This window comes from Furipterus horrens, unplaced genomic scaffold (assembly GCF_987537825.1).
Source record: "Furipterus horrens unplaced genomic scaffold, mFurHor1.1.pri manual_scaffold_6, whole genome shotgun sequence".
NCBI lineage: Eukaryota > Metazoa > Chordata > Mammalia > Chiroptera > Furipteridae > Furipterus > Furipterus horrens.
Window position 1 is genome coordinate 69598563 of NW_028327176.1, and position 131820 is coordinate 69730382.

General features: G+C 38.7%; 2 protein-coding genes across 4 annotated transcripts; one reads left to right on the top strand and one right to left on the bottom strand.

Annotated features, from left to right (window-relative positions):
- Nucleotides 1–8168: 8168 nt before the first annotated feature.
- On the bottom strand, nucleotides 8169–73338 carry ZC3H6 (zinc finger CCCH-type containing 6). Of its 2 annotated transcripts, none has more exons than XM_090281732.1 (12): nucleotides 72972–73338; nucleotides 41964–42144; nucleotides 32907–33029; nucleotides 29634–29709; nucleotides 27037–27170; nucleotides 20770–20886; nucleotides 20071–20184; nucleotides 13937–14044; nucleotides 13301–13554; nucleotides 12218–12729; nucleotides 11665–11898; nucleotides 8169–10117 (listed from the first exon to the last, which is right to left on the bottom strand). In XM_090281732.1, the coding sequence occupies exons 1-12, from the start codon at nucleotides 73001–73003 to the stop codon at nucleotides 8646–8648; spliced, it is 3357 nt and encodes a 1118-aa protein (XP_090137858.1). In that variant the 5' UTR covers nucleotides 73004–73338; the 3' UTR covers nucleotides 8169–8645. The 2 variants fall into 2 exon arrangements, with proteins under 2 accessions (XP_090137858.1, XP_090137857.1); XM_090281731.1 differs by having other exon boundaries at nucleotides 29433–29709.
- Nucleotides 73339–74835: 1497 nt separating this feature from the next.
- On the top strand, nucleotides 74836–115042 carry ZC3H8 (zinc finger CCCH-type containing 8). 2 transcript variants are annotated; one of them, XM_090281733.1, is made up of 9 exons: nucleotides 74836–75010; nucleotides 78875–78971; nucleotides 90150–90384; nucleotides 93583–93716; nucleotides 95227–95346; nucleotides 96143–96254; nucleotides 97213–97322; nucleotides 98202–98249; nucleotides 114458–115042. In XM_090281733.1, exons 1-8 carry the CDS (start codon nucleotides 74844–74846, stop codon nucleotides 98226–98228), a joined length of 1002 nt encoding a protein of 333 aa, XP_090137859.1. In that variant the 5' UTR covers nucleotides 74836–74843; the 3' UTR covers nucleotides 98229–98249; nucleotides 114458–115042. The 2 variants fall into 2 exon arrangements, with proteins under 2 accessions (XP_090137859.1, XP_090137860.1); XM_090281734.1 differs by lacking the exon at nucleotides 78875–78971 and having other exon boundaries at nucleotides 90155–90384.
- The last annotated feature ends 16778 nt before the right edge of the window (nucleotides 115043–131820 follow it).

Genomic DNA, 131820 nt, shown 5'->3' on the forward strand with positions numbered 1-131820 from the left:
CTCCCTCTCTTTCTCCTTTCCCCTCTCTCTAAACGTAAAATAAATTAAAAAAAAAAAAAAAGAAGTACAAATAGGTAGTTACAGAATATTCATGGAGATGTAAAGTGCAGTAGAGGAAATGGAGTAGCCAAAGAATTTATATGCATGACCTACAGACATGAACTAAGGGATGGGATTCATGGAGGATATGGAGGGTACTGGGTGGAGGAGGGGGGAAAGGGTGAACAATTGGGATAACTGTAATAGTGTTACAGAAACAGGGGTGTTCCAAAAAGCCCCAGAGTTTGTGGCTGGGGGAAGGGGAGAAGGAAGCAGCTTTCAGAATGCCTCCACATGCCTGAGGCTGGTGGCTAGTGTCTTTCTTATGCAAAATGGCTTTAACGCATCCAAAGCCTCAGGTAGATGGGAGGGGTCTTGGACCAGGGATGGTATGGAAAAAGCACAGAGCCTGCGTGAGGTTCTGTGAATGGTCAGAACTGGTTACCACACCCCCTGCATCAGAGGACACAGTCAGGGATTTAAAAATAAGCGACAGACATTTTAGACAGGCTGACCGTGCAGATTTAATTGTGGAAAGGCGGACCATGTGAATTTAACTGGGAACAGGCTGACTATGCGGATTTAACAGGGTCTGATGATGCAGTTTTAAGGAAGGGACGTACCTTGCTGCTTTGAAAAGGAACAGACTGACCATGTGGATTACAAAAGGACTAACTATACAGTTTACAAGGAGGCTGAGAATCCACGAGGTTCTGGATTAAAAACTGGTGGATCCCATAACACAGACGAGGTCTCCCCAATCAGAATTGAATGATTGGCAGCTGCTGGTAAAGCTGAACTGTGTTTGGAAAGTAGGAAAACGGTTTCTCTAACTTTTCTAAAGCTGGCCTGGTTTGGTAGGGGGGAGGCAAGGATATGTGTTTATGGGTGTTTTAAAGAATAAGACTTAACAACAGAAATCCGCAAATAGCTAAATCTATATAACTGTTAAATAAACAATTTTTTCTTTTCACTAAACTCTGGTATTGAGAGTTATAATTTTGGCGGTGGACAATTGGGCCCCTAACTAAAGAGCCCGTGGGTCCTATTTCAATTGGAGCAGCTCAGGGGTTCTGTAACAATAGCATAATAAATAAAATATGATTTAAAAAAATAAATCCATTCATCGACTGGGCTCCCTCATTCAGGACTCAATATACAAGACAAACCAGAAACTGCTTTTTGATGAGGCTTCCTGATGTTTAAGTGAAGCACAAGAGTCACCTCAGTGTTGCTCCTGATCCTAAGGGGAAGAATGACCAGGATCCCTGAGAGCCTTTCCTGCTGTGAGATCCTACTTTGATCCTGGAGCTTCTGCTCTGCTCTAAGCAGCACCTTTGCTAGCATGCTCTCAGATTCAGATTCTCTAATAGAAAATTAATTTACACCAATGTGAGAGATATTTCTCAGAACAAAGGCAGTATCGGGAAGCAGGGACTTAAATGCTGTTAAGTCTGTGTGGTACATGCAGCACCACCTCTGTGGACTAAGAGTACACCGAAGGGCAAGCTCATTGCCACCATCTTCTCCCAGGAAGGCTAGAAGTGGGTTCCATTTACAAGCTCTTATATGAGTACACGGTTCCCCTATATTCTGCCTTTAAATGATGAATATATATTAACACAAAGCAATGCACTGCCAGAGAGATATTAGAAACATTTTTATTTAAAGTCGGACAATAGAAAGGTCACAGAAAATTATAAAAACTTGCAACAACAGAATGTAACCTTGGAAGAGTTATTAGTAAATGAGAAGTAATAGGTATTCCTGATTTTACCAAGTGATTTGTTCATCCTTAAGCAGAATAATTTATCTTTTGAACAGATAGAAGATTTAAAATTTAGTTTAATCTATAGCAGGTACTTACTAAAGCCTTCCAGAGTGGAACAATCAAAGCAGCATTTTCCCAACATTTGAAATACAGCCTGGGGAACTGAAATAATAATTCTAGGAAGTTTATAAAAATCCCACTTCATAATGAATAGGTTTAACTTGGATTTCAGCCTATAGATGGTGTTTGTGGTCTGATAGAAAATAGGCATAAGTCACACACACACACACACACACTCTCTGCAATTTAGGACATAAGCGGCACCAGTACCCTTGCCACGTACAGGCACAGAAGCCCTAGACTGAAAACAAGATGATCTGGACCCCTGGCATCCTGGACCTATGCTGAGTCCTTTCTAATCATGAATGGAGGAGCAATGGGTTTAGGGCAAGGAATTAAGGTTTTTTAAAGCTTTGGCAAGTCAACTATACGAACAACTATTGTCACTTTTATGAGGAAATGTCATTCTACCTCTTGGAAAATATTCTCCAATCTTTGACTTCCCTCTCAAACATTTGGTGGGCAAACTCCTATAATACACAGGTGGACTAAAACCTCTTACCTGTAATAATAGTTATTATTTGTCACTTTCTCTATTTAAAAAGCATATAAAATGTATAGTCTATTACTGACAACTAACCCCAAGCTGTTGCTTGTAATGGAGGTTTAGGAATAACACAGCAGATGAGACTAACAGATGTCAGAGGGAAGGGTGCTGGGGGGGAAACTCGAAGAGATTAGCCAAAGAACATTTGAGATCTATATACAGCCATGTAATATGAAAAAGAGACATTTCTTAAAGATACAAGAAACATTGTACATAGGACAATGATGCCTTAGCCCCATTCAAAGTAGGCACTTTGGGACCTCACACAGTTCTCCCAATCGCCATCAGCTACCCCGTTGTATTCTCCTGAATCTCATCAATGGTCTGAAACCTCTTCCCTTTCAAAGGTGATTTTAGTTTTGGGAAAAGCTAGAAGTCAAAGGGTGCCATATCTGGGCTATAGGGGGGCTGAGTCACCTGGGTGATTTAATGTTTCACCAAAAAAACTCTACACGAACATGATGCATGAGTGGGCACTGTCGTGATGAAGCTACCGATCACCAGTTGCCCAATAGCTGCAGCCTTTTGAATCATCCAAATAGTTTCTGCAGAGGAATGTTCAAGCTTAATGCAAAATTTGACGAAGATTTGTTGCTCAAATTGCTCAGTCATTTTGAATGCAATGGCCACACAGTACACATACTCAGTCAATGGCATTTACTGCCCCCACTGACTAATACAGTGAAGTCCTCATTGTTCACACACGCACATTGCAGTCCACGCTCCTTGGTTGCCAGGTTACAGCGATGTCATGCAAACCGTTCTCATAACAATGGCTGGACTTTTTCTGTATAGACTTCATATATGCATAGCCCATGGACATAGACAACAAAGTGGTGAAGGTCAGGGGTTGGGGCTGGATGGAGGTGGGTCAAAGGGCAGGGAATGAGGGACATATGTAATAGTGTCAATAAAAAGTTAGGCCTCTATATATTTCCTTTACAATAAACTATGTATCAGACCCCTGATAAAATATTACCTGATGCAATCAGTCATCAATTCAAATGAAGATTGCAGCCAAGAAATCAATAGAAGGTGGAAACTAGTCAGGGCAGCAATGGAGAATTGGGAAAAAGCACCAAGAGCAAAGATGTGTCATTAGAGACCAAGGCTAAGATTGTCCACACCCTTGTATTCCCAATTACTATGTACGGATGCAAAAGCTGGAAAGGGAAGAAAGGTGATAGAAAAACAATAGATTCATTTGAAACATGGTGTTGGAGGATTGCTTTACAGATACTACTCCAGACCACCAGAAATATAAACAAGTGGGCCCAAGAACAAATTAAGCCTGAAACATTGCTGGAAGCAAAAATGAGAAAAATGAAGTTGTCCTACTTCAAGCACATCATGAGAAGGCAGGGTTCTTTGGAAAAGACAATAATGCTGAGAAAAACAGAAGGCAGCAGGAAAAGAGGAAGACCAAACATGAGATGGATTGACTCCAGAAGAAAAGCAACAGGCATAAGTCTGGAGGAACTGAGCGGGGTTATTGAGGACACGACACTGCAGACATCGCTCATGCATGGGGTCATCAGGAGTTGGGGACACTCAGCAGTATGAGCTGAGACATATGAGGCCTGATAATTCAGAGCTGAATTTTTTCTAAAATGCTGTTGTTAGCTATATGTTAACTTTAAAAACGAAATTCTAAGTTAAAAAAAACAAGAGTCAAGGATGAACAAAGCTATAAAGTATCATTACAAAAATTCACAATCTCATTTGAAGAAACAGTTCCATTGTGCCCACAACAATTTTGCCAACTGTAGCATGTCATTGTTCTGTTCCAAAGGATAATAAGGGTGATTAAGGACTAGACATGAGACCCACATTAGAATGCAACTCATGACTCGAAAGGGTAAATTAAATTACTGTTCTTGGTGTTAGGAGAAAAAGATGTTTTAATGCTACTGGAAGTTCACTAAGTTAGGCATATCTTCACAATTCTGGTTGATATTGTGAGGAGAACTGAAAGGGGGAAATTAGAGAAAGATATTGAAAATAAAAACTAAGACTCTGATTATAAATTCCTTCTGGTTACAGAAAGAATCCTTCATAGATCTACAGGAATAAATTATTGATCTATTCAAAACTCCGCCATTAAGCAGTACAGTTACCTTTTAAGTCTGGAAGATTCTTAAGAGTTGTGAATTATTGTAGAAATACTTAACTCCTAAGTAAAGCTGCCACAGCCCTCACCTTCACATTGTTCAGCTGAGAGTGGGGTGGAGGTGAGAAGCGAGAAGGTACATGCCCTTTGTCTACTGAAAGAGGTATAAGTTATGAACTGTATTCTGTCTGATGCAGTCATGGAATGGTTTTGCCACATCTGCTCTAATAGTTGACAGCACCTGTAAAATCTGAACCTGAATGGATGTTGGGAAGCAATCAAGAAGCAGTTAATAAGGTCCACACTGTGTGCCTAGAACAAAGCTTATTAGAATGGGAAAACAAAAAAGGAGATACATATGGGTCTTGCCTTCAAAAGTATAAGATACTACTTAAAAAGTGTTGATGTTAACTTAACGTCCCTTCTTAGGCCTGTATCCTTTCCAAAAAAGGCAGGTTGATATGGGCTTTGTTACTCTAAATGAGAGTGTAATAATTATGTTTGTTAAAGTTATAAACCAATTTTATATTTATAAATACTTTAAAATAATAATTCATTTACTCCTTAAATCTGTGAGCAGTCAAAATTATCCCTATTTTATAGAGAAGGAACTAGCCATGAGATAAAATGCCTATAAATCATATCAGAACAAGAATATGAATTTGTGGGCTTTAAACCTCCAGCACTCATAAGTCTCCTTTCCTCCCTAACTTCTAATTCAACAAAGTGGCTTATCTGAATGCATAGACAGAATTTATTTCCTAGTGAACGATTCTTTTAGTCTTAAAATAAGTAGGACTAAAGAGAAAAACTACCATCTGAAGTCCTATACAAGTCAAAAGACAAACAAAACCTAACCCAACATCATTTCAAATTTAGGCTGCTTTGGTCACAGCCTAACTCTGGGGTTTGCACATATAGCTGGGTAACAGAGTCGTCCTATGGCAATAGACCTAATTGCTGAATGAGAGTTTGAAATCACTCTACCATTTGGTTCATTTTCAAGGTTCAGAATGAGGACCTACCTAAGAAAGCTCTAGAGACAGGAGCTTGGAGCAAAAACTGAACAAGATATGGGGAAACATTTGCTCGATCTAAATAATGATCATCTGTGTATTGGAAATCAACATCCTGATACACCCTATTCTGTTCAACACCAACGTGAACAAGCATAAAACTTCTGTCACAAACCAGTATGAATGGTTAAGTCACATCTCAACCAATGAATCATCTAATCCAGACTCTTTTAAGACACAAGTTACTTCTGTTATCTGCAAATGTTTAGCTTCTAAAAATAGGGACAGTGTACTATAGTGTAAATCAAATTACATGGATTCTAAAAACAATTCACCTTAAAGAGGAGTTTACTCATTGGGGAAAATGGCTACTTACTAAATTTTGTTGAGAAAATAGGGAAAAAGATAATTAAAATAATCCAGGTTGACAGAATATAACAGAGTATCTCTTAAGTTAATCTCATATCACAATTTAAAAAGCATCACAAGTAGAAATTATTTTAAATATAAATAAAACATTTTCATATAAAAGTTACATCTGAAAGTAAGCCCAAACTTTTCTGTAAAATAGTCTCTAGGATATCAGCATACGTAATAGGGACTCAAAGATACCAAGTAAATGAACATTTTAATTTACATTAATGATTTTTAAACCTTACTTTTCAATTAACCTTTTAACACCTGTCTTAGTAGTAGAAATATCTTCTGTTGCTCTGACCGGTGTAGCTCAGCTGGTTGGGTATCATTCTACAAAGCAAAAAGTTGCCAGTCTGATTCCTGATTAGGGCACATGCCTGGGTTGTGGGCCAAGTCCCCAGTCGGGGCATGTGCCAAGAGGCAACTGACAGACGTTTCTCTCTCACATCGATATTTATCTCCCTTTCTCCCTCTCTTCCCCTCTAAGAACAAATAAAATATTTTTTAAAAATACCTTCTGTTAAGAATTTGGATTACAATTGATCTTTAACAAAGATACATATATATAATTTATATATATAACAAAGATAGTCATATATTATATATTACATGATATATACTTATATAATCATGTGTATATATGAGTATATGATTACATATAAGTATGTATAGTTATTTGTAATATATATGATTATACATCTTTTTTCTGTCAGATTTATGTATTTCAAAAATATGAGTAAATGAACATTATAATTTGCATTAATGATTTTTAAACCTTACTTTTTAATTAACCTTTTAACATCTGTCTTAGTAGTAAAAAATATCTTTTGTTAAGAATTTGGATTACATTTGGTCTCTAATAAAGGTACATATATATAATCTATATATATAATAATAAAGATACATAATCATATATAACATAATTACATATAAGTACACTTATGTAAGTGTACATAAGTGTACTTATATATAATCTTTTTTTGTCAGTTTTATCCATTTCAGTGACTTTTCAGTTAACAATAGTTTGGACAGTAAATCAGAAAATACTTTCTATGGTGGCTTTAACTGCATTTTTAACCCAAAAATGCTCTCCAGAGCCATTTTAGGCAACAACGTAACCAAAATATAAATAATAGGAATTCACATTCCTTTCAACACTGCGCTTCTTAGCTTGGCATGGTCCTGTTCACTCAATCCCATGCACAGAATCAAGAGCAGTAAAGGTCAAGGGTGAGGAAATGAACATAAAGGACAGGTATTAACATAAACCATATGCTATCTGAGTGTTAGTTTGCTGTATATTTTTGACATCACTTCTCAGTGGTAGCTGTTTTCATCCACGAACTGATTTCCTGTACTTTCAATATCTTTTACAACGAAATATTCCTTTTCAAGTTACTTACTGGAATTGTTACCAGCAAACACTGTCATAATCCTCCAGTTCAAGACATGAACATCAGTGTAATACTTACTTTCCATTATAAATAATAAAGGTATAAAACAAATAAGGCTGCCATTATTTTATACTGCAATAAATACACAAGAATGAATATAAATTTTTTTTTTTATAAAAGTGCAATTTCTAACCAACTTAGGAGATTTTCAGACTATCAGGATATGGAATATTTATTTCCTCTGTTATAGAATGCCAGTCACGTGAGATCTGAAAAATTCTTTATTGGTAGCCATACAGTTGACTACAACATCTCTGTTTTCTTGCTATTTAAGAGAAAATATGCAATAATTACAGACTCTCAGTGGATCTTTTAAAATTTTGTAAAAATTGCCAAAGTCATGGTAAATACAATTATTGTGGTTATATCATTTGAAAAAGTAATACAAATTATGCTGCTAAAGACAAAAAACATTAAAACACATAAACATCACAATGTGACAGCAGTAACTTATAACTATTTAATATGAAAAATTAAATTTAAAAAGTTACATCAGAGAATTTAGGAATTTTTCACTTTAGCAAAACAATCTATTTATATATCTCTAACTTCTATGATACAGTAAAATACTTTTAAAAGATATGACATTTAAATGTTTCATTTACACAAATAATATTGCCCACACTAATAAAAGTGATGCCCTTAAACATGAATTGCTCTGCTAATTATAATTTAAAAAAATGTTTTCTTTACTTTATTTTACATTTTTGTTAGCAGTTAGCATTACACATTAATCAGTTATATGTTGACAAATACAGAGGATCCTAGTCAAAATACTGTTTCCCAAAAGTAATGTACGTCATATTGTTTGAACCAAACAACCATATAAAAGTGGTAATCATTTATCCAAACATTGATTATGAAAGACAACTGGCATATATTCAGGCAGAATGTTGATTTCAGGAAGGTGTTATTTACAATAAAATTATTTTTACTGACACTAACATGATAAATAAGTTTGTATGTCAATTGCTACAGTCTCTTAAATTTATAAAAATATTATATAAAATACCACGGTCTTTGGAGGATATAACTTCATGTGGTTCTGATACTAGCAGCTGAAAAGTGTTTATAATTTAAAAATAAATAAACTATAGAGGTAAACCAGTTACAAAACAGCAGAGGACTGCAATGGTCACAACTGAAGAAGAACTGCTTACTTACACAACAGCTAGCAAAATGGTGAAGCGGTTGGATCAAAAGTTTTAAAAACCTCTTTCAGAGATTTGTCATCTGTTTCTCCACTGGGGTCGTCACCTGGGGTGGGGCTCAGCTGTCCCATCTGCCTTGACTGTCTTGGATCGCTGTACTGGGGTCTAATTAAGCCTGTTAATGCCTGAATGGGAAGACTGTGTACTGCGGGGAGCTGAATTGCACAGGAGCTCCTGAGAACATTTGCCTGTGGGTAAGCTGACCCATCAACAGTGACTTCCACATCTGGAGTGGTTTTCTGTGGCAGGATTGCTTCTCCAGGAGAAGACTCATTTTTGTCACTACTTTTTAAACCACCACCTTTTTTATGGTTCTCCGCATTTTCTGTTGCTAGCTCTGGTGTGGATGATGAACCATGCTCTCTAGGGTCATACAAACTAATACCACTGAGAACCGAACTTGAAGTCCCTAGTGGAACGCTGGCTGAAGATGAGAGTTTAGGGGCATATGGAGGCAAAGCCCCAGGCCCAGAGTTGCTGGTTACTGCCACCGAGGGTTGCGATGCACCAGGGCTTGACCTGGGTAAGTGAGGAGCACCCTTTGATGTATGTGACTCCTTCGTAACTGCTTGCTGAGACGCTGCACTGTGCAGTCTGTGAAGTCTAGGATCACATTTTCTTTGCAGCCTGGGGTCTCCTAATTTACTTGCTGAACTGTGCAAGTCCCCAGATTGTTCCAGGTAGCCTTCTCTGTTTGTTGTGTTAATTTTGGCCTTGGCTATTAATTTTGAATCGATGGGCACTGTGCTTTCATGGAGATCGCTTTTTGCATTCCATAATCTACTGAGCCTCTGGTCAGCTATAAGTGGTGGCAGAGGTAAACTGATTGAAGATACAGGGTCAGGTTTTGGTAAAGGGACTGGAAGTAAGTCTTCTGGAGCCCACACAATGTGTTTTGCGAAGCTGGGCTTGGTGAGTGTAATATCCATTTTAATGTGACTGAATTGTCTCAGCTGCGACCTTGGATCCTGGAGCACTGCACCAGGGGGAGAGTCCAGAGGTATTAAGGAAGCCTTTTCTCTCAGTTCTCTTTCTGTGTCCTCTTCCTCATCATCTCCTATCTTGTGTTTGACATTAGCACCAGCATGTGCATGATGTAAGTCACACCTTACTGCTCCAGCAGAGGAGCCTACATGCCCACTTCCATTCCCTCTTAGTTTCCTGGGATCCCACACAAGTCTGAGACTGTGCACGGTAGACTCAGAAGATTTTCTAATGTCTTGCCTTGGGATGGTCCTAAGTCGAGGGTCAACAACCTGATTTCCTTTACTCTTCTCTTTAGCAAGTCTTGGGTCAGTAGGAGTGCCATGTTCCAAGGAAGATTGTTGCTGATTCCTTAAAGTTTCTGTTTGTTTCTGTAATGTTTTCAGTATTGCCTTGACACTGCTTCCTTCATCCTCTTCACTACTGGAATACCAGTTAACAGTATCATCTAAATGCAGACAAAGAATTATTATAAACAGTGAAGCATTAAGAATTAGCCTTAATTAAATACAAAAGCACGTGCTATTTCTGAAATAAGTGTAGGATTTCAACAACGGGACAAGATAGGATGATCAATTCTGTTATTATACTCTAAAGACAGAGTTGTGATATTAAAACATGTGCAATAAATATCCTTCCAGCCAGAGCAAGTTGGGGCCTCGTTCCAAATGGCTAAAGAGAGCTTAAGACTGTGTGTGGTATAACAGGGTTCGGGGAGAAGGGAAAATACCCTTGGAAAGAAATACTAAAAAGTTTTGGATCTCTTTAATTCAAGCCATCCTTAAGCTCTAGATTTATCAAGATAGCAAGGGAAAGATATAAAAAATATATTTGGAAAGGAAATAAAACACTAATGAGAGTTAAGGAAGCAACAGGAACTGAGTAAATGAGGGGAGAGGTAGAGACTGTTCATTTATATTTTACATTTTTAGATGTTTGACCTATGTTAATGTGACTATATTAGCTATTCAAGCATTAACCCTTTGAGGGCCAGTGTCGCTGTGAGAGACACTGACCAATTTTCCCAAAAGTGCCAGTGTCAGTGCCAGTGTCGCTCCCAGCGACTCTTTTTTTGATGGCTATAAATATAAATAACAATGGAATAATTAATATTTTATGTTCTCTTTTTTGTACCTCAGGTTATATATTGATATACTTTTTTCTCATGTTGATCCAAATTTCGAATTATGCATGGCACTCAAAGGGTTAAACTAAAAATAACAAACAAAACTAACATGCTGAAGTTTATATAGTTGACCTTTATGAGAACACTTTGGGCCTTACTCCTAAAGTCTGTTTATATTTTTTGTGTTAATGTTACCTTATTTGAAAATATAACAAATAGTGTTTACATAACAGCTTGTAACTATCTAGTGTCATATAGTTTTACATAGTTATTCATAAATTTTATGTTTAAAAATAGCCAACATATCAATTTTGTAATTTATAATAACTGGGTGCTTTAAACTTGTCTCTCCTTAACTAAATTAACTAATTGCTGTACACTTGCCAACATCAAAAATACTAAGGTAAACTTAGTATCTGTACATAATTTTTTATATTAAAAACAATATTCCTTAATAATATAGTAGAATCTGAAGTATACAAACTATGCCTATAAAAATTTCTGTAATAATGGAATCATTTTGAACATGGTCCAGAAGTCAAAATTACTGAATTGGAAGGTATCCTGTTCCTTTTCTATTTCTTTTCTTCCAAAACAAAAAGGCTTAAGAGCAAGTCTGCTTGCTTAGGGCTTGCACTTTAATTTTAGATCTAATCACTGGTTCAGGTCAAATGCTCTGGAATTAACTGCTAATACACTGATGGCACTGGAGGCCACAAACAATCCCCCAAAGAGAGGGGCTACGAGGTAAACTGAAAATAGGTTAGATAGTTCAGAGGAACTCATTTTTTAAACGTTAACTTGACTAAGATCATTTCAGGAACCAAATGACCCAAACAGGTGGGATGCTATCATAATATCCGATATACCTTCTTCCTTGCTTGGTGCCCTTTGAGGTTGGGTGCTGGCTGGTTCTTCATCTTCTTGGAATTTCTGAGTAAGTCTGACAAAAAGAGCTCTCTGCACTGCGGGGGGGAGACCTGGTGCAGGCAGGGGATCGTGGCCTGTCATGTTGCTGCTGCCATCACACCCAGTGGCATGGTTAGGTGAGTCTTGAACAAGGGGAGGCTGATGCTGAGAAAACTCACCATGCCACACCCCATCTATACCCACAACACAGAAAAAGACAGACATTAATTCATCACAAAACTCCACTAGGAAGTACCACCGTGAATTATAAAAAATTAAAGCTCTAATAATAATCACATTTGATTAGCAAATTAGCATGTGATTATAAACATTTTTTAAAGTTATCTAAAGTTCTATTGTTACAAATATTTAAGTTTAAAACATTTTAAGGTCTCAATTTCATCATATTTTACTTACTTTTCTTTAAAACACACTTTCTTATCATATTTTTAATGAAAAAAAGACTCCAAATATTTAAAATTATAAATGAGTTGTTCTGAAAGGTAAACTTACCGCTTGAGTTACTGGGTGGCTGAAAATTAGGTAGAGCATGATGTGAATAGTAATTATCATAAAACTCAGCTGGGTTTTGTAGGGACTCATAACTGATGTTGAGCTGCATTTCACCAGAACCTTGCAGGTGTGATGAGCCTGGAGAACAGTGATTCTCTCTGGGTACTTTCATCATATGTTCTGGAAAGCCTGGGCAATGGTAAGCACCACTCATACCTGGTGCTGACAAAGATGTATCTGGCTGAGCAAGTACTCCAGCTTGGCTGTGAGAACCTACAACTCCATGTGGACCAGGCAACAAAGGTGGGCTCTGTGGCACTGGCAGACCAGGAAGTCCTGCACATGGGTGATGTCCAGGGGAGCCTGGGTGCATCACAGGACTATTGCATCCCTGAGACATATTAGGTCCAGGACCTGGACTTGACCCAGAACTATAAATATGCTGAGGATGTGGGCTGCTTTCCTGAAATTGTGGTCCTGGTGGTGAGGCACTGCTATAAAATGCTGGTGGCCTACAGACAGAAAGAATATTTCTTAGTTCAAAGAAAAGAGGCAAACAAGAATGTCACATTTCTAAATGGATATTGGTTACATGTGTTTTTCTATATCAGAATAGAATACTCTGTTTCTAAGACGCCATTTACTATTCCAAATTATCTCTAACTGGAAGCACCAACATGTGCATCTTGTCTTTATTTTAGCTCAGTTTTCTTAATTGCTACTTACTAACAGCAGTTCTAAAACTACTCATTATTAATATTTTGAAAAATACATAAAGTACAAAGATAAATGAATCACCCTTAATCCCGCCACCCAGAGATAAATGCTTTGACTGTTTCTCTTCTATTCTTCGTTGCTGTGTGGAGAGGCCTGGAAGCTGGGTTAAGAATTCTTTAGATTAAGTCAATGGGAGGCAGCAGAGGGCAGGGACATAGCAGATATGGGAAACAGCAGTCGAGGTGCGTGCTACACAGCTGCTATTTCTACCTGAGCTTACTCACATGATTAACATGGATACAAGTTAGTTTCTTAATAAGAATTTCTAGGGGAAAAATGCTGCCATTTTCAAAAATTTTAACTTACTTCTTCCCAATCTTATGTGCTAAATCCACAGTCGGTTTTACAACTATTTCAAAAAGAGATGGAATTTTCTTGAAATCATCAGAGAGATCTGCCTGAAAATCATCTTCAGGATCAGAAAATGGAAAGTGCTCTGGTGGGGTTGGCAGGAGCCCCACTCCTGGAGGTGGTTTGGGAAGAGGGGTTATGCCATGCTTCCTAAGCTCTTCTAACTCTCTTTCATCCTCATTTGTGGGTTCTTCTTCAGTGTTCAACACCTAAAAATAATTGGCAAAGATTAGCACATTAAACCAAGCTTTCTTTTTACATTTAAAACTGAAGACTTCAATAAACTAGTTCTGTTAATAGAAAGATATAATATTAAGCTGCAATGGGTCACAGATAGCTAACTCATTTTTGATAATGAGAATGAGGTTCAAAGAGGTAAAGGATATTTCTCAAAGTAAATTAGCTTTTTAATGGCAGAACAAGGATGAGAATAAAAGATTAGCCCAAAATTGCTGCTTCCTACCACACTGTATTAATGAAACATGAAATAACAAGTCTTTGACTTCTCAGAAGTTTTATAAAACATGATGCAAGTCAAATGAATCTGTAGAGAGACCTAACAAATAATCAAGGTACAAAAATATTACTCACTTTGTCCAAAAGTTTCTTCGTTTCTTTAGTCAAATCATCATGTGAAAATTTACACTTGTCTCCTTGGTAACATTTTGCTCCACTATGATAAAACTTGCATGGAAATTCATGTAGATAAAAGTATTAAGGAACAGACCAAATACAATCAAACTCTAATATTTTTAAACCAAAAACATAACTGTGCTGAATCAACAGGACTCTATGATTACATGTTGTACTGAATTTTCTATAATCATATCAGGTAATTTATTCTATTTTAAGAATAAATATTTTAGTTATGCAGCAAAACATCAAAAACTCTACTAAAACTAGGAAACACTTTTTAAAGAAAAATATTTATAATGGTTATACACATCCTATTCCTTTACACAATAAAATAAAATATTATGCAGAACAAATGAATTTTGTAGCAACACCTTGTATCTCTGAAAAATAAGGGGCTTGATATGTCATGTTAAAATCAACCCAATAACACGAGCTACAGGGTAGTCTGACAAGACTAGTCTCACTCAAGGTTTACGAGACAAACTTCTAAAGAAAATACTAAACCTAGAAGTATGGTGAAAAATACACTATTTTCAGATGGTGTATGTTCAGAGAGAATTTCTAGATGGTTTTAGGAAATTTATTACTGTAATCATTACATTGATAAGGTCAAAAGAGAATAGTTAGACGATCATCTTAGCAAGTGCAAACAGCAACTAATAAAATTCAAAACCCTCTTTTGATTTAAAAAACTCTTATTAAATAAGAATATACCTAACTTGATTTTTTAAAATCTATCTTAAAACTACAGCCATATAAATTAAAGCAAAAGGACATTATCATTAAAATGTATACTATATCTGCCACAATCATTACTACTTAACATTATGCTAGACATGTAGCCAACACATTTAAAACAGGAGGCATAAATTATTATTTACAAATGGCACGAGAGTGAGAAAAAAAATGTAGTAAAGATAGACTGAAAGCTCTCAGAAACAGTTTAATAAGGTGTTTGGTTTCTGAAGAAATATGTCAATTCTGGAAAAATATTTTCTTTTTCTTGAATAACACAAATTTATTTTAACATTTTGATCCAGAAAGGAGGATTGTTTGCCCTACTAAATATTAAACATGCTCTTACAGAGGGGAATGGTCAAGTAGCACCTTGTGTAATAATAGAAGCTGAACTGTGCACATAGGGAAATTCAGGATCTGGTAAACGTGCCATTTTAAATCACTGAAGATGAAACAATGAGTTAACCATTTGGAAAAAAATTAGGTCCTTACTGAACATCATATGTTAAAATAGAATTCATATGAAATAAAGATGTGTTTAATAAAAATACAACTTTCACAATCACAGCTCAATCACATTTTTATAAAAATTAGATGTAAATGTATACCTCCACTTACAAACTTTAGCATAGAAAAAAATCTTAAAAGAATATATGCCACACTATTAGTATAATTATTCCTGAAGAGATTACTTAAATAAAAAAGTTAGCTTTAAAGTTATCAGACACATACCAAAGTAGAGAGAATAATACAATCAGCTCCCTCATACTGGTCATGTAAGTTCAATAACTTCATCATCTGTCAATTTTGTGAGCTCTATGTCACTCTATACTCTCCTCACAACACTCCCTCAAAAAACACTGGAGTATTCAAAAGCATATTCCAAATACATTTAGTCTGTGAATATCTATATATTTCAAACAGATAAGGAATATTTTTCTTAATAATCACAACCTTATCATTAATATGAAACACTAATGTATCTACTTTATCTACTACCCTGTCAATATACAGAACTTTCAAACTGTTTTTAAAAAATGTCTTTTTATAATTGCTTTCTTCAGAGCAGGATCCAAACATGATCCACAAATTGCATCTAGTCAACATATATCTCAAGTCCCTTTATTTTTATATCATTTATTTGTTAATTTTAACATTTGTCATAGATGTTAAAATAAATACTCCCTATCATATCAAGAGGGATCTGATGTCCAGTATTTCTTTTTAGTGCTAAGACTGATCAGTTGGTGCAGATGTTGTCAGCCCAATTAATCAATTTTAAAGTTTCTCATCAACACTTCACTTAATGATTTTAATAGCCCAGTAATCACTGCCCAAATCCATTAATGCACCAGAACTTGCAAAATGGTAGGATTGTTACGTCAGAGGGTGAACTTCTGTGTAATTTTGCTAACACTGCCCAGCTCTCCTAACAAGGGTTCCCTATTTCATATTTACAACAACAGTGTCTGAGTGTGTCTATTTTTTCAGAACCTTGCTAACAAACTCTGCTGTCACAATTTGAAGGGGGCAATTTTTTGCAAATCTGAAGGCTACAAATGGTATCTTGGACATAGATTAAATTGCATTTCTTATTATGAACAGGATTGAAGATCTTTTCCTATGTTTTTGGCCATCTGCATTTCACTTTGTGAATTATCTATATCTATTACCCCATTTTTCTTTTCAATTTTTTTTTGGTGTATTTTATTAATTATGCTGTTACAGTTGTCCCAATTTTTCCCCTTTGCCCACTTCTGCCCAGTAACTCCCTTCCTTCCAGCAACCTCCACCCTTAATTCTTGTCCATGTGTCGTGCATGTTAAGTTCTTTGGCTTCACTCTTTCCTACACTATTCTTAACATCCCCCTGTCTATTTTGTACCTACCAATTAATGCTTCTTGATCCCTGCACCATTTCCCCCATTCTTACCCTTCCCCATCCCAGCTGGTAACCTTCCAAATGATCCCTTTACCTATGATTCTGTTCCTATTCTGGTTGTTTCCTTTGTTTTTGTTATTTTTAAGATTCTATTGTTAATAGTTGTGAGTTTGTTGTCATTTTAACGTTCATAGTTTTGATGATCTTCTTTTTCTTAAATGTGTCCCTTTAACATTTCATATAATAATGGCTTGGTGATGACGAACTCCTTTAGCTTTACCTTGTTTGGGAAGCACTTTATCTGCCCTTCCATTCTAAATGATAGCTTTGCTGGATGGAATAATCTAAGTTGTAGGTCCTTGTTTTTTATCACTTTGAATACTTCTTGCCAGTCCTTCTTGCCTGCAAAGTTTCTTTTGAAAAATCAGCTGATAAGTCTTATGGGAACTCCTTTGGAGGTAACTCTCTGCTTTTCTCTTGCTGCTTTTAAGATTCTTTCTTTATCTTGAACCTTTGGCATTTTAATTGTGATGTGTCTTGGTGTGGTCCTCTTTGGGTCTAGCTTGTTTGGGACTCTCTGTGCTTCCTGAACTTGTATGTCTATTTCCTTTGCCAAATTTGGGAAGTTTTCTTTCATTATTTGTTCAAATAAGTTTTCAGTTTCTGGCTCTTCCTCTTATCCTTCTGGTACCCCTATAATTCGGATGTTGGCATGTTTAAAGTTGTCCCAGAGGTTCCCAATTCTCTCATTTTTTTCAATTCTTGTTTCCTTCTTCTTTACTGGTTGACTGTTTATTTCTTTCTTTTATTCCAAATCACTGATTTTAATCCCAGCTCCCTTCCCATCACTGTTTGTTCCCTGTATATTTTTCTTTATTTCACTTTGTATAACTTTCATTTCATCCTTTATTCTGAAGCCATATTCATTCATTTCTCTAAGCATCCAGATCACTAGTGCTTTGAACTCTGCATCTGAAGGGTTGGCTATCTCCATTTTGTTTAGTTCTTTTTCTGGGGCTTTGTTCTGTTCTTTCATTCGGGTCATATTTCTTTGCTTCCTCAATTTGGCAGCCTGTGTTTGTTTCTGTGTATTGGGTAAAGCTGCTTTGATTCTGTGCCTTGACAGCATGGCCTAAAGTAGTAGGTGTCCTATAGGGTCCAGTGGCACAGCGTCCCCCATCACTCAAGCTGGGTGGGCTGGGTATACCCTCTTCTTGTAGTCGAGCCTTGGTTGCTGTTGGCAGGTCAATGGGAGGGGATTTACCCAGACCAGTCAGCTATAAGGACAAGCTGTGACCACTGACCACCAACCTCTGCCCTCCACGGAGGAACAGTTCTGCAGGGGCAGAGTGGTGGTACTCCAACATGGTCTGTAGCTGTACATTGGGTGTGCTGGCCCTGGGGTTTCCCAGGTGGTGCGGGTCAAGGTCAGCCCCTATCTATGTTTTGCCTGGGGCACCCTGCCTGAGCTATAAGACAATCTGAGATGGCTGCTACTTGTGCTGGGCTTGGAGATTCCCAGGCAAAGCCAAGCTGTGAATCTAGCCTGGTTGCTGCTAGTGATGGGCCTCGAGCTTACTGAGTCCTGCTGTTGCTTGTTCAATAGGATTTAGGAAGTTGTGAAGCACAAGCCAAGACCAGCCATTCATATGGAAAAGCAGCCTGGGTGGGCCCTTCAGTTGGGTGTGGTCAAATCTCTGGGAATCTCCAAGGTGGGTCAAAGGGTGTTGTCCAGGTTGATGGATTCTCAGATATGGCACCAGCTTGTCTGCTCTGTGAGGGGAGGGTTTAGAAAAGAGCCAATGGCTTCTGCTCACCTTGATTCCAGACATTTCAGTTTCTCCCTGTACACTACTGGTGTCTTTCAAGCTGCCAGCCCAGTGCTGGAGCTCAGAGGGAGTGAGTCTGAGGAAGTGAGTGTATGTGTGGGGTCTTTAGGATGAACTGCTTGGGGATCCAGCAGTTTCTTCCACCGACTCAATCCCCACTGGTTTTTGTAACCAGAAGTTGTAGGGACTTATCTTCCTGGCACTGGAACGCTAGGCTGTGGGGCCTGGTGTGGGACTGGGACTCCTCACTCCTGAGATATCCTTCCTGAATTTTTATCCACCATGTGTGGATGAGAGACCAGCCCATTCCGTTTCTGTGCCCCTCCTACCTATTTCAATGGATATGGTTTCTTTAATTCCATAGTTGTCAGGCTTCCTTCCATTCAACTCGATTTCTGATAGTTCTGGCTGATTATTGTTTTGTATTTTAGTTCTAATTTTGATATGGTTGTGCCAAGAGGGTAGTCCTGTCTGCCTATGCCGCCATCTTGACCGGATTACCTCTTCTCAATTTTTAGAAACTCATATATCAGGCTGTTACCTCTTTGTAAGTAATATAAGTTACAAACAACTTTTCCCATTTTATTATTTACCTTTTACTTTGTCATTTTTGTTACGTAACTTTAAAAATTTTTATGCAAATTTTCAATCTTTTTTCTTATTGATTCTAGATTTTAAGTAATACTCCTATTTGGATTATAAAGGAATCCATTCACATACACCTCTAGTATTTGTATAGCTTTATCTTTACATTTAGATCTATAATAATGGGGATTTTTTACTTTCCTTTTTTACATTATTTTTTGAACCAGACAAGACTATTTTAAATTTTATCTGGAAAAATAAATGTGAGTATCTACCAAATATCAAGTTTGCTGGTAAGGCAGAAATAGTCACAGAAAAGTAGCAGAGATATGAGAACAAACAGAGTATGGAGCCAAACAGAAACTCTAGAACAAAAACATGTATATAAAATATTTCATCGTGATAAAGATGAGTTTCAGATTGGAGGAGAAAGGCTCCATTAGTTGTTAATGTAGTGAAAAACCAACTAGATATTGGGGGGGTAAGGGAGTTAACAAGAACAGATATACTATATATATATATATACTATATATACTAAACTATATATATATATATATATTTTTAAAGGACTACTATAAACATATAGTAATATATCAATTTGGGTGGGTACAGGAGTATAATTTAGAAGTATATATTTCCAAAGGAAGAAGTAGGGGACAATATATAGTGATAATTTGGTATAAGATTTGATGAGACTTTGTAATATTCAACAATGATATTACTTATGAACCTAAGTAAAAATAATTAAATCATACAATAAATATTTTGCCAACCACTCCTTTTAGAAAGCACATGCTATTGAGATACTTATAAGCTGAGTACATTAAATACAAAATACCTTTATTTCAGATTTTTTTCCAAAGGGAAGTTACTTATTTCGTTTCCCTACAGAATAAAAATTAGTCTGCCTTTTTGAAGTAAAACAGCTAAGTTTATATAATGTGTTGTTTTAAAATTAAAACCAAACTAGGCTTTCTACATTGTACATATGATTTCTAAAACCCTCAATTACGCTTTCAAACCTCAGTATTTTGGTTAATATTTTCAGTAAAGGATATTATGCATGTAAATGCAGTTCTCCCCTTTAGTACAATATCCTTGTAAATAAAATTTGCAGATCTCTTTCTTCTTCTCCAACTCTGCATCATGATCAAATTTACATTGATCTCCCTGTTCACAAAAAGAAAAGGACAAAAAAAGACGCAATTAAATGGAATCTTCTCCATGGCATTTCATAATTAAACTATGGTTATATCTTCAGTTTTTAAATAATGAGCTAATAATAACTCAAACAATTCCTTCAAGTATTTGCCAAGATGCTGGGTGAGGCTGTGCGCAGCGACAGCACAATGCCATGGCCTCAGGGCCTCTGCCCACTCACCATGTCTAGCTGAACTACTGTGGGGACTTATTTAACCCTCTGGTGTGGCCATGTTTACAACGAGTCAATAATAGTAAGTACTTTCTAGGGTTATTGTAAAGATTAAAGCACTTATATTATTAACCACTTTGAAGAGTACTTGTCACACAGTCAGTATTATGTTTACTAAAAATGTAATTTCAACAAATTACATTATTGTACCAAAATATATTTAAATGAGTTCTGATGTATAGTATTTCCATTAATTTGCATTTTGAAGAACTAGTTTTATTACAACTAAATGAGAAATGAAAAACTAACCCCCCCCCACCAAAGGCTTACATTGTAAAGAGTATTTGGAAGTAAAATTATTTATGATACCCCTATAAATTTACCTTAATACATCTCCCTTCCAGAAAGTATTTGCAGATTTGTTTTCCTTTGTGTTCCACTGTGTGCTGATTAATAAATTCTTGAGTCATTACCTTCCATTTTTTCCCTGGTTTATTATACTGTAAGAAAAATATTTATTTTAATGCAACATATAAAATATTAAATAGGTATTAAAAGGCACAGTCAAATGGATCTGGAAAGCAGTACAAACTATTAAAAATGGTCAAGATGACACACTGGAGAGATACGTTTCTCGTAAACTGCTTATTGCTACTCGCGGTTGCAAAGAGCTCTATTTGTATTTTTTTAAAAGGTTTTATTTATTTATTTTTAGGGAGAGGGGAAAGGAGGGAGAAAGAGAGGGAGAGAAACATCAATGTGTGGTTGCCTCTCATGCACTCTCAACTAGGGACTGTCCTGCAATTAGGCATGTGCCCTGACTGGGAAAGGAACCAGTGACCCTTTGGTTCACAGGCTGGTACTCAGTCCACACAGCCACACCAACCAGGGCTCTATTTCTATTTTATTGAGGAGACATAACTACATTTTAAAAAATAAAATTATGAAAAGCTAGAAAATTAACAATAATGCTTGGTTTTGGCAAAGGAAGAAAATATATGAACTCCCATATAGTATTGATAGGTATGCTAAAAAAGACTTAAAATATCCATATTGTTTGACACAGAATTTGTACATTATGGGATTATTCTAAAGAAATTATTAGGGAGGCACAGAGAGATATATTCATAATAATAACTAATGCATAACTACTTACATAGTGAAAAAAAATCAAACAAAAAACCTAGAAATATTCTACATACCCCAAAATTATCCCAATTTTATAATAATCAAGATAAAAAACTATAAGAATATACCCTACATTTAACAGTGTATGTCTCCAGATGAATCTCTCAGAAATTATTAATTTTTGCATGTGTGGTTATTTTGTACCTTTTTTAGGAAAAAACACTCAGGGAGGATGTATTACCTTTAATTTATTAATTAAAAAAATTAAGGGAGGGACTTCTGGCCAAGATGGAGGCCTAGATAGACAAGCTTCGTCTCCCTCCACACCTAAGAAGGATTACAGCTACCTCAAAACTAGAGACAACCAGAAGTTCCAGAAAATCGAGCTGCAAAGAAGTCCAACAAAAAAAGCTATAAAGAAGAAATACTCATCCAGACAGGTAGGAAGGGCGAAGTCGGGGAGTAGAGGACACAGTGTGGTGGTGGCAGCAGCGGCAGGCTGGCAGAAAGCGCAGTCACACGGTTTAAAAAGTAGGGAGGGACACCTGGGGAGCACTCCCAGCACCAGACCAGACGGAACAGCTCACAGTTCCAGCACTGGGTAAAATAAAGCCTCATTGCTTCTGCCTGTGCAAACCAGTAGGGGGTGGGGCGGAAAAGAAACTGCTGGTGTCGGTAGAGTCCACTTGTTTAAAGGGCCCCAACACCCTAGAACATCCACAGACCTACCCACTCTGGGAACAACGGACAGGGCAACAGCTAGAGGGGCACCAGTTCCATACAGAAGTGGAAGAAATGCCTGGAAAAGGGGCGAGTGCTGAGCAAGCAGCATTGTTCCTTCTCAGACCCCTCCCCCACGTAACAGCGCCACATTGTGGTGAAACAGGTCACCTGTACTGATGAATACCTAAGGCTCCAACCCTTATAATGTAACAGGTGCAATAGCTCTACCTAAGACACAGAGGCAAACAAACACAGGAGCCTGTCAAGGTGAGGAGACAGAGAAGTATGGCGCAAAAGAGGGAACGGAATAAGGTTCCAGTGGGAGAACTAAGCAATGAGGAGATAGCCAACATAACACACGAGAAGATAGCCAACCTAACATGTAGAGTTCAAAACACTGGTGATAAAGATGTCCACAGGCTTGACAGATATGCTTGAGTATGGCAAACGCATAAGGGAAGAAGTGAAGGCTGTGCTAAGTGAAACGAAGGAAAATCCACCAAAAATCAATGGTGAAAGGAAGGAAACTGGGCTTCAAATCAATGATTTGGAACATAAGAAAAAAACAGTTAACCACTATAGAATGAGGAAATAAGAATTGAAAAAAATGAGGAGAGGCTTAGGAACCTCTGGGACAACTGTAAATGTGCCAACATCCGAATCATAGGGGTGCCAGAAGGAGAAGAAGAGGAGCAAGAAATCGAAAGCTTATGTGAAAAAATAATGAAGGAAAACTTCCCTAATTTGGCGAAGGAACTAGACATACAAATCCAGGAAGCAGAGAGTCCAAAACAAGCTAGACCCAAAGAGGACCACGACAAGACACATCATAACTAAAATGAAGAAGATTAAAGATAAAGAGAGAATCTTAAAAGGAGTAAGAGAAAAGAACAGAATCACGTACAAAGTGGTGCCTATAAGACTATGAGCTGATTTCTCAAAAGAAACTTTGTAGGCAAGAAGGGTTGGCAAGAAGTATTCAATGTGATGAAAAACAAGGACCTACAACCAAGATTACTCTAACCAGCAAAGCTATCATTTAGAACAGAAGGGCAGATGAAGTGCTTCCCAGACAAGGTAAAGCTAAAGAAGCCCATCATCACCAAGCTATTATTATATGAAATGTCAAAGGGACTTACTTAAGAAAAAGAAGATCAAAACTATGAACATTAAGATGACAACAAACTCACAACTATCAATAACTGAATCTAAAAAATAAAAACAAAATCCAACTAAGCAAACCAGAACGGGAATAGAATCATAGGTATGGGGATCATTTGGAGGGTTATCAGCTGGGAGGGAGAAGGGGAAGAAATGGGGAAATGGTGCAGGGATTAAGAAGCATAATTGGTTGGTAAAAAATAGACAGGGGGAAGTTAAGAATAATATAGGAAAGGGTGAAACCAAAGAATTTACATGCATGATCCATGGACATGAACTAAAGGGGGTGGGATTGCTGGAGGGAAGTGGGGTACTGGGTGGAGGGGAGCAAAGGGGAAAAAACTGGGACAAGTTTAACAACAAAATCAATAAAATATACTTTAAAAAATTAAGGGAAAAAAAGTGTATGTTGGAAAATCTCACAGCCCTACTTGTTTTCCTTGGCTCTCCTCAGGCCCTAGCTTGACTTCCGCTGAGTATAAGAAGACTGAGTTGGAGCAGGCGATGGTGTTTGGCCATGCTAAAGACTGCTGTTCTTGAAGCCTTGAAACAGCACTGTTCTTCATGCTCCCAGCATGCACTCAGTGGTGCACTGCAGGAGCACAGTGAGTTTGTTTTTCTGACTTGATTCCCGTTTTTGCTTTTCCCTCAGTTTACTAGAAGACTGAGAACAATGTTACATGACCTACTGAAAATACTAAATTGCCTCACAGCAAACGCTTGAGGCAACATATAGCTAGACTTAAATATGATCCTCAGTGCTTACAGCTGAAATATACATTATAAGAATTCTTTTAAAAAGCACATGAAGGTCATGGCCAGGTAGCTCAGTTGGTTAGGGTGCCATCCCAATATGCCAAGGTTGTGGGTTTGATCCCTGGTCAGGGCACAAACAAGAATCAACCAATGAATGCATAAATAAGTGAACAAATCAATGTTTCTCTCTTCCTTTCTCTAAAAAGAAATCAATAAATAAAATTCTTTTTTAAATAAAAAAAAAACACAAGAATACCAAGAAAACAGTTAATCCTAGAGGTTCTTTTTAAAAATATAAGTATACCTAAATTGCCTGAGAAAAGCTCAATAGAATTGCTTATACTATATTTTAATAGGAACATTTAATGTCTTAAATCTATGTAAATTAGACTTAAAATATTTTCTACTTGTTCTAAGTAGATACAAATGACCAGCTCACATATGCTGTCTGTACAAAGAATCAGGCTGTAATAAAATAGCCAAAGAGAGTTCATTATACAAAATCAGTGAGTCAACTTGAGAAATATACCTCTGAAATTAAACAATAAAAATATTTGCTGATTATTACCAACACCCCCCGAAAAATGCACCAAGTAGTACCTATGTTTTATTAATAACCCAGTCTTTCTGTCAGTCTATTTTACTTTCTAACGATATGCCTCAATGTCTTAATAGAGGACTGTGGGTTTTTAGCTTTGTTTTTCAGTTTAGTCCTGATTAAATGACTACAAAGTATCTCAGTATCCACAACTATCAGAAACCTATAATCAAGGTATTCTAAAAAACAAATAAAATTTTAGGAAAAAATAAAGTACCTAGAAGATTTGATCTTTTACATTTGAGCCTATAGAAGAAAAACAAATGTCCTCTTATTAAGTAATTGCTGGAAGAATCACAGAAATAATCTGGTTCATCACCCTCAATAAAAAAATATGAAAAACGCAGATTAGAGAAGTTAGTGACTTACCAAAAGTCACATGGCATGTTAGCAGAGTCAGGACAGAACTCTGCCCTATCTTACACACATCTTAAGAAAACACAACTCAAGAAAAAGGGAGAGAAGGGAAAGGTGGAGGGAGAAAGGGAAACCCAAACCACCTACCAGTCATTTTAATTTATTTACTCTAGAGAATGTATCACATTGGTACAAGGAACAAGAGCATAAAGATATTTAAAAAATATACCAGGAAAAGAACACATATTTACAGAAAATGTATTAGCTACTATAAAGACTAAAACATTTTAAGAATCTTATGACCAACGGAATTAATGTCTTTAAAAGTCCATTAAAAGTTTGCTTGTTCTGTGACTACCCTTGAGTTTTCAAGAAAACTAGTGTAGATGTGCAAGCATCCTGAATTTATCTGGCCTCTGGGGCTCTTCCGCTTCGTGAAAAGCTAGGATGGAAATGGATCTACACTGGCCACTCAGCATGTCCACTCGACCATGGAAGGGCCTGAACATGAGCACTGTACTGCTTGTTTCCAATTATCACAAGAAGAAATCTACCATGATAACCCCTAAGCTGACACAGTCAATGACATATTTTAATCTTGATAAATAAAAGAAAAAATAGTATAAATCTGATGGATGCAAAGGAAAGAATTTATTCTCGTTTTCTATTACAGGATAAAGAATCTTTTAGTTGTAGCCCAGATATGTAAATATCTAAAGTGTTAGTGCTCGAAGGGACCCTTAGAGTTAATTTAATACTCCATGTACTCTCATTTTACTGATTAAGCAAACTGAAGCTCAGAGACAGCAATTGCTTGAAGCCATGTTTTCCTGGAAGCTTCTTTTTTTTTTTTTTTCAGATATAGAGTGTAGGTAATGGATGTAAAAGAAGGCTTACTTAGAAAGTATTCATACTAATTTGGGTTAGGGAAAGCAGCACATGCTAGAGGTCTAGTGGTGTAGGAAGATTCACAGGCAGGTGAGAATCACCCAGAAATCCTAGGCTTGTTTCAGAGCTATTCCATGGAATGTCCAACAGGCTTCTTTATGCCCAACCTGCCCAGAGCCTTTAACATGTTAATACAGACTAAGAATCCCTAAGAGAAACATGGCATATGCAGGGTTTCACAGTTTATCTGGGCTTCAACTTCCTTTTTAGGCCACACCTATTAACATCTCCCTAAGTGGTATATTAAGTAGTACATATGAATAAATCTTTACCCATTATCTTTAAGCCCAGAGATCAGAAAACCAAGTATTTTCTATTACAATATATTACTATCACCTTTCTCTCAATCAAAGTTATAACTATATAACCCACCCCTGCTCTGTAAATTCAGTCAGACCTCACTGGAACCATGGCAGAATACAGAAAACAGAAAGTTGCTACACAGTTGAAACATACATGTGCAAGTTCAACTATTTATTTGATATCTACCATATGCATGGTTCATCAATTCATCTTTGCAGCCATCAGTTCATCTTCCCAACTGCCTATATCTTCTTTTATTCTTTTTTAATACTTTCGACTCTAGTAAGTTAATTTACCTTCTTGGCCCTGCTACATATTGAGCTATTACCATTTTATTGCCATTTGCATCTGGGGAAGATGACCCCTAGAAAAGGAAAACCCAACAGAGAACCAACAGAGCATACATTTTTGCTTTTAAACATTATCACTTTTATTTTGAGGTGCTTTTAAATACATCATTTTTGTCTGGAAATCACCTAAATTTGCATCTCTATATCAGAATTGTGACTAATTAGAAAATAATTATATTTTGGAATTTATTTATATTCATGCACTCTGAACTAGGAATTTTTCATTTACTAGGAAAGTAGCATTAAAATCACAATGCTTTCTTTGCAGCCAAATAGGTTAAAAGATGGAGAAGCTACTCCCCTCATTATTTATAAACTCACCGTACCTCTTGAAAGTCATCCATTCCTGAAAACATATTGGGCCCTTTACCAGTTCTTCCCCCACGATCTTTACGTTTGATTTTCTTCGGCAAACCTCGTCCACGACCAACATTAAAAGTTTTGACCCTGTGTTCAATACCTAAAAAAGTTAAAATGTACTTCAGATATTATAGAAAAACAGCACAGCTGTCAACATATTAGTTTGTAGGAAACAGCTTATTTTTAATAGTCTATAATGTACAGTGCATTTTCCCCCTTTAGATTCAATGAAAAAAAATTCAATCTTTACATTTTACTTCCTGGGTACTGCTTATTCTTCTGTTTCTTAAGAGATGTTAACAACATAAGGAAGGCAAGGAACAAGGATGTACATGACTGGAGAAATCAAATCCAGTTTCATTCTTTTCAATTTTCCTTAGAATAACCAATAACAAGGATTTCTGCTTTTTAGAGAATTAAATATTATATTCATCTCAGTAGAAAACATTGTAAGTATTAGTGGTTAATTTATAGCAAACTGAGTTTCTCTTGATAGCATATATATCTCCAGGTAAAATTTATACTTGTCTTTTACTTTTTGAAAACTTGTTATTTAAAAGTACCTAAAGAGATACTCAAATAGCAATAATTATATATTAGCGTAGAAAGTTAAAATATAAAATGATTTCTTATTTTACCAAAATCATATTAAACTAATAAACTTTCTAATGATCTTAAGCTTACAGAACAGCCAGTAAGTATATGAAAAAATGTTTCACCTAAAAAATTAAAATTAAAAAATAGCATACCAATTTTCAGCTCAAAGAATACCATGGATAGGGACTTGGGAGAGTTTGGCATTTTCACACACCAGTGGGTTGTCATAAACTGGTACTTCACCTTTTTGGATATCAATTTGGTATGTGAATCAAAACCTTAAAATGTGTGGCTATGTCTTCTGAATCAATTCTACATTTCACAATTTATTCTTAAGAAAAATGTTTGCCAATATGTTTTCTGAGGTATGTATCAATATGCAAGGTTAATCACAAAATTAAAAAAAAAAACTAGGTGCAACTTAAGTCTCAAATCATTACTATCAAACAAACCTAATAATTTGTTAGACAAATTGCTTAACTGAACAGAATGCTGGCATTAAAAGCTACTTATTAACATAAGAATGACAGAGATACAGTTCAAAGTTCAAAGAAAAAAAACAAATTACCACAGTATGAATTTTTTAAAATTGTCAGAAAAATTCTGAAAGAATGTACGTACACCAAAAACGTTAAAGTTATTATGTCTGGATGTAGAGATTCAAATTATTTTATCTTTGATCTTTGCTGGGTTATCTTTTCTACACTTAGAATAAGTTTTTTGCATTTGACCATATATTCCTTTCATAATCTGGAGGAAAACAAATGTGAAAAATAAAATGCAGTGCTCTGTTCTTTAACAGCAAAATCAGAAAGAGCCCGAAGGAAAAATCCCAGTGGGAAGGGATGAAGAGGCCTTCACATTCCCACTAGTCCCACTGTTTGACTCCAGGGATAGATTTATAATTACAGTTGCAGATATATAGACAGATTCCTTTCTCTTTAGTTCAGCAAAGCTTAGCTTCCTATTTTTCAAAGGATTTTGCTAGAAAATTTTTTTTTTAAAAAGCCATAGAAATAAGCAAATTTACTTAAAACTGACTCCTTTTCTCAACAATAATTACAGGACAGGTACACAGGATTTGGGTGTCCACTATTTAATCTGAGCCTCATCTTGCTCCAGTTTCCTTGAGCCAGACACTCTGACTGGACATTTCTTAAGCCTGACATGACCCTTATGTGGCCCACAGTTTCTATGGCAACTTGCCCTGATCTCTCCAGGGATCATGTGCACTCAATATAGCAGATGAATAGGTGATGACTGTAGAAATTTATTTAGATTATGTTTTTATTTCCAATCTTGAAGGATGTCCACAGTCCTAAATACACTTGCATAATAAATGTGACCACTGTATCTTAAAGCCTAATAGAAGAATAGCTTCCCAGAACTCTGTCCTCACAGGTCTAAAATATATAAAGTAATACACAGAGCAACAGAGACAATGGGAAAAGGTAGGTAATTTTTGATCAGTATACTGTATCATACAGAAGGGAAGGGAAAAACATAACAGGAAAATTGTTTTACACTTTTATATGTTTTTAAAATATTAGAATTTATTTTTAATTCAAATATTAAGATAGCAGACAGATTGAAATATTTGTACATTTTTGTTTTCAGGGTCTATAAAATAAGTAAGAACTAATTCAGGAACCACAAGAATAAGCTGATCTTGAGAAAGAGATAAAAAATGTAAGCTTTTGTTCCACAGCTACCTGTTTTAATAAGGTTCTCATATTCAAAAACAGACTGACAATTTCAAACTTACCTTGATGAATTCCTTTCATTCTTTGCTTTTTCCCTGGTTCTTTAGAAAATGATGATACTAAAGCATTATTGGAAGGTTCTTTAGCTTGTCTGTATTGTTTCAGCTGACTGGCAAAATCTTCCTCTGTTTCTTGACTGTAATTATCGAAGCTGTCATCACTGTAGTTACCGAAGTTGTCATCACTGTAGGTACTGTACTCACCATATTCTTTACTTTTAAATTTCCTGTTATGTTGACTCCTTCTTGATGTCATGTAGCTTCCTGATATATGTCCATGCTAAGTGAAAATGGACAGTCACTATTAGGATTTTTCGGTTACATACAGGAATATGATGAACACAGGACATCTTTTCTCCCCCAGAAAATTGGGAGAAAGAAGGAGATAGTTATTAGTTCTGCCTCTTGGTTAGTACTGAACTAGGACACTATTTAAAACTAAGTTGAAAAGTAAATGTTACTCTGATATCAAATTTAATAAAGTTCAAAGATCCTTGCTGGTAAGTTTTATTCACTTTTTGCTTTCCATGTCCCATGTCTCAACATTTGTATACATAGGATACTTAAAAATCCACAACATCATCTGTGAATTCTTTCTCCAAATAAAACAGAAAAGGTCTTTTTGAAAATGAGGAAAAGTAAGTAAAATAGCTTGAAGGAGGGGTAGAAAATATATATAGTTTCCTAACATTAAAAATTTCCCCAATTATATGTGTAAGGATGTTATATTTAATAAAAACTCTGAAAAATTTTATAAAAAGAAAGTGTTTATTCTAAGGTCTAATATTGAAAATAGATATTTCACCACACAGTGATGTTTTTCTCCCTCTCTTTCTCCTTTCACCTCTCTCTAAAAATAAATAAACAAATAAATAAATAAAATTGTTTAAAAAAAATTAAAGCAAGATGGCTTTCATTTGGGATGTTATAAAAAAATAGATATTTCACTAGAAATGAAAGACATATAGTAAATAAATTGCTCATTATGAACCATTTATTACAATATATTTTATTGCTTCTTTACTACAGCATATGAAAATAAAAAACACACTTCAATCCTAGAAGTTTATTTAATGACAGTATTCCACCCTATCTCTAGTCACTGAAACATTTTTATTAGTTCTAGCATACCTTCTATCAATTTTTTATAAGAAAAAATTGCATAAAATTAACACTTGAGAATCCAGAAAAACCCAGACCATGATTCACCTTCAGCTCAGTATATTTTAAATGTGATATAAAAACACATGCAGAGAAATATTGTTCTTTTCCATAATTATAAAATATGTAACTAGTACAATCAAGAAAATCAATTAGCTCATCAATTTAAAATTTTGAAGACACTGTATTAGATTTTTTCACATGTTTTAAGCAGTATTTTTAAAGTTTATAAACTGTTCTCAGTCTAGTATTTCAGAAATTCAGAAGAGGAATCGAAATTGTAGACAAAAGGCAGTGTTTGTGACATTTCTAAAAAAGCCAATCGAATAAAACAAATTGCTTAAAGACTAAGTAGCTGAATGCTGCCTACATTTCCTTTTATAAAAATGTAATTACATTGATGCTTCAATGATATATTTCAAATGTTTCATAACTAAAAATTATTGTTAATAGGTGTGCATGAATTTTTCTCTCGAGATTAGATATTTACCATAAAATCCTTTTTCTTTATATTAATTCAATTATTTTTTACAGCCTTTAAGAAAAAATCTTCATATTCCTAGTTTTTAAAATAGAATCATCCCTAGCTTTCAATTTATCCCCTCCCTAGTTTTCTCAACTGCAGACATTCCTAAATGGCCTCAAATGATGCAAACATCCTATCCCAGGGCTCCCTGCGTAGTGGAAGACTCTAGTGTGGCTTCTTGAGGGTCAGAGACCCACCCACACTGGCTACAGAGCAGCCCCATTAGTGATCCAGCACAATGTCTCCTTATGCTATACATGTTCGTTGTTTAAATGAACAAAACACACTCACCAACAAGGATCTAGTGTTTTTTAAAGCCCTCCTGAAAAAAGATAAAAGAAATGAAAAAGACTATGAATTCTACCACAGGACATAGCTTCTCCAACCACTGTACTGACTGATTATTAGGCCATCCACACCGCTAGAATGTCCTATTTCTGCCAATCAGGATCTGGCCCCATGCAACCTCTGTGAGCATAAAATGAAAGACCAGGAGGCCCTGGACAAAAATGAGGAAAAGAGAAGATACATTGAGTCCTCTAGTATTAACACTACATTCTATTTTTGGCCTGTAATTTTGTAGAAGTTATATAGTAGATATCTGTTTCCTAAGAAAAATGGATTTTTTAGGATGTCCCTAGGGTATTTTCTAAACCACCTGCCAGCACCTTACCTCCAGACTGTGAGAAAATAAATTTGTTGTTTAATCCACCTGATCTGTAGTATTTTCTTATGGCAGACCAAGCACAGAACATGTATCTTATAAAATATTTTTTCAAAATATCAGAGAGCAAAGAATAAAATTGAAAGTTTAATTTTTCCCTTTTTAAGAAGCGGTACCTTAAAACCTCAATGAATACCATTTCATACACATTAAGGAGATTATTATCAAAAAAAACCCACAGAAAATAACATTTGACAAGGATGTATAAAATCAGAAAACTTCACACATTGTTGGTGGGATGTAAAATGATGCAGCCTTTGTGGGAAACAGTATTGTGGTTCCTCAGAAAGTTAAACATAGAATTCCCTTATGATCCAGAAATTCCATGGCTATAAATATATATTTATGTTCAGAGCAGCATTACTCACAACAGCCAAATGTGGAAGCAACCCAAGTGTCCATCAACAGAAGAATGAATAAACAAAATGTGGCAGCCCTGACTGGTGTGCTTCAATGGATTGGGTGTCGACCTGCAAGGTGAAAGGTCACTGGCTCGATTCTGGTCAGGGTACATGTCTGGGTTGTGGGCCAGGTCCCAGGTTGGGGGTGTGTGAGAGCAATGGATCGATGATCCTCTCACACATCCATGTTTCTCTCCCTCTTTTTCTCCCTCTCTTCTCCTCTCTCTAAAAATAAATTTTATAAAAATCTTAAACAAAATGTGGTATATGCATACAACTGAAAATTATTCAGCCTTAAAAAGGAAAAATAATTCTGACACAATACGCTACAACATGGATGAACCTTGAAAAAATTACAAGCATAATAAGCCAGATACAAAAAAACAAATACTGTATGATTCCACCTATATGAGGTAACTAGAGTGTGCAAATTCATAGACAGAAGGTAGAACAATGGTTACATGGGATTAGGAGAGGGGAAATGAGGTTTTATTGCTTAGAGGAAACAGTTTCTGTTTGGGATGATGAAAAAGTTTTGGAAATGGATAGTGATGATGGTTGCACAACACTGTGAATCTACTTAATGCCACTGAACTTTATATTTAAAAATAGTTAAATGGTAAATTTTATGTTATGTATACTTTATTACAATAAAGAGGCAATACCTGAGAAAATGTGATGTCATAATCCCTGTAGAAACCTGTTCTTTTTTTGTGGGAACTTTCTGTATGTTCGACATCTGAATCAAAGCTGTAGTCTGAACTGTCATCACTAGAGGGAGAATTATGCTAAAAGAAGGAGAAAAGAAATATGTTATATTTGCAAAGAGAAGAATACTTATTTATTATTATATTTTATTGATGATGCTATTACAGTTGCCCCAATTTTTCCCCTCTCCACCCAGCAACCCCCCACACCCTCAGACAATCCCCACACCATTGTTCATGTCCATGGGTCATGCATATAAATTCTTTGGCTACACCATTTCCTAAGTACTTTACATCCCCATGGAAATTCTCTAACTACCTATTTGTACTTCTTAATCCCCTCATCTCTTCACCCATTCCTCCATAGCCCCCACTCATTTGGCAACCATTAAAATATTCTCTGTATCCACGATTCTGTCTCTGTTCTTGTTTGCTTAGTTTTTTTAGATTCAATTGTTGATAGATATGCATTTATTGCCATTTTATTGTTCATAGTTTTGATCTTTCTTTTCTTAAATAAGTCCCTTTAACATTTCACTTAAGTTTGGTAATGATGCACTCCTTTAGATATTTCTTGTCTGGGAAGCTCTTTATCTACCCTTTGATTCTAAACGATATCTTTGCTGGGTAGAATAATCTTGGCTGTAGGTCCCTGCTTTGAATGCCTTTGAATATTTCTTGCCAATCCCTTGTAGCTTGCAAAGTTTCTTTAGAGAAATCAGCTGAAAGTCATACGGGAACTCCCCTGTAGGTAACTCTCTGCTTTTTTCTTGCTGCCTTTAAGATTCTCCCTTTATTTTTAACCTTTGGCATTTTCATTAGGATGTGTCTTGGAGTGGGCCTCTTTGCATCCATCTTGTTTGGGACTCTGTGCTTCCATGTCATTTCCTTCACCAAATTAGGGAAGTTTCCATTCATTATTTTTTCAAATCAATTTCCAATTTCTTGCTCTTTCTCTTCTCCTTCTGGCACCACTATGATGCGAATGTCAGACCTCTCGAAGTTGTCCCAGGGGCTGCTTACGCTGTCCTCGTTTTTTGGATTCTTTTTCTTCTTCTTGTTCTAATTTTTTTTTCTTCCTTATGTCTAAATCATTGATTTCTCAGCTTCATCCACTCTACTGTTGTTTTCCAGTAAGTTGTTCTTTATTTCTCTTAGTGAACACTTTGTTCCTGTCTGGATCTTTTTTATGCTGCTGAGGTCCTAGTTCCTTGAGCATCCTCATAACCAGTGTTTTGAACACTGCATCTGATAGATTGCTTATCTCCATTTTGTTTAGCTCTTTTTCTGGAATTTTGATCTATTCTATCATTTGGGCCATGTTTCTTTGCTTATTTTGGCAGCCTCCTGTGTTTGTTTCTATGTATTAGGTAGAGCTGCAATTACTCCCTGACTTGGTAGCATGGCCTAATGTAGTAGGTGTCCTGTAGGGTCCAGTGGCATAGCCTCCCCTATCATTCAAGCTGGGTACTTAAGGTGCACCCTTTGTGTGGGCTGAGAACACCCTTCTCTTGTAGTTAAGCCTTGATTACTGTTGGCAGGTCAAATGGAGGGGTTTACCCAGGCCAGTCAGTTCCAAGGACTGGCGTGACCATTGACCATCAACCTCCGCCCTCTATGGAGGATCAGCTGTGTGGGGGCAGGGTGGTGGTGCTCCAGTGTGGTCTGTAGCTGGCCCTGGGTTTTCCTAGGTGGTGCAGGCCAAGGTCAGCCCCGACCTGTGTTCTACTCCAGGCTACCCTGCCTGAGCCATAAAGCAATGAGGTGGCTGCTACTTATTCTGGGCTTGGAAATTCTAGGCTGGCTGTTGCTAGTGCCAGGCCTATGATCACTTAGCAAGAGGTAAAGGGGCTGGGGACTCACTGAGGTTGATTGTTGCTCATTTGAGAGGATTTAGGAAGTCGTGAAGCATGAGCCGAGACCAGCCATTCATGTGGAAAAGAAACTTAGGTGAGCCTGAAAGGTAAGCTGGGTGGGATGGAGTCTCAAGGCATCTCCAGAGTGGGGCCAACAGTGTTAGCCAGGTTGGTGGAGTCTCAGATATGGCACCAGCCTGCCGGTTCTGTGGCTCTGTGTGGGGAGGGCTCAGAAAAGGGACAATGCTCTCTCCCCAACCTTCTGTCCTCAGCTCTCACCTTGATGCCAAACACTTCAGTTCCTCCTGTATGCCATTGGTGCCTTTCAAGCTGCTGGATTTCAGAGGGAGTGAGTATGATTAAGTCCTTGTGTGGGTTCTTTAAGGGGAACTGCCTGGGACTCCAGAAGTTTCTTCCACCAACTTAGTCCCCACTGGTTTTTGAAGCTAGAAGTTATGGGGACTTATCTTCCTGGCACTGGAACCCTGGGCTGGGGGGCCTGATGTGTGACTGGGACTCCTTGCTCCTGAGATATCCCTATTGACTTTTTATCCACCACATGTAGATGTGGGACCAGCTCGTATCCATGTCTCTGCTCCTCCTACCAGTTTGGATGGATGTGTTTTCTTCAATTCCATGGTTGTCAGATTCCATTCAGCTTGATTTCTTATAGTTTTGAGAGATAACTGTTCTATGTATTTGTTGTAATTTTGATGTGGTTGTGTGAGAAGGCGAGCCATGTTTACCTAGGCCACCACCTTTACCTTTAGTCCTGAGAAGAATATTTAACTAGTAACTAGATAAACTTGTTTCAGCCAGGGAGGCTAATCAATGGAATACATGATCATAGCATGTTCTGAAGTGTTCACTGAAAGTTTCTTGCTCCAATGGCTACCCCAACTTCTCCAAAATTTTCCAAGGAAAAGCATATCTTCCTCTCATCTCAGGGACTTCAGGCAACATTTTCCTCATTATCCTTTTGGCTCAAAAACTTCAAATAGGAAATACTAAACCTCTGTGCTCTAAAGAGATCTTTGATATTATTAATCTTAAAGGAAATAAAGTTGGTTTCTTATCACCAAAAAGGGACCTAGAACCTGAGTAGAGTATGAATTATTTTTACTTAAAATGGCTTTAGAGTTCTTATTCTATCACATGAGAACCTTAAAGCTAAAAGATACCAAAACATTCTAAATTATAAAATAAATCCACCCACAAAATTAAACAAAAGCAGAGCAGAAACCACCAGTAATTGCTTTTTCAAGTATGTGTGTCATTTCTGAAAGAAAAAGAAAAGACACCAACTCTCCTTTATATAGCCAAAATAATTAATTACCTTCCCAGGCTGAGCTTTTTAAAAAGAATTCCTAAAGCTCTTATCAATGAAGAACTGGCTCTGTATTTTATTATCATTGCATTTCCAGTATCTGGGCCTAGTACAAACTCAGTTAAAATCTGATGAACTAAATTGAACTCTGATGCTTTTAAAGTAGAGATCTGTCTGTTTTCCTCAACTATATTCTTTTTAAAATCCTCACCCGAGGATATGTTTACTAATTTTTAGAAAGAGAAGAAGGGAGAGAGAAAAAAGAGAGAGAGAAACATTAATGTGAGAGAGAAAGAAACATCAATTTGTTGCTGGGTGGAGGGGAGCAAAGGGGGAAAAACTGGGAAATGGTAATGGCATAATCAATAAAAAATAAGAAAATTAAAAAATAAAATGAGAACATTTCTATACCTATCCAGTCTTCATGAAGTCTCTTTCATAGATGAAACATTCCTGCAGCCGCCATTAATGATCTTTCCCAACACTGGAACATTTTCTTTCTTTTTCTTCTTTTCAAATTCCTTTTTTTTCTCACATCGACTCTAATCCTTACTACTCTCTCCCTGTCCCCAGTGTCTCTTATATGTTATTTGAATGGTACAATTAGTATATTGCCAAATGTCTAATTTTATCCCTATACTACACTTCATGACATAGTTTTCATTTGATAATTGTTCTATGGCTATGATCAATGTACCTAATTTCACTAAATAAAATCAAAGCTCTCTGCAGAAATAATTATATATTTTTCTTCTTCTTTAATCAATGTACTTATCATAACACTAGCCAATAAATTCTTATGTATTACTTGGTTATTTCAGGCTAGTTGAAGAGTTTACAGACAGATAAATAATAAATCTTATAGGGGGAAATTTTAATAAAATTAACCTTAGGGCAAAGGGGTCTGAGGACTAGCTACAGTATCCTGGGAGGAAGAGGTACTGATCTGAGCCTTCCTACCTGAGGTTATATAACCTACTAGCTTGGAGCAGAGGGCAGCCAATAAGAGAAGGGCCTGGGTTGCAAGCAAGAAAGCAGCACATTGAACTGGTATAGTGTCCAGTTTCTAACAAAAGTTACATTTCCGACAGTGAAATAGATGCTAAAATGTACGCTCTTCATTAGGCTCTGTTATTTGTGTTCTGTACAAGAATTGGTTTCTCATGCAAAATGAAATGAAGTGTATACTTGGAGCCAATTGGTAGAATGTGGTTCAATAGAAATGGATCCTTCTAATACCCCCAGTAGGAAATTTGTGCTTCTTGTCTCTGAAACTTCAAGTCATCTTTACACACAGGTTTGAGATGTTCCTCTATCATATACTAATTTTCCACAGACATTCTGTCTATTCATAAGTTTGTTTCCTGCTCCGTTGTTCTGTTTTCCATGCACCAGTATCACACTGCTTTAATAACTGACACTCTACTATGCCGTAGTATGTTAGGGTCACCCCAAGTATTATTCCTTTTTGGGTGTTCCTATCTATTTCTGGATGGTAGTTTTAAAGGTAAGTCCATAAATTCTGTGTTTCTCCTACCTTCAAGAGTTGGGGATTAATTCCTCTCCCTTTGAGTGTGGGCTGAACTTAGAAACCCATGTCTAGCAAACAGAATGTCAGAAGTGACAGCATATCGCCTGAGATCTGGTTATAAAAGGACTGTAGCTGTCATCATGGGGGCTCTGCTGCTCTCTCTTTGTCAGTTCACTTGCTAGGGAGGAAGCCAGCTAATATGATCAGGGCACTGAGGCAGTCTGCAGAGGGTCCACATGGCTAGAAGCCACCAGAGTGAACTTGGAAGAGTATTCTGCCGCAGTTGAGCATGGAGATTATTGCAGCCTCAGGAGAAACACTGAGCCAGAAGCACCTAGTTACACTTCACGCACTTCCTGAACCACAGAAACAGGGAGATAAATTTTTGTTGGTTTAAGCTTCTAAATTGAGGTAATAGGTTGTGCAGTAGCAGTTACTAACATGATTGTAATGTCCAGGAAGGCTGTGCTGCCATGACAAATATCTATTGTAAAAGGTAGCAGTGGTTTGGGAACCAGTAAGTGGATATAAACTGGAAGGACTTAAAGAAGCATTTATTAGTGCAAGCCTTAACTGTCTTGAATGATTGTTATCAAAATTTTACACTTTGTGACAACTTAAGAGAAAGTGAGAAATATCTTACTAAAATTGGAAGAAGGGAGATCTTTGTTATGTAGTGGCAGAAAATTTAGCAACAATGCTATATTCAGGAACATGAAAAGCAGAAAATATGTCTAATAAACTAAGCGATCTGGTTAAGATTTTGAAGCACAATGTTGAAAGCACCCATTATGAGGGAAGATAAATTAAAGATTTCATAATTATTGCCCTGAAAATATCTAATTTTATTTGTGCTTTTCCTATTTTTCTTTATTAGTTTGGCCAATAATTTATATACATTCTTGATTTTTTTTTAATGATTTGTTTTTCATTCCAATTTGTTGAGTTCTGCTTGTAACTTTATTACGTCCTTCCTTTCATTTCTTTAGTCTTAACTTTCTGTTTTCTAGCTTTTAATACTATAATTCTATAATTTTTCTTCTGGTAATTGCTTTAGCTATACTCCAATAATACTTATATGGCAAGATTTAATTATCATAATTTTCATGAAATCCTGCAGTTTTAATCTGTTTCCCCAGTGTTCTATAGGAAATTTATAGCAATTATTCAAATTAAAAAAACAGAAAGGCATTCTTGTTTCTTGACTTTGCTATTAATGTCTAGTTTTATTGCATTGTGGTTTAATATTCCTCTCTGTATTATTTCTACTCTATTGAATTAATTGGAGTTTTTTGTGGCCTATGATATGGTTCATTTGTATAAATATTTCAATGTATTCTCAGGATTTAGAGCTTACTATATATTTATAGTATCTCTTTAATATCCTTACCACCTTTTCATCTACCTGGTAAACTTTTTTGGGTTAACAGAGGTATACTGGTCGTCGTCGGCAGCCGTCCGTCTCGAGAGACGATGGTGTAGCTTCTTAAGAGTCTATCTGCACCGCCGAGAATGGCTGTGCAGTCCGACTCGGGAGTGACACGGTATCTGTCTCCTCCCGTGTTGAATCGACATCTTGCGATGACGCTGGAGTGTCCTCTCCAGTGAAGCTGAAGCTACAGAGCCTGGGCAGGGTGATATGGAGGGTCTGCTGTTGCCCATGCAGCAGACCCCCCCTCTCTTCGCAGCTGAAGGGTCCAAGGGAAAGACGGAGTCAATACAGCTTGGCTTCAGGTGCGCCGCAGGAGTTGCCGGTGTTGACTACAACGTCGAACCGCCTTAGGGACTCCGGCTCCGGATTTTCTGTCGGGGTTTACTCCCTTAGCCTTTCCCCTGAAGAGGTATGCCGCAAGGCAGCGGAGGTTTTTTGGAGTCAGAGTTTTCCTTCTCTGATGTGCCCTGACTGGAAGATCGAACCAGCGACACTTAGCTCGCAGGCCGACGCTCAATCCACTGAGCCAAACCAGCCAAGGGCCAGTATACTGGTATATCCCCTGTTATTAGTATGTTCCCTCCTGTCTATTTCTTCTCATTGCTCCTCTAGTTCCTGCTTTGTGAAAGCTGGTGTTTTTGGGTGATATGAAACATTAATATCTTCATTGTGAGTTGTAACCATTAACATTATAAAATACCCTTCTTTGTTTCTTTCAATGCCTTTTTGACCTAAACTTGACTTTTTCATATATCAACATTGCGATTTCTACCTTCTTTTTCTTTGTATTTGTCTGTATAGCTTTACCCATTTTTAAAATCTTTCTCTTGTGCATAGCTCAGAGTTGAATGTTGCATTGTTGGGGGATATATCTTTTGGTACTTAGAAAGATTTGTGTTTTTGCTTCAATTATTTCCCTTATACTGCCATTTCCCATTAACCTGAGTGACAGTCCCTTCTTCACATGCTGTTTGTTTACTCTTAGAACCAACATTAAAATTAAGCAGTAACCCCTTCTTCTGCTTTCTCTTTTTCATTACTAGGATAATAATTTGAAGTATATCCTTTTATTCTCAGCTAATGTCTGTAAGGCAATCAATAAGCTTATCCTGCTTCCCATGCACTCTTCTGCTTTTCCTGACATTTTGACAATTCTCATGTCCTGATATAGTATACTGCCCACTTTGTGTCCATTTAGTCTTAGTTTTACAGGTAAAATATGTGTGTGTGTAGATCACTCTCATTTTGTCACCCTGTCATTTTGATTTTTTAAACTTGTTCTCTGATAGATTCTATAGGAAAGCTCATGATAACCATATTTCCTGAGTTCTATTACAGACAGTTTTTCTGAAGTCTTTCTATTTGAAGGTCAGTATTCAGCGGGATATAAAATCTTTTGCTTACATTATCTTTTGACATAAAAGGTTGATATCAAAAATTTTTATATAAGTCTGGTTTTCTTTTCTTAATAAGGGACTTGATCTTTTTTCCTAGATGACCAAGTGATATTCCTCCAAATTCTATTTATGCTGTTTTATTATGATTTGTATTGTTTTTAAAGATTTTTAAAACATTTTGAAATATTAGGTTAAGTATTTTATATGTTTTGTGGACATTCTTTCTTTTCTGGAAGACTATTCTTCTCTCCACTATTCTCTTTTTATAATAATAACTTATATAGAATGTGATCATGGTTTTCTCTTCTTGCTCAGATGTAAAAGGAAGAATGGACCAGAAAGCTTTCCTGGCTTCACTTTTCTAGTGTTATTTCTTCTGCGGTTAGCATGAAGTATTTAAAAAATATAGCTGTGTATATTCTGAGATATGCTTCCCCATTTCTTTCCTTGGCCCTGTGTGCTTGTCCTCTCTAAGTTTAGATTCTATACCCAGTAGTTACTTCCTCAGTGTGGGACTGAGGAAAAAGACTGGGTTAATAAGTACTAGGAGTTACAGGCCCAGACCATTCCAGCACCATCCAGTTTTACGTAGTCCTCTTATACTCACAAGTGAAACAGGACTACAAAAGACCCTCTCAGCTTCTGTTGCTGCTCCCAGTCTGACCCACAGGCTTTCCATGTTCACTGGGGACTCCACCATTTGAGTGGAACACCTGTTGGCAATTTGTTTTCTGAAAGTTCCTTTACCTTCCCTCTGCTTCATTACGCAGTTGTTTGAGGTTTAATCTTATACATTTGTATTTTTGACATGTGGGTGGATAACTTGTTCCTTCCTTTTTTTTTGTATATGTTGCTAATGGGTTTTTGAGTTTGCTATCCTAATTGCTTTGTTTTTATGGGGGAAATTCAGGAAGTTCCACCACTCCTCTGAGTTCACCGTCTGTATACGTTTTCCTTGTCCACCCCAATTCACATCTACTCAGAACTCTACTCTTTTCTTGATACAATTTGTTTTTCATTGATTTATTGCCCCTCTCCTTCCCTATTCAATGTAATCCCTTAAAGAACAGAGACCTCTTCACTTATTACTATAACCCCAAGCACACAGCACAGAGACTTTCACAGCAAGTACATGATACGCGTGAATAAATCAGTAAATGGATGGACAATGCCCATGTGGTTAATCTGTATCTACAGATAATAAAACTTACTTTCCTTAGACTTCAGCATCCTACAAACTTTCATCAATTAAAAAGACTTACTTTAATTTGCATTAAAAGCTACCTTGATTATTTTTAACTCTTTAAAATAATTCATATAATATTCATGTTCAAAAAGGTATTAATCACAAAAATAAAAAGATAGAACCCATGTTTTATTAGAAAATAGGCAAGGATTTATACTTTCTAAACTTCAGTATTTCATATTTCATACAAATTTACCAAAATAATAAAAAGTAGATTCTAACTAACCTTATGTTTCTCACGTTTTCTCCTTTTGGATTTTTTCTTTTCTCTTTCCTTCTTGTGTTTTTTCCTTGATTTTCTGTAGGCTTTCTCATTTTTCTCCTTCTCATCTTCTTTTGCTTCCTGTTCTTGTGTTTCTTCAAATTCTGCATCATTTATTTCACCATCTTCTAATTCACCATCTTCTCTGTAGAAGACAATGAAAATTTTAATATTCAAATGTTAAATCTAAAACAAATTCTACAGAAACTTTTACAAAAGAAAAAATGCACATGCCAAGAATTTAAGTTATATTAACTTAGATCATGGTTGGCAAACGTTTTCTATAAATGGCCAGATAGATGCTAAGTAAATATTTTAAATTTACAGGCCATATATAATTTCTGTTGAAGATTCTACCCTTTCATTTTTTTCAAAATAATCCTCCAAAAAATGTATGAACCAGTCTTAGCAGTCAGTTTGCCAACCCCTGATTCAGATTAAGATGACTGACTCTGACAAAATAAATGCATAAAGGTAGTACCATCCCAAAATATTGCAACAGTAACCATCCACTGAAATACCTTTTAAAAACATGAAACTAAAACACTTGAAGACAAAAACACTCAACTACAGGAAGGGATTTTTAACTTAGGGACCTGCAGACAGCTATAAATAGTTTTAAAATAAAAGCAATCTATATTAATTCTCACCATCAGAGTAAACTTCAACAAGTAATTTCAATAGGTAAATAACAAAACCTTAGCCACAAAAGCAGAATAAGTTCCTCAACTCAAATCTGTAAAAAATATTAATAGTAAAACCATAAATCTAATTCTACTTTCCAAAAACCAGTTTTTTTGCTATTATGGAGGCTGAATCCTAGAAACAAACCTTTATATTGATTATGACATGTTCGTAAGTTATAAAAGCCAAAATGTTAATAGTATTTTTAAATGAAAATTAACCAACTGATCTACATAGGAAGATAAATACATAAAATAATTTTAATGTTTAATCCTGCTTCCATACAGTTTGAAAAAATGCAAACTACTACAAATAGCACAGGGGAACAATTTTTAACATAATTCCTGTTGAGTTCAATTTTTCAGCTGTTTTAAACTTAAATAGACATGCTGATTTCAAAAGTGCAGTTAGTTTTCTTCTACCACGTCAATTTTTTTCTCTACAGCTTATCTTAATGCAACCACTCTAGGCTGGATGGAGCCTGGATTGAGGGAAGCACTAGTGCTCTCCTATTGGCTGAGAGCAAACCTCCCTCGAGTGGGGAGGGGTGGGGGACGACTTTGGAGACCAGCAACAGGTTCATACTTGTCTAGGCTATTCAGTTACACATGAGACAGTGTTGTGAGAGGTGCTGTGCCGCTCTATATAGTGAATCATATTCTGAAGTGTAGTCAGTTCTGTCTGTATACAAGGAGTTAGCAGAATTTATTTACATACGTACTTATTTCCTTTCTTTCAGATCATGTCTGTCTCTGCTATTTCTCATTGTAAGTGCCTAAACAACCTTGATTCTTTTTTTTATATGCTTTATTGATTATGCTGTTACAGTTGTCCCAATTTATTTTCCTTTGTTCCCCTCCACCCAGGAACACCCCCTTCCTCCAGTTGTCCCCCGCCTTAGTCCATGCCCATTGGTTGTGCATATAGTTCTTCTCAACATCTTCCTATCTACTCTGCTTCCTCCTACTGCTTCTTAATTCCTGTACCATCTCCCTCCCTTTCCCCACTTCCCCCTCCCAGCTGACTTCCCCCTAATATGTTCCCCATACCTATAATTCTTCTTCCACTCTTGTTGCCTACTTAGTTTGCCTTTGTTTCGATTCCCTAGCTTCTGATGTTGGTTGTTGAGATACAATTTTCATTTTAATGTTCATAGTTTTGATCCTCTTTCTCCTAAACAAGTCCCTTTAACATTTCATATAACAGTAGTTTGGATCTGATGAACTCCTTCAGTTTTACTTTGTCCTGCAAGCACTTTCTCTGCCCTTCTACAGTGAATGACAGCTTCACTGGATAGAGTAACCATGGTTGTAGGTTTTTGCTATTCATTACTTTGAATATTTCTTGCCAGTCCCTTCTTGCCTGCAGTTTCTTTTGAGAAATCAGCTGATAGTCTTATTGGGACCCCTTTGTATGTAATTCTCTTCTTCTCTCTTGCTGCTCTTAAGATTCTCTCTTTATCCTTAATTTTTGGCATTTTGATTATTATGTGTCTTGGTGTGGTTCTCCCTGGGTCCAGTTCTTTTGGAATTCTCTCTGCTTCCTGGACCTGTAAGTCTATTTCCTTCCCTAAGCTAGGGAAGTGCTGCTTCATTATTTTTTCACATAAATTTTCAATTTCTAGTTCTTCTTCTTCACCTTCTGGTGACCCTATGATACAGATGTTGACCTGCTTATAGCTGTCCCATAGGTTCCTGAGCCTCTCCTCATTTTCCTCACTTTTCGTTTCCTCTTTTTGCACTGGTTGACTGTTTGTTCCTTCCCCATGTTCTGATTTGTTGATTTGATCCCTGGTTTTCTTTCCCTCACCACTTGTTTCATACGTGTTTTCGTTCATTTCAGCAGGGCTAGCCTTCATTCCTTCCCTGTCTTGTTTAAGATCTGCTGTTAGATCTGTAAGCATACATATAACCAAAGCTCTGAACTGTGCCTCAGTAAGATTTCCTATCTGCTGATCCGTTAGATCAGATATTTGCTGTCTGGTTAGCTGCGTGACTGGAATCTCTATCATGATCACTGCCATCCTGACAGTTTTGTGTTTACCTTTGCTTCCTGGGTGGGGCTGTCACACCTCCATGCACTCGTCATTACTGGGTAACCCTTCTCACCATGCTCTGGCATTTTTTGTAGGGGCAGTGGTCCAGGATGGATTTTTGCCATTTACTCTCCCTTGAGTAACTGGGAGCTTCTTCCTCTGTCCCCACCCCCTCCAGCCTTCACAGTCCGAAGCACAGGGGGTATGCCTTCCCCGGCATTAAGATTGCGAGCTGACGGGTCTGGTCTGTAGCTGGGGGTACTCTCCAGGCGTTTCTCACCTTCTCTAAAATACGGGTGTCTGTGCTTACCGCTGTCCCGCCACCGTCGCCGCAGTTGCTGCTGCCAGCACAGCTTGATCTCTCTGCCCCAGCTTCGCCCCTCCTACCTGTCCAGATGAGTACCACTTGTTTATAACATCATACGTTGGACTTCCATGTAACTTTATTTTCTGGAACTTCTTGTTATTTCTGGTTTTGCAGTAGATGTATTCCTTCTAAGTTGTGGAAGGAGATGGAGCATGTAAGTCTAGGCCTCCATCTTGGCCGGAAGCTCCTGATTCCTTTTGTAATATCTGTGGCAGTTTCACCATTCCCAAAGGACAAACATCAGCGCATTCATCAGGCAAGTCTATTTTGCATATTTTAAAGTAAAACTTGGTGATCAAGATAAGTCTTGGGCCCCTCACAAGGTGTGCAAGCAGTGTTTTGAGAGTTTATGGATGTGGATAAGGGGAACATGTGATAAATTGCCATTTGCTATATCTATGGTTTGGTGAGAGCTCAGAGATCATTCAAGTGACCGTTACTTTTGTATAGTGAAAATGTTAGGCTATAACAAGAAAAATAAATGTGAAATAGCGTATCCTAGTCTACTATCAGCTATACGCCCAGTGCCTCATTCAGCTGAAATCCCAGTGCCAGTTTTCATTGAACTACTCTCTTTCAAAAAACAGGAGTATGCTGAAGAACTAAGTGACAGCGATGATAAAAATTTTGAAATTGAATATGACTCAATTCGTAAGGGATTTGATCAGCATGAGTTGAATGATTTGTCACGAGATTCAGGACTATCCAAAAAGGCTTCAGAATCCTAGCATCAAGACTGCACAAGAAAAACCTGCTTGAAAAAGGAACATATGTATCCTACCTTCGATCAAGAGAAAGTGCATTTCTGCAGTACTTCCGAAGTGACGGTGGCTTTGTGTATTGCCATAACATACATGGTTTAATGGAGGAATTGGGAATTCCAATCTAGAACGCAACTGAATGGCGACTGTTCAATGATAGCTCAAAGTGGAGCTTGAAGTGTGTCCTCCTCAACAATAGCAATTTATTTGGTGCAGTCCCAACTGGCCATTCAGTTTGTTTTCGTGAAGAATGTGAAGCCATAAAGAGAGTCATTGATCTGTTGCAATATCACAAGCACAATTGAATCATCTGTGTTGACCTTAAAAATGGTCTATTTCCTTCTTGGTCAGCAATGCAGATACACCAAGTATCCCTGTTTTCTGTGTATGTGGCACAGCAGAGCTCATGAGAAGCAGTGGGTGGAGTCGAATTGGCCTTCAAGATCTGACCTCAAACCTGGTGATCCAAACATTCTACATGAGCCACTTGTTGACAGAAAGAACATTATATTCCCACCTCTGCACATAAAACTGGGTCTCACAAAGCAATTTGTTAAAGCTTTGCCAACTGAAGAAGACTGTTTCAAGTATCTCAGTTTGGTATTCCCTAGCCTGTTGTTTGAAAAGATAAAATACCTTAATATGTATGTTTGGTAGCAGAACTTTACTACTTGTACACAATTTAACTTACAGTAACAATATATAGCCTTTATATGAATAAAATAACTCTAAATATTAAACAGTATATTCAGGTAACTTTTTCTTTATTTTCCTTTGTATGTACATTTTGTATGATTTTGGGGACAAATGGAGGGTATCCTGTACCTTAAAAAGTTGACGTGATAGAGAAAAACTGGGGTCATTTTTGGATTCAGATGCCAAAAATCGGTCAAAAACAAGTGTCAGATCTAACTCAACAAAAGTTGTGTTCCCCAGTATAGTAGATGGTAGGGGAGAAAAGACAGATGTCTGTGTGTGACTGGAAGTGAATGAAAAGCGCCCAAACTATGGTGTGTGCATTTTATTTTTTATTTTTATTGTTTTATTTTTAATTGTCTTTCTTTTACAGTTGTCCCATTTTCCCCTAATTGCTCTCCCCTGCACCACCCACCTCCCCCCTCTCCCACGGTCAATTCCCACCCTGTATTCCAGGTCCATGGGTCATTTACATTAGTTCCTTGACTAGACCCTTCTCCTTCTTTCCTTCCTTCTCCCCCTCCCTCCTCCCTCCTGGTCACTGTCAGTCTGTTCCTTGTTTCCAGGCCTCTGGTTCTATTTTCCTCATTTGTTTGTTTTGTTCATTAGGTTCCTGTATTAGGTGAGATCATATGGTATTTGTCTCTCACTGCCTTGCTTATTTTACTAAGCATAATACTCTGCAGTTCCATCCATGTTGCTACAAGATAGTTCTTTCTTTCTGCTGTATAGCATTCCATTGTGTAAACGTACCACAGTTTTTTGATCCACTCATCCACTGATGGACACTTAGGCTGTTTCCAACACTTGGCTATTGTAAATAATGTTGTTATGAATATAGGGGTGCACAGGTTCTTCGAAATTGGTATTTCAGGATTCTTCAGGTATAATCCTAGCAGTGGAATCACTGGATAAAATGGAAGTTCCATTTTTAGTTTTTCTGAGGAAATTCATACTGTTTTCTACACCAGTCTGCATTCCCACCAGCAGTGTACATCCTCACTGGCACTTGCTGATTTGTTAATGATGGCCATTCTGACCAGTGTGAGGTGGTATCTCATTTTGGTTTTAATTTGCATCTCTCTGATGGCTAGTCATGTTGAGCATTCTTTCATATGCCTATTGGCCCTCTGTATGTCCTCCTTGGACAAGTGTCTGTTCAGGTCCTTTGCCCATTTTTTATTGGATTGTCTGTCTTCTTGGTGTTGAGTCATATAAGTTCTTTATATATTTTCAAGATCAAATCCTTGTCTGAAGTATCATTGGCAAATGTTTTCCCATATGGTTGTGTGTGCAAAAGATACTTTAAAGTTACAAGAAAAGTGTGATTTCTAAAATGCAAAACTGATCATGTCACTCTCCTGCTAAAAATCTTCACTGATTATGTGATGGCTCACATTTGCTTCAAAACAATCCACTGGGGATGGAGGTGAACATGATTGGACATGAGTAGGAATTGCTGAATGGTGGGATGCGTATATGAGAGTTCATTCTATTATTCTCACTTTATGGGTGAAGTTTCCCATGATGAAAAAGCAGCATCAATGACATGAGGATGTCAAAACTCGATATTGCCAAAAGGCTCTTTTATCATAGAGTCCCTGCTTACCCAGCTACTTTGAATTTCTTCACTTCCAAGCCTGAAACATTGCCTTAGAGACTCTCATTGCCCTACTTATCTCAACACCCACCCCTCAGCTCCTTCATGTGGCTAATTCCGATTCTATCTTTAGGACGCAGTTTAGATGTCATTTTCTCCAAGATGCTTCCACTGACTACCCAGGTTTAAGTGAGATGCTCCACCCTAAGTCGTCGTCGGCAGCCGTCCGTCTCGAGAGACGATGGTGTAGCTTCTTAAGAGTCTATCTGCACCGCCGAGAATGGCTGTGTAGTCCGACTCGGGAGTGACACGGTATCTGTCTCCTCCCGTGTTGAATCGACATCTTGCGATGACGCTGGAGTGTCCTCTCCAGTGAAGCTGAAGCTACAGAGCCTGGCCAGGGTGATATGGAGGGTCTGCTGTTGCCCATGCAGCAGATCCCCCCTCTCTTCGCAGCTGAAGGATCCAAGGGAAAGACGGAGTCAATACAGCTTGGCTTCAGGTGCGCCGCAGGAGTTGCCGGTGTTGACTACAACGTCAAACCGCCTTAGGGACTCCGGCTCCGGATTTTCTGTCGCGGTTTACTCCCTTAGCCTTTCCCCTGAAGAGGTATGCCGCAAGGCAGCGGAGGTTTTTTGGAGTCAGAGTTTTCCTTCTCTGTCCACCCTAAGTATTCTCCTAATAATTCTCGTTTCTTTATCACTGTACTCCACACATTATGTTTGAATGAGCTGTTCACTGGTTGGTGGAAGCAGAATATATGATTGTCTTTCATAGATGTATCTCTCACTCCTAATATGGTGCACTGCTGTTTACTGAATGACCGAATGTATAACATCCATAATCCCTGCCATTATAGAACAGGCCCATGATATCACCCCAAACTGACAGTGAAATCAATGTTAGTTTCTTCCATTTTCTATTATAGAATCAAAGAGGTACATATCCATTTAAAATTTCTTATGCATAAGGCTTGGCATTCTAGCTGTTTTAATAAAGAAGTTCTGAACTTTTACTATGAAACCTTATGACCCAAGAAAAATGAGTGCACATATTCACTGGAAGAGAAGAATAAGGATGTTCTTAGCAGCTTTAGGCATGATAGCAAAACAATTATAAACAACCTAAATCTCCATGAACAGGTAGATAAATTGTGCCTTACTTATATAGTAAAGTACTATAAAGCAAAAAAAATTAACTACTTCTATACAAAGTATGAATAAATCTCATAAACAATCACGAGCAGAAGCAGCCAGATACAAAGGGCTCATTTTATGCCATTCATATGCATCACGAATCCATGTTTACATAAGTCAGAATAGTGATGACCTCTTAAAAGGTTGTAACGCAAACACCAGCTACTAAGGAGCCTTCTGGAATTTGAGATATTCTGGATAGTATCTGTGTGGTGATTACTATACAGACATATGCATGTGTGAAACTTCATCAAGTTGTACATTTAAGAATGGTGTGCTCTGGACTTCCAAGATGGAGGCATAGATAGATACACTGCATCTCCATCACAACAAAAAAGGAATTTACAACCCCTTCAAAACTAAAACCAAAAAAAACAAAAACAAACAAACAAAAAAACAGAAACCAGAAAATCAAAACTACAGCAAAGTTCAGCAAAGAAATAAAGAAGAAATATTTAGCCAGAAAGGTAGGAGGGGCAGAGCAAACAAGGTGCAGAGCAGCAGCAGTAGCTGCAGGGGCAGTGCTTGGCGGCAGCAGCAGGCATCATGGCTGGCGGTGCAGCTAGCACCATGGCTAGTAGCACAGCAACTGAAGCTGAGATGAAAAGCACAGTCATACATTTTAAATTGGGGAAGATATCCCAGCCCCAGACCAGACCGCGCAGTGCCCAGTTCCAGTGCCAGGGAAAATAGAGCCACATTGCTTTTGACAGTGGAAGTCAGTGGGGGTTGGGGTGGAGGAAGAAACTGGCAATCTCTCAACAGAGTCCACTTGTTTAATACAGAGAGGGGGAGAAGTGCCTGGAAAGGGGGCAAGCAGTGCTGAGCAAGCAGCATTTTCCTCTCAGACCCCTCCCCCACATACAGCCCCACAGCACGGTGAAATGGGTCACCAACACTGACGAATACCTAAGGCTCCACCCCTTTACAACGGAACAGGTGTGACAGCTCTACTTAAGACACAGAAGCACATTGGAAGACCTAAGCAGTGAACCTAACAGATAAAGAGATAGCAAACTTAAAAGATGCATGGTTCAAAGTTCTGATGATAAAGATGCTCACAGACTTGACAGAAAAGATTAAGCACAACAGAGAAGAAATGAAGGCTATACTAAGTGAAATGAAGAAAAATCCACAGGAAACTAGTGGTGAAGGAAAGGAAACCAGTATTCAAATCAATGAAGTGGAACATAAAGAAGAAATAAAACAACCAGTACAGAAGAGGGAAACAAATTTTTTTTTTAATGACGAGAGGCTTGGGAACCTTTGGGATAACTTTAAATGTACCAACATCTGAATCATAGGGATGCCAGAAGGAGAAGAGAAAGAGCAAGAAATTGAAAACTTATGTGAAAAAATAATGAAGAAAAACGTCCCTAATTTGGGGAAGGAAATGGACATATGAGTCCAGGAAGCACAGAAAGTCTCAAACAAACTAGACTCAGGGAGGACCAAACCAAGACACATCATAATAAAAATGCCAAAGATTAAGGATAAAGAGAGAATCTAAAAGCAGCAGGAGAAAAGAAGGAAATTACCTACAAAGGAGTACCTATAAGACTGTAGCTGATTTATAAAAAAAAAAAACTTTGCAGGCAGGAAGAGACTGGCAGGAAATATTTAAAGGGATGAGAGGCAAGGACCCACAACTGAGATTACTCTATACAGCAAAGCTATAATTTAGAATGGAAGGACAGAGAAAGTGCTTCCCAGACAAGGTAAAGCTAAAGGAGTTCATCATCACTAAGCCACTATTATATGAAATGTTAAAAGGACTTATTTAAGCAAAAGATCAAAACAATGAACATTTAAATGACAACAAAATCACAACTATCGCCCGGGCTGCTGTGGCTCAATGGATTGAGCATTGGCCTGCGATTTCCAGTCAGGGCACGTGACCAGGTTGCACGTCAGGACCCCAGTTGGGGGCGCAAGTGAGAGGCAACCACACAGTGATATTTCTCTCCCTCTCTCTAAAAAAATAAAATAAAATGAACAGATAAATTATTTTTAAAAAATCACAACTATCAACAACAGAAGCTAAAAACTGAAATTAAGCAGACAACCAGAGTGGGAACGGAATCATAGGTAGGAAGAGCACGTGAAGGGGGTGTCAGCTGGGAGGCAGAAGAGGGAAGAAGGGGGAAATGGTGCAGGAATTAAGAAGCATAGTAGGAGGATACAGAATAGACAATGGGGATGTAGAGAAGAGCTTATATGTATGACCTGTGGACATGGACTAAGGGGGAGGTGGGACTGCTGGAGGGAGGGGGGTGCTGGTTGGAGGGGAGCAAAGGGAAAAGAAATTGGGACAACTGTAACAGTATAATCAATAAAACATACAAAAAAAGAATTTTTGTTCTTTACAGTGTATATTTACACCATAAAATTTAAAATACAAACAGCAATAAAAAACCCTTTGGGTGGTCATTATCTCCTCCAGCTTGAGCTCCTTAAAGCATTTTAATTTTATTTTTTACCCTCACCCAAGGACATTTTTGATTGCCTTTTTTTTTTTTTTTAAGAGGGAGGAAGGGAGAAAAAACATTGATGTGAAAGAAAAACAGTGATCAGTTGCCACCTGTACATGCCTAGACTGGGGCTTGAACCCGCAACCTGGATATGTGCCAACACCAGCAACCGAACACACAACCCTTGGGTAACAGGACAACGCTCCAACCAACTAGGCCACACCAGCCAAGGCAGCATTTTTATATCTTCTTTAAGTGTATTTTATTGATTATGCCATTACAGTTGTTGCAATTTTCCCCTTTTGTCCCCCTCTGCCCAGTATCCCCCTTCCCTCCAGCAATCTGCCTCCTCAGTTCATGTCCATGGATCATTCATTTAAACTCTTTGGCTTCACCATTTCCTACGCTACTCTTAACATCCCCCTATTTTGTTCCTACCAATTATGCTTCTTAACCCCAGTACCATTTCCTCCATTCTTCCTCTTCCCCTCCCAACTGATAACCCTCCAAATGATCTTCATAGTTATGATTCTGTTCCTGTTCTGGTTTTTTGATTTGTTTGTTTTTAGATTCAGCTGTTGATAGTTGTGAATTTATAGTCTTTTTGGGTTGTAGTTCTTTGCTTTTCATCACTTTGAATACTTCTTGCCAGTCCCTTCTTGCCTGTAAAGTTTCTTTTGAGAAATCTGCTGATGTCTTATGGGAAGTCCTTTGTAGGTAACTCTTTGCTTTTATCTTGCTGTCTTTAAGATTCTATCTTTATCTTTAACCTTTGGCATTTTAATTATGATGTGTCTTGGTGTGGTCCTCTTTGTGTCCAACTTATTTGGGGTTCTCTGTGCTTCCTAGACTTCTATGCCTATTTCCTTTGCCAAATTAGGGAAGTTTTCTTTCATTGTTTTTCAAGAAAGTTTTCAATTTCTTACTTTTCCTCTTCTCCTTCTGGCATCCCTATGATTCAGATGTTGGCACATTTGGAGATGTCCCAGAGGTTCCTAAGCCTATCCTTGTTTTGTTTTGTTTTGTTTTTTAATTCTGTCTCTTCACTCTGATTTGGTTGACTGTTTATTTCTTCCTTATGTTCCAAATTGTTGGTTTGAATCCTGGCTTCCTTCCCTTCTCTGTTGGTTGCCTCTGGATTTTTCTTTATTTCACTTAAGTGTAACCTTCATTTCTTCCTTTATTCACTTATTTTTTTGCCATATTCAAGGAGTTCTCTGAGCATCCTTATCACCAGTGTTCTGAACTCTGTATCTGAAAGGTTGGCTATCTCTGTTTCACTTAGTTCTTTTTCTGGGGTTTTGCTCTGTTCTTTCATTTGCGCCATAGTCCTTTGCCTCCTCAGTTTGGCAGCCTCCCTTGGTTGTTTCTGTGTATTAGGCAGAGCTGCTTTTAATCCCTTAGTAGCGTGGCCTACCTAGGAAAGGTACCTGTAATTTATATGGGGCAGTGCCTTAGGTAATTGCAAGGGTGGAACAACCTACTTCTTCACTTTGTGGCTGTGTGGGGCGGGTTCAGAGAGGGGACAATGCTGCTGCCTGGCTTCTGGAGGTTCGCCCAGCACTCACCCCACTTAGTCACTTTACCCCCTTCTCATTTGTGACTGGTGCCCTTCCAGCTGCTGCCCCGGTGGGTTTGCGTACATCCTAAGACTGTGCAGGTCCTTTTAGCGGTGAAAATCTGGCTCTTTCTTCTGCCTCCCCATTCCCCTCTGGATTTTACAGCCAGAGGTATTGGGAATCTGTCTTCCCGGTGCTGGAACCCTGGGCTGTGTACTCTGGCCTGGGCTGGAATCACTCGCTCCCAAGATATCCCTCCCAATTTTCATCCATCACATGTGAATGTGGACTGTTTGTTCCACTGCTGCCACCTCTCCACTCCACACTGCCTTTCCAACTGTCTCCAAGACTCCACCCTGCCTACCCATCTGTATGTAAGTGGCTTCTTTAAATCCTTGGTTGTTGGACTTCCATACAGCTCAATTTTCTGACATTTCTGGGTGTTATTAAGTTTTTGAGATCTGGTTGTAATTCTTTCTATGGCTGTGCAAGGAGGCAAAGCACGTCTACCTACACCTCTATCTTGACCAGAAGACCCTGACTAAAGCTACTTAAACACATCAAGTACTCAAGCTGAAAATGCTGCATAGAATTTAAGTCCTCCTACTTTACATAAATTCTTTCACTGTGAAAACACTGAGAGTTTTGCCCTGACTGGTGTGGCTCAGTGGATTGGGTGTCATCTCACAATCCAAAAGGTTGACAGTCTGATTCTCAGTGAAGACAACTGCCTGGTTGTGGGCCCGGTCCCCAGTTGAGGGTGAGCAAGAGAAAACCAACTGAGGTTTCTCTCGCACACCGATGTTTCCCTCCCTCTCTTTCTCCATCCTTTCCCCTCACTCTAAAAATAAATTTAAAAAAAAAAAATGAAAGTTTAAAATTTTTTTAATCCTCACCAGAGGATATTTTTCATTGCTTTTAAGGGAGAGAGTAAAGGAGAGACAGACAGACAGACATTGATGTGACAGAGCAACATGGACTGTTTGCTCCCATATGCACCCCGACTAAGTATTGAACCAGAAACCTAGGTATGTGCACTGAGGATTAAACTGGCAACTTTTAGGTTTATGAGATGACACTTCAACCAAGTGAGTCACACCAGCCAGGGTAAAAGTTTTTTTTCTTTTTTCTCCCTTAGCCTACTTATCATTTCAGCATTCATACAATAACATTTAAACTTGTGATTTTATGTTTGGTTACAAAATATAGAAGAACAACGAAATAAAAAACAATGATGCACACTTCTATGAGCTATTTTCAAATGCTCTTTAAAAAATCAGCTTTGGGCACACATGGAAAGTATGTGTGCTATAATGGAAAGAGGAGACTTAATGGGAGGGAAGCTGGATTCTAATTCTAGCTCTGTCACCAGAATAAAATGAAGCTTCCTTAATTGATACTTACTGATGTATCAGTCACTAATTCAGCTCTGGGAAAAAATTAAAATATAAGACATAACAGAAGTAACCAATAATGCACATTCTCTAGATTCAAAACTAAAGGAAAGCTGTTTTGTGTACTAAACCTAGGGTAATTTTTTAAATTTAATAATTCTGAGAGAGAAGTTCCTAGGTCAATTACATATAAATGACTTTTTATTAATGTAAAAATAATAATTATGTCCTTTTAGCATCATACTCATGTTTAGAGACATATAAATAAATGTCTAGTTAATAAACAAATGTATTTTTTAAAGAATTTATCTCTTAGGCAAATCCACAGACAGAAAGTAGATTAGGGGCTGCCAGGTAGATTAGAGGGAGGAATGTGGTGTGACTGTCAATGGCAATAGGGTTTCTTTTTTAAGTGACAAAAATATTCTAAAATTAGACAGTAGTAATGGTTGTACAACTCTTAAAACCAAGGAACTGTATACTTTACATGGATGAATTTTGTCTCCATAAAGCTGTCATTTTAAAAAATAAAGTCAAAAAAGGTTTTATCTACTTATATATCTAGATTGGAGACAACTGGAGAAAATAATAATATACTGTGGTATAAACTAAAGACTGAAATTGGCCAATATCCTCACTGTCCCTGATATATTCCTATTTTGAGGATATTTATTCACTAATCTCATAAACTGATATGCCTAATTAGAGGAATCTACTTTTTTTCCATTTGGGTTTTGTTGGCTAGTAAAATAAATTAACTTTAACTACTCAGTGTTACCACCACAAGGTAGTTTCTGCTTCTTCTTCATGCAGCCTAAAGGTTCCTGTAACAAGCTACAGATCAGAAGCTGAGTCTTTGGAAGAAATACAAAAAAGCCTTGATGAAAGGTCATACCAGTATTCCTGATGAATGACATTAAGAGCTTCTTGGGATAAGCTATGACCATAAGAATGACATTTCTTCAGAATGTACCAAATGACTCTGTGAGGATATCCAGAATCTCTTAACAGTCCAGGACAGACATCATAGTCAACTGCTTCTCCTAAAGCCAACAGAACACTAATTCCCTAGTGCTGGAAACTACTGCCTCTAACACTTTTGTCTTCAGGCCTTAGGTTTACCCCATCCTCTCTCTTTTCCCATGGATAAGAGTGGGGAGCTGCTCTGCAACAGAAAATTTCATGTGTCCACATCAGCTGCACAGACTGGCCCAACTGCAAGTGACCTGAGCCTTGGCAGAGCACCCTGTGATACTCTAGAGATTTTACCTTTTCCATCTCATGGCACACACAGACTAATCACTAGAATTTTGTACCACACCAAAAATATATATTTTTTGCCCATCTGACAAAAAAAAAACAGGTATAATTTTTATTCATTCACATTGGACAATTGTTGTGTTGGCTCTTCTTTTTTTTTTTTTTTTTTTAATTTGACAATCTAGAGAAAAGAGGTCAGTGCCCCTGACTAAATAGTTAAGGACTGAATGTTTTAAAAATTCTTGTGGCCCACAGGTTGAAAATCAGTGGTTCAGAGTATGGAAAGACAGTTGGTCCTGGAGGTGCTGCTATAAGACTTTCTCTCCAACCTCCCTCCTTATGAGAGGCTGCTGTGAGGCACGTTCTCATCTACCTCACCCACTCCTTACGCTATACCTCAGGCTAAAAAAAAGGCTTAGCTATAGTACAGAAACTGTTCCTGGTGTTACCTATGACCATTTGACCTCCTGGGTTTCAGTGTTCTCCTGGTGGACGAGGGACATAATGAGCAGACACTGTACTGATCTTGTATTTGCTGTCTATGTCATTGGTCCCCAACCTTTTTGGCACCAGGGACCAGTTTTGTAGAAGACAATTTTTCCCCGGATGGAGGGAGCTGGGGTGGGGTTGGGGGAGTACAGGAGAGCAGAGCTCAGGTAATAATGTGAGCTAAGCTTGGCTTGCTCGCCCCCCTGCCCTCACCTCCTGCTGTGTGGCCAGTTCCTAACAGGCCATGGGTTGGTACTGGTCCGCAGCCTGGAGGTTGGGGACCCCTGGCCTATGTAATGAACTGGCTGAATGTGTCAGCAGGCTTCAAAGGAAACTCACTTGAGTCTAGACTGTGTCTCTACCTGCCCTGATCTTTCCCCTCAACCTGTATAGCTTACATATGACTCTCTTGATTAGTCCTTGACCCAAATCTCTACCTGACACCTCCCAGACGAGGTACTTTGTCTCAAAGGCTAGTACTGGCTGGTTATCATACTGGGGCCATGGAAGAGCTACCTGACATAAGTCTTTATGTATCCCCAACTGGCCCTTGAACATTTACACCCTAGATGGCTTATCATATTTATTTCAGAAAAAATTTCTCTTTACAAACCACTAATGATAAAATCTGGATATCTATAGCCTTCCAAGCACATTTGTCCTTATCTTATATTCAACACATTTTGACATCTGGAAGTTATCTGGCTGGCTGAAACTCATCTTATACCTTTTTGACGATCTATAGCCATAGCAATTTGCACTTGAATTGTTTTACTCCTCGAGTAATCTTAGAATTTGTTAAAGCCTCAACCCAAATACAAATGCCTTCAGTAATGAGAACTGGTACAAGTAACTCCTTTTTGTTTTTACAATCATATGTGGCTCTTCTAGTCTTCATTTCTTGAATCAACATGCTTCTCCTATTTGCCCAATCAAAACCTAACTTGTATAAACAAATAACACCTGTGTAACATGCAATAATTAGACAATTACAGATATTTTCCTTCTGTGTACTTCAGGATGCCATGCTTCCCCGTAGTCTCTGAAGGGACAGTGATCTCCCTGGAAAAAAACAGCTGTTACTCTCTCTATGCTAGAATCACGAGGGTTTTATTTTCAACTATAGGAGTCATATAATTGGAAAGTTTATCAAAATTTGTTACTAACATTGACTGTAAAGTCCTACATCTCTTGCTGGCAAGCCAAGAAAAATATATGAAACATTGCTAACACTTCCTGCTGCCCATGGAGTAATGAATGCCACAGGGCAAGTTGACCAATCTATATTCAAACAGTTTTCTTTAAAACTGTGGGCATCAAAAGTGGACTCTGAAGGAGTCTTAAGATCTGCTTTCCTGGTCAAAGTGAGGGATTCTTTGGTCATCACTCTAAAATATCTCCAGCTTCTCCAATGCCTGGTCTCTTAAGAGTCAGATATGCTACTGCACAGCTATGATTTCATCAGATGGCACAAAATTTTATTTTGCAATATAAGGAAAACAAAGGGGCTCTGATATTTAGTCAAGCCGAATACCAAGCAAGGCCTTTGATCATAACTCCCACAGAAATCATAACCCACACAGCAGTGAACAGGTAATTGCTGCTCTGTGTAGGTAGGACTAAGGGGGGACAGTTAAAATAAAACTCTACCCAATTTCCAGCATGTGCATACTAAAGTGCTAACTGCAGGTCCCTGAGCCTAACAGAAAACTCTAATATACCCCCTCAGACTTCTCAATAAAGCAATGCCTGTGCTTTGGTGACATGAGCAGAAAAAAAAAAAAGGAAGAAGTTCTAGTTCCTAAATGAACAATCAGAACTTAACACCTAGCATTCCTCCCAATATGTAATACGTTTTTCATTTTCCTCATATCCTCTCCACTTTCAGCATGAGGAGACACACTGAACTCATTTCTTACCCAACAAGCAGATTAACTTAACTTAAAAAAAAAAAACCTCTGGTGGACTTCTATTTTTCCTTGAAAGCTAAAGATCCTTTTATTGAACAAACTATAAAATATGTAAACAAATCAGTTAAAATTCTAAAGATTTAGATGATGCTAAGATTAAGATTAGTTTTCAGAGGGGCCTGCTAGAAACCATGTACTGATTTTTAGATGTGAGCTGCAAACTTGGCTCTGAGCATCAAAAAACAAGGATTAGGTACAAGACAAAAGTGCTGCCAGGACAAAAACAGACCACTTGTTCAGGAGAAACACACTTTTTTCTGGGAGTGAGATCAGATAGATTTGTCCTCTGAGTCCTCATGAAGACTCTATTATCTGATACAATGGACACTACTGATGATAGTCCATATAACCAATTCAACAGCTTATCACTTACAGCATATCTCAATGTGAACCAAGGACACGCTGCCACAGTTCAATTGAGAAAAAGCAATTAAATGAAGAACAAAGCAATATTGTTCAAGTACATAAATGCCCATGTTCTGATTTAATCCAGGGCTGAAACCAACAACATCTAGAGCAGTGATTCTCAAAAACTATAATGTACATAAAATTTTCTCCCCCCCCCCCAAAAAAAACACTGAAAAAACAAAACCCTTCAGTCACTTAGCAAATATTTATTCATTACCTTCTCAGTGGGGATACAACAGCAAATAAGAAAAAGACATGGTTTTCTCTCATAAAGTTTTCAATCTAGTGGTGGGGGAGACAGACTTCAAAGAGTCACAAAAATAAAATAAAAACCATACAAGTATATGCAGAAGGTAAATACTGCTATGAACACATACAGCAGGAGAAAGTCTGAAAGGCTGTCCCTGAGGAAGTCATGAATGAACTGAGATGAGGAGTTAGCCTAAGATGAAGGGTGGGGGAGTGGGACCTCTGGCAAACAGGAAATAGGATGAGCAAAATTTCTGTGTGGAAGAACTGAGACAGGAACTGAGAAGGCCAAGGTCACTGGATCATAAAGCAAAGGGGGCAGGCTGGTTCAGAATTATGCTGGAGTGACAGGTGGCACTAGGATCATGCAGAGCTTTGAGCATCCTGAGAGAAATAAGGAAGCACTGAAGTGTTTCCAGAAGAGAAAGTGATGTGATTAGGCTTCCATTCTGACTGAGTGAAAAACAGACCTAGAGGGAGCAGAATAGGTGCAGGGAAGCAGTTGGGACACACTACAATAATCTAGTGGGAGCCTAAAAGAACAGCAGGTACATGGAGATTCTAACACTAGCCACACCCACTATCACTGATGGGAACGCTTTTTCCCCAACAGTGTTAAGAAAAAATTAGTTGAAAACAACAAATACTGAGAAATAAATAGGCTATTATCCTTTAGGAAATACTCTATGAATATTACACATTCCCATGATTTATACCTTTATATCATTATTACTTTTTATTATTATTACTCCTGAGACCATTCCTTTTCACAGGGTCAAGATTTTCTTTAAAAATAGTAAGGCTATGAATGATTAGTTAATTTTCTATATCATAGCAGCACGTAATTCCAATCATTCCAGCCTCATATGTTTCAAAGTATACACTCGTACACACACATGTATGTATACATCCACACACATACATGTATACACACATGCATGTGCATGTGCACATCCATACACATATATGTATATGTATACACACACATCACCTGGTGTAGGTAATGAATATATCAGTAACGTATTAATGAAACATCTAAATTTAAGCAATGTATCTTCCTGGTGAACTTCCCAGTATAAATTTGGTGCCAAGTACACCATGGAGTTATAAGTTAAAAGACCTTCTGAACAAAGAAAAGGAGTCCTTAAAGGGAGATTTATGCTTTTACTTAAACATTTTCAGGTACTAAAAAGATTTAAAACAAACAAACTATACATACATTCAACAAAAGACCTTGAAAATGGGCAAATCCAAAAGAACCAGAAGAATGAATATAATAATATAAGGACAGAAATCAACAAAATAAAGAACAAAAGCAATAGAGAAAGTAAATAATACTCCAGGCTATTTTTTAGAAGCATAACCATCCACTACTCACTATCATACCATTGGTCTCAGTAATCCTGCAGTCATTCTGATATGATATGAACAACAGAAAATGTAAATAATTACATTTTAGCTATGCCTTTAAAAGAGGACAAGTCATCCTGACCAGTGTGGCTCAGCTGGTGACCAGTGTGGCTCAGTTGGTTGGGCATTGTCCCGCAAAGCAAAAGGTCGCCAATTGGATTCCGGGTCAGGGCACTGGGCCAGGTGGCGGGTTCAGTCCCCGGATGAGGCACATATGAGAGGCAACCAATCAATATTTCTCTCTCTCACTGATGTTTCTCTCCCTCTATTTCTCCCTCCTTCCCCTCTCTCTAAAAAAATAAATAAGTAAAATCTTTTAAAAAATAAAAGAGAACAAGTTAACTTTGCTGTTTTTCCCACAAAGACCAAATACTGCCTGGAACAGAATTTTAAAAACCATGGAGCCATCAGAGGATTATGGATACATGTCTTTAACAAATAATTTAAAAACAATGCTCAACAATTTGAGTCTACATTTTTGATTAACTTTCTCATTATTCATCTATCTTTGATTCTAGCTAATGTGATCATAATTAAATAATTCTGAAGCCAAATAGCATCTTGATTCAAATTTGCAGTAAAAAAATAAAATAAAAATGAGTGTGATGATAATTAACAATTATTGAGCATTTACTATGCTGCCAGACATGTTGGATCAGTTCATCACCATGTAAACTCTATGAAATACTATTATTATCCCCATTAACCAGGTGAAGAAAGGAGGCAGAGCTTAACTAACAGTTAGCAGATAGTGGAGCTAGAACCCAAACCCCAGGCACTCTGATTCCCAGGCCCATTATCTTAAACACAAGGGTTTGTTCTTAGGAAGAACTTCCAAATAGCCAAATCACTTCATAGCACCTAATGTAGAGAAGATTACTGACTTCTGGATGGAGGCATAGGTAGACATGCTTCCCTCCTTCCACAACCATAAGAAGGATTACATCTCCTCAAACCAAAAAACAACCAGAACTACTAGAAAATCAAACTGCATGGAAGTCCAACAAACCAAGATATAAAGAAGCAATACCCATCCAGACAGTGCCACAAGGTGGTGAAAGGAGTCGCCCCGCATTCACGAATACCTAAGACTCCGCCCCTTACAATGTAACAGGTGCCACAGCTCTACCTAAGACACAGAGGCAAACACAGGAGGCAGTCAAGTTGAGGAGACAGAGAATTATGGCCCAAATGTGGGAGCAGATCAAGGCTCCAGAAAGAGAACTAAGTGACAAGGAGACAGTCAACCTAACAGAGAGTTCAAAACACTGGCGATAACAATGCTCACAGATTTGACAGCATGATTGTGTACAATAAATGGATAAGAGAAGAAGTGAAGGCTATACTAAGTGAAATGAAGAAAAATCCTCACAAAACTAATGGTGAAGGGAAGGAAGCTGCGATTCAAATCAATGATTTGGCACATGAGGAAGAAATAAACAGTCAACCAGTACAGAATGAAAAAATGAGAATTGAAAACAATGAAGAGAGGCTTAGGAACCTCTGGGACAACTTTAAACAGACCAACATCCAAATCATAGGGGTGCCAGAAGGAGAAGAGGAAGAGCAAGAAATTGAACACTTATATGAAAAAAATAATGAAGGAAAACTTCCCTAATTTGGCGAAGGAAATAGACATACAAGTCCAGGAAGCATAGAGAGTCCCAAACAAGCTAGACCCAAAGAGAATCACAAGACACATCGTAATTAAAACGCCAACGGTTAAAAATGGAAAGAATCTTAAAAGCAACAAGAGAACAGTGTCACCTACAAAGTAGTTCCCATGAGACTGTTAGCTGATTTCTCAAAAGAAACTTTGCAGGCAAGAAGTGACTGGCGACTTCTGGCCAAGATGGAGGCGTAAACAGACATGCTGCATCACTCTCCACAACTAAGAAGGAATACGACTACCTCAAAACTAGAATCAACCAAAAGTTCCAGAAAATCAAATTGCATGGATGTCCAGCAAACAAAGATATAAAGAAGAAATACTCATCCAGACAGGTAGGAGAGGCCGAGAGGATGTAGTATGGTGGCGGCAGCAGTGGCGGTGGCAGTGGCAAGCCAGCAGAAAGTACAGTCACACATTTTAAAAAGTCAGGAGGGACACCTGGGGAGCGTTCCCAGCTCCTCACCAGATTTCATAGCCTATGGTCCCAGCACCGGGGAAAATCAAGCCTCATTGCTTCTGACTGTGCAGACCAGTGGGGGTTGGGGTGGACTGCCAATCTTAGCAGAGTCCATTTGTTTAAAGGACCCCCATATCCTAGAACATCTTCAGACACACCCAATCTGGGAACGACAGCCAGGGGAGCAGCTAGAGGGGCACCAGTCTGGTGCGGAAGTGGGAGAGGTGCCTAGAAAAGGAGTGAATGCTGGGCAGGCAGCATTGTTCCCTCTCAGACCCCTCCCCCACATACAGTTGCCTGTACTGACGAATTCCTAAGGCTCCACCCCTTACAACATAACAGGAGTGATAGCTCTACCTGGGATGCAGAGGCAAACAAACACAGGAGCCTGTCAGAATGAGGAGACAGAGAAGTATAGCCCAAAAGGGGAAACAGATCAAGGTTCCAGTGGGAGAACTAAGTGACGAGGAGATAGCCAACCTAACAGATGAGGAGATAGACAACCTAACAGACGCAGAATTCAAAATACTGGTGATAAAAAGGCTCACAGGCTTGACAGATATGCTTGAGTATGGCAAACGCATAAGAGAAGAAGTGAAGTCTATGCTAAGTGAAATGAAGGAAAATCCACACAAAACTAATGGTGAAGGGAAATAAACCGGGATTCAAATCAATGATTTGGAACATAAGGAAGAAAAAAACAGTCAACCAGTGCAGAATGAGGAAGCAAGAACTAAAAAAAATGAAAAAAACCTTCCCAAATTTTGAGGAGATGGACATATAGGTCCGGAAAGCACGGAAGGTCCCAGGCGAGCTGGACTCAGAGGGGACCACACTGGGACGCATCATGACTGAGATGCCAAAGGTGAAAGATAAAGAGATAAAGATAGAGAGGCAGAGAGTTGCCTACAGGGGGGTGCCTATAGGACTATCAGCTGATTTCTCAGATGACACTTTGCAGGCAGGAAGGGACTGGCAAGAAGTATTCAAAGTGATGAAAAGCAAGGACCTACAACCAAGATTACTCTATCCAGCAAAGATATCATTTAGAGTGGAAGGGCAGATGAAGTGCTTCCCAGACAAGGTAAAGCTAAAGGAGTTTATCATCACCAAGCCCTTATTATATGAAATATTAAAGGGAAACATTTAAGAAAAAGATCAAAAGTATGAACAATAAAATGACAACAAACTCACAACTATCAACAACTGAATCTAAAAAACAAAAACAAACTAAGCAAACAACTAGAACAGGAACAGAACTATAGATATGGAGATCATATGGAGGGCTATCAGTGGGGAGGGGAAAGGGGGAGAACGGCAGAAAAGGTGCAAGGATCAAGAAGCATAACTGGTAGGTACAAAATAAACAGGGGGACATTAAGAATAGTATAGGAAATGGAGAAGCCAAGAAACTTATATGCATGATCCATGGACATGAACTAAGGGAGGGGGAATTGCTGGAGGGAAGGAAGGTATCAGGCAGAGGGGAGCAAAGGGAAAAAATTGAGACAACTGTAATAGCATAATGAATAAAACACTTAAAAAATTAATTAAGCCCTGGCTGGGTAGCTCAGTTGGTTAGAATGTTGTCTCCGATACTCCAAGGTTGCAGTCTAACGCCTGGTCACGGCACGTACAAGAAAACCAATAAATGCATAAATAAGTGGAACAACAACTCTACGGTATTCTCTCTCTAAAAATCAATTTTTAAAAAAGAGTCTTGCTATCTTGTAGACAGAATATGGGGGTATTTATTGTAAAATTCCACATTTTTATGTTAAAATTTTTTCATAATAAAATGCTGGGAAAAGGAGACTTCATCAATGCATCATTTAGGTGGTATTTTGAGAAATGATACAAAGAACTGTTAAAGTCTGAAAGTTGAATTTCTAATGTGCAAAAGTAAATATGAGTTAGTTCAATTCCACAAGAGTTATTTTAATGACTGTCAGGAAATGGTAGCCACCACACTAGACTGGTTTGATAAATGATATAGAAAAACTTGGAGTTATGAGATGCTATAGGGTGTTGTTTTTTATTGAACAGCATTTTTTATGTGCTGGAAAAAAAATCCGTCAAAAAACTTTTAGTCAAAATTTTTATTGTACAGATTTTTTTTTAAAGGTAAAAAGTCTTAAATCATGCAGATGTAAAAACTGGGGCTCCCTATTTCATTTCAGGATCTCACACAAGCCGATAAGAGTGGTGCACGGAGGTAACAGCCTACTAGGTGAAAGCCTCCACATCAAAGTCAGAAGAGGGAAAGATAAGAGAGGAATGCTGGAAAAAATGAAAATTGCTGTTATTACTAAGATTTGCTATTTAATTAAAACAAAAAGAGGCTAAGCACCAATATCCAGATAAGAGAGTAGAATACTAATGAGGGTGCCCCAACAGCAATTTTCGCCTCAAGTAAAAGACTCAAACCAAAACCAAAACAAAACAAAACAGAAAAACAAACAAAACCCCTCTTATTTCATGAGGACTCAGTGTTCTGGCAAAGCGAAGTCACTTGAAATTGAAAATTAAAGTAGGAGTGTTTAGTCACCTTGGACAAGTTATTTATCCTCTGAATATGTTTCTTAAACTATTAATATTTATTGTCATATGGACCAAATGAAGTACGTGAATTATAAACAATATATGTAAAATATTGACTATGAGTTCTAAACCTTTATTTTTATACCACTTTTATAATAGTTATTGATTTTCATAATGGTTTTATGTATAATTTTAATGACAATTAACTTAGGGCTCTCTTTAAAAACTCCTTCAAATTTGCTTTAGTCATTTATTTGCCACTCAAGAATGTGGCTATGATTTATGAAAGTTTAAGTGTTAAAACAGTTCATTTAAAGTGTTAAGCCATGAACTCACATTATAAACACAGCAAAGCAAATACATATATATAATTTTACAATAGAGAACTTTGCCAAGAGTACTAACTGTTGAAACTACTTTTGCTAAGGTCATCCAATGACTGCTATCTGGGTTGGTACATAACATCAGCAGTTAAGTAATACCTTCCAGGACCCAAACACCTCAGAAACGATATCAGAAATAAGAATGCCCGCAGAAAGCTCAACCATAAAACCAAAACAAGATGAACCAGAACAGAGATTAGGAAGTTAGACACATGGGACCAAGTAAAGGACTACTAAATCTAAGATATTAACATGCAATGAAAAGAAATGTATCTATCAGATACATCAGGTTGGTTAGCAATGGAAGTGATGAAAAAGAAAACATGGAGACAAACGTGGCCAGTGACCACCAAAGTACTGCCCAGGAGAAAGGATAGCCTGTAAGGCAGATGGATACAAGAATCTGCTTGGCAAATGTATTATGGATATGGAAATATCACTTTATCTGAGCCTGATGCCATTTAAAGTTACAGTCATTTATAATCAATTGCCTTGTTCTAATCCCATGTCTTGTTAGGCAATTTTTAATAATATGGTCTTCTAAATGTCACTCTACACAGAAAAAATATGCTCCCTGATGCCAACATCTAATCCTGATTTTACATGACCAAATTGGCATTCTGCTATGTATACATATATACACATATATTCTCTTGTGATGGGGATGTCCTTCCTCCAATGAAAGTTTGAGCTCTGGGTTCCCATTGATTTACTGTGACCTTGGAAAATTCTATCAACCTTTTAGTGTCTGCTTCCTCATTTGTAATGATGGGGAATACTTACTAGGGTTGTTGTGAAGATTAAATAATTCATGTAAAGCACTCAGAACCTGTCATATCGTAAGCACCAAATAAATGTTAGCTATTGTTACTATTTTTGAACATGAATTAACACCCTGAACTCTAATCAGCTCTGAGACTTCTCAGTTTCTGAACCTGAAAAAGTAAAGCAGGGCCACTGTGTTGTACAACTCCACGGGGCATCTAAAAACAAAAGAATACGCTGGCAGCCTTAGAGCAGAGGCTTGACCTGGTAAATTCAAAGTTACCATCTTGCTGAGACTTTTTGGTAGTCAGATTGCTTGTCTGTCCAGGTGAAAATATAACTTTACTCTGTAACATGGAGGCACAAATTCAAATTCCTAAGTGGTCAGGCAGGTCACTTAATAAGTGAAGCTGACTGCTTGGGTGCTGAGTTTGCAGACGAGGTACGAGTGACAGGACTGTGGAGGTTGGAGAACACATATCAAGCCTGATGGCATTCAAATACAAGTATTTTTAGATATCCTGTCTGGCAAACCACAATGTGGGCAGATGTTAGGCCTAAAGGCCACGAGTTTGCAAATCCTGCAGCACTCTTTCTTTCAAGTTTTTAAATGACCTAAATTAGTATACTCTTACTTTCCTTTACCTACTTTGTGACCATCCCTTCCTTGAAAGGCCCTCCTTCACTGGCTTCTAGAAAACTTGTCTTCCTTCTGGTCTCCTCCATATACCTGGGTGATCTCATTATTTCAACTTACATGTCTGCTGAAAACTCCCAGATCTTTATCTCCAGTTCTATCAATTTTAAGAAACATCTCACAAATTTTGCCTATTGTCTGCTTTCTCATTGCTAATGCTGTTGACCAGGAGCTCATTACCCAATTTCTAGACTTTTACTGTAATTCTGACTCATTCTTTTTTTTTTCATGCTCAACATCCATTCAGCAGCAAATCCTATTGGTTCTTACCTCAAACCATATCCCAAATCCAACCATTCTCATCTCTCTGGCCTAAACCATCATAACCTGTCACTAAGGTTACTGCAGCAGCTTTCTTGTTACTACTCATACTAAAGAGTAACGCCTCCTCTGTTCAAATCCTCCAGTGGCTTCCATCCCACTAAGTGAAATCCAAGTTCCTTACACTGGCTTACAAGGCCCTCACAATCACCCTGTTGCCCATCTAACTTCATCTCTTACTGCTCTCCTCGCTTGTTCATTCTTTTCTGTAGCTACATCGCCCCTTTGTTTTCCCCTAAATGACACTAGTTCCTTTCTGACTCTAGGCTTTTTCCACCTTCTGTTCCCCTTATCTCGAATGTTCTTCCCCCAGATGTACTGGCCTGGATTGTTCCCTTGTTGCAGGGTGTTGATCAAATGCTACTTTTCAACAAGTACTTCCCTAAACACCCCATTTAAAATAGAAATATCTTTCCCACACTCATAAAATGTCCCATCTCCCTTTACGCTTTATCATCTAACATGTTTTTCATGTTTATTGCCTCTTCCTCCAAAGAAAATGTAAGCTCCATTAGGTAAAGAATTATTTTCTTTACTATCGTCCCTAAGCCCAGAACAATACATATCAAATATTAGATGCTTAATATTTAATGAAAGTGATTGAAAGCTCCCTAATTTGTTGTCTTCTACTTATTTCTCTGTCAGCAGTCCACTTTCTCCTATTCCCAGGGGATCATACCCAAAATACATCTGATCATTCCCCTGCTTAAAAAACTTAGCCAGTATCTTCACATCCTTAAGGGTCTGACCCCTAATTCACTTAAGCCCTTTCCTCATTGCCTAAAATGTGTCATACACATTCCACATACTAACACTTTCACCATCCCTGAGTCTACCATTTCATTTCTCCATGTTTTTCATGTATTTGTGGCTCTGCTTGGCCAAATCTCTTAATTCACCCTCCAGACCTAGCTATCCCATGATGCCTCCCTGACACTCTCACCTATGCCACCACTGCACTCAGTTCACACCTCCACTATACATGGTGCTATCACTAGGTATTTACCAATCTGTTTCTCCTACTGGATCATAAGATCCTGGAGAGCTAGTTCAGTGATGCTGTATTCAGATATGTTTCCCCAGTGCTTACCATTATAAATGGCACAGAAATGTCTGTTGAATAGAAATTTAATGAGTGAAATTTAAAAGTGAATGAAATAATTTGTCTATAAGGGGCTAGGAAAAGAAAAATGTCTTCCTGAGAGTTAAAGTACTTTCCAACATCAAACCTGAACATGATGTCTAATTTGAGTAAAGAAAAACTCACTCTGATAGTTTTAATAAGTTAAATTAGCAGATTCAGGAATCAAAAATATATTGATAGTTTCAGTTTTGCAAGATGAAGAGTTCTGGAGATTGGCTGTACAACAATATGAATGTATTTAAGACAACTGAATTGTACACTTAAAAATTGTTAAGACGATAAACTTTATGTTACACATATTTTACCACAATTAAGAATACAATAATTAATTAATGGCCTAGTGAGGGAAGATCTTTACTTTAGTAAACATACTAATTTACACACCAGATATTATGTAGAGCATCAAGTGAAGTCTCATGTAAGAAAATGCATCTGCAATTTAATTAAAATTACTGACATATTAAAAGTGGGAAGGGAAATTGGAAGTAATCTAGTTCAACTACCTGATTTCACAAATAAGAAAAATAATCATAAAAAAGAGAAGAGTATTAACCAAGTTAGAGAAAAAACTAGTATCAGAATCCAGGTTTTAATCAGAATGCAGGGCTCTCTTAAAATACCAGCACATTACAATTCTAAACAATTCAAGAAGTGATGGCTAGCACTTATTGCATTACTTGCCTGTGAAAATTTAATGAAAAGTGAAAATACGCAGGTATGAGTTAGCATATCTGGGTTCTTATCTAGGTTCTATCTGTGGGATCTCAAACAAATATGGTACATTGTAATGCTATACTATCTCATGGGATTAATGTGAGAATCAAATGAAAGCCCTATTACAAATGAAAAGTATAATCATCTCCATCATTCCTCCAGGTTCTGCAAGTCTCTCAGCAAGGTTTCCATTATTCTATAGGGGTGAGGGAAAGAGGGAAATATAAAGCCCTACCATTCTGACTAGGTGGAGTTCTGTTCTTATTTTACATGAGGAAGCAAACAGGAGAGGCGGAAGAGGGGAAGAAGTAAGGAAGGTTGTTTATAATGAACAAAGAATTGCCTCCTCCTAAATGAAAGGATTATCCATACCTCCTATCAATTAAAGACTCTGAGAATCATAAGCTCTCTATACTGTTCATGTTAAAATTATCTTTTTTCCCAGTGAAGTCCTTGTAAAATTTTTACCTTTAGCATATTTCAGAGAAGTGTACAGTAGTTACTTGGATGTATATTTATCTTTCCTACTCTACTGCAGATGTGTCCAAAGCAAGGACTCAGTATTTAGCCTTTAGGAGTTGTTTCGGAATTGTCTTAATTGGGTCAACATTCATCTGCAATACAAAGCTAGGTAGCTGGAATTGTGCCAACAAAAACTGGATGAAAGGGAAGAAGTGAATAAAAAAGAAACAAGAATTTTACCCCCCTCTGACTTCCCCCAACCTCTATTATTTATTTCTAAAGACCTAGGCAGAAGTCCTTCGCTAACATTCTACATAGCCACATGTTTGTTTATAAGTATTTTTATATTAGTAACACTTTATAAAAATACAGTGCTTTCACTCAGGCATGAAAATATTTAGAGGAAAGTACACTAAATGGGTAATTTTTTTTAATGCTAACTTATTTGGCAAACAAATCTTGTGCAAAATATTCACCATATAAAACGTGTGCACAAAAACATTTTTTAAAGAGAAAAAAAAGTGCATTATGTGGCTATCCATTCACATTTAGAATCTCATTCACATGTAAACTATAATAGTAACTTTAATTTGTATAATCAAAGCCACTGTATATAAAAATCATATTTAACTTTTCCCCTGCACTCTCAATATACCTTAATTTTCAAGAACGTCAAAAAAAAAGAATATGCTTGAGACAATGCCTAACTCCAAATACCAGAATTCATGTACCTTCACCACTTAATTCACAGAAACTTTTATTACAGTATAAAATAACTACAATACAAAAGCAAGAATATTTGAGGAGTCCACAGATCAGAGCATTTTTTTCCCAAATTGCTTAAGAATCACCTGGGGAGCTTATTAAAATTACAGATTACCAATATTCTCCCCTAGAGATTCTGATTCAGTTGCTCTGGGCAAGACAAAAATCTTTATTCCTCAAAGCAATTCAATGATTAAGTTTGGAGAACAGTGATCTAGTATAGTAGTTCTCAAATTAGCAGTTATCAGAATAATCTGAGCTTTTAAAAACCTTAAAACTCAGGCTGAGGCTCAGACATGGCAATGACATCAACATCTTTTAAAAAGCTCCCTAGAGATGTTTGAGAACCAGCTCTTGTAGAATTTGAAAAATTCTTGTAGAACCCTCTTACCAGTTAAGAAACTAGGCTTGCTCAAGTTCACAAAGCTAAGTGGAGCTAGAACCATTTCTCTTGACTCCCAGTTCACTTTGCTTTTGATGTAGTTGCTCTGCTTTTCATGTAGGTTGACCCTCCAAAAAAGGTGAAAAAAATAAACCATCTCTTTTTGCCTCATAATAATACTGCCGCTTAACTGAATAAGATAGAACAAACGTTTTTCAGAAATCACTAGAAAAGATTTTCTTAGTCCTAATAAAAAACAATTAAGACTAAATATTACTACTAAATCTTAAATTCCTATCAAGCTGTCAATATAGCTTCACCCAGAATTCTTTAATAATTTCTTTTTAACTTCTAATCATATTTCAACATTTCAAATTATTTTTTAAAGTCTGGCATCACGGTTCCTTACTAGCAAAATTATTGACATCTGAATTTGGTGATATGGTCTTTCCACTGCATAGATGACATAATTCTACATACTGAAGTGCTTGCTCTGTAAACAAACAACAGATTTTCTTCCACACACACAAACAAAAATGAATTTTAGCCTCCACAGGCAAAACCTCATCATCGGTTTGTCCAGATATTCAGCGTGGAAAACTTCTCAAGACATTAGTTAACCTATTCCAAGAACTTTCTCATTTTAGTAACAAGAAAATGTAAAAAAATCATGAAAAATATGTCAAGTACAAGTTTACGTACTCGCAATTTTAAGTGTTCTTTTTACTTTCTAAAAACTACTGTTTAATGCTTTCTGGCAATCTACTTTTATTTAGTACAATACCAAAGTTGTCAAAATATCATTTTTTATCCCTCTCAAGGTTGGCGGATATTTCAAATTTCTGATGTTTGTGATGTCTGCTTCTGTTTTTTTTGTTTGTTTGAAATGCCTTACCAAAAGCAGATCACATTACTCCACAGCAGAATTTGTATATAGCCTAGGGTATGATGTATACTTTTGATTACCTCTATTCCCAAAGGAGTAATTGCCAAGTTTTAGATTTTTAACTATTCTACATAAGAATCAGATACAATGGGTTTTGCAATACATTTAATGGTTCTAGCAATATTAAGGAAAGCTCTCCCTTTTTCTTAACTATTAAGATACCAATGTACAGGCATGTGCTGCTTAACAGAGGGAATGCATTCTGAGAAATGTGTGGTTAGGTGTTTTCATAATTGTGTGATCATCTGTGAACATCAGAGTGCACTTACACAAACCTAGATGGTGCAGCCTACTACTATAATCATTCTGTGCTATACTTCTACAGGACTGGCAGTGATGTGGGTGTTTACACCAGCACCACCACAAACACGTGAATAATGCCGTATGCTAAAATGTTAGACAGCTACACGTCACTGGCCAATAGGAATTTTTCAATTTTTCAGCTCCATTACGGTGTAATCCTATAGGACCTCCATGGTATATTTGATCCACTGTTGACCTAAATGTCACCCCCCCACCCCCCACATAAGACTGTAAGCTAAAAACCTAATCAAAATTTTAATATGCTGTTTAAAACCTGTAAATACCGGAAACCATTAAATGGATCCAAGAATATGCCTATAAAGGCAGAGCAAAATTAAAAAATCAGAATCTCAGTTAAATGTTCACGTGATATACAGTATTTACAAAACTGGGCTAGATGAGATAATCCATGGAGCTTCCACTAAGTGCTACAGTAAGGTTGGCAGAGCCTAAGTATTTGTGTTAACACTTTAAACTTGATACTTGCCATTTCAAATACATGGGCTTTCGGGTTGCTTAAATATTTCCTAATAAAAAACAATACAAAACAAAAACAAAAAAAATAAAAAACCCAAACATGTTTATTTTTCGTAATGTGCTGGGTACCAAAGACCAACACCAGTTATTACCAATTCGTGGCTGGTCCTGTCTGGCCCTGGCCCGCAGCCCCAGCCCGGGGCGGGGGGTCGCACGTGCGGCGGGCGGGGCGGGAGGCCGGAAGGACCCGCGCGGTGGGCAGGGACGGGACAGGAGTGGGGGCCAGCCTCCCCGCGGCCGCCGGCCCGGCCGTCCGGAGACACCTCGGTCATGCAGGGCCCGCCCGCCCCCGCCCAGCCCTCTCCTCCGACACACAGACAGACAAGGTTCCGACCTGCCGCGCCCTGCGTGTTCACAGTCTGTCATGTTTGGTCAGGAGCGGGGCGGGGCTGCGGGCCAGCCTGCGGGGCACGGGACCCCGGCCGCCCGCCGTGACGAGGCGGTAAAAACTCACGGTTACTAGTGAGCGACACAGACACAGACTTTCCAGTCTGTTAACAACCACGCCAGAGAGATGGGCTCTCTGCAAACACGGGGCGCGGCCACGGCCGGCGCCGCCACGCTAATCTCTACTCGCTGCCAGCTGCCGAAGCTCGGGAGCGGGCGGGCAGGAGCGCCGTGACGCCGGGGTTTGGACAATGGCCGCAGTAGTGACTGCTCCTCACCGACATGGCGGCCCCGGGAAGGCGCTCGACAAGATGGCGTCGCACACCGGCCCGGGACTAGAGGCACAATATCCCTCCGCGCACTCCGCCCACCAGCCCGAGCGCGTCGGCCATTGGATAATACGGCTGTCAGTAACCTTCAGGGGCAGGTCCTCAAGCTTAGCAGTGCAGCGACCTCCCGCGAGTCACTGGCAGTCCAGGGGACGTTGCCAACCGAAAGTTGGGGTGGACCCTAACAGGCGGCTTCTAAAGCCCTCAGCCGGTGTCAGCTGTGTGGGGTACTAAAAATTCCTCACTGTTCACTCGTTATTTAGTAAGATCTTTGTTGCTTAAATGATGGGGAAAGGTACTTTCTCTTTAAAAGTTGTAGTGAGCCTCTTTTTAGTGCTCAGGATCGCGTTTTAGGGAAAATAGTTTGGCTTAGTTCTGGAGCAAAATTACTTTTTTATTAAAATGGTGGAGTTTATGGTTGATCCTCCCAAATATCTCATTTCCTTTGTCTCTGTTTAGCGTGAACGAAAGGGGCCATAGTAGGTCAGACCAGCCCAGAGGGCGGCCACATGGCAGGCCTGGCAGGCTTGGTGACCGAGAGTAGCTACCCATGTTGCTCTGATCACAAATCGCTAACTGGGCAGTCATGGCAGGTCATGTCCCAGGCCTGTAGCTTCCTTAGCAACGTCACTCTGCCTGAAGTGAGCCCTGGGCATTGTTCTTCTAGGATAACACACCTTTAAAAGGTCAGGGTAATTTTTTTTTCCAACACCTCCACTGGCACCAAAGCAAGAGACCATGAAACTCATTGTTATCTTGCTGCCCACTTACTGACTGCAAATGTTAAATGTTAATTATCCCATACCCACCGATGTAAAAGAGGTATCTCTACATTTTGCGTTTTATCCAATTCTGATGATTTCAATGCTTAGCTTTCCCTCGCCTCCCTATCTACCACCAATGGATTTTGTGCACCTTATAAATTCTCCTTTGATTCTAATGCGTAAAAGGGACGGGGAAACTGCCATTCTCCAGACCCCATTTATACTAGGCCTAGCTTCATCTCTTCCCTGTGGAAATTTCATCAATACTGAGCTGAAATATGCCCTTTTCAAGACTTCCGAACCACAGAGGCTTTCTTCTCTCCTGAATCTTCTTAGTTCTTGGTACTTTTTAATGAACTTTCTGCCTAAAAGTTGCGTTTAATTCCATTGTAGGACAACTACAAGTCAGGTTGGCTGTCCGCACCTGTTTCCTCTTATAAAAATGCGGAATAGCACAAGTCCTGGGATCCTGTGAGCATTAGGTGGGTTGAATGTGAAACATGCCCGGTATCGAGCTCAAATCAATGGTAGCTGCTGGAGTTTCGATTCAAAGAAGAATCCTAAGGACCAAGTCTAAAAACTACACAAAATATTTAAGCTAACGGGTCCCAAGGCGTATCAAGAATATGCACAAACCTAGGGCGGTGCCTGCGCGGAGCCACAGGAAATGTGAGCGAGCGTGCGCAGTGGAGCGAGATTTGCTTGCGCATAGGGGGTGGATGGCGCATGCGCGGGCGGCCTGCGCCGCTCTCTAGTCTCTGCTGTCTTCGCTCTCGCAGCCGGGGGCCTCTGTACAAAAGGATGGATTTTGAGAATCTTTTCTCCAAACCTCCGAACCCGGCCTTGGGCAGGAAACTGCCCACGGACTCTGACGCCACGGACTCGGACGACAGGTAATGCCTCGTGTTTTCATGCTCTGAGCGCCGAGGCCCTAGTGGGTTCCGCCCCCTCACTCTTTCGGACTGCGCGGGGCGTGGGGAGGTGTGCGTCTCGCGGGACGCTGGGATGTGGGGCGATGGTGTAGGGTGGGTGCGCGTAGAAACGGAAGGTGCGGGTCCCGGGCAGAACGAGGGGGCGCCGGCATGCCCCCCCTGCTTTTCCTCTGAGCGGGTCGGTAGCCGCCTTTGTCCGTATAGCACGTGAGAGCTGCTGGAAGACAGAGGTCGTCTGTCATTTCTCACTGACATGTGCTAGGCACTTTTTTTTTTGTAGAAAATGCCAAACCGTCAGTTCACCAAGCGGTGTAGAATAAGGAGTGAATAGTATGCATTTAGTCTACTGATCAGCAAAAAAAAAAAAAAAAAAAAAAAACCCTAAAAACCATCATAAATCAGCAAACACCATTTGGATATATTTAGTTTAAAAAGGGAATTGAGGCCGCTGGCCAAATGGCGCTAATTTATTGATCTCATTCTTGGAGGCGAGGGTAGTGTAGTTTGTTTACACCCAGATATTCATTCACTCTTTTCTCTGTGATTTTGAAATGCTGAAAACCCAGCTTTTCTTCTAAATCTGCATCTTTGCCACAATTTCCCTAGGCCCAAACCATAACAGCCTTTATTCGTTTATTTCTCTCATTTGTGATAAATCTCGTATTCTTGTTAACTTTGCCTCCACATCACTCAAATCTTTTTCACTTCTCTCTATGTCATGTACCTTAACTGGAACTATTGCTTTAACTGAGGCTACCATTTAGAGCTTTACTATGGTGCTTTATGCAAAATGTCATTTAATCTTCTCAAGCTTTAAAAGAAGATATTTTATTTTTGTAGATGAGAAAGTTGAGGCGCACAGATGATAAGTAACTTGCCAAGATTACACAATATAAGTGGCAAAAGTACGATTAAGTTACTTAAAACAGTATTTCTCTAGGATCCATGATTTCATCCCCCTGCTTCTAAGGTACAGTGGCTAAAATAAGACCTATTAAAAAGAGACAAGGACAGTAATTACTTGCAGATAATAGGATCATCTACGAAAATGAAGAGGAATCTATATTAAAATACAAAAGAGAAATTAGCAAGGTGAATCATCACAAAAGAGACAGCAGCATATAAAAAACCAATAGCAGCCATCGGTTTGAAAATTTACTGAACTACTTTTATGTCATCCTTTTATGAAACATGAATATTTGCGAAAATGTGAAATGAAGAATGATACTGCATTATGGTTTGGTGAGCACCTGTGAACTGTTCCTCATTCATAGCCTTTGCCTAGCTTTCTCTTTAAAAATTTAGGATCTCTAGTCCGCAGATATTTTACCCCCAATTTGTTATTTGTCTTTTGGCTTTGCCTATGGCATTTTCAATGTATAAAGGTTTTTGTTTGTTTTAAATGGAGTTTTTTTTTTTTTTCCTAGTAATTTTATTATGGAACTACTCATTTATTGAACACCTACTATGTGCAGGACATTATTTGAGGCCCTGGGGACATAGCAATAAACAAACAAGAGATTTAAAAAATCCTGTACTCATGAGATTTATATTCTTGGGGCACAGACAATATGTAAATATACAACAGGTGTTCAAGTAATGTAATTTTGTTCAATGGCTTTTAGTTCTAATGTTAATGAGATGCCATAGGAACCTAATTTCTGTGTATATTAGTTAGCCTATACTAAAATTGGTTTCATTAAACGCTTCACTGCAGTTCCAAGAACCTACAGGAGATGTTAAGTGAGAACTTATAGTATGGGTTTAAGGTGATGATCAATACCATACAGAAAATGAAAGAAGGGTAGCTGGGTAAGAAGGGAGGATGGGATGGTGAGGAGGATGTAGATATTTTCAAGTAGGTAGTTAAGGAAAGCCTTACTAACAACATCGATAAGTAACATTTGAGTAGGGACCTGATGGAGGTGAGGAAGGTTGATAGCTAGAAGAAGAATCTTCCGTACACAGTTTCTAATGTGCAGGTGAGCTTGGTGTAATTGGGTGGTGGGAGCAAAGTGGCCAGAATGATGAATGGGAGTTGAAGTAGTCAGACTTGAGTGATACTGTATAGGGTAGGAGACGCTGGTCATGTAGGGACTTGTAGGTGCCATTATAAGGACTTTGGCTTGTACCTTGAATGAGGTGAGAGGCCATTGTATGGTTTTCAGGAAAAGTGACAGTTTACCTAGGTCATTCTGCATATGTTGAGAGTAGAATACAGGGAGGCAAAAGTAGCTTGCATCACAGTACTAGTGGTGAGAAGTGATCAAATATGGATATATTTCAAAGATAAACTGGATGTCCTCATGGGTTGGATGGGGGATGTGAGAGGAGTCAGGGTCCACTTCAGGGTTTTTGATCAGTATCATTAGAAGACTGAAGTTGCAGTTTAAGATAGCAGGAGAAGTAGATCAAAGTTCAGTTGTACGTATATTAAGATGATGTCCAGTAGATACCTGGTGGATGTGGTGTGAATAGGGAGTTGGCTCTGCCTGCCTTAGTTTCAGTCTCAGCTCCACCACTTACTAGGTCTGTGACAAGTTACATAAGCTTTCCATAATTCAGTTTTCTCATCTGTAAAACAGGGTTTTAAACAATAGTATGTATATATGCCATAGGGTTGTTGTGATACGTGTAATGTGTATGAGACAGTGCCTGTCACAGAGTAATCATAATGCAAGTGTTAGCTACTGTTGTCATTATTATTCTGCCCAAGAATAGATTACTTCCTGCTCCCTCTAATTTGTTACTGAAAACTAGAGCAATGAAGGTCCACAGTATTTAGCTTATTGACTGGTAGCATCTGTAGAAGGCTCAAAACTTGGTAGTTTATCTGATGGGTGTAACTCTGAAGCTCTGACTGGAGGCAGATCAGTGGTAAACTGTTGGATTGGATGGAGATGTGAAGCCTGAGCTCCTCCTGTAACTTGGAAAGAAGTACAAAGCCACTCTCCACATTCTTGTAACATACTGTTTTGAGTATGTGCACATTGCCTAGTCATTGCCTTTATCTGGCATGTAACACATATCTTAAGCTTTATTTAGTATCCACTACTTTCTTAGACAAAATTGTGTTCCGTGCTTCTGTATCTAGAGCATTAACCGTTATTTAGGTTTACTTATAATTGTCCCAGACAAGGTGTATTCATGTTCAACTTCTCAGTCCTTGTGAGTGTGAAAACAACTTCTTTTTCCTCTTCCCACTTGAATATAATAAGTTTGGGGTGCTCCTGGCCTGGGAAGGCACCCTGCATTCTACCTGAAGTACTCCTCTCCCTTGCACTCCTCTTTGTTTGCTAACTCTTGCACGTCTTCTAGGTTCAGAAAGCCTCTGGCCCCCAAATAAATCTAGGTTGTATTTTTCATATATATACACGTGTACTTACCACACTGTATTGAAATTGCTTTCCTTCTTTCTCCCAAGCAGATAGAAAGTTCTCAGAAGACAGAGACAATGTCTGTTTCATTGATTGTTGTATCCTAGGATTTAAGGCCCAGGTCCTGGTGTATGGTAGATACTCAATATTTTTGAATGAATGGAATGATAAATGAATGGGTAAATTTAAAAGCTGTTAATACTTGAAAATTAAGGTTATGTAATGAGATCTAAAATTCCAGCTTTACTCCTTACTCATAAACATGTTGCCATTTACTGCTCATTTTAATTTTGTACATTATTTCTCTGGAGTATGTGGAGTAGAGTTTGCATCTGGAATTTCTTTGAGGGCAAGTTGAAGATAAGCCAAAACTGTGGATTTTGATGCTGTGATGTGAACTCTTTACAGGTTGAAAAAATCCTGTGTTATTTGATATTTTTTGCTGCAGAATCGATGATGAAATAGATGATACAGAAGTTGAAGAAACAAAAGAAGAGAAAATAAAATGGGAAGTAAAACTGGAGTGTGCGCATATTCCCAAAAAAGTAAGATAAGTTGGCATATTGAAAAAAACAGATAGGAATGGATGTGAGTAATTTTTTAGGGATCCTGTTTGTCTCATTTTAGTTAGCATTTGAGACCCAGTTACTTATATCAAACCTGGTTACACTTTTTAAAAAACTTATCACTTAAGGAGTTTGACATTTAACATGAACTGTTGGCAGTGCCTTGCCTTTTTTTTTTTTTTAAGTACGTTTTATTGATTATGTTGTTACAGTAGTTCCAATTTTATTCCCCTTTGCTCCCCTCCACCCAGTACCCCCCTTCCCTCCATCAATCCCACCCCCCTTATTTCATGTCCATGGGTCATGCATATAAGTTCTTTGGCTTCCCCCTTTCCTACTTTATTCTTAACTTCCCCCTGTCTATTTTGTACCAACCAATTATGTTTCTTAATCCCTGCATCATTTTGCAATTTCTCCCCCTCCCCTCTCCTAGCTGATAACCCTCCAAATGATCCCCATACCTATGATTCTCTTCCTATTCTGGTTTGCTTAGTTGGATTTTGTTTTTATTTTTTAGATTCAGTTGTTGATAGTTGTGAGTTTGTTGTCATTTTAGTGTTCATAGTTTTGATCTTCTTTTTCTTAAGTAAGTCCCTTTGACATTTCATATAATAATGGCTTGATGATGATGAACTCCTTTAGCTTTACCTTGTCTGGGAAGCACTTCATCTGCCCTTCCCTTCCAAACGATAGCTTTACTAGATAGGATAATCCTGGTTGCAGGTTGCCTTTCATCACATTGAATACTGCTTGTCAGTCCCTTCCTGCCTATAAAGTGTCCTCTGAGAAATCAGCTGGTAGTCCTATAGGCACCCCCCTGTAGGCAACTCTCTGCCTCTCTCTTGCTGCCCCCAGGACTCTCTCTTTATCTTTCACCTTTGGCATCTCAGTCATGATGCGTCCTGGTGTGGTCCCCTCTGGGTCCAGCTTGCCCGGGACCCTCCGTGCTTCCCGGACATGTATGTACATCTCCTCAAAATTTGGGAAGTTTTCCTCCTTTTTTCAATTCTTGCTTCCTCATTCTGCACTGGTTGACTGTTTTTTTCTTCCTTACATTCCAAATCATTGATTTGAACCCTGGTTTCCTTTTCTTCACTATTGGTTTTGTGTGGATTTTCCTTCATTTCACTTAGCATAGACTTCACTTCTTCTCATGTGCGTTTGCCATACTCAAGCATATCTGTCAAGCTTGTGAGCATCTTTATCACCAGTATTTTGAATTCTGCGTCTGTTAGGTTGTCTATCTCCTCATCTGTGAGGTTGGCTATCTCCTCGTCACTTAGTTCTCCCACTGGAACCTTGATCCGTTTTCCCTTTTGGGCCATACGTCTCTGTCTCCTCATTCTGACAGGCTCCTGTGTTTGTTTGTCTTCACGTCCCAGGTAGAGCTGTCATTTCTGTTATGTTGTAAGGGGCTTAGCCTCAGTGATTTGTCAGTACAGGGCTTTCTATGTTTTATTCAAATATTCTGAGAGAAAAATATTTTTCTACAGTGTGTTTATTGTTTTGCGTTTCATGTTTAAGTTTATAATCACCCAGGATTGGTTTTTGTGTACACTAAGAGACAAGGGGAACAATAAACTTTGTTTTACTTTTCTTTTTTATTATCATACCCAGTTGTTCTGGCACCATTCATTGGGGAGAAAGGACTGTTTTTGCCCTCATGGATCTGCAGTGTCGTCATTGTCAAAAATCAAGTGTTCATGTTGAGATGGGTCTGTTTCTGGAATATTCTCTTCCACTGGTTTATTTGTCTGTTCTGTCCCTCAAGACCTGTGTTAATTACTACAGCTTTATAATGAGTTTGGGTATCAGGTAGGCAAGTCCTCACACTTTTTGTTTTTCTTCTTTATGTCTTGGTTATTCTTAGCTTTTTGCATTTTCATATAAATTTTAGAAGCAGTTTGTCAAGTTCCACAGAAAATCCTGGTGGGGATTTTATTGGGAATGCATTGAATCTATAGATCATTTGGGAGAGAATTGACATCAGAATAATTAGTTTTCTTTAGGACCTCTTTAATTTCTCTCAACAGTGTTTTATGATTTTCTTGGTAGATGTCTTACATCTTATACCCCTTTTGTTAGGTGTTCAGTGAGGTTATTGTCAATTACATCTTCTTTTATGTTGGTTTCTCATTTGGCTGGTATATATAGTAACGTATAAGGTTAAACTTTTCAGTTATTCTTAACCTTTCTGAAAATATCTTGAATTTATCCTCATAGTTGATAGGTAGTTTGGCTGAAATACTGTCAAGTTTGAGGTTATTGCTCCATTTTCCTCTGTCTAGCCACTCATACCTTTCATATGTGAGGCATATCTTCTTTTTTATATTTGTCCTCTTTAAAATAATATTTATTAGAGAGAGGAGAAGGGAGGGAGAAATGGAGGGGGAGAAACATCAGTGTGAAACATCAATCGGTTGCCTTGCATACACACCCCCAACGGGGACCAAATCCTCAACCTAGGCGTGTGCCCTGACCAGGTATCAAACCAGTGACCTTTTGCTTTTCAGGATGATGCCCTACCAGCCGAGTCATACTGGTCAGGGTATCTTATATATTCTAAGAAATTTTTTCTATTTCTGTTTATCTTTGTTTCATAAATCATAATTTAACTTTTCAAGAGTTATTTCTTGTTCTGTTTTGTTGCTGCATTCTAGCCTTGTGTTTCAATATACCATCTTGAATATTTTTGTGTATTTATTTTTAATTCTTAAGTTCTTTTTTTCCCTTAAGTCATATCTGCTTCTTCTGGATCAGTTTTCTCCTTTTCCTGCATTTTTGTTCTATTCTCTACATCAGGAATCAGTAAACATTTTCTGTAAAGGACAAAACAGGAAAAAAAAGTTTTTGTAATACAGGTTTACTAATGAGAAGAATGGGATTCTTCTTGAGATAATAAGTTGTTTAATTAGAGTTTGAAGTTATTCCTCCTATCAAAATTGATGGCAAAGATTCTTCTGCTAATACTGATCTGTAATTAGATGTATATATTTCCGTCTTTGAAGATGTCATACTACAAAATGGTACTGCTAGCCCACAGTATAGTTTTCATTGAGCAAATTTATTGCTTGGAAGGCATTTGTAGAACTTTATTAGACTCTTCTTCTGAAGTTTGTCTTTTAAGCATGTCATTACATTGCAGATTAATCACTTCCATTTAAAGGTTAGGTGATAACTTCTCAGTTGCAGAGTGAAATGGATTTTGAAATGACATTTTTCTTTGCATTTGTATTAAAATCTGACAAACACTGCTGGAACTGTACTTTGAGCCTGGAAGATAACCTGCTGCAAATTTGTGTGGGAATGGACATCTTGTTTTTTGTTTTATCTTTGGACAGTGCAGTGATACTGAGCAGTATCAATAACTCTTCAAGAGCCAAGGAAAACCACTTGATAGCATTTGTCTTATTTTTTTAATTGTCAAAGTTTCTCCCAGTTTCCTCATGTTTTTGAGCAACTTTTCTCGCCAAAAGACTAGTCGTCTTAAGTAACTTTATTTTCTCTGGCCACTTTTTCAACTTCTGCAGTTAAATAAGATTTCATTAACTCACCCTCAGCCGCCTTTGGTGGCCAACAAACAACCCATTCAGAAACTTGCTTTGATTGCAGTCTCATTTTCATTTTCTATTTTTATGAAGAAATAATTCTGTGATATTTTGTTTTACTCTTTTGAATTTTTCTAACCATTGTGATGAATGAGTGCTTTATATTGCAGCGTTGAAACATATTATGTTCTTTAAGCACTAAAGAATTATTACATAATCACCATAATGTTTTGCCATCTAATTGGACAATAAAATAATCCACACTTCACTGTTCCTTAAATATTGGGTTGGCCAAAAAGTTCATTTAGTTTTTTCTATAGATGTCTCTAGCAGTGCTTAGTTGTTTTTAACTTCCTTTGAAACAATTTTGTTAGATTGTATTGTGCCAGCTGTCATATTGGTGTGCATTTGGGGGAGGAGGGGATTAGGCAGTGAGGGTTTATTGAGGGAAAAGGGGAGGAAGGGAGGGGAAGGGGAGAGGCAGCTCCTGGACCAACTCAAGGTCCCGTAGGAGCAAGAGGAATGGGGAACGCGGAACGGGGAATGAGGGGGGGGACTCCCAGTCCTCATGGGCCTGTAGGAGTCCAACCTGTACTTCTGCAGGCACCTTTTTTATACTTGTCATCCACACATTTTGGGGAGGGTGAGTTTGCTTATCAACATATTCAGTAGGTCATTTACATCTGATTGCTTGCCTCCCCCCTCCCCCCCACCAGGTTAGTTAGTTAACATATCAGGCTAGGTTCATTACCATTTCCCCTGGGAACGGGTTCAGTCCATCAGCATATCCTTTGGGAACTGCTAAGTCTACCATCATATCTTTGGGATCCACTAAGTCCAGGGCCAGGTTGATTAGCATATACCAAAAGTCCAGGTGTGCATTCTAGCTGCCTCCATGTTGACATTTCCAGTCTTTTGTTTGTCATAAAAAGAATGATGCTGAGGTCCAGGGTCACAGATGGAGGGTTTAGGGGAAAAGGGCGTTGCAGTTGTTCTGACTACTTCGTGCTGACATATTGTTACAGAACCCCTGGGCTGCTCCAATTGAAACAGAACCCACGGGCTGTTTAGTTAGGGGCCTGATTGCCCGCCACCAGAATTATAACTCAATACCAGAGTTTAGTGAAAAGAAAAAGAATTGTTTATTTAATAGTTATATAGGTTTAGATTTGCGGATTTCTGCCATTAAGTCTTATGTTCCTTAAAACACCCACAAACACATATCCTTGCCTCCCCCTACCAAACCAGGCTAGCTTTAGAAAAGTTAGAGAAACCGTTTCCCTACTTCCTAGACACAGTTCAGCTTTACCAGTAGCTGCCAATCATTCAATTCTGATTGGGGAGGTCTTTCTGCGTTGTGGTGCTCACCAGCTTTTAATCTGGAAACCTCACGGATTCTCTGCCTCCTTGTAAAGTGCATGGAGTTTTTCCTTCTTTGTAATTCACATCGAGAATCCCCTTTTCAAAACAGCATGGTCAGTGTGTCCCCAGTTAAATCTTCATGGTCAGAGAGTCTCCCCTCTTAAAATAGCATGGAGAACCTAACCTTCCTTTGTAATCCGCATGGAGAGAACTTTTTAAAAACACGTGGTCAGTCAGTTCTCAAAACTGCATGGTCAGTCTGGTTAAAATGTCTGCCGCTTATTTTTAAATCCCTAACTGTGTCCGGTGACGCAGTCGGCATGGTCCCCAGTTCTGACCATTCACAGAACCTCACGCAGGCTCTGTGTGCTCTTTCCATACTATCCCCCCACCTCCAAGACCCCTCCCAACTCCTTGAGGCCTTGGAAACATCCAAGCCATTTGTGTAACAAAGACACCAGCCACCAGCCTCAGGCATGTGAAGGCATCCTGAAAGCTGCTTCCTTCTCCCCATCCCCCAGCCTGCAAGCTCGGGGGGTTTTTGGACACCCCTCTTCTGTAACAATATGGGCATAGTTAGAGTGTACATTACCCTCCGTGTTTATATTTCCGATGTTTCTTGTGCTGGCAGGGGTTGAAACCGATGAGTAGATAGGAGCATGATGGTGTGAGCTGTCTGTGCCGTAGCTGTAGCTGACAAGGAGTCGCAGGAGGCAGGGTCCAAGAATGAGAGGTAAAGTAGTGTTAGCAAAGGTGTAAGAAGGGGTTGTGGGGCTTTTACTCCCATTCAAGTGGTGTATGTCTCAGCCTGGTGTGCGGGCTGGTAGCGGTAATCTCTCAGCATTGTGGTTGAGTGGGGTGCCTGTGCCATAGCTGCATTGACCGCCCTATGGATAAAATAGTATAATAAATAATGATGCTGTGTGGTGGATTCAGGATTTGATTCCCATCAGCTTCAGAAAGAATGCATTGTCCACAGGATGGGGCAATCTATTGTTCGGGCAGCTGGTGGTCAGGGCCTTGAGTTTTCCAGGTCTTTACTAAGACTCAGTCCCCTGGCTGGAATGGGTCAGGCGAATAGACAAACCCATTGAGACAAAACTCGACTAGTTGGTGTCCGGTGTGGATGGAGGGCAGGCCATGGCAAAGGGTCCGGAAACGGAGGTCGTGAGACAGGCAGATCTCTGAGCAAGGTGCGGGAGGAGGGGCAAGAGGGTCACGGGGTAAGGCTGGGATGTGCTGCCGCAGCCCACTGCTCCCCTGCCCACAAGCTGCTGTTGACCTCTCTCAGAGCCCTTCCCGGGTTTTGGCACCAAAATGTCAGGGCAGCCTTGCTCTGAGAAATCACCCAGAGACCACTGTGGGATTAAGCAATGGGTTTATTGAGGGAAAAGGGGAGGAAGGGGGGGAAGGGGAGAGGCACCTCCTGAACCAACTCAAGGGCCCATAAGAGCAAGGGGCAAGGGAGATGGGGACATGGGGAATGGGGACTCCTGGTCCTCCTTGTGGGCCCGTAGGAGTCCCTGGTGTGCATTTTTTTAAAAAACTTATCAAAAGTGTTGAATTTTTGTGCAGCCATTTTAATATTGAAGAGGGAGGAAAATACGCTGCATTTTTGGTGTATCATGTGTTATTATTTTAAGAAAGATAAAAATGCAACTGAAACTCAAAAAAGGATTTGTGCAGTGTATGGATAAGGTACTGTAACCTAAAGTACATGTCAAAAGTGGCTTGCAAAGCTTTTTGGTACCATTGACATTTTGGCCAAATAATTGTTTGCTGCAGGGCTGTCTTATGCATTGGAAGATGTTTAGCAGCTCCCTTGACTTCTACGTACTAGAAGCCAATAGCAGGAGATAGCCTACATACTCAAAATATCCAAATCAGTAAAGTTACTGATGAAAATGAAAAATGTGTCTTTTATTTTACAGAAAAACCTAAACGGACTTTTTGGCCAAACTAATACATGGCGTTTGAAGTTCACTTTTCATATTCTGACATGGTGGGTATGCACTGTTAATGAAAAAAAATGTCATAGCTTGGCAAATGCTATCAAGTTCTGTCACTAAGGTGCTCCCAAATGCCAGAATGTGGAGAACTTGCTCTGGGGTTACCCATGTAAGGAAACCTGGCTTTTATCAAGCATTTCAATTTCTTTGGAAAACAGTCTTCTCTTTTTGCCCAGGTTAAACATCCCACTGCCCCCTTCTCTCTAAGGGTAAACTAAACTCTCTGATTGTATTCTGGTGAGTGGTGAGCAGAGAGAAATTGTTATAATAGGTTTGTATGTTTAAATGTAGAATTTTAATTTGTCCTCAGTTATAGCCTCATTTCTCACACTCAACCTAAGCCCAGCCTCCATCTTAGAACTTGCTTTTGTTTATCAAAAATCTGCCAAGAACTTGTTGAATTCCTCTCAATTACTGATGGAGGTACTTCATGGCCTTTCCTCCCACCCTCACCCGCACCCTACTATGGAACTATGAATTTTTAAATTTCTGTACTTTATTTCTGTAGAATGTCAGGAAGCTATACAAGTTCAATAAATCATCCTGAATCAGAAGCAGAAGCATCTTTTACTTAAAACTACTTTAGTTAGACTTCTTACAAAAGGAAAAAAAGTTATAATATGTTTGTATGCTTTCTAAATTATATAGAAAACAGCAAACATCAAAGCAGTGAGTTTATAGCTAGTTATGTGAAGAAAGTATTTAAGCAGTCATTTGTATCTTGTGTATTTAGGTGCCCTCTGAAAAGAATCATATCAACTGGTACTACTCATCTCTCATGTATAGGAAAACAAGATAGTTTGATGATTGTCCTGGTTTTGTTTATGTTGCTAAGTTATTTCATCTCTTTAATGCAAATAAATCAGACATTTTACTTACAGTTAAAGAGGTCTGCTTCAGTACTGTAGGCCTGCATGTTTTATGCCAGGGGGACACTTAGTCACTCATTTGGATTGTTGTAATATTTTGATTCTGAATGAAATCTTATTTCTGTGTTTGACTAAGCTAAACTTCATAGGAGCTTTGGCTATTGAATGATTTTTTTTTTTGGTTCTCTCTGTGCCCACTAAATAAAATCAGTGAGCGACTTCCGGCCAAGATGGAGGCTTAGACAGACGCGCTAGGTCTCCCTCTACAACTAGAGAGGAATACAACTACTTCAAAACAAAGGATAACTAGAAATTCCAGAAAATAAAACTACACGGAAGCCCAACATATGAAGTTATAAACCAGCGGCGCTCTTTGGGCAGGTAGGACGAGAGAAAGGGGGCGGAGCCGTTTGCGGTCGCACCTGGGACAGCGGCGGGGAGAACAACCCCGGCTGCAGTTGAACCCCCGGCAGCTCGCGACCCCAACGCTGGGGAAAGCAGCCACCACATCGCCTTGAACAGTGAGGCCCAGGGGGGCGGGAGGACGGATCCCGGTCTCCTAGCGGAATAACTGTGTGAATCCATCTTGGACCCCCGCCCCCAAAGAAAGTGCCACAGGGCTGCGAAATAGGTCGCGGACAGGCGCCGGTCGCTGGATTGTGACGCGTACACAGGCACTGCCCCCGACAGCCGGCCCAAGAAAACAAAACGCATCTGTCAAAATGAGGCAGACAACTATAGAAATCCCGGTGGCACAGCTCACCAGGCAACAGATGGAGAACCTGACAGATGAACAGATAAGAAACCTGTCAGATGCTCAGTTCTGGGCCATTGTTATCAGGTGGCTTACAGAATTCACAAAAGATCTGGAAAAAGATGAGAAAGAAGCGAAAAGCACTCATAACGAAAGGAACAAAACCACATACGAGACAGATGGTGAGGAAATAAAATCCAGAGTTCATTTCAACAAACCGGAATATGGAGAAGGAACAAGCAGTCAACCAATGCAGCGAGAGGAAATGGGAAGCAACGATGAGAGGATCAGAAACCTCTGGGACAGCTATAAAAGGCCCAACATAAGAATCATTGGTTTGCCAGAGAGCGAGGAAGATGAACTAGAACTTGAAAAATTGAGTGAAAATATAATAAAAGAGAACTTCCCAGACTTGGGGAGGGAAATGGACTTGCAGGTCCAGGGGGCACAGAGAGTTCCAAAAAAACTGGACCCAGGGAGAGCCACTCCAAGACACATTATAATCAAAATGTCGAGGATTAAAGATAAGGAGAGAATCTTAAAAGCAGCAAGAGAGAAGAAAAGAATTATGTACAAAGGGGTCCCAATTAGACTATCAGCTGACTTCTCAAGGGAGACCCTGCAGGCAAGAAGGGACTGGCAAGAAATATTCAAAGTAATGAAAATCCAAAACCTACAACCACGAATACTCTATCCAGCGAAATTGTCATTCAGAACAGAAGGACAGAGAAAGTGTTTCCAGGACAAAATAAAACTGAAAGAGTTCGTTAGATCCAAACCACTGTTGTATGAGATGTTAAAGGGACTGGTTTAGAAAAAGGATCAAGGCAATGAAATCTAAAATGAAAACTGCATCACAAGAAACAACAGAAGCTAGGGAATTGAAACAAAGGCAAACTAAACAGGCAACGAGACTGGAAAGAGAGCTATGGGTATGGGGAACATGTTGGGGGGAGGTCAACGGGGAGGGGGAATGGGGAGAGGGAGGGAGATGATATAGGCATTAAGGATTATGGTAGGAGGGAATGGAATAGACAGAGGTTGAGAAGAACTGTATGCACAACTAATGGACATGATCTAAAAGGGGGGGACAACTGGAGGGAGGGGGGCCACCGGGTGGAGGGGAGCAGAAGGAAGGGAAATTGACACAAATGTAATATTATAATCAATAAAACACATTAAAAAAAAATCAGTGAGCATAGAACCAAGGTAAACACAATCATCATAACAGGAGTCAGCCAACTTTTTCATAAAGGACCAGTTAGTGCATCTTTCTGACTTTGTGAGCTATATTGTCTCTGCTACAGCTAAGCAGCCGTAGATAATAGGTGATGAATGGGTGTGATTGTGTTCCAGCAAAACTTCTTTACAAAAACAGGAGGCCAAGCCAATGTTTGCCAACTCCTGACCAGAAGGTTTGTTTATAAGTTTTTGTATGGTGTTAGTTGAAAAAAAATGGTGCTTTCTTGAGGACATGGAGACTGAAGAACTTGGTGGCCTGAAAACTGCTGGATTGGTTGGTAGTCTTGTCTGGTGTAATGAAGATAAAGTGTGCATCGAAGCCCTTGTCAGGTTAGGAAACCTTTTCAGTTTGTTTGGATTCTTCAAGCAGGAGCAAATTCATTTTCTAGGCCTACAGTCAGTAAACCCTTACATTGGACTACCTCATATTGATTATAATAGTGATTCTTCCATTTTGTTTCTTGTTTGTTTTGAATTCTTTGCCTCCATCAGTTAAGAGAAAGTAGATAAGAGATCGGGCCTAGACATGTTCTCTAGAGCAGGATCATCAGCCACTTTAATAAGACTGTCATCTCTTCCTGACATGAAAATAGGATCCCTTGGGGGGAAAAAGGAGCCCTTTACACTTGGATTTTTTAAATAAACTTTTAAGTTGAAACATATTGTACATATTCATTGTAATTACAGAACTGGGTACAGCTGTGTAACCAATACTTGGAAATTTTTATACTCAAAGGAGTTTCAGTTGTCTGCTGTGATCACGCTCGGTTCTCCAGGCTCAGCGGCCAGCCCGGGCTGCTGCAGTGGATGCCTTTGTCTGCAGCTGCCTCTCACAGCAGCTCCAGCAGTGGTCAGAAAAGGGTTTCTGGCAGTGAAGTTAACCTGAATAAAGAGAACCTGGCAATTCTTTCTTCCTTGTCATCACGGCTGCCACCTCTTTTGCCTCCAGTGCTATGAATTATGTGAAAAAGAATGGCTTTGGTGGCTATGATATATCTATCTTAGTGTAGTGGGTTTTTAATTGCGCCATTATCATTTACTTTTATGAAATCATGAGTTACTGAATTAAGCTATTTAAAAGTATAGTTAATGCAAAGGGAAAAATAAAATGTGAATTATAATACTATAATTTCTTTATACTAAGTAATTAAGATATGGGGGATTTAGGGGTTTACTCTTCTTAATTCAGCAGCGTACATATTCAGAGTCTTCCCTCAAATTATCTTTAAGGGTGGCTGCTGTGCTGGGTGTTTTTTGTTCGTTTGTTTTAATTCTGGAAAATTTCAAATACATAAGAGTGGAAAGAATAGTATATGAACCCAATATACCCATCACCCAACATCAACAATGATCAGATTTTAATTTTTACTTAGTTTAGGCACTTTGGAAACTCTGTAACATCACCAAAGAATTTGCTGCGAAGAAAATCAAGAAGGACAGACTATGATGTATACAGTGATAATGATATCTGCAATCAAGAATCAGAAGATAAATTTACTGAAGAGCTTCAACAGTATATAAAAGCCAAAGAAATGGCAAAAGCTGCTGAATCCTTACCACTTTCTGAAGAATCCATGAAGAAAGAGGAAGCAAAGCGTACACAGAAAGGTAAAGGTCAAACTATTTTATTATTTAAGCAGTGATCCCAACCTTTTTGGCACCAGGGACTGGTTTCACGGAAGACAATTTTTCCACGGCCCTGGGCAGGACAGGAGACGGAGCTCAAGCTGTGATCTGAGCTCACTTGGTCTGCTCACCTCCTGCTGTGTGCCGGTTCTTAACGGGCACAACTGTTACCGGTCCTGCGGCCCAGGGGGTTGGGGACCACTGATTTAACATCTATCTAAGGCACAATCACAGTTGTCCATGAATTGTGCATCTTCTAAGATCATGGTTTTTATGGATCTTTACACCAGATGTGAGGTTGTGTGGCCTGAGACCCCCTACTAAGACCTGGCCACTCAGTGTACAACACTCAGTTTGCAGGAGGAGCTGAGTTCAGGAGGGCTATCAAAGGCCATGCTAAATCCTGGCCTCTGCATGTATAAAGGACAAGATATGTCTGTTTGTATTGCTGTCATTGAAGACGAATTGACTTAATGCCAGGAATGGTAGTGGTCAGACTAACTCCGACATGTATTCTTTCAGATTACTAAAATGAAATTTAGCCATAGATAATGAGGACAAGTGAGAATTATAAATGAAATTCTTTTTAGAAGGCTTATATTTGTGGATTTTTTTCTAATTTTAAAATTTTTTTCAATTACATTGATGTACAGTTTCAGGTTTACAGTGTAGTGATTAGACATTTATATAACTTACAAAGTGAGTTATATTAATAAGTCTAGTACCCATCTGACACCATATATAGTTATTACAGTATCATTGTGTAAATGAGATTTTTTTTTGCAGCTTATTATTCCAATTTCTTAATTTTTTTAGTTTATTTTTTATTTTATTCATAATTTTTAAAATATGCTTTATTGTTTATGCTATTACAGTTGTCCCAATTTCTTTTCCCTTTGTTCCCTTCCACCCAGTGACCCCTCCCTCCCTCCAGTTGTCCCCCTCCTTAGTCCATGCCCATTGGTTGTGCATATAGTTCTCAACATCTTCCTATCTACTCCACTCCCTCCTTCTATGCTTAATTCCTGTACCATCTCTCTCCCTTTCCCCCCTTCCCCCTCCCCACTGACCTCCCACCAAAATGTTCCCTATACCTATAATTCTTTTCCCACTCTTGTTGCCTACTTAGTCTGCCTTTGTTTCAATTTCCTAGCTTTTGTTGTTGGTTGTTGTGATACAGTTTTTATTTTAATGTTTGTAGTTTTGATCCTCCTTCTAAACAAGTCCCTTTAACATTCCATATAACAGTGGTTTGGATCTGATGAACTCCTTCAGTTTTATTTTGTCCTGCAAGCACTTTCTCTGCCCTTCTATTCTGAATGATAGCTTCGCTGGATAGAATAATTGTGGTTGTAGGTTTTTGCTTTTCATTACTTTGAATATTTCTTGCCAGTCCCTTCTTGCCTGCAGAGTTTCTTTTGAGAAATCAGCTGATGGTCTTATTGGGACGCCTTTGTATGTAATTCTCTTCTTCTCTCTTGCTGCTTTTAAGATTCTCTCTTCATCCTTAATTTTTGACATTTTGTTTATAATGTGTCTTGGTGTGGTTCTCCTGGGGTCCAGTTTTTTTGGAACTCTCTGTGCTTCCTGGACCTGTAAATCTGTTTCCTTCCCCAAGTTAGGGAAGTTCTGCTTCATTTTTTTTTCACATACTTTTTCAATTTCTAGTTCTTCTTCACCCTCTGGCAACTCTGTGATTTGGATGTTGGTCTGCTTATAGCTGTCCGATAAGTTTCTGAGCCTCTCCTCATTTTCTTCACTTCTTGTTTCCTCTTTCTGCACTGGTTGACTGTTTGTTCCTTCCCTATGTTTCAAGTTGTTGATTTGATCCCTGGTTTTCTTTCCCTCACCACTAGTTTCGTATGTGTTTTTGTTCATTTCAGTAGTGCTAGCCTTCATTCCTTCCCTGTCTTGTTTAAGATCTGCTGTTAGGTCTGTAAGCATTTTTATAACAAAGCTCTGAACTGAGCCTCAGAAAGATTTCCTATCTGCTGCTTCATTAGATATTTGCTGTCTGGTCAGCTGCATCACCGGGATCTTTATCATGATCTGTGCCATCCTGACCATTTTGTGTTACCTTTGCTTCCTGGGCGTGGCTGTCACACCTTCTATGCTATAGAGGGTGGAGCCCTGTGCACTCATCACAACTGGGTGACCTGTCTCAGCACGTTGTGGCGTTTTCTGTGAGGGGTGGGGATCCAAGATGGATTCCTGCTGTTAACTCTCCACTGAGAGACTGGGAGCCTCCTCCTCCGTCCCCACCCTCTCCGGGCCTCAGAGTCCAAGGCAATGGGGGTCTCCCTTCCCCGGCTTTGGAATCGCAAGCTTACGGGTCTGGTCTGCAGCCAGGGGTGCTCACCAGGTGCTTCTCACCTCCCCCTAAATACGGGTGTCTGTGCTTACCACTGTCCTGCCTCTGTTGCTGCTGCCACCACGGACAGCACAGCTTGAACTCTCCTCCCGACTTCACCCCTCCTACCTGTCTGGACAAGCACCACTTCTTTATAACTTCATATGTTGGATTTCCATTTATTTTCTGGAACTTCTGGTTATTGCTGGTTTTGTGGTAGTTGTATTCCTTCTTAGTTGTGGAGAGAGATGCAGCATATCTGTCTATGCCTCCACCTTGGCCGGAAGTCTGTAAATGAAATTCTTAATCTCATTTCACCGACTGCTCCCCCCTTTAAATGTTTTTGTGTTTAAAATGGGTCATAGATAAATTTAATCTATATGAAATGTTTTCAGTGAAAAATGCGATAAGAATATATGCAGTTGGTTTAAACATTTGAAGTTTTACTGTTATAGTGCTGTGTCAGTTCCTAATTAGATTCTTAATACTCTAAACATGTCAGAAGGATTTGGCTTGTGGCTAGCAAGACTGATTTCAGTAATTATCTTGTTGTTGATTTTTCTGACAATACTACATATATTTTTTTCACAGAGAATGAATTGGGTCCAGAAATAGTGATTCTGTCTTTGATATCTTAATCCCTCAGTTTCTAGGAAGACAGATCAATATCATGCCTGTTCACTCATTGAGCAGAACTACTTTTAAAGAGTAAATTGCTATTGTACTTTTTTTTTCCCTGTGATACTGGTTCTTATCATCTTTTATTTTTTTACTGATTATTTTGCTATTGTACTTTTGTGTTATCATTAAAATTAACTTTCTGATTTTAGCCATTAAACAAAAAAAGAAAAACCTTAAAGCTGCCCACAGGAAAGGTAAACAGAAGAAAATGAAGCGGAAATGGCCTGGTGCTGCAGACGAGGGATCCAATGCATCACTGAGGAATCGTGGCTCACAGGAGCAGGTACAAGGATGATTTCTGTCTTATCCTCAGCGACAAGCCACAAAGTGAGGGTGATCAGTAGTGAAATCCCCAACCTCAGTGGGCTACACATTCTCTCTCATGCAGGAGCCACCAGCACCCACTTACAGCCTTCATGTTTCACCTGATGCTTTGGATACATACACACAAGCCCCTTGATTTTTGAGTGTTCTGTCAGTGTCTGTGGAAAAACAGATGAAGTAGCAGGGAGAAGATCAATAATCATGAGCACATTTGAAAGGCCACAAAGTCTTACAAAGATGCTACTGTTACAGTCCCTGGTCTGCTGGTTCTTGACTTCCTCTGTAAATTAAAAATATATGGAATTGAGCATTGGCCTTACCAGCCACCCCCTGCCCTGCTTGTAGTTTGTTTTTGCTTGTAGAAGTTCTTCCTCCTTGGTCTGCACATGTAATCAGGGTGGGATAATAAGTGACTCCTCTGGACTCTTCTAAGGGCTTCTAAAATGTGTGGCAACCATTTTTATTAGGTTTGGCCACAGGGGACAAGTGGTAAAATACTAGAAATACCAAATATTATAGATTGAAACATACTTATGTAAAATCTTGCTCTGCCCTCATATTTTACAAATGAGAAATCTAAGGCCCTAGGGTTCAGGTGACTGCCCATGGTCACACAGGGCCAGACCAGCACTGGGACTTTGTGTCTTAACTCCCCATCAGTATTCCCTTTCATTTGGTTTACATTGATTTAAAAGGTTATTCAGTCAAAGCTGATAGCTCTTCTACATGAGCAACAAATTCTAAACATATATGTTACAATTTAATAACCAAATAAAACCAGATTTAAACTAACATATTTATAAGACATTTGGTAGTGCTAAGTGGAAATTTGACATTATTGTGAAGCAAACATATAAATGTACAGCAGGCTTCTCTGCACATACTGTATTCCTCAAACTATTCAGAAACTTGGTGTGCAGAAGCTAGAAGCTGTATTACAAGTTAACACACTAACAGTGGTTTATACTTCTAAAGAGCTAAATGTATTATTTTTGTACCTTTATCACCATCTTTGATGGTATAGTTCTAGTTAGGTTTATTTGATCTGATTAGTGTACTCAGCTCATACCCAGAGAGCGTTTAATTGAAACATTCTACTGCTTTCAGTTCACCTTATGATTTCCAGCTTGGTCTCCATCATTCTAAAGAGCCTCGTTCTTACACTTCACTTTTTAATCACAAGTAGTAACACTTCTATTTTTAAGTGTTTTTACTCATTTAAAAAAAGGCAAAGTACAATAAGATATTCTAATTGTATAAATACTAATGTTCAATGATGGAATGCTGTTGAAACTTACAAAGCAGTCATTTTTCAACTGGTATACAAAAGCCCAAATCTATACGTGGAGGTCAGTTTAGAAGAGTCACCTCTTAATGTTTTCTAGATGGTTTAAAATAATTTTGTGCCATGGAATAAAATATTTAATTTTCTGTTTCTCACATTTAGTTTTTTGTTTTTGTTTTCAAAGGATGATAAACCTAAAGAGAAGCAGCACATGCGAATGAGTCAGGGATTCATCAACCAACACACAGTGAAATGCAAGGGAAAACAAGTTTGTAAATATTTCCTTGAAAGGAAATGCATTAAGGTATAAAAATAATGTGTAAACAAAAATATACTAAAATGTAAGGTGTAGCAAAATGTACTAAAACCAACTCCTATTTCCATTTAACACTCTAAAAGCATACCTGTTAACTTCTAGAAAAGGTTCACATAGAAAATTTTACTACTCTTTTATGTTTAAGAAAGATAATTTTTAAAAAAATGTTTTGTATTACTCAGGAACTGTTGGGTAAAGTAAGTACAATTTTAGTCTTTTTTTTTTTTTTTTAAAGAATTTGACCTAAGGGTGAGAATTTGAAAAGGCTACTGCTCTTGAAGGAAGGTGCCTCATAGCTTAGCATATGGCATATATTAGGACTGATAATCCAATAATTTATTTCCGTTTGCATTGTTATTTGTTTTTATATTTTTTCTTATAGCTTAAAGGAAAATTGACATTCATTGCTGGTATAAATTGGAATATTCTTAAAACCTTCAATGCAATTAGAAGTGTCAATAGCTAAGCTAAAAAATGTAATAGCAAATAGGAGAAAGGTACTCCTGTTACTCTCTTGGAAGGAAAGTTAAGGATTATTGGTTGATAAACATTTTAGAGTTATATCAGAGAATACTCTTGTTACTTTCAAAATGTTTAGGACTTAAAATTTTAAGTAGATGAATGTGATATACTCATAAGATAACTCATTAAGAATATGGTCTATACAGCTTCTAAAACTTTGAGTTTTTTCCTGGAGTTATTTGCTTATCTAAAGTTTAGTAGGAATTGTAATGACTTAATTGTGCGATATAATGGCTTTTCCTTGTTCCTTCTTTTGACTCAGGGAGATGAGTGTAAATTTGATCATGATGCAGAGATAGAGAAGAAAAAGGAAATGTGTAAGTTTTATGTACAAGGATATTGTACCAGAGGTGAAAACTGTCTGTATTTGCATAATATCCTTTATCACAAGGTATTATAACTTTACTCTTCATAAATATTTACATGAACATTTTAAATATGTATAATTTTGAGTGAAACCAGTGTTTTAGCTATGGCAAAATTATATTATCTAAACCCAAATCAGTATAGAAATGATTAAATTATACACAGATTTTTCTTTTTCCCCCTTGTAAGAAAAGAGGGATTCCTTAGAAATTCTCTCAGAAGTATAACAGGTTCATGAGACCTGTTCAGGTTCCAGAAAGACTGTCAGAGTTTCTGCATTGACATTCACTCACTGAATCTATATTCATATAAGCTCCTTCATAAGAAGAGACAGGGACTGAATAATTTGGGAATGCTCGTTTTCTGTATTCTGTACTCTGTAAATGTGAGCTATCCCTTAATTTGAAGACTAACCCTCACTTCAGTGCTCATACAGACATGTTATAAAAACGTGGAATATGAATATTTTAGGGTAATAGCAGCTTTGGTCATTTGCATTCATTCAGTACAAGAAATCTCAAATTCTAACTTGAGAATCTTTTCCTAGGAAGCAATGTTGACATTGTATAAATTGATCCTATTACATGAGGATCCAGATTTGTTAAGACATATCATTGTCATTGACTTTAATTCCTCTGCCTCAAAAGAATGTTTTAAAAATAATCACACCTCTCAAGGTGTTTATATACATCTCTTTCTTATATCAATGAAGCCTATCTCTAGTCTATTATAAGAACGGATATGAAGTCAGAAAGTGTCCTGTGATAGCCAATAAACTTGATTTATATAATCATCCTGAAATTAGGTTTTTTCCTGTAACCCAATTCATAATTTATTGTCTTAAATGAGGAATTTTAAATTCTACTAGTCAGAAAGGCCTTTAAGTAGGAAAAATAAAGTCATTAAATGAATAACAATTTATTTTAGTTGGATTAAGATTGTTTTCTTCCTTAACATTTGGGATACATGAATATCCTTGCAAGTTTTACCATACAGGTGCTAAATGTTATCAGGGAGAGTACTGCAAGTTTTCCCATGCTCCTCTGACTGCTGAGACACAGGAGCTGTTGGCTAAAGTAAGTACAATTTTAGTCATCCTTTTTTTAAGGAATCTGAACTAAGGGTGAGAATTGGAAAAGCTACTGTTCTTGGAAGAAAGTGCCCCATAGCTTAGCACATGACGTATATTAGGACTGATAATCTAAGATTTTACTTCAGTTTAGAATATCATTTATTTTTATGTTTTTCCTCATAATTGAAAGGGAAATTTACATCCATTGCTGGTGTAAATTGGAATATTCTTAAAACCTTTAATGCAGTTGGATGTGTTAATAGCTAAGCTAAGAAAAGAAAACAGCAAATAGGAGAAAGGTACTCCTGTTCCTCTCTTGGAAGGAAAGTTAAGGATCATTGGTTGATAAACATTTTAGAGTTACATCACAGAATACTCTAGCTACTTCAAAATAAAATGCTTTCTTCAAGTGTTCTTTCAATCTATGAGAAAGGATAACTGAAAAATAATAGTCATTTATATTCTCTCATTTTCCATATGTTATTTGGAGCAAGTATCTCCAAAATTAACTTGAAATATAAGTTAAAATAAAAGAATCTTTTAAACCTAAGCCATACCATCTTATGACAGTTTTTTTTGTTGTTGTTTGTTTGTTTTTTGAGCATACACAAATGTTAGAAAATCAAAGGTGTTTATTTCTGGATGTTTTTAGGTTGTAAAATATGATGGGTTGGTTACTTTAGAATTAGAAGTTGTAACAAACATTTGGTTGGTTATTAGTATGAAATATATATGGAAAAATGACAAAATCTTTTTCAGTTCTCTTTCAGTTGATAATAAATGATTACTAGGATGAATATTTTTGGGTTCATGAGGAAATTACAGGAGTAGGATGATATACGTGATAATGCATAAAATGATTATATGATTTTTTTTATATTAGGTTTTCAATACTGAAAAGAAGTCATGAAAATAAAACACGTTTAAAAAGGTAAAATTAGAACTTAACACATTTCTTTTTTTCTTAAACATCTCTAGAAGTTGGCATGGAAACAAGGCATTTTCCTTTTTCTCAAATAGAAATCATTTTCTCTCTCCTCCCCCACTGAAAACATTTTAAAATATTTGATGCATATGCATTGATATATATTGTGGGTCTCCATGGACCTGCATCCTTCTCTGAGTTTATCATTATCTTTTATATTTTTATTTTTCTCCTCTGTTCCTTTGTAAATATACCGAAGGCACATGACTCACTAAATAGTATGTTTAGTTGTGCTTGTGTTTGGATTTTATTTAAATAGTATCATACTCTATTAATTGGTAACTTGCTATTTTCACTTAACATTATCCTTCTAAGATTTATGTAGATGCATGCAGCTGTCATTCATTCATTTTTACTCCTACTTCGCATTTCAGTCATTGAATATGTTATAGTTTATTTAGTTACTCTACTACTGATGAACACCAGTTTTTTAAATACTACAAATAATTATGTTCTATTCCCTGATATAAATGTGTGAGTTATCCTGGGTGCATACCAGGGAGTAGACTTGTTGCATCACCTTCATATTTAAGATGATACCAATCTTCTGTAAAGTAATTGTACTCCCACCAGCTGTGTAAAAGAACTGTTAATCCACTTGCCAATCTTTGTTTTATTAAGACTTTATTTTTATTTATTTATTTATTTTTTACCAACTTACCAGGTGTAAAAATGGTGTCTCAAAGCTTTACTTCCATGAAGTTTGGCATCCTTTCTTATGTTTTGAGTTTCACCTTTGTTGAAATGCCTGCTAATGTCTTTCGCTTATGTTTCTATTGGGCTGATTGTCCTTTATAAATTGGATTTATATATTCCTGATGTAATCCTTTGTGAGATATATGTGGCAGGTCTTCCATTTTGTGAGCTCTCTTCATTTTTTTTTTTGAGGTGTCTCAGTGAGCAGAATTACTTACTTTGACAGTCTTCTAAGTTTTACTTTTTTACATTTATATTTTAATCCCTTGGAAATTATATCACTTAACATTTTCCACAATAACGGTTTTTAACAAACAACCACAAACTCTTCGTACCATGTAAAAATAAAAATTTCTTTTTTGTGCATCTATGGATTGACTGGGTTGGCTCAACTTCATACAGCAGGTTGATTGGAATGGTTCTGCCCCACATTTGTCCTCCTGGACCAATGGGCTAGCTGGGCATGTTCTCTTCATAGCAGCTCAAGAGGCCCTTTTTTCATCACATTTACTTAAAAACCATTGGCCAAAGTCAAGGAGTAGGAATTATGTACACTCTACTTTGTGTTCTTTCTCTGGGAGGAACTGCTAGATTACATGAAAAAGGGTGTGGCTGTGGATATAAGGAGAATGGAAGAATCACAACTAATTATTTAATAGTAAAGCTGAATAAAATTTTATGGAATGTATACATTATATTTTACTCATTTATTTGTTGGTCACTTGAGTTGCTTTCATTTTTTAACTATTGTGAATAATGTTATGGACATGGGTATATAAATATGTTTTTGAAACCCCATTTTCAATTCTGAATATATACTCAAAAGTAGAATTGCTAGATTATATGGCAATTCTTTTTTAATTTTTTAAATCTTTATTGTATTTTTTCCATTATTATTTAGTCCCCTTATACACATCCTCCTCCCAGCAATCACCACACTATTGTCCATGTCCATGAATTCTTTTTCCTTTTTGCTCAATTCCTCCACCCTCTAACGCCCCACCCCCACCACTAGCTTTTATCAGCTGTCTGTCTATGATAAGTCTGTCCCCATTTTCCTTGTTAGTTCAGTTTGTTCATTAGATTCCACATATGATTGAAATCGTGGTATTTGTCTTTCTATGACTGGCTTATTTCACTTAGCGTACTGTTCTCCAGGTGCATCCCTACTGTCACAAAGGGTAAACTTTTCTTCTTTTTTACATCCGAGTAGTAAGTAGTGTTCCATTGTGTAAATATCCCATAGTTGTTTATCCACACATCTACTGATGGACACTTGGGCTGCTTTCATATGTTGGTGATTATAAGTAACTCTGCAATGAACATAGGGGTGCTTATGTTCTTCCAAATTAGTGTTTTGGTTTCCTTCACATATATCTCCAGAAGTGGGATTGCTGTGTCAAAAGGCAGATCCATTTTTAATTTTTTGAGATATCTCCATACTGCTTTCCACAGTGGTTGCACCAGTCTGCATTCCCACCAACAGTGCACACAGGACTCCCTTTCTCCACATCCTCACTAGCACTTGTTATTTTTTGATTTATTGATGATAGCCATTCTCACAGGTGTGAGATGGTATCTCATTGTGGTTTTAATTTGCATTTCTCTGATAACTACATTGCATGTCTTTTCATATGTCTGTTGGCCATCTATATGTCCTCATTGGAGAAGTGTCTTTTCAGGTCCTTTGCCCATTTTCTAATTTGGCTGTGCTTTTTGGTGTTGAATTTTGTAAGTGCTTTATAAATTTTGGATATTAACTCCTTATCACATGTAATGGTGAATATGTTCTCCCATACTATAGGTTGTCTTTTTATTTTGTTGATGATTTCCTTTGCTGTGCAAAAACATTTTAGTTTAATGTAATCCCATTCGTTTTATTTTTTTCTTTTGTTTCCTTTGCCTGGGGAAATACATCCGATAAAAAATTGCTACGAGCAATATCCAAGATTTTGCTCCCTATGTTTTCTTCTAGCATTTTTATGGTTTGGGGTCTGACACATTTAACCCTTTCATCATTTTGAATTTATTCTTATGTGTGGTCTAAGAAAGTAGTCTAGTTTCATTTTTCTGCGCGTATCTAATTTTTCCAACACCATTTATTGAATAAACTATCTTTAGCCCAATGTATGTGCTTGCTTCCTCTGTCCAATATTAATTGACAAAGGTGTGGGTTTATTTCTGGACTCACTTCTATTCCATTGATCTTGTGTCTGTTTTATGCCAGTACCATGCTGTTTTGAATACTATGGCCTTATCATATAGTTTGATATTAGGTAGCATGATTCCTCCAACTTTGTTCTTCTTTCTCAGGATCATTGTTGCTATGCAGGGCCTTTTGTGTTTCCATATAAATTTTTGGAATATTTGTTCTAGTTCTGTGAAATATGTCACTGAAATCTTAATAGGAATTGCATTGAATTGATAGATTGCTTTGGGTAGTATGGACATTTTAATACTATTAATTCTTCTTATCCATGAACATAGTATGTCCTTCCACTTATTTGTATCTTCTTCAGTTTCTTTCTTCAGTGTTTTATAACTTTCTGAATACAGGTCTTTTACATCCTTGGTTAGGTTTATTCCTAGGTATTTTATTCTTTTTGAAGCAATTGTGAATAAGATTGTTTTAGTTTTCTTAATTTCCCTTTCTGTTAGTTCCTTATTGGTATGTAAAAATGCAACTTATTTATGTATATTAATTTTGTATCCTGCTACTTTGCTTAATTCATTTATCAGTTCTAGTAGTTTCTTTGTGGAATTTTGGGGGTTCTCTACAATATCATGTCATCTGCAAATAAAGAGAGTTTTACTTCTTCCTTTCCAATTTGGATACCTTTTATTTTTTCTTCTTGTCTGATGTCTGTAGGTAGGACTTCCAGAACTATGATGAATAAAAGAGGTGAAAGCAGACATCCCTGTCTTGTTCCCGATCTGAAGGAGAACGCTTATAGTTTCTGCCTGTTGAGTATGATGCTGACAGTAGGTTTGTCATATATGGCCTTTATTGTGTTTAGGTATGTTTCCTCTATTCCCACTTTACTGAGAGTTTTTACCATAAATGGTGCGGGATTTTATCAAATGTTTTTCCTGCATCTATTGATATAATCATGTGGCTTTTCTCCTTCATTTTGTTTATGTGGTATCACATTTATTGACTTGTGAATGTTGTACCAATCTTGCATTCCTGGAATAAATCCCACTTGATCATCGTATAATATCTTTTTGATGCATTGCTGTATTTGGTTTGCTTATATTTTGTTGAGGATTTTAGCATCTCTGTTCATCAGGGATATTGGCCTGTAATTTTCTTTCTTTGTAGTGTCTTTTATCTGGTTTTGGATTAGGATAATGCTGGCCGCATAAAATAAGTTTAGGAGTCTTCCCTCCTCTTGAATTTTATGAAATAATTTGAGAAGGAGAGGTGTAAGTTCTTCTCAGAATGTTTTGTAAAATTCGCCTGTGAAGCCATCTCGTCCAGGGCTTTGGTTTGTTAGGAGTTTTTTGATTACTGTTTCAATTCACTGGGTGAAATCTATCCGTTCAGATTCTCTGATTCTTTCCTGATTTAGTTTTGGAAGGTTGTATGTTTCTAGGAATTTTTTCCATTTCATCCAGGTTGTCCAGTTTGTTGGCATATAGTTATTCATGATATTTTGTTATAATCATTTTTATTTTTTTGATGTTTGTTGTTATTTCTCCTCTTTCATTTCTGATTTTATTTATTTGGGTCCTTTCTCTTTTTTTTTCTTAATGAGTCTGGTTAAAAGTCTGCCAATCTTTCTTTTCAGAAAATCAGCTCTTGGATTCATTGATCTTTTGTATCCTTTTTTTTATTAACTCTTACTTTGATCATTTCTGTTCTTTATTGTTCCCTTCCTTTTACTCACTTTGGCTTTGTTTGTTTTCCTTTTTCAAATTCTTTTAAGTGTAGATTGTTTACTTCAGCTTTTTCTTGTCTTTTGAGACAGTCCTGTAATGCTATGAATTTCCCACTTAGGATTGCTTTCCCAGTGTCCCATAGATTTTGGGTTGTGTGTCTTTATTTTCACTTGTTTCAAGGTATCTTTTGATTTCTTCCTTGATCTCATTGTTGACCCATTCATTGTTTAATAACATGTTACTTAGCTTCTATGTCTTCACATGTTTTTCAGTGTTCTTGTGGTTGATTTCTAGTTTCATAGCATTGTGGTCAGAGAAGATGCTTAATATGATTTCAGTCTTAAATTTATTGAGACTTGTTTTGTGTCCTAACATGTGGTCTATCCTAGAAAACATTGCATGTGCACTTGAAAAGTATGTATATTCTGCTGCTTTGGGATGAAATGCTCTGAAGACTTCAATTAAATCCATTTGATCTAGTGTGTCATTTAAGGCTGCTGTCTCCTTGTTGATTTTCTATCTGGAAGATCTATCTATTGAAGTCAATGGGGTATTAAAATCCCAGACTAGGACTGTATTTCTGTTGATCCTCCCCTCTTATGTACATCAAGATTGGCTTTACATATTTAGGTGTTCCTGTGTTGGGTGCGTAAATGTTTACTAGGGTTATGTCCTATTGGATTGTTCCCTTTATCATTATATAGTGTCCTTCTTTGTCTCTAACTATAGCCTTGGTTTTAAAGTATTTTGTTGGATATAAGTATTGCTACCCCAGCTTTTTTTCTTGTCATTTGTATGAAATATCTTTTCCATCCGTTTACTTTTAGTCTGTGTGTATCTTTCAATCTGAAGTGAGTCTAGTGGAAGCAGCATATATATGGTCTTGTTTTCTTATCTTTTCAGCTACCCTATGTCTTTTGGTTGTAGCATTTAAGCCATTTATGTTTAAGGTGATTATTGATAGATACATATTCAGTGCTATTTTATTGTTAGACTGTTTTCCTCTGTTTCTTTTTTCTGTTTTTTCCTTCTTCCTCTTAAAGCAAGTCCTTTTTGTTGCAGTACTGGTTTGTTGTTAAGTAACTCCGTTAGCCTTTTCTTATCTGGGAAGCTCCTTATTTCTCCTTCAATTTTAAGTGATAGCCTTGCTGGGTAAAGCAGCCATGCTTGTGGGTCCTTGCTTTTCATCACCTTGAATATTTCACGCCACTCTCTTCTGGTCTAAAATGTTTTGTTGAGTAATTAGAAGACAGTCTATTTGGTGCTCCCTTGTATGTAACTACCTGTTTTTCTCTTGTGGCTTTTAGGATTCTCTCCTTGTCTTTAATCTTGTCATTTTAACTATGATGTGTCTCAGTGTGGGCCTCTTTGGGTCCAACTTGTTTGGAACTCTGAGCTTCCTGAACTTGTGCGTCTTTTTCCTTCACCAGATTAGGGAAATTTTTGGTCATTATTTCTTCAAATAAATTCTCAATCCCTTGCTCACTCTCTTCTTCTGGTATTCCCATGATGCAGATGTTGTGACGCTTCATGTTGTCCACAGTGTTTCTTAACTTCTCCTCATTAAAAAAATGTTTTTTTCTCCTTGCTGCTCAGCCTGGGAGTTTTTTCTACCTTGTCTTCCAAATCACTGATTTGATTCTCTGCTTCATCTGACCTACTGTTTATTCTTTCCAATGTATTATTTATTTCAGATATTGCACTCTTAATTTCTGACAGGTCTTTCTTTTAATGGTTTCTATGTCTTTTTTCATGCTGTTGAGTATCCTTGTAATTATAACTCTAAACTCTATCTGATAAGTTGCTTGCCTCCATTTCATCTAGTTCTTCTGGGGAATTCTTTCATTTGGGATCTGTATCTTTGTCTTCCCATTTTGGCTGCTGCTTGTATTTTCCACCTTAGTTGTTAAACTAATCAAGCTGTTATCAGCAGCCCCGCTTATGCTGCACAGGGTGGGGCAGAGTAGTACCTGTGGGTGGGTGGGCTATTGCTTCTCCTCAGGCTGATGCCACTTGGAAAGGAGTGCTCTGCCTGAGAAAGAGCATTTTTGCACTGTGGGGAATGACTCAGCACAGGGATCCTGGCAGCTGTTCCTTCAGTTCTCTCCCCAGAGCCACCAACCCCACACTCCTCAAGTGTCTCTTGTCCACTCTGTCCTCCTCCTGTTGGAGCTCAGGTTAAGTGGCTGCAAATAAAATTTTGTGCATTGGCCCTTTTAGAGGCTCTCTGTGTCTCCAGCCATCTCTGCCCGGCAAATAGAAGGCCTGCGGCTTTGCAAAGCTGTATGTTATCTGGGATCCTTTCTAGCTCTGGTTCTGTAGGCTGGGGAGCCCAGCTTGGGGTTTAGACTACACACTTCTCAGGGGGAACCCTACAGCCACTGAAATATCTTCCAGAACTTCAGCTGCTACACATAGGAGCCCAGCCAGCCCTTTTGCCTTTTTCACACTCCCTACCAGTCTCATTGTGGTGAAGTGCTTTCTTCTCTCTGTCCTTGGTTATAAGGTGTCTCTCCAGCTAGTGTTCAGTTGTTTATTCAGGATGATTTCTCTACAGTTTATCTGTAATTACAGATTGGTCCTGCGAGAATGTTGGTGTAGCTTCCACTTACTCCTCCACTATCTTGGATCTCTCCTCTAATTTTTTGAGGAATCACCATACTGTTTTTGGCAGTGGCAATACCAATGTACATGCCCACCAACAGTGCATGGCCTCACCAACACTGTGTGTGTGTGAGGTGGTATCTCCTAGTTTTGATTTGTATTTCCTTAATTATTAGTCATGTTGAACATCTTTTCATGTACCTATTGGTGATTTTAATATCTTCTTTGAGGAAATGTCTATTGCCCATTTTTGAATTGGGATTTTTTTGTGTGTTTTAAGTCTTAGGAGTTTTCTATATATTCTGGATATTAATCTCATAGGATGTCACTTGCAAGTATTTTCTCCAATTCTGTGGGTTGCCTTTTTACTCTGTTGATAGTGTCCTTTGGTGCACAAGATTTTTAAATATTTATGAAGTCCAATATGTTTATTTTTACTTTCTGTACCTTTGGTGTCATATTCAAGAAATCACTCTCAAATCCAGTGTTATGAAGCTTTTATCCTATGTTTTGTGTTTTGTTTCCTTCTGGAAATGTTTTTTCTCGTACCGTTTATTTCTTATCCCTTACTCCTCCTCCCTGCAGTCACCAACCACACTGTTGTTCATGTCTGTGAGCACTTTTTCTTTATTGCTCTATCCCTTCACTCCCTAACCACCACTCCCCATTAGCCTATGTTTTCTTATAAGAGTTACATAGCTCTAGCTCTTATGTTGAGATCTTTGATGCATTTTGTGTTAATTTTGTATATAGTGTGAGGTAAGGGTCCAACTTCATTCCTTTGAATGTGGATATCCAGTTTTCCCAGCACCATTTGTTGAAAAGACTGTCCTTTCCCCATTAAATGATCTTGGCTCCTTGTTGAAAATCATTTGACTAAATATGTGAGTGTTTTATTTCTGGACTTTGTATTACATTCCATTGGTCTTTGTTCTTTTTCAACTTTGTTGTGGCTAATTGGGGCCGCTTGAGATTTCATATGAATTTTAGGGTAGGTTTCTTTCTGAAAAAAAAAAAAAAAAAAAAGTCATTGTTATTTTGATAGGGACTACATTGAATCTGTAGGTCATTTTGTGTAGTATTGACATCTTAACAGTATTAAATCTTTTAATTCATAAACAAGGGATGTCTTTCCATTTATTTCTGTCCTCTTTAATTTCCTTCAGCATTGTTCTGTAGTTTTCTTTCTTTTTTTATTGTTTTTCTATTACAGTTGTCCCACTCTTTACCCCACTGCTTCCCCCCACCCTGCCCATCCCTTCTCCCACAGTCAGTCCCCATCCCGTTGTCCACGTCATTTATACATGTTCTGTGACTAGACCCTTCCTCTTCTTAGACCCCTTCTCTCCATCCACCCTCGCCCATTGTCACTGTTAGTCTGCTCCTTGTTTACATGTCTCTGGTTCAAATTTGCTCATTTGTGTTGTTCATTAGTTTCCTATATTAGATGATGTCATGTGGTATTTGTCTTTCATTGCCTGGCTTATTTCGCTAAGCATAATTCTCTAGTTCCATCTATGTTGTTGGAAATGATAGGAGTTCCTTCTTTCTTCCTGCTACATAGTACTCCATTGTGTAAATGTACCAGAGTTTTTTGATCCATTCATCTACAGATGGGCACTTAGGTTGTTTCCAGCACTCAGCTATTGTGAATAGTGCTATGAAACATAGGGGTGCATAGATTCTTTTGAATTGGTGTTTCAGGATACTTCGGGTATAAACCTAGCAATGGAATTGCGGATAAAAAGGCAACTCCATTTTTAGTTTTTCGAGGAAATACCATACTGTTTTCTGTAGTGGCTACACCAGTCTGCATTCTCGTCAACAGTGCACAAGGGTTCCCTTTTCTCCACATCCTCTCCAGCACTTGTTGTTTGTTGATTTGTTGGTGATGACCATTCTGACCGGCGTGAAGTGGTATCTCATTGTGGTTTTTATTTGCATCTCTCTGATGGCTAGTGATGTTGAGCATTCTTTCATATGCCTATGACCCTCTGTATGTCCTCTTTGGAGAAGTGTTTGTTCAGGTCCTTTGCCCATTTTTTAATTGGGTTGTCTGTCTTCTTGGTGTTGAGTCGTATAAGTTCTTTATATATTTTGGAAATCAATCCCTTGTCTGAGGTATTATCGGCAAATATGTTTTCCCATATGACTGGTTCCCTTTTCATCTTGCTGATGTTTTCTTTTGCTGAGCAGAAGCTTTTTAGTTTGATGTAGTCCCATTTGTTTATTCTTTCCTTTATTTCCCTTGCCTTACAAGATATATTGGTGAAAATATTGCTACGTGGGATATCTGAAATTTTCCTGCCTGCTTTCCTCTAGGACTTTTATGGTGTCACAGCTTACATTTAAGTCTTTGATCCATCTTGAGTTTATTCTGGTGTATGGTGCAAATTGTTGGTCTAGTTTCATTTTTTTGCATGTCGCTGTCCAGTTCTCCCAACACCATTTGTTGAAGAGGCTCTTTTCACTCCATTTTATGTTCCTCCCCCTTTTGTCAAATATTAGTTGACCATATAGACCTGGGTTTATTTCTGGGCGCTCTGTTCTGTTCCATTGATCTATATGTCTGTTCTTATTCCAGTACCAGACCATTTTGAATAAAGTGGCCCTGTAGTATAGTTTTATATCAGGTATTGTGATTCCTCCTACTGTGGTCTTCCTCAAGATTGCTGTGGCTATTTGGGGTCGTTTTTGGTTCCATATAAATTTTTGAAGTATTTGTTCTAGGTCTTTGAAATATGTCACTGGTATTTTAATAGAGATTGCATTAGATCTATAAATTGCTTTGGGTAGTATGGACATTTTAATGGTGTTTATTCTTCCCATCCACGAACATGGTATATGCTTCCATTTATTTGCATCTTCCTTAATTTCTTTCTTCATTGTTATGTAGTTTTCTGAGTAGAGGTCTTTTACCTTTTTAGTTAAGTTTATTCTTAGGTACCATATTTTTCCTGTCGCTATAGTGAATGGGATGTTTTTTCTAGTTTCTGTCTCTTATATTTTATTATTAATGTACAGAACCGCCTTCGATTTCTGAATATTGACTTTGTACCCTGCTATTTTGCCAAATTCACTTATTAGGCTGAATATTTTTTTCATGGAGTCTACAGGGTTTTCTGTGTACACTATCATGTCATCTGCAAATAATGACACTTTTACTTCCTCTTTTCCAATTTGGATGCCTTTTATTTTCTTTTTCTTATCTGATTGCTATGGCTAGAACTTCCAAGACTATGTTGAATAGGAGTGGAGAGAGTGGACATCCTAGTCTTATTCCTGGTGTTAGGGGGAATGCTTTCAGTTGTTGCCCATTAAGTATGATGTTGGCTTCAGGTTTCTCATATATGGCCTTTATTATGTTGAGATATGCTCCCTCTCTTCCCATTTTGCTGAGTGTTTTCACCATAAATGGATGTTGTACTTTATTAAATGCTCTTTCAGTATCTATTGATACGATCATGTTATTTTTGTCTTTCATTTTGTTTATGTGTGGTGTATTACATTTATTGATTTGCAAATATTATGCCATCTTTGAATCCCTGGGATGAATCCCACTTGATCATGGTGTATGATCTTTTTAATGTGTTGCTGGATCCTGTTTGCCAATATTTTGTAGAGGATTTTAGCATCTATGTTCATCAGCAATATTGGCCTGTAGTTTTCTTTCTTTGTTTTGTCTTAACCTGGTATTGGAATTAGGGTAATACTGGCTTCATTGAAAGAGTTTGGGAGTCTTTTGTCTTCTTGGATTTTTTGGAATAGTTTGAGAAGGATAGGAACTAGTTCTTTCCAAAATGTTTTGTAAAACTCACCTGTGAAGCCATCTGGTCCAGGGCTTTTGTGTGCCAGGAGTTTTTTGATTACTGCTTCAATTTCACTAGTTGTTATCAGTCTGTTCAGGCTTTCCGCTTCTTCTTGATTCAGTTTTTGAAGATTATATATTTCCAGAAACTTGTCCATTTAATCTAGGTTATCGGATTTCTTGTGATACAGTTGTTCGTAGTAGTTTCTTAGAATCCTTTTTATTTTTGTGGTACTGGTTGTGATTTCTCCTCTTTTGTTTCTGATTTTGTTTATTTGGGTCCTCTTTTTTTCTTGATCAGCCTGGTTAAAGGCTTGTCAATTTTGTTTATCTTTTCAAAGAACCAGCTCCTGTTTTATTAATCTTTTGAATTGTTTGCTTAATCTCTATGTGATTTAATTGTGCTCTGATCTGGATGATTTCATTCCTTCTACTAGCTCTGGGTTTTGTTGTTGTTCCTCTAGTTCTTATATATGTTGCGTTAGATTTTTTATTTGAGATTCTTTTATCCTTTTTAGGTAGGCCTGTATTGCTATGAACTTTCCTCTCAGGACTGCTTTCACTGTATACCATAGGTTTTGGGTTGTGATGTGTTCATTATTATTTGTTTCCAGAAACTTTCTGATTTTTTTCCGTGATATCATTGTTAACCCATTCATTATTGAATAGCATGTTATTTAGTCTCCATGAGTTAGAATGTTTTTGAGTTTTTTTTCTTGAGGTTTATTTCCAGTTTCAAGGCATTGTGATCTGAGAAGATGCTTGATATAATTTCAATTTTCTTGAATTTTTTGAGGCTTATTTTGTGTCCTACCCTGTGCTCTTATCTTTGAAAATGTTCCATGTGCATTTGGAAAGAATGTATATTTTGCTTCTTTGGGGTGAAAGGTTCTGTATATATCAATTAAGTCCATTTGATCTAGAGTGTTGTTCAGTGCCACAATATCCTTGGTGTTCTTTGCTTGGAAGATCTGTCCATTGTTGACAATGGGGTGTTAAAGGCTCCCACTATGAGTATGTTACTGTCGATATCCTTCTTGTAGTGCTCCAAGATTTTCCTTATATATCTGGGTGCTCCTATGTTGGGTGCATATATGTTTACAAGGATTATATCTTCTTGATGGATTTTTCCCTTAAGTATTATGAAATATCCTTCTTTGTCTCTTTTTATGGCCTTTGCTGTGAAATCTATTTTGTCTGATTTAAGTATTGCTACCCCAGCTTTTTTTCCATCCCTTCACTTTCAGTCTGTGTAGATCTTTTCTCTCAGGTGGGTCTCTTGTAAACAGTATATTTGTGGGTCATGCTTTCTAATCCATTCAGCTACCCTATGTCTTTTGATAAGTATGTTTAATCCATTTCCATTTAAGGTTATTATTCATAGGTACTTATTCATTGTCATTTTTCCCCTTTGTACCTGTGTTCCTCTCTGTTTCTCTTTGTTTCCTCATCTTCTTACAACAGGCCCTTTAGCATCTCTTGCAGTGCTGGTTTGGTGGAGATGTATTCTTTTAGCCTTCTTTTGTCTGGAAAACTCCTTATTTCACCTTCTATTTTGAATGAGAGCCTTGCTGGGTAGAGTAGTCTTGGTTGTAGGCCTTTGTTTTTCATTGCTTGGAATATTTTTTGCCATTCCTTTCTGGCTTGTAGTGTTTCTGTTGAGAAATCTGATGATAGCCTTATTGGAGCTCCCTTTTATGTTGTTAGCCGTTTCTCTCTTGCTGCCTTTAGGATTCTCTCTTTGTCTCTGAGTTTTGCCATTTTAATTATGATGTGTCTTGGAGTGGGCATGTTTGAGTTCATCTTCATTGGGACCCTCTGTGCTTCCTGGACTTGCGTGACTTTTTCTCTCATCAAGTTTAGGGACGTTTTCTATCATTACTTTTTTAGAAAAGTTTTATATCCCTTGCTTCTCTTCTTCTCATTCTAGTATTCCTGTGGTAGGGATATTATTACGTTTCATGTTGTCCTGCAGCTCTCTTAAAACCTCTTCATTCTTTTTCGGTCTTTTTTCATTTTGTTGCACTGTCTGGGAGTTTTTTTCTATGTTGTCCTCCAGCTCACTGATCCAATCTTCTGCTTCCTCTAGCCTGCTTTTAATTCCATCTACTGTGTTCTTCAATTCAGAAATTGTATTCTTCATTTCCTTCTGGCTCTTATTGATAGCTTCTGTGTCCTTTTTAATGCTGTTGTAATTCTCAGTAAGTTTCTTGTAGTTTCCTGGAGTCCTCTGTAATTTTCTTTGAGCTCGCTGACCTCATTGAGCTTCCCTATAATCCATATTTTGAATTCCGTGTCTGGTAGTTTGTTTTCCTCTGTTTCATTTAGCACTCTTTCTGGGGATTCCTCCTTTCCTTCGATGGGGGGTTGTTTGTCTCCTCATTTTTTTGTGACTCTTGTTTGTTTCTGCATCTTATATTGATCTACACTTCCTGGATCTGCCCTTGGTGGCATTGGTTCGTGTCCCAGTCTGGGCCTGTTGGAGACTACCAGAGATCTACTGCCTTTGTCTGTCTTCTTTAGTTGTTAGTCTATTCAATCTGTGATCGGCCATCAGGCTTAAGCACAGAGGGTGGGGCAGATTAATTCCTGTGGTCGGAGCTATTGCTTCCCCTCAAGATGATGCCACTTGGAGGGGAGTGGTCTGCCTGTAGTATGGGAAGTGAGTCAGCATTGGGACCCGGTAGACTGCTCCCTCAGTTCTCTCCTCAAAGCCACCGCCCCAAAATCTCCTTAATTGTCTCTAGTCCTCTCTGCACCCCCTCTGCCTGAGCTCAGGGTAGGTGGGTGCCAATATATTTTCGTATGTGATCCCTTTAAGAGCTCTTTGTCTCCAGTTATTTCTTTCAGGCCAGCAAAAAAAATAATGCTGTTGATTTTCACTTTTTAAAGCTGGATGCTATCTTACCTTCTGCTCTGTTGCTGTAGTCTAGGGAGCACAGCTGGGGTTTAGACCCCGCCCTTCTCCGGGGGAACCCCAGGCTGCTGAGCTGTTTCTCAGTCCTTCTGCTGCCTGTGGGAGCCCAGCCAACCCTTCTGTGTCTCCACACTTCCTACCGGTCACATTGTGATGAAGCGGCCTTTTCTGTCTCTTTGTGGTTATAAGGCTTCTCTCTAGCTACTGTTCAGTTGGATATTCCAGATGATTTCTCCACAGTTAAGTTGTAATTCCAGATTAGTCCTGGGAGGAGATTAGTGTAGCTTCCACTTACGCTTCCACCATCTTGGATCTCAGAGTTTTCATTATATAGCCTTTCTCTTTCTTGGCTAAGTTAATTCTGAAGTATGTGAATTCTTTTACAATATAGTAAATGGAATTATTTTCTTAATTTCCTTTTCAGGTTGTTCATTGTTAGTGTGTAGAAATGTAACAGATTTTTGTTTGTTCACTGTGTATTCTACTACTTCGCTAAATTTGTTTAAGTTTTTTTGTGGAATCTTTAAGTCTCCTACGTATGAGGTAATCGATGGATGTTTTTTAACATTATATAATATACTTAATAAGAAAGTCAGCATCATACTTAATGGACAAACAGTAGAGGCATTTCCACTAGAAGAGTCCAGTGGGACTAAGTTTCTCAAAGCTGAAGGGAGTTCTCCTCTGAAAACATCTGCATCAGGCACCAATTTCATTTAAGAATTCCTTAAAGAATCAGTAAAAATTATTCATGCTATTAAACCTCAATTCTTGAGTGCCCATCTTTCAGTATTACGTCTAGCAAAATAGGAAGATGTATCAAGTATTTCTACACATTTAAGTGGCATTCTAAGGAAGAGCACTTGTGAATCTCAGTTAAAGCTGAATTAGCTGCCTTTTTTTTTTTTTAAATAAATACTCTTTACTTAAAAGAACAACTGTGGGGCCAACTGTTTTTTTTCAGATGTGCAGGGTTGACAGGCAGTTTTCCACAAGTGAATGGAGTGGCTCTGTCACTTCAAGGAAAACAACTGAAAATATTTGTTTTCAATTATAAAATTCTGGCTTTTGAGCATAAGGACAATTTTGGAACATTTTATTTGCCTTTGTGAGCTTGGAAGCTTTCCTGTGTGTAACAATTTTTTTTTTTTTTTTTGGTGAGGTTGGTTGGTGATGTTAAAGAATGTTGTTTTTAAAATACTGTATAATAGAACATTTGAAATACCTGCATAAATTATTAAGCTAACATTTTCCAAATAAACAATGCATGACATTACAATAGTATGCATGGGTAAAACATTCACCCAGTGTGCAATATGGACTCATGGATTTTCATATAACACAGAAAGTTTCTTGCTGTGGTTTCAGATTCTGCATTGCAACTGGAAATTTGTTTGCATTTGCTGTTTTTTTGGGTTTTTTTTACAGAAACCTTTATTTTTTTGTTAATTTCTAGTACTTTTATTTATTATTTTAAATTAAATTTATTGGGGTGACATTGGTTCATAAATTATATAGGTTTCAGGTATATAATTCTGTAATACCTTATCAGTATATTGCATTGCGCGTTTACCACCTCTTCTATCACCATATATTTGACCCGTGCACTTGCTTTTAATATTCATTTGCCCATCACATTATTTTTAACTTTTCTGATTAAGTTTTAGGTTGATTTCTTATATGGAGCATATAGTTGGGTTCTGCTTATGAGCCAAACCAAAAATTCCTTTCTTATTTTGATAAGTGAATTAATCCATTCATATTTATTTAAATGACTAAACATTTGTGTTAGTTTCTGTCATTTTATATTATGGTTAATATGTATATTGTATATACCTGTTTTCTCTCCATAATGTTTTTTTCTTTCATGAATAAATATTACTTTCTTCAACTCATTTTTTTATTCTTTTCCACTTTAGTCCACTAACCCTTATTAAGTTACCATTCAAATCTTTCTTATAATACAGTCCTCATTTTTAAAATATATTTTTCTTGTATTATTTCTGAGGTCAGTCAACTCTTGTTTCATTACTTCTAATTTTTTGTTCAGTTGTGCCCTTAGTTTTTGAATTTTAATTCAAGTTGCTTTTTCAGATTCCCAAACAGGTATATTTAATTCAGTTTGGGTTTTTGTGTTACAGTTTTCTTCTGCTGCATGTTTTTCAGGGGAAGGAAACAGGGTGGCTATGTTGCTAATTTTCACCAGCTGAGATTATTTTTTCTGTTTTCTTCTATTGCTTTTTATAGATGAAGAATGCTTATGCATATGTTCAGGACTGTTCAAGACTGGTGATTTGGAGTGATTTACTGGATTCCTCATTTAAAGCACCTTGTATCATTATGGTGACATGCAGCTTCTTTAATTGACAGTGCCCTCGTAGGGACAGAATCTACTGTATTAAGTGCAGGGGTTGTCTTCATCCAGCTGTTCAACTGTTGGAATGGGAGAGGAGGTAGATGGCACAGCTCTTGCTGCTGGGTAAATGTTATGATAGGAAATTGCAGAAGTCTGTTTTGATTCATGTAGTTTTCTCAATAAAATAGGAAGCAGGGTTAGACCAAGTGAGGATGAGTGAAGAGGTGAAAGACTGAAGAGAGAAAACTTGGGTTTCTCTAGGAAGACATGGGGTAACAGAAGGTGGATATACAGTTAGTTTTCATATTGTTAAATACTTGTACAGTATTTTTAATGGTTGCTCACAATTCTATTTTATGACTTAAATTATGGTTCTGTGATATTTTTTTGAACCAGTTTCCTGTCATTGCGCATTTAAGTTGTTTCCAGTTTCTTATTATTAAAAATAAAAGTGGAACAAAGTCTCTTTAACTATATACCATTCCAAAACTTGAAGTTAACTTTTTTTCTGGTTCAGAAATTGTGGTCGTGTTATACACTATATAAAATATAAATTTTAGTGTGATGACATCTGTAACATAATATTGACATACAGAATTTTCCAAGCACAAATAAGGAGATTCTAAATAGGCACTTTTATATAATGGTACTGATTATTATTAGAAAAATACTGTGAAATAGAAACTATCACCATTATATTGTTTTATTGCTGGGGAAAATAATAGCATCACTAACTTGCTGAATAGAGTACATCAAAGTTAGTGACACTTCTTAGCGAGGTCCTACTTGAAAATATAAGTCAAAGTTATTTGGTTGTAACCTAACTCGCTAAAGCAAGAGAGGAAATGAAGACACACACGTACCAGTGAAATACCTTAGATTGTGTTCATCAAGTTAAAAGAGAGACAGTCTTTTAAATGTGCCCTGTGCTGTCATTAGGCTGTGGGTCTCTTATAGCAGGATTATTATAGCACCTTCCAGCTTACCATTATCCATTTTCCATTTTCCACTTTCTTCTCTCTGGTCCACTTTCCTTTCCTTAGAGCAGATTTTCCAGCGTACTGCTTCAACCATACTTCTACTATGTAACACCCTGAATCAGGATCTGCTTGTCTGCCTGCTTTTAAGTTCTTTTCTGTAGTCATGCCATTTCACCCTGCTGAGATTTAGTTCTTGCTGCCCTTGGTTCCTCTCTGCTCCCTTTGGCTTCTTCCTGTGAACTAAATCCCACTGACCCCTCATCTCCAAGCAAGTGTACATGTTATGAAACCATACTGGTCAAAGAATCTAGAGGAGAGGAAATATAAGTAAGAAAGCTGTAATAGAAAAAGCGATTTATGGATTTACACATATGTGTCCAGCATGGTTATCATGGCTGTATTAAATTTATGTCTTGGAAACTTCCAGCCAAAATGGAGGCCTAGACAGACACATGTCTCCCTCTACAACTAAGAAGGAATAGAACTACCTCAAAACTAGAGACAACCAGAAGTTCCAGAAATCGAGCTGCATGGAAGCCCAACAAACAAAGAAATAAAGAAGAAATATTCATCCGGACAGGTAGGAGGGGTGGAGAGGATGCAGTGTGATAGTGGCAGCAACAAGGGCAGCAGCAGGCCGGCAGAAAGCTCAGTGACACGTTTTAAAAAGTAGGAAGGGACACCGGGGGAGTGCTCCCAGCACCTCACCAGACCACACAGCTCACGGTTCCAGCGTCAGGGAAAATAAAGCCTTATTACTTCTGACTGTGCAAACCTTTGGGGGTTGGGAGGGAGGAAGAAACTGCCGGTCTCAGTAGGGTCCGCTTGTTTAAAGGGCCCCCATGGTCTTAGAACATCCGCAGATCCACCCACTCTGGGAACCATGGCCATGGCAACAGCTAGCGAGGCACCAGTCCCATATGGAAATGGGAGAAGTGCCTAGAAAAGGAGCAAGTGCTGAGCAAGCAGCATTGTTCCCTCTCAGTCCCCTCCCCCACATACAGCACCACAACGTGGTGAAATGGGTTGCCTATACTGACGAATACCTAAGTCTCTGCCCCTTACAACATAACAGGCGTGACAGCTCTACTTAAGACATAGAGGGAAACAAATACAGGAGCCTGTCAAGATGAGGAAACAGAGAGGTATGGCCCGAAAGAGGAAGTGGATCAAGGTATCAGTGGGAGAAGTAAGCTACGAGGAGATAGCCATCCTAACAGACGCAGAATTCAAAACACAGGCTTGACAGATATGCTTAAGTACAGCAAACAAATAGGGGAAGAAGTGAAGGCTATGCTAAATGAAACAAAACCAATGGTGAATGGAAGGAAACGGGTTCAAATCAATGCTATGGAATATAAGGAAGAAATAGACAGTCAACCAGTACAGAATGAGAAAACAAGAATTGAAAATAAATGAGAAGCTTAGAAACCTCTGGGACAACTGTAAACATACCAACATCCGAATCATAGGGGTGCCAGAAGGAAAAGAAGATAAGCAAGAAACTGAAAGCTTATGTGAACAAATAATGAAGGAAAACTTCCCAAATTTGACAAAGGTAATAGACATACATGTCCAGGAAGCACAGAGTCCCAAACAAGCTAGACCCAAGGAGGGCCACACCAAGACACATCATAATTAAAATGCCAAAGGTTCAAGATAAAGAGAGAATCTTAAAAGCAGCAAGAGAAAAGCAGAGAGTTACCTACAAAGGAGTTCCTACAAAACTATCAGCTGATTTCTCAAAAGAAACTTTGCAGGCAAGAAGAGATTGGCAAGAAGTATTCAATGTGGTGGAAAGCAAGAACCTACAACCAAGATTACACTATCCAGCTATCATTTAGAATGGAAGGGCAGATGAAGTGCTTCCCAGACAAGGTAAAGCTAAAGGAGTTCATCATCGCCAAGCCATTATTATATGAAATGTTAAGGAAAAGAAAATTAAAACTATGAACATTAAAATGACAACAAACTCACACTGTCAACAATCTAAAAAATAAAAACAAAATCCAACTAAGCAAAAAAAAAAAGAAATTTATATATATATATATATGTCTGATTCTTTTTGGAACCAAAACAAAAAGGGTGAAGAGCTAATCTATTTACCTTTTATTATCAGAAAGATAGGATGCAAAACCTCTCCTAATAATAATTTCATAAGAACAGTTCTTACATAGGTCTTCACTATGGAAATCACTGAATATAATGGACATAATTCTTATTTCTAATATTTTGTGTCATGGGTTTCAAAATATTATGTTTGTGGTCAGTTACTAAAAGCCACATTAAAGTAAAACTCAAATTCTATCAGTTTGTAAGATAAGTATATAGCCTTTTGGTGTTTTGACTGATCCAGGTGTAGAACTTACGGAATTCAGACCCAGAGATGTTGAGTGACTTGTCCCCTGTCTTCGTAGATTTCCCAACTCCCTGCACAGTTGTTTTCTGATAAACATAACCACAGGGGAGGAGGGGTATAGTTACTGATTTCTTCTAAGGTTGCTTGTAGAAGTCACAATACTGTGATTTGGTGATCTTGCCTAAACACCGGGATTTGTACTGCCAGTTAGAAGCACCAACACCACATTGGGGGTTTAGTGAGTTCAGAGCACTTTCTGGACAAATGCTAGGATCATATACAGTAATCCCTCTCTTTATCGTGGCCTCACTGTATCGCGGGATCTTTTAAAATATATTTAATTATCGCGGATTTTTTGCTATATCGTGGGATTTTGCGGTACTGTATACGTATGTTGTTAAAGTTACGTGGGTTTAAGAGTGTAGAATATGTTTAAGAACATAAGTAGTGTTTATAAAAGTGTGAAAAAGGTTAATAAGGGACTGGGAATGGTTTATAAGTGTGGGAAGGATTTATAAAGCCCTAAAATATATATAAATACTAAAATAAATGCAAGGTTCCTACTTCGTGGATTTTCACCTATTGCGGGGGAGTCTAGAACATAATACCTGTGATAAGTGAGGGAATACTGTATATAAAATCTTAATACCTATCACAGTTCTATCACAGGGATTATGATAGTAAAATCAGTTGTTACTATTTACCAATGAGGAAACTATGTCTATGAGAAGGTCTCCTAGCTCATGTTCTTAGGCGTGTACCAGCGCGTATCTGTGCTCCCTAACAACAGTTGTGCTGAGGTGTCCTTCCCTCTTCCATGGCATTGTCTGTGCTTTGTGGATGGCGGGCCTTAGCCCCAACCCTTAGTATTGTGTCAACAAGGGTGTAGAGTTGTGGTTCTCCACCCTGTCACATTGGGATCACCTAGGAAGCCTTGTAAAAGATACTGATGTCTGGGGCCCACTCCCAGAAATTCTGATTTGGGGGCAGGGCTGGAATGTTGACATGAGATTTTTGGTAGCTTCCAGGTGATTCTGAAGCACTGCCAAGGTTGAAAACCACTGATCTCAACAAATATTGGGAGTGCCACTCTTGCCAGCAGTTGGTTTAAGCTTAAAATAGGAGTACATATCCTCTGGTACTCTTCTGGAAAAGTGATCATCTCTAAAGATACACAGGAAGAGGCTAGACATTGCCATGTCTGAATATGATGCCCAGAACGGATGCAGCTGTCTGATGACTTCAAGGGGAGCTAGCAAACCAGCTGAAGATTACAGAGAAGGAAGAAGCTGGGTCCTTGATAACCGAGCCATGGAACTCACCAGCCTTAGGAGACAGCCAGCCTTCAGACTGCATGTTATACCATATGAAATTTTACATATATATAAAGTCTATATATTTTTTCTTTTTACTGTTTAAGCCCTTTTGATTTGAGCTCTTCGTTATCTGCAGTCAAAGGTAAGATATAAATGTGAGCCAAGAATCAAACCTATGTTCATCTATCCAAGTCTACATTTCTGCCCCTTACTCCTCTTCACTGAAGGCTTTGTTCACTGTCTTGACTCCTGTTGGCAGTACACAGTGAGAAACCAGTGTAAGAAAGGAAGAAACACCACAACGGCAAGGAGTAAACACATTTAGAGGGTTAAGAGGAAAGGAGAGAACGTACATGTTTAGTAGGAGGCATAAGCTGCCCAACTCACCTCAAAGTGGTGTTGGATTCCTGTGAAATTTGCAACACTCCTTTACATTATTTTAAAATCTGGAAAAAATAAACATGTTTATTTGTGTCATTAATTCTGAGATACACATTTTTATAGCTAACATTTCTAAGATTGGATTGTCTTACAGTTGATAGAATATCACATTTTAATTGGCAGTTTACTTTTGGTACATAAAAATGGTGAGTCTTATTAAGTTAGTGATGCATTAGATTTGGATATAATTTTAAACTGAAGTTATATATGGATGTAGTCAAAAGTTTACTGTGTGATGAAATTTGTTACGAAATGTATGTTGGATTAATAAGTTATGAAAACAAAAAGGTTTTTTATGAAAAAGAGTGGTTACTGTTTCTTCCTCATCCCCTGCCCACTTTGTGATAGGCAGAATCCTAGGATGGCGCCCAAAGCTCCTTGCCCTAATACTTGAATCCCTTCCTTTGGGGATTATTGTGAGTGATGGATTTCACTCCCAGGACTAATTTACGATACACATCAAAGATGAAGCAGTTTTACCTTTGATATAATTAAGGTCTCAAGTCACTTGGTTTTGAGTTAATCATAAGGGAGATGTTCTTGGGTGGGTCTCAACTCAACGAATCAGATGAACCCTTAAAAGACACTGGGCCCTTCCCAAAGTCAAAGATGAGACACTTCAGAGAATTTCCTGCCAGCCTCAAAGAAGGTGCCGTGCTGTGAGGGCCATGGGGATTTCAGTCTGCAGCCACAAGTTACTGAGTTCTGCCAACAACCTGAATGAACTTGGCAGAGGTGCTCCAGGCTCATTTTGTATGTTCCCACCTTATTCCTCAAATCAGCCATTTCTCAAAGGAGCCCCAAATTTTTAAAATTGTTCCTGAGTCTGGTCAGATGATGCCTTGAAAATATAGCTTCTCAGTGAGCTGTCAGATCAAAAGTGATGGTTCTGGAGGCTCTTCAGGAGCTCCAAATCTGTTCCACTTGTGACTCCCAGAATGTTAGTTCTTACTATAGTTGTGGGCTGGGGAGAAGGGAGGGTGATCCAGGCAAGTCTTTGCCACCAGGCATTGACCAAAGCTCAGCTGTTTTTCTTCAGTAAATTCTCTTTGAATTCATCTCTTTGAACTTAATTTCCAGAATTCTGAAAAAAATAGCTTTAGACTTTTTGCCAGAGTTCTCCCATGACTTTTGTGAAGTGGATATTCAGAGATCTTCAGTCACTTTTCCAGAAGTGGAAATCTGGTTCACTTTTATGTATTGTTTGACATCACACTACCTTCTTTTTAAATTTTATATCTGTACTTCAGTAACAGTTATTCATGACTGGTAGGTAGACTGATGTGTGCCATCTCCAAGTCCTTTTCTTCCTGAGTTCCCCTTTCCTGCCTGGCTGTCAGCAGACTCATCCTCTTGGCAAGATACTCCTCGTTCCAGAGTATTTGGGATGTTCATTTGGCTCCAAGTTTTTAAACTAGTTTTTTAAGGGGTTCCACATAAGTGGCCTTATTTATCATTCACATAAGTCTTAAGTAAATTTGAGTTTTGTATTCCAGCTGTACTAAAAAATATTTCAAATTTATTTGCCTGTTGTGTTGCTTGGCAGGTATATCTGTTACATAATAATATAAACTGGACTTTAATCTTGGATTTCCTGAACAAAATCGTGATTCAGCCTCACGTTGCTGACACACAGCTCTTTTCAGCTTTCCATGTGCCTGCAGACTGCAAGCCAACTTCAACTTCCTCCTGTAGCTGAACTCAGTTAGGTAAACCCGGAATCAACAGAAGTGCCCCTTATTTCAGCCAAATGCACATAAAATAGTCATTTCAGTCCATGAAGAAGGAAAACCTGGTCCCAGTGAATTCCCGATTGTCTCGGGGGCTGAATGCCTGTCCTTGTGCTGCCGTGAAGGGTTCTGTGTTCTCAGGAGCTGGGGAGGGGATGTGAGCAGAGGCCCTCCTCCGCAGGCCCCGCTGCTCCACTCCCGGCTGCCAGCAGTTCTGCAGGTTGTGTGTTCTTTGGGACGCACCCTACAGCTAGATTTGTACCAGAAAAAGGCAAGGGAAAACTACCTTAACTTTTTAAATGCGATGTATATACAGGATTTTCCACCTGGGGGGCCAAAAGGCAAGATGGAAGGGGGAACCTGTGAGGAATGGGAAGACCTGGGAGATAGTCAGCCAGGAAGATACTGCTGGTGCTCTGTGACGTTTCAGCAAGAACACTGTCACTGCATGGAGGCTGTGGTGTGGGGCTGCATGCAGGACCATGAAACAGCCTTCAGGGACCACCCACAGGTTAGCAGGGGCTATTGTTCAGAACTCTGCAGGCTGATCACAGGATTGGGAAATCGGGGTTCAGGATAGCAGTGGCCCGTAGGCCAGTCTTATGTTGACCTTTCTCTTCCTCTGAGGCTTCATCCACATGTTCTCTGCTGTCAGGGCAGCTGTGGTGAACATCGGGCAAGGTGCCCTCTCCCCTCTTCTGAGCTCAGCAGCTCTCACACCCTTGTTTTAAATTGTCCTCCCTGATGGCTGGAAGCAGCATAGGGGCATCTGTCTTGTTCAAGGCCATGTCTCTGTGAGGATTGGGCACATGAAAAGCCCTGACTCAATAGTCATTAAATTATTAAAGTATTAAACATTAAAAGGGAACTGATCTTGTCCTCCAACCATATGAAAAACGGTGGACTTCTAGGTGAAAGACTGAGTAGGGTATTTTTAATGTTTAAGGTTTGCAGTGGTAGTGGCCAAACCAAGAAACAACACAGCTAGGAATGGTGTGCCTTTCTGCTCAGGTAATTCAAGAGTTCTCCAAACAAGGGCAGAAACAAAGGAGAGGAGATAAGAATTGAGAGAGGAAGAGAGCGTGAGTAAGCAGCTGGTGGACTCCCTACCCACCGCTAGGTGCATACACACCTCCCTCTATGTGACATTAGCATGCATGTGTAAGGTGCCCTCCAAGGCTTTGCACAATTCCTCCTGACAAGCCCTCCTCCTTTCTTGTTTGCCAACGTAGGACTCTTATTAACTAGTCCCTGTCACCATCTACGTAGTACATACCTCACAGTTGACAACCACACACCAGTGGATCCAGGGATTGTGGTGGAGACCACTGGTTGCTGGAGCTAGGAGTTGAGGCCCATCTCTCAAAGACCCTCTGGACCCCAATTACAGTCAACAAAGTCAAGGTTTATCATTTGCTGCAGCAAGAGAAATGTAGCCTTTCAGAGCACCGGGGCATCTCAGCAGAAGGGTCTTAGGGAAAGATAATTATGGAGATTTTGAAATGAGAGGAAGTCATGGGATGGTCTTGGCAAGGGTCACTCAGGTGCATCAATTTGAGTTACCAGCAGAGGCAGTATCTTCCGGAGTGAACTGGTGCCAGGTGTTTATGTTAGCCATGTGTGACTCGGGGGCTCGAAGGGAGTAGTTCACAGGTTGTGAATGTCCTGAGGCAGCCTCTGAAAAGTTGTACAGAGTGGGCGAAGGGGGGAAAGCTGGGGAGGCAGTTCTGGACCTTGGAGAGCCTGAGTGGGGAGTGGCTCTCATTCTATCCCCAATCCTCTAGGCTAATCCTTCCCTATTCCCAGAGGCAACAAATCTCAATTTATGAAATATGCTGCCGGACGCTTTGTTTCAGCTTTTATTGCTGAAATAAGTATAATTATATCATTACTTGCTATAAGTTAGCCAACTTCTCTTTCAAAAAGGGAAAAAGGACACCATGTTTGAAAATCAGCCTCCTGAATGTCCCCAGTGTGACCCTGCACTCATTGCAAGGTGGCCTTCTCCAAATCTCATGTGGCAACAGTGACACTAATACAACAATCTGGGATTACTGACAAAGAAGAACAGCTACACTAGGGTGTGGGCTTTCGAAGAAAAGTGTGTGCCTGGCAGCTGGTGGCTGTCTGTTCCCCGGGATGGAGATGATTGACCGTCAGCAGATGTTCTGGAAGGGAGACTGGGGTACCAGGTATATGCGCTTCTTATGGCTGCTGTACAGGACCACAAACTGGGAGTCTAAGGACAACAAATGTGTCTTCTCACCATCTGGAGGCCCAGATTCTGAGATCAAGGTGTGGGCAGGGCCGCGCTCCCTCTGAAGGCTCCATGGGAAGGTCTTTCCTGCCTCGTCCAGCTTCTGGTGATTCCTGGCAATCCTTGGCATTTCTTGGCTGTGACAGCGTAACTCCGGTCCTTGCCTTTGTCTTTTACCTGTATGTGTGTCTGTATGTTTTCTTTTCTGATAAGGTTACCATCATTGGATTAAGGCCCACCCTAGTCTGGTATGACCTCATTTTAATTTAATTATATCTGCAAAAACCTATTTCTAAGCAAGGTCACATTCACAGATACTAGGTGTTAGGACTTGAACGTATATTTTTGGAGGACACAGTTCAGCCAACAACACAAGGCCTATTCTACTCCCAAGGCAGGAGGTTAGGGCAGGGCTGGGTCTGCCTTTAGGATCTAAAACTCCTTCATGTCACTGGGAAGCCTGCTTCCACCTTGAGACGTACCATTCTAGGCTGGTTTTGCTGTTGCAGGTGTCAGGTTTGTGTGTATGGTTTTCTTGTTCATTTTTGGTAAAGCTAACATAAGGAGTTGAGTTAATTCTGCTCAGTTTGGAGTTTGATATTACCAGCAATGATGAGGGAGTCTCTCTTATTTTTTTCTCTTTCTGTCCTGTATCACTCAGGAGAGTTATGCTGGAGTAACAAACAATCCTAAAATCCCTGTGGCTTAAAACAACAAAGGGTGATAGTTTGTCGTCATTCTGCTCACATCATGGTCAGGTGCTCACGGTACCACTGGGCAACCTGAGCTGACAGGGCGGCCTCACCTGTGTGAGGTGGTTGCCATGCTGGAGGGGGGGGAGTGCTGGGTGCCCCACTCTCACAGCTGGATGGTACAGCAGGTCCTCGAGCAATGTCATTTTGTTATGACGTTGATGAGATGCCATCGGAATGTAACTCCCATTTGTATCAATTAGCCTCTTGTAAAACTGGCTTCATTATACATCGTTTCACTGAAAGTTGTAGAACACATGGCAGCTGAGAACTCCCGGCGTTTGGCCCTCGGAGACTCGCATCCCTTCTTAGCCAGGACCCGACCCAACAGGCCCCGCCACGGGGGGCAGAAGTGCTGGCCTACCACGGACCCAAAGTGGGGGCAATGGGAAACATTTGGCCAAATTCACCAACATCTGCCACGAACACCATCTGTTTTGTGGCTTGTCTGTCACTTCATCAATGATTTCTATGAAGAATTTGCATTTTTAGGAGGTCCTTGCTCCTGTTTTCTTCACTCTCCCCCCTTTTTTTTTTTTAAGTTTTAAAAAGATGTGTATTGATTTCAGAGAGTGAGAGAGAGAGAGAGAGAGAGAGAGAGAGAGAGAGAGAGAAACATCAATGTGAGAGAGAAACATTGATCAGTTGCCTCCCATACGTGCCCAGACCTGGGACTGAACCTGCAACCCAGATAGGTGGCCTGATTGGGAATCAAACTCCCCACCTTTCAGTGTACAACACAGTGCTTAAACCAACTGGACCAGACCAGCAAGGACACACTTGCCTTTCTAATATTCCCTTCCTCAACCCATTGTCTCAGGGTCCTGCTCTTTACAAACTAAATTAAAGCCAAGTTGTTGGTGGCAGCGATGGGTGGCCCCTCTTAACACATTCACATTAGTCTCATCAGTCTTCAGTCTACAGACATGTACTGAGCACCCACCAGGGCAGGCAGGGGCTGCGGTGGCATCAGCCAGCATGCAGACAAGGCGCCTGCGCTCACGGAGCTGGGGTTCTAGCCAGTGAAACCAGGATGCTCTGGGCTACAAACAGTAAGACTCCATCTCAGACCCACTTACACCATCACCACACCCCAGCATGTAACAGGAAGTCCAGAGGCAGGAAGGTTTCAGGTGGATTCTGACTGGGACCACAATCCCATTTCCCTCTGCTCGCCTTTCACCTGGAGGCGTTTCCTTCACTTGAACCAGATTCTCTCATTGTCAGAAAAATGGCTGCCAGCATATTTCTTCTCATTCAGTGGAGAAGAGACCTTTTCACCCATGTAGGAAAAGAGCCCTTTCCTTCACTCTGCCTGAGGCAGTCCCTGGACATGTCAACAGGTCACAGCCCCTGGGGTGCCATGCGTGGCTGCCCTGAGCTAGTCTCTGATGTACAGTGGCCCAGGATGATTCACTGTGGTTGCCTTAGAGCCTAGGGGATGACGGTGGGTAGTCACCTTCCTCTGAGACACAGGCGGGAATAAGGAGTGTATTAGTTTGCTGGGGCTGCCATGGTAAAGTAACAAAGACTGGGTGGCATAAGCAGCAAACCTTTATTTTCTCACAATTCTGGACACTGGAAGTCTGAGATCAAGGTGTCTGTCAGCAAGGTTGATTTCTTCTGAGGCCTCTCTCCTTGACTTGCGAACGGCTGCCCTCTCCTTCCGTGTCTTCACGTGGTCTTCCTCTGTGTGCGTCTGCATCCTAATCTCTCTTTATAAAGACACCACTCGTATTGGATATGGGCCCACCCTGATGACCTCTCTTTAGCTTTACGTCTTTAAGGACCCCATCTCCAAGTACAGCCACATTCTGAGGTCCTGGGGTCAGGACTTCAAAATAGCAATTTGGGGTAGGACACATTCAACCCATAACAAGGAGAAAATGGGATCTGAGCAAAACAGGCTTCTTTTTGGAAAAGCAGAAAGGGGAAATGGATCCTGGATGGGGAACCAATAGAGTCTGTGCTTTGGAGAGAGGCAGAAAACACCAGGTAAAGAAACACATTAATTTCAGATAGTGAAAAGTGTTTTTAAAGAAAATGGAACAGGGTAAGGGGATTGGGGTGGGGTGGCGGGGGCGGGTGTGGAACTGCAGAGGGGAGAGCAGCGTTGGCAAGGGTGGCTGGGATGGCCTGAGAAGGGGAGCTTTGAGCCACCCCAAGTGAAGAGCTGAGCAAGGTGGGAATGAGCTTGGCTGAGTCCAGGGGCGGAAAGGAGGCGGTGCATGTGGGAGTGTCCTCCGTGTGGGCTGGGGCCTGACCACTCAGGGCTCTGGAGTTGGGGCTGCACTCTAAGATCCAGTTGCCTTCAGGGAGACAGTGCATACTCTGCAGCAACACCTCTGTCCCATGGGCAAACTCCAGCACTGGAGTGGGAGAGACACCCTGCTCTCAGGGCCCCACCTCCAACCCCTCTGGTACTCCCTACCAGCTGAGGGCAAGAATGAATGCATGGTACCTACAGGGCTGAGTCCAGGTGAGGAACGATCTCTACCTGGGGTGCAACCTGACGGCTAGGTGGGGAGGACAAATGAGTTTGAGAAGCAGAAACTTTTATAGAAACATGCCTGACCACTCAGCCGAGTGTGAAAAGAAGGCAGGCAGGCTGTGGAGCAAGTGCCCCTGCTCAGTGGCTGTGGCTCTGGCATAAGAAAGCGAGGTATGCATGCCATAGAGCCTGTTTTCCACTCACTAGTATATCTAAAGAGCTTCCTGGAGATAAAGAACTAGATTTCAAAAATCTAAATTTTCATCTAAATGTGGTCAGATTCAGAAAATTCTGTCAGCCCAAACCCAGTTTCTACTGAGTCATGCTCTCTGGTCTGCAAGTTGCTGACATTTCTGTGGCATTGCCAATGCTGAGTTTGGTTGGAAACCTTCCTTGTGAGAGTGAGGATACCCATATGTGGCCTGCCTTTCCCACAGAAGTTCCTCTAATCAGAACCATTTTAAGTGCCAGCTTCTCCATGAACTGGTCCCGACCCTGCTAGTGGTCTCTTTCCCCAAGCCCTGACCCTGGCAAGCTTACAGCTCCATTGAGCTTTGACTATTCTTACCGTAGTCAAAGGTATCCTCTTGAGAGAGAGGTGAGACCTCCTCCCCCAACACGAGTATAAACCCTGTCTGTGTCAGGGGCCGTCTGTCTGAACAGAACACCCATAAGAGCTGGAGCACGAAGGAAAGGACAGGGAGTTTCTGGTAAACCCACAGGAAGCCAGGTTTCACGAGACACTGGAGCCCATGCAGAAGACCAGGCATGGCCATTTAAACCATGTTCCTAACACCCTTTGAAACTTCTTAGTTCAACTCAACCCAACTCAGTGAGGACTCACTGGTCCATGTCCATATCCCTTGACTCAGTGGTGTTTGTGACTCCTTCAACCAACAGAATATGGCTCAGGTGACCCTATGTGATTCCAAGATGGTCATAAAGGCCATACAGCTTCTACCTTGTTTCCTGGACACTCACACTGGGAACCTGGAGCTACCATGTCAAGAGTCCCACCCTTCTGAGGCCACCATGCACTGAAGAAGCCAATCCCGAGAAGACAGCCCAAGGAAAGCTGTCTGCCTGTCAGTCCTGCCTGCAAAGTTTCCCTGCCCAGGCCAGCATGCGAGTCGTGCATGACCCTTTAGGTCACCTGACTCCTGGCTGGAAGTGTTTCCAGCTGAGGGGGGTGCAGACATTGCAGAGCAAATGTGAACCATCTCCCTGCTCTCTAGTGATTTCCTGACCCAGAAAATCCATGAGCATGATCAAATAATTGTTTTAAGCTGCTAAATTTGGGGAGATTTTATAACAGCAGTAATAACTGAGACAAAAAAAGATAGGCTTTGTCCCTGCAGGGCCCCAGGGCCTCCTGTTCCCTTTCTTTCCAAGTCAGCATCCTTGTTGTTTCCCTGATGCTGCCTTTGCTCTGTGCGCATGAACCCCATGGGTCAGCCCAGGTCTCCTCATATCACTGTTTGCATTCACACACTCAAAATTCTGAGTCGTAATCCAAACACCAGGAGCCGGGATCTAAATGTCACTATAGATGATGACTATGTTTGCAACACCTGGGCTACATGGACGGTTGAGCTGCGCACATTCCCTGTGTACTGACCACCCTCATTTGCTTTCATTTTCATAACACCTATTCTTCCTCGAAACCACATACTTCTCTTGTTTACATGTTTATTGTCTTCTCACATGCTGCAATGTCAGCTCCATGAGGTCAGGGTCCCTGTCCCTCTGGTCATCCATTATATTCTAAGCAACTAAAACAGCACCTGGAGCACAGGCGCTGTTCAGGAATTTTTATGCAGCTTAGACAAACCTAGAGACTTTAAAACGTACAAGGTAAAAGTCACAAAAGCCTACCTTCCACTTCTACAGTGTGAACTTGGTAAGAGCTGAGGTGGCGACTGGTGGAATGTGCCCACTGAGTCTGACTTCACGTCTCTCCCGGGCACATGCTCAGATTCCCATGAACCTATCAAGTTTACTGTGACTTTGCAGTGGTATTTTCTTTTAAACTTTCTTTCCTTTTTGTTTGCTAGTATTGGAACTATTATACTTTATAAATAAGATAACGTTTTAAAGTTATCCAAAAGCCTAGCTACCTTTCTATCACTGAGGAGCCAGTGATCCAGTTGGCTTGGCTTGTCCCTTCCTGGTGGCTGCTGAGTGCCACTCACAAGTCCAGTACGAGCGGGCAGGATGGCTGAGGAACAGCCCTGCACTCAGGCCTCTCTGTCCTTTGGGGTGCTGGGGGGCGGGTTGATGTGCAGATGTGAGAACCAGTGATGCCCCTGGGCCTTCTTTGATCAGGAACATTACTCTCATACATTGTTGTTGGGGAGAGAAAGTAGTAGAATCCTTATGGAGCAAAAACTGGCCCAGAGAGATACAAAGGCAAAAATACGAAAAGACAAATGCATATTGCTGCAATATTTTTAATAGGAAAGGACTGGAAACAACCCAAATGTCAATCAAGGGTGACTGGTTGGGTAAACACTGGTATGTCCTTGTCATGGAACACTTTATAGGAAAATGTTCTGTCTGGTTCTGTGGAGTGATGTCCAATATATTGTTAAGGGGAAAAAAACAAGATTGAGGAAAGTATAAAATAATATGCTATTCTTTACCATTTGTTTATATTTTTTAAATAAAAAGGCAAAATGGAAAAAAAGATTGATTATGTCAGAAAAAGGTAATAGGCTGGAGGGAATATAGAATGCAGATTTCTCTGAATACAGTTCATTTTGTGGATTTGGCTTTGGAACCATGTAAATAGTTAGTACCTAATTATAAGAAATTAAAATAAAAATCAGTCCCTAGGGGCGGGCGAAGAAAAAGAAAGAAAAATAAAAATCAGTCCCTAAAAATTTAAAGCAACACCAAGTGAATAACTATAACTCTAATTCAAGTTTGGGGTAGAATCACAGAGAAAGGAACTGTTCCAAGTTATTTTAAAAAGTTATTTGATTGTACATCCCTAATGGCATAAACCCTAAGAACAATAAGAATTGCAAAAGAAAACTTCACTGTTTTCAGTAATTATTTTTGTGATAATTTTAGCATTTTTATTCTGAGGATTTAAGACAATGTTTAATTATTTTGGTGATTTTGATAAGGCAGTTTTTTGAATGAGAGAAAGAAGAGCAGGTGTAAGGTCAACAAGGTTACATTAAAAACCCTGTAGTTCTGAGTTGAATTGAAAATACCAATATAAACTCATGTAGTGTTTGTTCTTAAAAGACAAAACAAAACAAAACTGAGTACATATTTCCTAGTTCTGTCCACTAAAACCAAGAAACAAAGATCAAACACTACCACAGAGCGCCCCTAGCACCTAGATTTTGATCTACAGTTATCATTCTCCACTGAAAGTAACCAGGGTCCCTGGGGAAATGGATGACTTTATGGCTTGGGCACTGAATATTCAAGATGTCTACAAAACTATCAAAGACCACCGGGGTTATGTCAAAAGGAATCAGCCAACTTGAAGCAGTTTCCAAGGGCCAAAGAGCACAATTTGAGCAACAGGAAGAATAGTAACTGCAATGGATTGAAATATACATCAACTATGTTGTAACCATGAGTTCATCATGTACTCAGCAAACAAAACAACTCTCACTGTATCTACCCTGGACACTGATAAAGGAGAGAAAGTCAAGGATTCATCCTGCCTTTCCTATACACACCAAACCAAAGAGGTTTCTCTTTACAAAGTATGCCAGCTAATAAACAAAAAAGAAACATCAGCACTAGAATATTATTTGCAACCTTTAAAGAAGTCCTTGGGTCTGTCAATAAATGTCAATGGCTGCTAACATCAGAAAAGAAGAGTCAACAAGAGATTCTATAGGTCCCACTAGAAGTACCTATTACCACCAAGAAAGTAGTCTTGCAAAACTAAAACTAACTAGCCCTTGATTAAATTTCTAGATATAAATCGATATATGAGAAACAGAGAGGCCAGAGGAACTTGTCCGAAGACTTAACAGAGATACACTCAGGAAAACCCAGACTGTGAGAAATTCTACAGGACAAATGATCCAGTACTCTGTCTTCTAACAAGCCTCCAGGTTCTCCAAATATAAACTAAGAGGTGAGAAACACTGTACAGATTATAGGATATTTAAGAGGCATACCAACAAATTATAAATCATGAACCCAATTCAAACAAACAGACAGAAAATCATGAGCCACTTAGAAATATTTGGAGGTATTAAGGTATTGCTAATTTTTTAGGTATGATTGGTATTGAGGTTGTGCTTTTAAAAAGTATTTGTGGTTTAGAGAAACACACTAAAATATGTGCAGATGAAATGATATGATTGTTGTCCAGGATCTGCTTCAAACTTGTCATGAGTTGGGTGAGAACAGAGATGGAACAAGACTGGCCATGTGTTAATCACTGAGCCTCGTGTTTCCCACATGAGCTCATTACACCAGTCTCTACTTTTGTATGTGTTTGCAACTGCACATGATAAAATGTTTTAAAACCTGCTGCCAAATTCTATGAAACTATGTCTCCTGGACAAGGGGGCAAATTAATACCTGTAACTACTAGACACTGATCTGGCACTGACTGGAGCTGTAAAAGGACAAAGGAGAGTTATTTTCCAAAGGGAAATGAGGTGAAAGAGAAGAGAGAACAGAAGACATTACCCACAGGCGGGGCACAGGCAGCCCTGCACTCTATGTGGTGCTGTGATGACAGATCTCAGTGACATAAACCACTGCTTTAGACTGGGCCTGGGGGGCATGCAAGTCATCATACTCCAGTGTAGGGGGGACACCTGTTCTGGAGAGCCTCTACACACCTCCCCTGGGAGGTGAGAGGCTTGTGCCTGGGAGCCGCCCCTGCCCCCAGCAAGAAGGAGCACACCGCTGTGTATCTTACTTTCCAGAACGTGGCCAGGCCC

Excerpts from the sequence above, each read along its gene's own strand:
- ZC3H6 (XM_090281731.1), bottom strand. The coding sequence starts at position 73,003 with ATGACAGACTGTGAACACGCAGGGCGCGGCAG. Across the intron at positions 29,710-32,906 it reads ATGACATCACATTTTCTCAG|CATGGACATATATCAGGAAG; the intron begins GTATTGCCTCTT and ends ATTTTCACTTAG. Across the intron at positions 14,045-20,070 it reads ACTGCATTTACATGCATAAT|GAATTTCCATGCAAGTTTTA; the intron begins ATCCTTTACTGA and ends TTTTATCTACAT.
- ZC3H8 (XM_090281733.1), top strand. The coding sequence starts at position 74,844 with ATGCGCGGGCGGCCTGCGCCGCTCTCTAGTCTCTGCTGTCTTCGCTCT. Across the intron at positions 75,011-78,874 it reads GCCACGGACTCGGACGACAG|AATCGATGATGAAATAGATG; the intron begins GTAATGCCTCGT and ends TTTTTGCTGCAG. Across the intron at positions 97,323-98,201 it reads CACAGGAGCTGTTGGCTAAA|GTTTTCAATACTGAAAAGAA; the intron begins GTAAGTACAATT and ends TTTTTATATTAG.